Source organism: Plecotus auritus (genome assembly GCF_963455305.1).
Source record: "Plecotus auritus genome assembly, chromosome: 3".
NCBI lineage: Eukaryota > Metazoa > Chordata > Mammalia > Chiroptera > Vespertilionidae > Plecotus > Plecotus auritus.
In genome coordinates, this window is record NC_137772.1 from 32,726,042 (window position 1) to 32,870,220 (window position 144,179).

Genomic DNA, 144,179 nt, shown 5'->3' on the forward strand with positions numbered 1-144,179 from the left:
GGCGACTCTTACACCCAGGCAGACCCGTCTCTTAAGCAATGTTCTGCCCCTCATCCTTAGGCTGAAGGACATGAAGAAGGGTGTGAACAGCAGGAGAGCTGCATTGGTGGGGGCAGATCAGATTGACTGCAGCTCTAAAACATTGTGCTATGGCTGTGTGTGTGTGTGTGTGTGTGTGTGTGTGTGTGTGTGTGTGTTTTCATCTTAATCATTTAGACTATTTGAGTATAATTCAGCTAGCGAAGGACTCCTATGCTGACATAACAGCTTCAGCTAAAGAATAAAATTCTTCTAGTTCTACTCCTGTTTTTCAGATGGAGAAATTGAGGCACTCTTAGGTTAAGGGATTCCCTGTATTACATAGCAGGCTGTAGGTACATTGGGCAATGGCCCCCAGGCAGGACTGATCGCCATGGTATGGAGAAGTAGTTGGGAGTTTTGCTAGAGGAGACAAAAGCCTTAGCATTTTTTTTATTATTATTTTTAATTGTTTGAAGTATTACAAATAGTAGTACATATGTCTCCTTTTTTTTCCCCATTGACCTTCCCCCAGCCTCCCATACCCCCCAGTACATGCCTTTACCTGCCCCTTCCCCCCAGTGTCTTGTATCCATTGGTTATGCTTATATTCATGCGTACATTTTTGTTTGGTCACAATAGAAGCCTGAATCGGTGAGGTGGCCTATGGCCAGGAAGTCTGATGTGACAGTGAGCCAGGGAATGAATGGATAGTGCCACAAGGATACAGATTAAGTCTTCCAGACCCATGGAAGAGCTTCTTCTTCACTTTCTGGAAAGGGAAACCAAGGCAGGCCTGTCGCTGTCTCACTCCCGGTTGTAATGTCTCCAAGCTGCAGAGGGAACAGGAACGAAATTGCTGAGCAGGATGGAGAATTAATTATATCCTCAGCAAAGATTACACTGGTGCATCTGCATAAAGACATTTATTTGCAAAATGTTGTTGTAGAGTGGCAGATTGTCTCTGGCTACCTATTAATGGAAGTGGGTTGCTGCTGCTGCTGCTGTGTGTGTTTGTGTGTGTGTGTGTGTGTTTGCATACACCCGTGCATAATCCCAAGTGTATAGCATGGGATTGCATGTGTTGGCATGTCTGGGAAATAGGTAACAGGAAAACAAAAGGATGGGTAAAACAAAAACAATGAGAGCATTTAAAACAGTTCCTTCTCCGACATAGTTTTAAACTTACCAAAAACTCTGTGAGAGCATCCAAAGCGTTTCCTGTGTTCTCTTTACCTGGTGTTCCCCGGTGTTAATGTCTTACATGACTGAGTACAATTCCTAAAACCAGGACATTAACATGATGCAATACTGTCAAATGGCCTGGAGACCTCATTAAATTTTGCCAATTATCTTTTTTTTTTTTTTTTTTTTTCTTTTTTTTTTTTTTTTTTAGTTCTAGGATCCATCCAGGATTCCACTTTGCATTTAACTGTCATGTCACTTTAGTCTCCTCCAATCTGGGAGTTTCCTGGTGTCTTTATCTCTCGTGACCTTGAAGAACACTGCCTAGTTACTTTGTAGAATATCTTTCCATTTGAGATTGTCTGAATGATTAGATTCTGGTTATATATTTTCGGCAAGAATGTTAAAGAAGTGATGTTATGCTTTTCTTTATATAGTACATGAGGATGTACTTGACATAGACATATCTTATTACCTTGTTCATTTATTCAAGGTTGTGTCTACTAGGTTTCTCCATAATCAAGTTAATTAATATATTTTTCCTTTGTAAATAATTAGTACTTGTTGGGAGGTACTTTCAGACCATAAAATGTCCTGTTCCTCATCATATTTTCACCTATTAATTTAGCTTCCATTTCTAATTTACCTTTAAAAATTATGACTGTAGTAGTTGCCAAAAAGTGATTTTTCTATTTCTATCATTTCTTCTACATAGATTAGTTAGAATTCTACTATATGGAAGAGCTCTAACTTCTCTCTGTTTATTCTGGGAAAGGGAAGAAATAAAACCTTCTACCTTAGAGAAAGGAGTGGCAAATGGTCACACTGTCAGGACTCAGGCAAAGATCTGCTGCTATTGGAGAAGTTAGAGAATTAAAACGCTCTACCTCAAAAAAAAAAAAGACGAGGTATTGTATTGGGCCCAGGACTCTATACTAATATTATAGAAGTTGTTTTATAGGTTCCCTAATATTTTTTATGTAAACAATCACATTTACAAATAAGGACATTTGTCTTTCTGACATTTATACCTTTTGTTTATTTTTCATGTTTTATTGCACTGCCAGGACCTCCAGGAAGGTTTAAGTAGAAGTGGTGAAAATGAGCATTCTTGACTTCTTCCAGATCTCAACAGAAAACAGTTTAGTCTTTTGTCATTAAGTATGATGTTAGCTATAGATTTCTCACAGATTTAACGTATCAGTTTGAGAAGTTCCTCACTATTTTTAGTTTGCTGAGCAGGGAAACCTCTTGGCAACTCACCGACTCTATTTCCTGGGCTAGACTTATTCTCTCACACTAGTAAGAAGCATGATGGAACTTACAGTGGAATATCTCCTTTTCCTGACATTTGATTTTTCTAGCATATCCTATATAATAAAAGCCTAATATGCAAATCAACCAAATAGCTGAACGACCAGTCGCTATGATGTGCACTAACCACCAAGGGGCAGACGCTCAATGCAGGAGCTGCCCCCAGCCCACAGGCCCCAGGCCAGCCCAGGCGGGTGCCAGCAGGGCCCCCCCCCCCACCTTCTGATCGCCCCGCTGGTCGCCCTGCAGAGGGAGGCGACTGGTGGCGGTGGTGGGGGTGGGGGGCAGGGCCAGCGAGCAGCACCAGGCTGGCCAAGGCGGGTGCCAACAGGGGCCCCCTGATTGCCCCACCAGTTTCCCCACAGATTGGCCCTGATGGCCAGCCAGGCCTAGGGATCCTACCCGTGCATGATTTTCATGCACAGGGCCTCTAGTTCTTTTATATTTGGCTTCTTAGTGATTCTTGTCATACCCTAATGGATATTTCATGATATGGGAGTGGAAGATAAAGGAAAAAGAGGCACATGGATAGCCTGTTGTGTACTTGCTGATGAATATTGGAATATGTATTGACAAAGGAAATCCAGCTGATGCTTCCAGCACCTTTCTGAACTGATGGGGAGGAGAATTAAAGGCTTATGATGGGTCACAGGAACTTGGGAGACAGTGCAAGGGAGAAGCTAAGAACTTAGGGTTGAAAGCCAGATGGCCCAGTTAAAAGGAAAAATGTAAGTTTGGAATTAAACCATACTTGTCAAATTTTTATCATTGTGCTTAATTTTTCCCACAGAAGAGGAAAAAGAAATAATTTATCAGATTAAAAGCCTAAGAAGCCTGGGAAATATTATTGACAGTCTTCAAAGAGCTTTAGGTAAATGCAACCTGGGACCATCTTGGTGATAGGTAAATGTGGGCCTTTTCTCTTTTTTTTCTGGTATGAAAAGAAGTAAAGTGTCTACTCGAGGGACATGTGTGCTTGTGAACAGCTCTCTGAAAGAGCAGGTGACTCAGTCCTGGCTAGACCAGCTGTGAGCTCCACAGTAGTTTCCTGGTGGTTGTTAATGCAGGGACACCTGGCCCATTCAACTCTAAATGTGAGGAGTCATGGGCCATGGATGGGCTTCCACTCCCCCTTCTCAGCCAAACTTACTGAGGGGCCCCTTCACTCTCCCAGGAATAACTGCGATGCCTGCGGCCACATTATGTGGTTGCCTGCCCCTTATGACCAGGCCCAGGAAGGTCCCCAAACCATTTGTCACACCTGCCTCTCAATGAAGGTGGCCTCCCACTTGGGACTGAGTCTCACATCAGTGGGGGTCCCTTACCTCCCACCCTTTCCCACTGCCTTTTCAAATACGACTTCAATTGCTGAAGTTGGCCCATGCATTTCCCCTGTGGCTTCTTCCCCTGGCTCCAGACTTCTCCCCAGAACTTTCCAGAATACCTCTGAGTCTCTTCTCCAGGCTAATCCTCCTGTCCTCCTGTCCTCCCAGCCTCTCTGAGTTATACTTTGTAGTCACGTTGATGGTTCAATATCGCCAGCATTCTCCATCCCATACATCTGTCCACACACTCTAAGACTGCATTGGTTCTGGAAACACATCCCACCATTAATTTCAAGCTAATGTTAATGAAAACTTCTAAGGATTTGGCAAATGTGCTATTGCTAAGCCACATGCAGTTGGCTTTTTGTAGGTCCAAGTACAGGGCTAAACATTTAAACTTGGGCTTCTTAATTCAACCTTTAATGTTTATTGAGCACCTACCATGCACCAGGAACTATTCTAAGTTCTCAGAATTCATCACCATAGACACAGACACCCCTGCCCTCGTGGAGCTCACATTCTGAAGGAGGGTCAGGTGTGTCTCTTAGTTCCAGCCTGTTGGGAAATTTTGGGTCCTGACTCTTCCTATGGGCTGCTTCTCCAAGCCCCTGATCATCCTTGATGCGACAAGCCCACCATCTTGTCATTTAAATGCCAAAGAGGATAGGATCTCAGGCACCTTACTAGACACCTCTCAGTTGTACAAGTTGTCATCAGGCACAGCCCAGGAGCTGCTCTGAAGTAGGACTCTCCCCACCTCAGATTTTGCAGGGCCAGAGCCAGTCCTGGGGCCACAAAATCTCAGGCCCCACAGTCTGCACCCCGTCCCCCATCAGGACCAGTCCAACACAATCAGAGGTTGAAAGGGAGATCAGTGGTGGCTCGACCTGCTGCAAATTTACCAACTGTACTGTCATCCAGCCAATTTCTGTTGCTTTTATGTAGATTTCAGGATAGACTTTGCCAAATTCCCAGTTCCCTGGGATTTGAGTGCTCTGACATCAGAACAATAAACTCTCCTATAACCCAAATGTCTAAAGACAGGGGCCTCTCCACTTAAAGACACTCCTGTAAGTCACCCAGGTCCTACATATTTGGGGGCAGGCAATGGAAGTTCTTTGAATGGCGGTGGGGTGTACAGGGCTTGGGTCCCCAGCAATGCTTGGACAGGAAGGACCAAAAGTCCTTGACCTCCCCAAAATAACATCACAAGAACGGTTTCCCAGCAAACTGCCTCTGGGGGCAGAAGCCTACCAAAGCTATGAGAAGGCCCCCTTTGGGTTCTGAGGCAGAATGCACTGGAAATGAGATGTAAAATCGAACAGACTAGCGGGGGCAAGTAGATTGCAGCCTGGCCTGACAGATTCTCCTCTCTCTGCTCTGTCCTACTCTCCTTCCTCTATTTGGCTTCATGCTCCCTCAAGAACCTGCCAGTTCTGTTTCCTATACCTCACTCACTGCCAACCTCACCTAAACCCGCACTTCCACTTTTACCTCCAAGCAAATAATGCCCATGTGAGCCCTGACTGCTTTGGGGTTCCTGTCTTGCATATTTAACATCCTCTGAGCATCTCCAGAATGATGTCTGCACATTAAACCTGGAATGCCCCATATCGGTCTCATTCCCCACCCAGGTCTCTCTCTTCTTACATCTCCTTCCAGTCACCCAGCAACTCTGGGGAAACTGAAGAAGAGACTGCCACTCACTGAGCGTCTCATCTACATGTAGAAACCAGAGGATCTGACTCAGTGCTGATGGGATCTGGGTAGTAGCTCAGAGTGCAAGATTTGGACTGACCTGGCTTCAAATCTCTACCTAGGCCGGAATGAGTTGTATGACATTGGAGTAACCTTAGGCAAACAAGAGCAAGCACCTCCTAAGCTTCGGCTTCTTCATCTTCAAAACAGGGTAGTCAGAGCACCTGCCTCATAAGGGCAGAAGGGGTTAAATAACATTTGTTGAGAGCTTAGCATGGTGCCTGCATACATACCCGCCCACTTGGACCTAGGAGGGTGGGGGGCCACATCTGAAATGACCAGAGCAAAGTGCTTGCTTGTGATTGAGGGACAACAAAGGAATAAATCTAAAGTTGCTCCTAGCCCCATACTCTTCAGTCTTGCAGCCCCATCAGTATTCATTAATATGAGTGAACCATGGGATGGTCTGCAATGCAGGCTCATAGAAACACCTAAAATTTTTAAAGAAAATCTCCTTTTTTCAAACAGTAAATACTCTCGAGCAAAGAAGAAAGAACCATAAAAGTTTGTTCAAGGGATCCAACCACCACAGGGTGAAAGAAAGCCTAAACTGAGAAACCAAGACTGCCTGAGGGACTGACCATTCACTCCCACTCTGGAATAAATAGAATTACTAATTACACAGAATAAAGAAGAATCATTTTATTCAAGGAGTGCCAAATAAAATGAACATATTGAAATATTACGTTAAAGGGCCCTGGCTGATGTGGCTCAGTTGGTTGCTAGTTTGATTCCCAGTATGGGCACATGTCCGTGTTTCGGGCTCAATCCCCAGTGGGGGATGTGCAGGAGGCAGCCGATCAATGTTGTGCTCTCACATCAATGCCCCCCCCCTCCCTCTCCCTCTCCTTTCCTCTCTGTATAAAAATCAATAAAAATATTTTTAAAAGAATATTGAGTTAAAGATAATGTGTTTTTATTTTCTTTAAAAAAATAAAGAAAATCTGATTGAGCCTGAATAATAAGAGTGTTCAGCCGAAGCCGGTTTGGCTTAGTGGATAGAGCGTCGGCCTGCAGACTGAAGGGTCCCGAGTTTGATTCCGGTCAAGGGCATGTACCTTAGTTGCGGGCACATCCCCAGTGGGAGGTGTGCAGGAGGCAGCTGATCGATGTTTCTCTCTCATCGATGTTTCTAGCTCTCTATCCCTCTCCCTTCCTCTCTGTAAGAAATCAATAAAATATATTTTTTTTAAAAAAGAGTGTTCAAAGCTTGCTATTATCTAACAGAATGAGTTTTAAAGAAACATAACCTGTATAGTTAGGGTCCTTCAAAGAAACAGAACTAACAGGATGTATACATATAGAAATGTATTGTAAAGAATTGGCTCACGTGCCCTAGCCAGTTTGGCTCAGTGGATAGAGTGTTGGCCTGTGGACCAAAGGGTCCTGGGTTCGATTCCAGTCAAGGCCACATACCTTGGATGCAGGCTCCTCCCTGGCCCAGGCCCTGGTCATGGCTTGTGCAAGATGCAACCAATCGATGTGTTTCTCTCTGTCTTTCCCTTTCTCTTCCACTCTCTCTACAAAAAAAAAAGGGGGGGGGGAATATCCTCTGGTGAAGATTAACATAAAAAAAAATTGGCTCACACAATTATGGAGGCTGACAAGTCCCAAGATCTGCAGTCAGCAAACTGGAGACTCAAGAAAGCCATTGGTGTACTTCTAGGAAGAGCCGATGTTCCAGTTTGAATCTGGAATCAGGAAAAGACTAATGTCCCCAGATGAAAGGTCATCTGTGAGGAGGAAGGTCAGCCTTTTGTTCTATTGAGGCCTTCAACTGATCAGGTGAGGTCCACCCACATCAGGGAGGGCAATCTGCTTTTCTCAGTCTACTCATTACAATGTTGATCTCATCCAGAAACAACCTCATAGAAACATCTAGAAAAATGTTTGACCAAATATCTGGGCATCCAGTGGTCAAGTTGACACATAAAATTAACCATTATATCCTGTAAATAATTCTGTACATGGAGAACCAGAGCCTATGAAGGCCTGATAGTCAGCCCTCCCGTACCTCCCTCCTGCTGCAGCACCTGCAAAGGCATGCTCATACACATAGAAAGCATGCATGCATTCACAGAGTAAATTTCCTTGCCCCATGAAGGCTGCAAATATACACAATGGGTTTCTGCAATGTGGAGATAAAACAGCATTCCAGGGAGTGTGCGCAACTGACTTGGTTGGAAAGCCAGGGCTGACATTGTCCCTCAGTGTGACCAGGCTATTTATAGCTAGTGTTCAACCTTGAGGGTGGTTAAATATTGTGAATATTATCCCTGACTGAAACCAAGATCTCTACAGGGGGAAAAAAAATGTTTTCCAATCCCTAGGAAATGATCCAATTTCAGGTAATTTTCAAGGCATTGAAAATTCCTTGTGTACTAGTGAACCTTTTACATCATTATTTTAGCTGCGAAGGATTTGACCCACCAGCATTTTTTGGGGGGTGACAAGAACATTTCCTTGAGCAAAGTTTCTTCCAAGTTTTCATGCCCAAGCTGATTGTGGTTGCAGACATGCCCTGCTTCTTGAGGTGACCAGGCTGAAAAGTGTTATTCAGGTTTAAATGTGGGGTTGCCCTATTTCTCCTGAAAGGCAGGTTTGGGGAAGTTCATGAATCTTGTCTTAGAAACAATGCTAAATAGAGAACTTCTATTTCCTTTGTGTTGTTTAGCAATGGCTTGGTATTCTTTCTAAATATCATTTTAAAAGGCAATTGGAGATTGAATTAAACTATACCATTTTATTTGTAATTGCTGGCTTTGTGCTTTTCTCAAAGATAGGAAAGCCTTATCCTGTCTTTCCCAGATGTCAGTGAATCACCTGTAAAATACAGGACTAGGGGCTTGAGTCAGAGAATGTTTGTGCCGGAATAGCCTTTTGAGGCCTTTCATCCAACCCTAGGATTCTAGGAAACAGGCAAAGAGAGGACATACAACTCACTAGTTACAAAATAAGTCAGTGGAGGAGCAAGAAGAATAAAACTCTGATTTCCAGCCCTATCCCATTTCTATGACACCATTCTGTAGTCCCTTTATCAATAAAGGAATATTTCAGTGTTGTTATTTTCTATTTTTATGTCCTACTCGACTATGTATTAGTTTGCTCAATTGCCTTAACAATGTACCACTTATTTCCAGGCTTAAACAACAGAAATTAGTTGTCTCAGAGTTCTGGAGTCTAAGATCAAGGGCAGGGTTGGTTTCTACTGAGCCTTTCTTCCTGGCTTGCAGATGGCCATCTTCTCCCTACCTCACATGGTCTTTCCTCTGTGCATGCATCCCTGGTGTTTCTGTGTGTCCAAATCTCTTCTTATGAAGAAACCAGTCAGAATGGATTAGGGCCCACCTAATGGCCTCATTTTAATACAATCACCTATTTAAGACCCTATCTCCAAACAGTCACATACTGATATACAGGGGGCGGGGGGGGCAGGGGGGAGGCGGCGGGTGGGTGGTGGTTAGGTTTCAACATATGAATTTTGAGGAGACACAATTCAGCACAGAACACCTCTCAAACATTTTTGCTTTGTGATCTGTAAGTTGTTTTCATGTACATAACACCATTGAACCTTCACCATAGTGCTGGGAGGGAGGTGCCACCTCCACTTTGTCTTCACTCAGAGATATTAAGTGATCTTTCTCATTGTCACACCATTACATAGACTGTGGTGAACCCAATACTCTAGCAGGCCTTCTAACTCAGGGGTCATGGTCTTGTACTAAATTTTTTTAAATCATGACCATCAATGTTGGCGAATCAGGATATACTCAATTTAATGTGAATAAACAATTTACATAGCAGTACTACCCTTAGATAAGGCAGATATTTAAAAATTCCTTTCATTATCTTGCTGTAAATTGAGCAGATATTTCTTTTTAATCCTCACCCAAGGGTATTTTTTTCCATTGACTTACAGAGGGAGTGAAGGGGAGAGACAGAGAGGAACATCTATGTGAGAGAGACACATGATTGGTTGCCTCCCACACATGCCCCAACCCCAGGGCCGGGGATCAAGCCTGTAATCAAGGTACATGCCCTTGACTGGGAATTTAACCTGAGACTCTTCGTTCCCCAGGCCAATGGTCTCTAACCACTGAGAAAACTGACTAGAACAGATATTTGAACTTTACCTTCCCTTGTTCTGTCTCTGAACCTTGTAACACCTCTCATCACAGCAATTTTCAAAACCCGAAAGTGTAATGATCCAATATTTTGGCCACATAAAAATGTCTTCAGTCTAATTGACAGCATCCAAAACAGCTGAATGAATGTGTTGGGTCCTTGGAAGATAGTTGAACTTCTACTCTCTAGGGATCTGTTGTACAACAATGTAAATATACTCCTGAAATGTACATTTAAAAATGATGCCCTAACCAGTTTGGCTCAGTGGATGGAGTGTCAGCCTGCGGACTCCAGGGTCTCAGGTTCGATTCCGGTCAAGGGCATGTACCTTGGTTGTGGGCACATCCCCAGTGGGGAGTGTGCAGGAGGCAGCTGATCGATGTTTCTAACTCTCTATCCCTCTCCTTTCCTCTCTGTAAAAAATAAATAAAATATGTTTTAAAAAAATGATAAGATGATAAATTCAGTGTTGTGTTTTTAACCACAATTTAAAAGTGTATCTACAGTTACACCATGAAGAAAGTGAAAAAAGATTATACAAAATGGAAGAAATATTTGCAATCATATATCTGATAAGGCACTTGTATCTAGAATATTAAAACTTTTATTACGACTCAATAACAACAACAAAAATGGGCAAGTGATCTGAATAGATGGTTTTCCAAAGAAGATATACCAATAACCAATTAGCACATGGAAAGATGCTCAACATCATTAGCCATGAGAGAAATGCAAATCAAAATAAGATACTACTTCACACCCACTAGGATGGTGGCAATAAAAAAGACGGATAGGTAATAACAAGTGTTGGGGAGAATGTGGAAAAATTGGAACCCTTGCACACTGCATGTGGAATGTGAAATGGGGCAGCTGCTTTGGAAAACACTTAAACATAGAGTTACCATATAACTCACAATTCCACTCCTAGGTTTATAATCAAGAGAAATGAAAGCATATACCCACACAAAAATTTGTACATTTATGTTAATAGTGGAATTCTTCACAATAACCAAAAAGTGGAAACAACCCAAATGTCCATCAACTGATGGGTTCACAGACAAGTGTGGTCTATCTATACAATGGAACATTATTCAGCAATATATAGGAATAAAGCACTGACACCCACTACAACATGGATGAACCTTGAAAATACTATGCCAGTATATAATCCATTTATATAATCCTATATAATGAAAGCCTAATATGCAAATTGACTGAACGGAGGAATGACCAGTCGCTATGACGCACAACGGAGGGGGCAGGCGCTCAACGCAGGAGCTGCCCCCAGCCCGCAGACCCCCGGTCGCCCAGCAGAGGGAGGTGACCAGTGGGGCCGGGAACGGACAGCACCAGGCTGGCCAAGGCAGATGCCAGCAGGGCTTCCCCCCCACCCATCTCCCTGCCAGTCACCCCACAGATCAGCCTTGATTGCCGGCTAGGCCTAGGGACCCTACACCTACCCATGCACAAATTTTGTGTACCAGGCCTCTAGTATGTCTATAATAGGCAAATCTATTGAGACAGTTGATTAATGGTTGCCTAGGGTCAGAGGTATTGGGACGTTGAGGAATAGCAGTTATGCCACGTGGCATTTCTTTTGGGGGTAATTAAAATGTTCTGAAATTGATTGTGGTGATGGTTGCACAACTCTACATATACTAAAAGACTTTGAATTGCACACTTTAAATATTTGAATTGTATTGTATGTGAATAATCTCAAGACAGTTTGGCATTTGTGCAGGGATAGACACATGCAGAAATGGAACAGAATAGACAAGCCAGATATAGACTCATATAAATATTTTTGACAAATATGCAAAAGCAATTCAGTGAAGGAAAGAAAGCTTTTTCAATGAATGGTGCTGGAACAAACTGGACATCCATATACAAAAAAATTGAAACTTGACCTAAATCTCATATATTTCAAAATGAATCATAGATTTAATTAGAAAATAGAAAACTATAAATCTTTCAAAAGAAAACACATAAGAAAAATTTCAAAACCTAAAAGTATGTGAATAGTAATTAAACATGATATCAAAAGCAAAAAGGATAAGTTGTACATCATCAATTTTTTTGTATAATTCAAACACTTTTGGGCTATGATGTACCCTGTTAGGATGATTAAAAGAAATGCTATGGACTAGGAGAAAATATTTTCAAAATAAATACTTGAGAAAAGTCTTATATCTAGTATACATTATTTTAATAGTCTTTTTTTATTTCTTTATTGATTAAGGTATTACATAATGTGTCCTTATTCCCCCACTACCCCCCACTTCCCATTCATGCCCCCATCCCCCTGTTGTCTGTGTCAATTGATTAGGCTTATATGCATGCATATAAGTCCTTTGGTTGATCTCTCCCCATTACCCCCACTGTCCCCTACCTTCCCTGAGGTTTGACATTCTGATTGATGTTTCTCTGTGTCTGAATCTATTTTTGTTCATCAGTTTATGTTGTTCATTATATTCCACAAATGAGTGAGATCATGTGGTATTTATCTTTCTCTGCCTGGCTTATTTCACTTAGCATAATGCTCTCCATCTCCATCCATGTTGTTGCAAATGGTAAGAACTCCTTCTTTTTTACTGCAGCGTAGTATTCCATTGTGTAGATGTACCACAGTTTTTTAATCCACTCATCTGCTGATGGGCACTTAGGCTGTTTCCAAATCTTAGCTATGGTGAATTGTGCTGCTATGAACATAGGGGTGCATATATTCTTTCTGATTCGTGTTTCTAGTTTCTTGGGATATATTCCTAGAAGTGGCATCACTGGGTCAAATGGGAGTTCCATTTTTAGTTTTTTGAGGAAACTCCATACTGTTCTCCACAGTGGCTGCACCAGTCTGCATTCCCACCAGCAGTGCATGAGGGTTCCTTTTTCTCCGCATCCTCACCAGCACTTGTCATTTGCTGACTTGTTGATAGCCATTCTGATAGGTGTGAGATGGTACCGCATTGTTGTTTTGATTTGCATATCTCTGATGATTAGTGACTTTGAGCAGGTTTTCATATGTCTCTTGGCCTTCCTTCTGTCTTCTTTCGAAAAGTGTCTATTTAGATCAGTTGCCCATTTTTTGATTGGGTTGTTTATCTTCTTTTTGTTAAGCTGCATGAGTTCCCTGTAAATCTTGGAGAGTAAACCCTTATCGTTGATATCATTGGCAAATATGTTCTCCCATGCAGTGGGCTTTCTTGTTGTTTTATTGATGGTTTCCTTTGCTGTGCAAAAGCTTTTTATTTTGATGTAGTCCCATTTGTTTATTTTCTCTTTAGTTTCCATTGCCCTAGGAGCAGTATCAGTGAAGAAATTGCTTTGGCATATGTCAGAGATTTTTCTGCCTATGGATTCCTCTAGTATTTTTATCATTTCCCATCATATGTTTAAGTCCTTGATCCATTTTGAGTTTATTTTTGTGTATGGTGTAAGTTGGTGGTCTAGTTTCATTTTTTTGCATGTATCTGTCCAATTTTCCCAACACCATTTATTGAAGAGAGTGTCTTGTCTCCATTGTATGTTCATACCTCCTTTGTCAAATATTAATTGAGCATAGTGATTTGGGTCGATGTCTGGGTTCTCTATTCTATTCCATTGATCTGTATGTCTGTTCTTGTGCCAATACCAGGCAGTTTTGAGAACAGTGGCTTTGTAATACAGCTTGATATCTGGTATTGAGATACCACCTACTTTGTTCTTCTTTCTCAGGATTGCTATAGCTATTCGGGGTCTTTTTTTATTCCAGATGAATTTTTGGAAAGTTCGTTCTAGGTCTGTGAAATATGCCATTGGTATTTTAATGGGGAGTGCATTGAATCTATAGATTGCTTTGGGTAGTATGGACATTTTGATGATGTTGATTCTACCAATCCATGAACATGGTATGTTCTTCCATCTGTTTATGTCTTCCTCTATCTCTTTTTTCAGTGTCGTGTAGTTTTCCGCATATAGGTCTTTTATCTCCTTAGTTAAGTTTATTCCTAGGTATCTTAATTTTTTTGGTGCGATGGTAAATGGGATTGCTTTTTTAGTCTCTCTTTCTGTAAGTTCATTATTGGTGTATAGAAATGCCATACATTTCTTGGCGTTAATTTTGTATCCTGCTACATTGCCGAATTCATTTATTAAGTCTAATAATTTTTTCATGGAGTCTTCAGGGTTTTCTATGTACAGTATCATGTCATCTGCAAATAAGGACAGTTTTACTTCTTCTTTTCCAGTTTGGATGCCTTTTATTTCTTCTTCTTGTCTGATCACAATGGCTAGTACTTCCAGCACTATGTTGAACAGGAGTAGTGAGAGTGGGCACCCCTATCTTGTTCCTGTTCTTAGGGGAAATGGTTTTAGTTTTTGCCCATTGAGTATGATGTTGGCTGTGGGTTTGTCATATATGGCTTTTATTATGTTGAGTTATGATCCTTCTATTCCCACCTTGCTGAGAGTTTTTATCAAGAAAGGGTGTTGGATTTTGTCAAAAGCTTTTTCTGCATCAATTGATATGACTATGTGATTTTTGTTTCTCAATTTGTTTATGTGATATATCACATTTATTGACTTGTGGATATTGTACCATCCTTGCATCCCCAGGATAAATCCTACTTGGTCGTGGTGTATGATCTTTCTGATGTAGTGCTGGATCCGATTTGCTAAAATTTTGTTGAGGATTTTGGCATCTATGTTCATGAGGGATATTGGCCTGTAATTCTCTTTCATTGTGTTGTCTTTATCTGGCTTTGGTATTAGGGTGATGCTGGCTGCATAGAAGGAGCTTGGAAGTGTTCCTTCCTCTTGAGTTTTCTGGAATAGTCTGAGGAGGATAGGTTTTAGTTCTTCCTTGAATGTTTGGTAAAACTCCCTGTGAAGCCGTATGGCCCCGGGCTTTTGTTTGCTGGAAGCTTTTTGATAACTGCTTCAATTTCTTCCATAGTTATCAGCCTATTGAGATTTTTAGTATCTTCCTGAGTAAGTTTTGGAAGGTTGTATTTTTCTAGGAATGTGTCCATTTCCTCCAGGTTGTCTAGTTTGTTAGAATAGAGTTGTTCATAGTATTTTTTAATAATCCTTTATATTTCTGTAGGGTCTGCTGTTATTTCTCCTCTTTCATTTCTGATTTTGTTTATTTGGGTCCTCTCTCTTTGCTTCTTGGTGAGCCTGGCTAGAGGTTCATCAATCTTGTTTATCCTTTCAAAGTACCAGCTCTTGATTTCATTGATCTTTTGTATTGTTTCTTTGGTCTCTATGTCGTTTATCTCTGCTCTGATCTTTATTATTTCCTTCCTTCTGCTCACTGTGGGCTTTTCTTTTTTTTTTTTTTTATTAAATAAATCTTTATTCAGATTATTACAATTATTTCTCCTTTTTTCCCCCATAGCTCCCCTCCACCCATTTCCCACCCCACCTTCTGCCCTTACCTACCCCCCACTGTCCTCATCCATAGGTGTATGATTTTTGTCCAGTCTCTTTATGAACCCCCCCATACCCCTTTCCCCCTGAGAATTATCAGTCCACTCCCTTTCTATGCCCCTGATTCTATTATATTCACCAGATTATTCTGTTCCTCAGGTTTTTAATTTACTTGATTTTTAGGTTCACTTGTTGATAGATATGTATTTGTTGTTCATAATTTTTATCTTTCCTTTTTTCTTCTTCCTCTTCTTTAAGAATACCTTTCAGCATTTCATATAATACTGGTTTGGTGGTGATGAACTCCTTTAGCTTTTTCTTGTCTGTGAAACTCTTTATCTGCCCTTCAATTCTGAATGATAGCTTTGCTGGGTAGAGTAATCTTGGTTGTAGGTTCTTGCTACTCATCACATTGAAAATTTCTTGCCACTCCCGTCTGGCCTGCATAGTTTCTGTTGAAAAGTCAGCTGACAGTCGTATGGGTGCTCCCTTGTAGGTAACTAACTGTTTTTCTCTTGCTGCTTTTAATATTCTCTCTTTGTCTTTTGCTCTTGGCATTTTAATTATGATGTGTCTTGGTGTAGTCCTCTTTGGATTCCTTTTGTTTGGGGTTCTGTGGGCTTCCTGGACTTGTAAGTCTATTTCTTTCACCAGGTGGGGGAAGTTTTCGGTCATTATTTCTTCAAATAGGTTTTCAGTATCTTGCTCTCTCTCTTCTTCTGGCACCCCCATAATTCTGATGTTGGTACGCTTGAAGTTGTCCCAGAGTCTTCTTAGATTATCTTCAACTTTTTGGATTTTTTTTTTTGCTTTTTGCTTTTTCGGTTGAGTGTTTTTTGCTTCTTTGTATTTCAATTCTTTGACTTGATTTTTGTGTTCCTCTTGTCTGTTTTTGGGTCTCTGTATAATATTTTTTATTTCAGTCAGTGTATGTTTAATTTCTAGTTGGTCCTTTTTCATCTCTTCGAGGGTCTCGTTATATTTATCGGCCTTTTCTAGGATATTCTTAAAAAGCCTTATAACCGTGGTTTTGAATTCTATGTCCAGTCGTTTGTTTTCCTCCATTTCTTTTGTTTGTGATCTGATTCTTAGACGCCGCATTTTCACTGCTTCCCTGAGTTGGTAGATTTGTGTGCTAGGTTTCCAATTTGGCCTAGTGGGTCTGCCTCCCCAGTTAACCTGAGGTGGACACTCTTGGTGCACCCCTTTGTGGACTGTGTGTACAGCCTTGTTGTAATTAAGTCTTGATTGTTGTTGGTGTAACTGGGAAGAATTGACCTCCAGGCCAGTTGGCTGTAAGGATCAGCTGTGTCTATGCTGGGAGAAGTCCGGTGCTGGAGACAGCCTTATAGGATTAGACTTGCCAAATTGCAATAGCCTCTGTGCTCAGCTTGGATGGGGTGGAGTCTCAGTCTTGGCTTCCCGTCAGCCTTGCCCTTGCGCGCACGTGTGTGCCTTCAGTCCTCTGCCTTCCCGGCTCCCGATTCTCCGCCCGAGAGTCCAGACTCCCCCCACAAGAGCGTGGGTCCCCAGGGGCTCGCCTGGATCTGGGGTTCACTGCAGTCAGAACTGGGGCTCAGTGCCGTCAGGAGCCTCTCACTCCCTTCCACTAGGGAAAGCCTGTGGCAACCTCCGCAGCCTTTGTGCTCACTGGCGCGCGCGGACTTTCAGTCCTCCGCCTTCCCCGGCTCCTGAGTCTCTGCCCGAGAGTCCAGACTCCCCCCACAAGAGCGTGGGTCCCCAGGGGCTCGCCTGGAACTGGGGTTCACTGCAGTCAGAACTGGGGCTCACTTCAGTCAGAACTGAGGTTCAGTGCCATCAGGAGCCTCTCACTCCCTTCCGCTAGGGAATGCCTGTGGCAGCCTCCGCAGCCTTTGTGCGCACTGGCGCGAGCGGACTTTCAGTCCTCCGCCTTCCCCAGCTCCTGAGTCTCCGCCCGAGAGTCCAGACTCCCCCCACAAGAGCGTGGGTCCCCAGGGGCTCGCCCGGAACAGGGTTTCAGTGCAGTCAGAACCGGGGTTCAGTTCGGTCGGGGGCTCCCTTCCCCCTTCCGCCAGAGAAAGTCAGCCAGGCTCTCAGCCGCCCTTCCTCTCTGCGCGCACAAAGACCCTTTGCCGTACCTCCAATTCTCTGTGAGCTTTTCTCTATCCTTCTAGTTGTAGAATTTTCACTCAGTCAGCTTTCCTGCGGTTCTGGATGGTGTCCGTTCTGTCTTTTAGTTGTAGTTTTAAAATTGTTGTGCGAGGCAGCAGTTTAGGTGTTTACCTATGCCGCCATCTTGGTTTTCCCTGTGGGCTTTTCTTGTTGCTCTCTTTCTAATTCTTTGAGTTGTTGAGTTAGATGATTTATTACCATTTTTTCTTGTTTTTTGAGGTAGGCCTGTAGAGCTATAAACTTCCCTCTCAGGACTGCTTTCATTGTGTCCCAGAGTATTTGCATTGTTGTGTTTTTATTGTCATTAGTCTCCAGGATGTTTTTAATTTCTTCTTTGATGTCATTGATAACCCAATCATTGTTTAATAGCCTGCTATTCAGCTTCCAAGTGTTTGAATTTTTTGGAATGTTTTTATCGTAGTTTATTTCTAATATTATGCCACTGTGGTCTGAGAAAATGCTTGATATAATTTCAATCTTTTTTTTTCCCCCACTACCACAAATTATGCAGTCGAGTTTCCCACATTTGGGGAAATCGCAGGGGTCAGCACATCCGGAGTGCAATGGATAAGCCTTGCCCTGGGAAAATCACCTTCGTGATCATGGTATCTCCCCTGCCAGGTAAGTATCAATCTTTTTGAATTTGGGGAGACTTTGTTTGTGAACCAATATGTGGTCTATTTTTGAAAATGTCCCATGTGCACTTGAGAAGAACGTATATTCCATGGCTTTGGGGTGAAATGCTCTGAAGATGTCAATTAGGTCCATCTGATCTAGTGAGTCATTTAGAATTGCTGTTTCTTTGCTGATTTTTTGTCCAGAGGATTTATCCAGTGATGTCAGTGGTGTATTAAAGTCCCCTACTATTATTGTATTGTTGTCAGTCTCTCCCTTGATATCTTCCAGCAGTTTGTTTATGTATTTGGGTGCTCCTGCATTGGGTGCATATATGTTTATCAGGGTTTTATCCTCTTGTTGTATAGATCCCTTTATTATTATGAAGTGGCCTTCCTTATCTCTTGTTATGGTCTTTACTTTGAAGTCTATTTTGTCAGAAATAAGTACTGCTACCCCAGCTTTTTTTTCATTTCCATTTGCCTGAAAGATGTTTTTCCATCACTTCACTTTCAGTCTGATGAGTCCCTTTTTCTGAGGTGGGTCTCTTGTAGACAGCATATATATGGGTCGTGTTTTTTTCATCCATTCAGCCACTCGATGTATTTTGATTGGAGCATAAATCCGTTTACGTTTAAAGTTATTATTGAAAGGTACTTATTTGTAGCCATTTTTATTTTTTGTGTCTCTGTTCCTTTTTACCCTTTTATTTCTTCTTTTTGCACCAGTCCCTTTAGCATTTCTTGCATTGCTGGCTTGGTAGTGATAAACTCCCTTAGCATTTTTTTGTCTGCGAAGCTCCTTATTTCCCCTTCAATTTTGAATGATAACCTTGCTGGATAGAGTATTCTTGGATTCAGCCCCTTGGTTTGCATCACTTTGTAAATTTTCTTCCATTCTTTTCTGGCCTGATGTGTTTCTGTTGAGAAATCATTTGATAATCTAATGGGCGCTCCCTTGTATGTAACTTTCTGTCTCTCTCTTGCAGCCTTTAAGATTCTCTCTTTGTCCTGAATATTTGCCATTGTAATTATGATGTGTCTTCGTGTGGGTCTTTTCGAGTTCATCCTGTTTGGGACTCTCTGTACTTGTGTGACATTTTTCTTTGCCACATCAGGGAAGTGCTCTGACATTATTTCTTGAAATAGGTCTTCTAACCCTTGTTCCTCTTCCTGTTGTTCTGGCACCCCTATTATTCGTATGTTGCTTCGTTTCATGTTGTCCCATATCTCCCTTAGGCTCTCCTCCTGTCTTTTAATTTTTTTCTCCAGTTGCAGTTCAGTTTGGCTGTGTTTTGCTTCCCTGTCTTCTAGTTCACTAATTCGGTCCTCCGCTTCTCCTAGTCTACTGTTGAAACTTTCCATGGTGTTTTTTATTGCATCTATATCACTCTTCATTTATTCTTGATTCTTACATAAGTTGTTGATTTTTTCATCCATTTCTTCTTGATTCTTACATAAGGTGTTGATTTTTCTTCTATCTGGTTTATGAACTCTATAACCCCTATTCTGAATTCTTTTTCTGACATATTGCATGCCTCTGTTTCACTTAGCTGCTTTTCTGGCGATTCCTCCTTTTCTGTACTTTGGTGGTATATTTGTCTACCCATTTTTGGTCTCACCGACTGATCTAGATGTCGAGCTGTGCAGGGGCTGCTCCTTGGTGGCAGTGGCTTCTCTGGCTGTGGTTGCTCCTCGGGTGGTCACGGTAGCAGCTGCTTCTCAGTTGGCAGTGGCTCCTCTGGTGGGTGCTGTTTGCAGCAGTGGTGCCTCCTATGGCTGGTGGGGGAGGCTGCTTGTATAGCTGCTGTTCCTTGGACGGGGGTGGGCTGATTATGAGGTTGCTGCTCCTCGGATGGGGATGGGTTGCTTGTGTCCACTGCTCCTTGGACAGGGGCCAGCTGCTCACGTGGCTGCTGCTCCTCGGGCAGGGGCGGACTGCTCGCGTGGCTGCTGTTCTATAGATGGGGGCTTGCTGCGTGCTGCTGCTGTTCCTCAGATGAGACCGGCTATTCGCGATGCTGCTGCTCCTTGGACAGGGGCAGGTTGCTTGCAGGGCTGTTGCTCTTTGTACGGGTGCGGGTTGCTCGTGCAGCTGCTTCTCCTCAGACGAGGGGCGGTCTGCTCATGCGACTGCTGCTCCTCGCGTGGGAGTGAGCTGCTCGTGCTGTTGATGCTCCTCGGACAGGGACGGGCCGCTCACCTGGCTCCTTCTCGTCAGACAGGTGCAGGCTGCATGTGGGTGCTGCTCCTCGGACCAGTGCGGACTGCACAGGGCTGCTGCTCCTTGGATGTGAGCAGTCTGCTTATGTGGCTGCTGCTCCTCAGATGCAGGGAGGCTACTCGTGTGGCTGCTGCTCCTCAGAAGGGCATGGGCTGCTCACACAGCTGCTGCTCCTCGGATGTGGGTGGGCTGCTCACACAGCTGCTGCTCCTCAGATGTGGGCCGGCGGCTTGCACGTCTGTTGCTCCTCAGAAGGGGGTGGGCTGCTCACACAGGTGCTGCTCCTCAGATGGGGGCAGGCAGTTCATGCGGCTGCTGCTCCTCGGAAAGGGATGGTCTACTCACACAGCTGCTGCTCCTCGGAAGGGGGAAGGCTGCCTGCACAGCTACTGCTCCTTGGAAGGCGGCTGGCTGCTTGTGCGGCACAGCTTCTGCTCTTTGGACAGGTGCAGGGTGTGGGCTGCACGCAGCTGCTGCTCCTCAGAGGGGGGCTGGCTGCGAGGGGCTGCCGCTCCTCGGTAGTGGGTGGGATGCTCAAGAAGCTGCTGCTCCTCAGATGGGGCGAGCTGCTCGTGTGGTTGCTGATCCTCAGACGGGGGAACTGGCTGCTCACACAGCTGCTGCTCCTTGGACAGGGGAAGGCCACGTGAAGCTGCTGCTCTTAGCCTGTGGTGGGTTGCTCGTGGGGCTGCTGCTCCTTGGACAGGAGTGGGCTGCTCACATGTCTGGTGTTCACATGGTTGCAGTGCCCTGGGCTAAAGCGTTGGGCCAGTCAGAGGGGAGCCTGCTTCCAAACTCACAGGAGCCTGCGCCCAGGGTGGCTGGAGCCTCGTTGACCATGGGATCACAGCCTAGGTAGCATGTCCCTGGCAGGGGTGGCTGTAGAGTCCCAGGTCTTATCTGAGGGCACTCTGGGTGGAGTTGAGGCTGGGAACCCAGTTACAGCAGCTCTCCCCTTCAAAAAGGCTAGGCCTCTAAGGACAAGCTGGCCTCCCAGTTCTGTTTGCAATGGTAGCAGAAGCTGCCTAGTTAGGCAAGCCTGATTAGCCTGCCCCTGAAGGTTCTGTGGAATCTAACTGTGCCTCACTCACTCTCACACACACATACACACACACACACGCACCCCACCTGACCACACGCTCCTCTTTTACTCCCTCACTCACGCATGCTCTTTTCCTCACTGCTGCATTCTTCCTGCCTCTATAGTTGGGTCTGGGGTGTTATTGACCTGTTCATGGATGGAGTTTCCTCTCCAGGTGTCTGGTTATGTGGCTTGCTCTCAAGCCTCTTGGCCAGACTGGATAAAATTCACCACAAGAAGGCACAACACAGAGGGAACTAAGCACAAATGTACTCACAACACCAATAACCCCAATAAAAGTGACCACCTGAGAAAAGAGAGATAGGGCAGAGACAAGAGAGCACAAATGCTATCAAAGGGAGAAAAAGATAAGGAATAAAAGACAAAGGAATAAAAAGGAGAATATATATATATATATATATATATATATATATATATATAGCACCACAGAACCAATAGATAAACCAAAAAACAAACAAACAAAACAAAAAAAAACAAACAAACAAAAAAACCACACACCCAGCAAAGAGGATTGGGGCAGAATCTGTAGAGGCTGAGCTTATATAGTGAAAATAAGATTAAGAATTGGATGAATATGGGGAGGACCTCAATTTAGTATTGAGAAAGTAGAAAGTGAATAAGTGGATGAGAAGAAAGAGAATGAGAAGAAAAAATAATAAATTTACAAAAAAAATTGATTTCAAAAATGGAATAAAAAATTAAAAATAGCAAATAAAAAATAGTGATGGAAAAATAATGTGAAAAGAAATAGAAAAAAAGCAACAAACAAAAATAGGAAAACAAAGAGGAAAAGAAGAAAAAAGGGAAAAAAGGGATAATAAAAAAAATAAAAATAAAAGTGAAAAAAGTGGAGTGTCATTCTTTCGGTTGGCTTATGATTCCAGTCGTCTATACTGTACTGTTTCTCAGTTTCCAGTTGCTGGGGCTAAATATTTCTCTTTAGGCCAGTTCCTATGTCCTCAGGGAGTATTCAGATTCCTTGTATTATTCAGGGTGGGATCTGGGTGTGGCTTTATTGGTTGCCTGGAGACTGGAGGGAGGGGCTATCTCTCAAGAGAAAATGGTGATTGGGGCTTAGATATGACTCAGCACCAGACTCGCTACCACCTCTCCTGGACCGCCGCCTACTCTCCCCAGATTCCACAAGTCCACACCTTCTCCTGCACCTCAGCCACGGGTAAGTGTCTGTATCCAAAAGGTCCTATGAACTAGGTTCAGTGGAGAAAGGCACAGGCCCCAGCGCAAGGAGGGACTGCATCTCTGCAAGCTCCTCTCTTGCCGGCACTGCTCGGTCCGGCCAGCCCTTCAGGGCTGCCTCTGAGCTCAGATCCAAAATCCAGACTCCAAGGTCCAAATCCCCTACCTCCTGCAGTCCCGTGGTCCCTTTTTTTCACAGTCAGACACTTCACCTGTCCTCAGGGACGTGCCCTGTAGTTTCTCCCTGACCCTCTGCGCACAGAGGTCTGGCAGACTCTCTTGCCTAGATCCTTGATTTCACCTTTATCCAGGGGACCTCTGCCCTTCCCGGCTGCAAACTGTCTCACCAGCTGCGTCTCCTTTGCCAATACAGGCCGAATTCCACTCATTTCAGCTGCTCACTCTATTTGCTCCAGGACAAGGATCAGGACACGTCCGTCTATTCCGATGCCATTTTGTCTCTCCTCTTAATAGTCTTTTGATGCTTAACTTAGCTATGCCTCTCTGACTTACTAGAATCTAAAATACATCAGTACTTTTACTACTGTATAGTCAATGCAAAGGCAATAAGATAGTTAATTCTTATGCTCTTTTTTTCTACATTTTCCATCCTTTTTCCTTTTGGGGCTCTAATCTGAATGTGACAAATTTGAAAAAAGAACCCCTGCCCCTTGTGGCTGCCCTTCGCCTGGTGCATGATGTGACAAGCTGTGGGAGCTGGGACAAGCCCCCAGCTGTGTCCTCGGACAGAGCCTTCTTGGGTATGAGGCCCAAATCAGAGTTCAGTGGGGACTGGTTAGTCTTGGCAAGGAGGTGAAGGAATTCCATCTTCTGAATAATTAGTAAAGGAGGAGAGGATGAAGATACAAGACTCGAGGTGAAGAGGGTTTGGAGTCTGATGTGGAATTCCAGGGGTATGGTCTCTGCTACTCTGCCCCGTCCCTGTTCTTTGCAGAACAGAGGCAGATGCTCCTCTCATTCCAAATCAGACTTAGTGGATTTCATGGTATGAAGCTGCATCTGCATCTTAATTTTTCAAATTAAAATATGTAATCATGACTTTATTGTGTGGTGGCTTCTGGGTACAAGGGGCATAGTTTGTTTGCCCACCTCATAGGTTTTTATACAGCATGTTCTTGGTGATAATCCTAACTGCTAGGTAATTTCAGTTATTTCCTTTCTGCTTCTAAAACAAGTTAGAATTTTTTATTTTCCAAGAGGTTACTTTTGTCTATTGTTATTTTTAAATTTTATTATGGATATAGATCACCTAATATTTTGGGGAACGGGAGTTACTGGTGATTGTTGAGATTTCCTTCTGGCAAACAGTATTTTAAAGTGTGTTATAAAGCTCCAGGGTATAAAACAGTATGGCACAGGAGTAGACAGAATGTCACTGGAATGGAATAAGGTGTCCAGAAATTTTGATAGTCATGATGTTCTATATATGACAAAGAATCATTTTAGATTTGTATGGGAGGTTTAGGGACAATGGGTGAACTACTGGGAAAACATTGTTAGAGATTTAACATACTCACACAGGAATACAAACTGATATGAGTTAAATATTTAAATATCAAGAATACAAACATTACAATGGCTGAAAGTAAAATAAGGGAATTGTACCAGTCTGGGTCCAGTCAGTAATTTAAACAAGAGAACTTTAATATAAAGAACTAGAGGCTCTGGTGCACGAATTCTTGCACCAGTGGGGTTCCTCAGCCTGGCCTGCCAGGGATCAGTGACCTCCATGCCACCGCAGCCCGTCCTTACTTGCCAGCTCATGGGGCTCCAGCCCACTGTCCATGTTGATCCCGCACAGCACAAAGTAGTGCGCCACTGCTTGGGGCGTTCAGGGGGAGTGTCTGCGGGAGAAGCTTCTCCCGCTGCAGCTGTGCTCGCCAGCCCTGCGTCTGGTGCCCGTCTGTCAGCTGAGTGGCACTCCCACTGTGGGAGCACATTGACCACCAGGGGGAAGCTCCTGCATTGAGCATCTACCCCCTGGTGGTCAGTGCCCATCGTAGCTACTTGTCGACCGGTCAACCGATCATTTAGGCTTTTATATACGTAGATTATTAAGTGTGATAGGAATGGAATGGTAAGGATGGAGAGAGGACACTGAAGATTACCCCAGGGCTGAGAGAGAGTGTACAGGGAGGACAAACTTGGAAGGGGTCCTGGCCCTAAGACCAGTGTCTAGGCTCCATGGAAAAGGTCTTCCTACACACCATTGGGCGGTAGAAAAATTGCAGTCAGAGCTGGTTCCTAGTCTGCATCACCATCAGACATCACAGAAGGCACAAAAAAGAGAACAAGCACAGCATTCCTGGACCAGGAGAAGAAGGTGCCATCCTCCTGCCCTGTTCCTCCACCATCCCCTACTTTTGAAGTTCAACACTGTGCCTAATGCCAAGGAGAAATGCTTAGAGCATCTGGTCCATTATGGTGGAGTGAATACCAAAGCTGAAGCTAAAATCCAATAGATTGATAAGTGGCACAGAAATATTTTCATAACTTTAGTGTACTTTTCTTAGCCTGACTCCGAGGACAGAAACTATAAAGAAAAATATGAGGCCAGACTTGACTGCATAAAATAGAGAATCTTGGCAAAGTAAAAGGCTCCATTAAAATAGTTAAAACAACTCTTTGTGATATAACAGAGTTATATTTTAAACATGAATGGCTCTTATAAATTAACATTTACAAATAAGCAAAGTCTACCAGTTGACATCTCAAGGATGTTTATATGGAAACATAACACACATAGAGAAAGATGCTCAGTAGCAGTCTCATTAATAATTTTACAAGTGTAGGTTTAAAAGGGCATATGGCAGGTGCTTGATAAATATTTGTTAAATGAATCATTTTTGCATATCAGATTTCTTAAATTGAAAAATATGACTAATGTCCAGTATTTTACCACGGTGTGTAGAAACAGAAGCTCTCAAACATTATTGATGGGAATATAAATTAGCCCAAATTTTCTGAGTGGCAACTTGGAAATGTATGAAAAGCCATTAAAATATGCATACATGGCTGGAGTGGCTCAGTGGTTGAGCATTGACATATGAACCAGGAGGCCACAGTTCATGTCCCCCGACAAGACACATACCCAGGGTCAGGCTCAACCCCCAGTGTGGGGTGTGCAGGAGGCAGCCAATCAATGATTCTTTCTCATCATTGATGTTTCTCTCTCTCTCCCTCTCCCTTCCTCTCTGAAATCAATAAAAAATATATTTAATAAAAATGCATAAAATTAACCTAGAGATTCTACCTTAGAAAATTGGTCAAGTATGCCAAGAATTACATATAAGTATATTCATTGTATCATTGCTTATAATTGCAAAATAATGCATTCATCTATAAAGAATGTGTAAATAACTTATGCTATAGACACATACTGGCATACATAGCTATTAGAAAGAACAGTAGCTATTTCCATTACCATCATGGAAAGCTGCCTAAACTTTAGTAAGTAATGGCTCTGCTGCAGACAGTGTGTAATATGATTCCATTTTACCTGAAAAAATCGTGGGTAGATTAATGTATAACTATACTTATATTTGTGTGTGTGTGAAAATATATACAACAAATGTGACAGTCTCTGATGTGGAATTACCAGGGGTCACCGTAGATTTGGAATGAAGAGACCAGGGGAGGGCAGTGCCTCCCGGCCACAGGTCAACATGCTGCCACCAGCAGCCCTGTGGACATCAGTGCCTAGGTGGGGCCATTGGTCCTAGAAACAGGACAGGGTCCTGGGGACACTCACAACAGCTGGCATGTACTCTGAGTGGTGTTCCTTTCTGACAACAAGGTCCTTGGAGGCCTTGACCACTGAAATTTAGCCTTCAAGAGAAAGAAAACACCTAACAGCCAGACCTCATACCAGGAAAAGCTGGTAACTGAAATTTTTATAAACTGCTTTGTGGCAGGGTAAATAACAAAGGTGCTTTGCAGAACGCTTAATAAGCTGCATCTTCACAATCTAAAAATCCTGTACACACCCACAGTCTCATCTGACCCTGACAAGGGCCACTTAGCAGGAAGTGGGTAATTTTTGTCTTCCTTTAGTGAATGAGGAGACTAAGCTAGAGAGGCTGAGAGATGTTCCCTCTAGCCAGGGAGACCTGTTAATCTTCCTTCCTAGTACTTAGCCAGCCCAGAGAAATGGAGAAAGGGGGAGAGGTTGGCATAATGAGAGGTGAAAGTAACTGGCTCCGTGCCCTGGGCCACCACTGCGGGAGGGCACTGTGTCTCCATCCCCCCACTTTGGCTGCTTCCCCTCATGCTCCACAATCCTCTACAAAGATCACCCCCATGTTTGAAAGGACCAGGGGTGCAGGATTCTAGTGGGGTTGGATAAAAAGACAAGTGCACATGCGTTTGTCTTCCACGCAGAGACCATCTTGGGACCCGAGTGAGCTCCAACCTCACCCCTTCGTAGCCTCCGTGTTCCTGGCTCACATGATCTCAGTTCTCCTGCATCCACTCAAGAGTAGTTTTGACAACTTAGTTCCTCTTATTTCATCAGATGTTTGAGATTATGTTATCCTTGGTAACAGAGATTCCTGTCAGGCTAAATGCTTGTTTCTGGAATGTACTTAAGGAATGAATTCCACAGTGGGAATTTCAGGAAGGGTGAGGAACACGTGATCAATTTCAATCGCTCCAGGTCCCTGGGTCTGGTCCAATGAGCATGGTTAGCTGCCTCTGCTTGAGGCCCGTGGCTCTGTGTGGAGGGAAGTCGGCCTCGGGATGGCAGCGTGGGGATTTCCTGGCCAGCTCTGTGGAGGAAGGTCACCAACTCTGCCTAGAGGGACCGCTGAGCACACTTTAATAATAGTGATGACTCACGAGGGACTATTCTCTCCGGTAATAACATTGGGAAATTAAGGAATAGGCTGAAACATTTGAAAGCACTTCTTGGTTGCCAAGTTAGAGGTCAAGGGCTCAGGAGACCACATGTGGTGATCCTCAGCAGGACCCTCCTCAGGAGCAGCCCCAACCCTGGCTGCCTGTCTTCAGGATAGCAGGTACCAGACCAGCCTATTTCCTTTTTTTCTTCACACCTTTCTACCCTCCATCCCCAAGTATTCCACTACTAGAGGCCACTGGTGGGTCCCTTAGCATGGCCTGCGGGGATCGGGCCGAAACCAGCAGTCCAACATCCCCCGAGGGACGTAGTAGTGTGCGAAGCGGCAGGTGGCCGGGGAGGAGCCCACGCCTGGGCCAGGCGCCACACCACGGCAGCTCATCCCGGCCCCCACTGCACCTGCCGCTCGACTGTGGTCTCTGCACGCCCATCCTAGGGCAATACCCATGACCGAGAAGCAGCTGCAAGCTTGCGCCCAGTCAGTCCTGATGCCAGTCCGATCTGGTCTGGATGGGGGAGAGGTGCACAGGGGGTGTGTCCGTGGGAGAGGCTCACGCCACAGTAGCTGCTCTCACTAGCTGTGAGCCCGGCATCTGGCTAGCGGCACTTCTGCTGTGGGAGCGCACTGACTACCAGGGGGCAATTCCTGCGTTGAGCGTCTGCCCCCTGGTGGTCAGTGTGCATCAATAGCGACCGGTTGAACGGTCACTTAGGCTTTTATATATATAGATTACAAGTATTGAGTGGAGCATAGGTCCTTTTGGTTTTAAGAGCATTTGTGCTTGTGAAATTATAAGAAATACATATATTGGCCTTTGTCCCCAGTTTCTGGCAGAGCTCCTAAAACCCTTGTCATTTCCAAAGTGATAAGACACTAGGAACATCTCTTATTTCAAATCTCCACACATTTGGTGACCAGAAGTGTTCTTTGTGAAGGTAAAGGAGACACACAGGGAAGAAACACACAGCAGGGAAGAACAGGGGTTTTGCCGACATAGGAAGGGAAAAAATTGAGTCCCCCCGACCCCATTATAGTGCTAATCGCTTTTTAAACAAGATATAAGTAAGACACAGGACAATCAGTAAGATTCCAGAATCTTCATGTTCTTTATTACCAAATCCCCTTTCTGTAAAGGACAACTGATCTGTGTTTCAGCCTGCAACTTCATGTCAGTCAACAAATTTGTACTGAGGGTTTAATATGGATGGGGCACTGTCCTCGTGCAAGGGACACAGTGATAATGGAGAGAGAGACAGAGACAGAGACTGAGAGATAGAGAGGGACAGAGGCACAGAGGGAGGAACAGAGACAGTGAGGGAGAGATGGAGTCAGAGAGGAAGAGACAGAAAGACAGACTGAGATAAGGAGAGATGGAGAGGAAGAGGTGGAGAGAGAGGGAAAGAGACAGAGGGACAGAGACAGTGTGAGAGTGGAAGAGATGGAGAGAAAGACAGAGACAGATGAAGAGAGAGATGGAAACAGAGAAAGACTGAGATGGAGTAAGACAGAGGAGAAATGGAGCAAGAGAGAGAGAGAGAGGCATCTATTCATTATTTTGTTTAACAGAACACCCGATGTGAAGTGGAAAGCACAAGATTTTCAGAGCAAGCTCTCCAAACTGGCTGGTGGCTCCCTTGCAGAGCAGAGAGGCACCCTCTGAAAGACAAGCACCTGTTTTCACATTTAGAGCCTCCAGAAGCAAACTTCTGGCATGTTTCCAATCACCAAGAGATCTAGTAATGTGGAGAGGCAGTCTCAGGGCACGCCTCTTCACTATCTATTTTTATTTATTTCTCTAGAGGCCCGGTGCACAAAATTCATGCACTGGTAGGGTCCCTAGCGGCTGCTGGCTGCCAGCTGGGTACTCCCTCCCTTCCACTGGCCGTCCCTGTCCCTTGGTCAAACTCCTGGACAACTCCCGGTCCAGGGGACAATTTGCATACTACGCTTTTATTATATAGGATTGTTTTTTGTTTTTAAAATTTTATTTCACAACTTAGAGTAAAATTTACTTATTGGGTTTTTAAGTTTTTTCCATTTGGGGGTGACAGGAAACTAAAATTCTAGACATTTGGAAACTGCTCTCAGAAGTGTCTGGAGGGGAACAAAGCTCCTGTTGTTACCAGGGTCGTGGCTTTTGAAAGGAGTCCAAGGAGTCAGGTGCATTCAAAGGTGTCTGAGCAAGGCAGTGAGGGAGCCTCCCCAGCCTTTGGCATCTCTGGATTGAACCAGGACAGGAGGGTGTGTTCGTGTCCTGGTACTGCTATAACAAAGCACCACAAAGAGGCAGCTTGAACAGAAATGTATTCTCGCACTGTCTGCAGGCCAGAAGTCCAATATGAAGGTGACCCCAGGTTGGCTCCTCCTGAGGATGATGGAGATCCTGTCCCAGGCCTTCCACACTTGGGCATTTGTTAGCTTCTGCTGCATCACCCTGATCTCCGACTTCATCATCCCAGGGTGTTCTCCCTGTGCGTGCACCTGTGCCCAATGTTCCACTTTTATAAGGACACCAGTCACATTATTACCATAGTTAGCTAATTACTGATGGAAAAGGAAACAAAGGAAGAGTAAGACATTGTTGAGCATATTCAGCAAGGAAGCATATGCCTATTTGCTTTACCAGGAAGTTTCAGCTTCAAATCCCAAGGAAATTGCATCACTGTCCCTCCAAGGGGATTAACCCACTCTTTTCCCCCCTCAGGATTAGGGGGGAGGGGGTGGAAGCACGAGAAAGTACTTAACCATAGAGTCTTGCCAGTCCAACCAGGGAAAGGGATTGTCAGGGGGTGGACCCCAATGCAAGCCCATGAAAGCCTGTGAAGTTGATTGGTTATTTTGAAGCTCCTGGTTATAATCCCGGGAGACAAAGAGCAAAGAGCGTTCTCTCTCTCTCCCTCTGTGACCCTCACTAGCCCTGTTCGTTTGCATTCTCTCCCACCTGGGAGCACTGGACCAAGCAGGTCTAGTGGCCACCTGGGGCCCACAGCTGACTGCAAAGGCTCTCAAGGACTATGAAGCAGTAACTCTGGGTACTGGCTTTTATTTTGGCCCTGCTGAAGACATGGTTAGATGGAGGGAGATGGGACATTGGAAGCTCAAGGGCAGTGTTCACAAACAAATCATCTTGCCATGTCCACATCACAATCTCCTGTGTGGATCCTTGAAATACTTTTCTCACGGTCCCATGGAAGAGCCTGATTTACACCAACAACTTTGTGTTAAAGGCCTGCGCTACACTATGACCTCATCTTAACTAGTTACATGCGCAACAACCCCATTTCCAAATAAAGTCCCATTCTGAGATACTGGGGGTTAAGACATCAACACATGAATTTTGAGGGAACACAGCTCAAGCCAAATCAGAGAGTGTGTACTGGGAATGGGGTAGAAAAAGCATCTGGCTGAGGCAACCTTGATTTAAAGAACTGAGTGGATAGCCTTTCAGGGGCCAGAAGGTAGGCAATTGTAGGTACAGATTTTATTGCCAGGGAAGCAATTTCCAAAGTAAGGTGTGAGTACTGCTAATGGTGGGAGATTTGGAAAGCACTTGAATAAATCGTGTATTTGTTTAAATGGGTAGGGAAGAAAATGTAATCAGCACCGTAACTCATGGATGTTTTGTTAATGGAGGGGATGTGAATAAAGTTGGTAAATTTTAAAAAGTAAACATATTTTATGAAAAATATGAATAGCACAAATCCTACATGGATAAAAATCTACATAGATGTGAAAATTCACATGGAGGTGGTATCTGAATGACCAAAGTTTGGGAAATGGTTTGTGTTCCCCCAAAACTCATAGCAATTTGATGCTATTTGGAGCTGGGCCTTTGAAGGTGATTAGGGTTAGATGAGATCATGATGATGCCCCCATGATGGAATTAGTTCCCTTATAAGAGACATGAGAGAGAGCTCTCCCCCTCCACCAAGTGAGGACATAGCAAGAAGGCAGCCATCTATGAATCAGGAAGAGGCTTCTCACTAGAACCCAACTGTATTGGCACCCTAATCTCTGACTTCCAGCCTCCAGAACAGTGAGAAATACATTTCTGTTGTTTAAGCCAGCAGTCGCCAACTGGTGGTCCGCGGACCACTGGTGGTCCATGAGGTCTGAAAGGTTGGTGACCACTGGTTTGAGGAAATCTTTGGAGCTGTGGTCGCCAACCGGTGGTCCACAAACCACTGGTGGTCTGTGAGGTCCGAAAGGTTGGCGACCGCTGATTTAAGCTAAACAGTCTATGGTATTTTGTTATGGCAGCCTGGACAGACCCAAACACTGTTCTTATGTCCAATTTTAAGCAGATTTGCCTTCTCAAAAGATGGATCTGGCAGCATGGTGGGAGATGGATGGGAGGAGAGGAAAGGCAGATTAGAGAACAGTAAAATTTTGGTCCCACTTTTGGGCCAAGGTGAAGGCACCATCAGAGTTGGATCTACACAGAATCAGTTGTAAGTCAGGTCTGGTTCTCCCTCAGAGCCCCACACCCTCCCCTTACCTGGCACCACAGCAAAGCCCCTCACTGATCCAACACTTTCAGGAATTAAAGACAGCTCCTTAGTTTGGTGTATAACCTGGGACCCTGGCTTCCTCTCCAATCTCATCTTCCACGACACACTGTTCACTATGTCCCAAGCATAATAACAGTTCTCAGAAGAGGCCCACCAGAGTACCAAGTATGTATACACGTCTATGCATTTCTGACTGGGACATTCCTTCAACTGAGCCCTGCCCCACTTGACCAATTCCTCACACAACACGATCCTTTTTAGAAAAACCACAATGCCAATCCTAAACACAGGGTTTTTGTGTTTAGTTTTGATATATTGAATGTGGAGTCTTCCTATTTTCTTTCACGTATTTGAATCCTATCTTCAAGTATCCAAATTTGCTAGGTTCAAGAAAAAATTATTATGCAAACAATTAAAGAAAAAACTTGTTCAATGGCACTTGTTAAGGCATGGTAGGTAGATTTTTACTCAAGTGAGGCCATCACGATTGGTACAGAGACCACTGCAACGGGTAAGACCCCATTATTGCTTGCAGTGGGGGAGATATCTGTTAGGGTTGCCGAAGGAGGAATGCAAGAGGCCAAATGTGGTAAGGGATTATAAATTTATTAGGTCATCTGGAACCTAGGTGGGCTGAGCCTCCAAATGGCACTAGCACCCAGGGATGGGGGAGTCAGAGATTTTAAAGGACTCGAGCTTTTTCTAGGCACAGAATTCTCTGGGCGGGTCCAGATCCTGGGAAGTTCTGGAGGGGAAGGATAATGATCTTAGCAAGTGGAATGTGGTCTAGGTGAAAGGGAATGTTGGTTGTAAAGTGGTCTAAAGCTCAGTTCCCAGGGGAGTGGGTATCTATTCAATTATTTGATCAGTCCTAACAATATCAAACTCAATTTTCAATACACCATGAACAAGTTGGAATGTATAGCCACAACACAAGGTGGGTTGGTATCCATGGATGGAAAATGGTTAAGAGGAAACATTAACTAAACATCAGGGATTCTGGCTAAACCAACCTGACAGGATTCTTGCTGAAGGCAGGCCAGTGTGAGCAAATACCACCTGAGGGTTTTAGGTAATGAGAAACCTGATTAGACAACAAGTGTGATCATAAATGGCGTACAGGGAATTCTAGTTAAACCAACTTAGTATTGTTGCTAAAATTGGATAATACAGAAACAAACTCACAAGTCCATAACTCCAGGCCTAGCTTAAATTCAGGGGGGCCAGAATAGTTTAATCAAAGAGAGAATCTTTGTCACTAATTTATGATTGCTTTGTCAAATAAAATCAAAGGATGTGAGTTATGAATTTTTTTTTCATTTTTCCTAGAACTTTTTAGAAATGAGTCCTAAAGAAAATCAGAAATTGATAAAATTTGTGAGTTGGGCTAAACTTAGGACCAACTAATTGGAACATCAGCATTTGGGAGAACTCAATAGACACTCTTATAATTCTCATATCCACAATTATCATGAGACATATTTTAGGAATTCATCACCAGATACAGGGTGTCCCCAAAAAATGTATAAATACTTTAACACCTGATAGCTCAATTTTGAAAATGAAAAGTGTATTATAATAAACACTCTTTTAAATATTGAATGGGTGTGTATACATTTTGGGGGGACACCCTATATATGTTGTTCTATTTCTCTAAAATTACCTAAATGTGTATCTAGTCCAAGAAACCCTAAAAAAACAGGAAGTCATATTGAGGAAGGATGCACTCTTAGAATGCTATCACTATAACCTATTTTATTTTCCTCTTCATTAAAAATACATTCCAAGGTTAAAAAAATTTAACAGTGGGTTGGAAACTAGGTCTGGATATTATTCTAACCTCTATCACAGGCATGCAGGAACTTTGTCCTTGGGCAAGTTCCTTAGCTTATCTGTGTCTCAGTTTCATCATTTGTAGAATGCCTGGTAAGAAAGTGTAATCCCTCCCTCTCTTTATTATGCATAAGAAGGCATGCTTTTGTCCTTTTGCAAAATGGGATGTCTCTCTCCTAGGAAGTTCAGGAGTCATTATCAGGATGTATACTGTAAACAGATAATTTGATTAATATCAACATATTGCACAAAGAAAGATGATTGAATGCGTAGATCAATCTTGAAATGTGCTTACAGCATATTTCTACCTTTTTCGGTCCAAACCCAAAAGTATTGCTTGAACTACTGAAATACTTTTTTTAAAAAAAATATTTTTATTGATTTCAGAAAGGGAGAGGGAGAGTGATAGAAATATCAATGATGAGACAGAATCATGGATGGGCTGCCTCCTGCATGCCCCACACTGGGGATCAAGCCCACAACCCAGGCATGTGCCCTGACTGGGAATTGAACCATGACCTCCTGGTTCATAGGTCCACGCTCAACCACTAAGCCTCTCCAGCTGGGCCTGAAATACTTTCTTGCTTAACCTAATCCTAATATATAAAAAGCCAGGGTCTGTCACGACAGAAACAACCAGATGGACGACCAAACAGCAGGCTGCGTGGGGCAACCAGGCCGGCAGAGGGGGCAGTTGAGGGCAACCAGGATGGCGAGGGGGGGGCAGTTGGGGGTGACTAGGCCGGCAGGGGGGACAGTAAGGGGCAACCAGGTTGGCGGGGGGGGGGGGGGCAGTTAGGGGTGGCCAGGCCAGCAGAGGGGGGCAGTTGGGGGTGACCAGGCTGGCATAGGAGGCAGTAAGGGGCGACCAGGCCAGCAGGGGTGGCAGTTAGAGGTGACCAGGCCGGCAGAGAAGGGCAGCTGGGGGCGACCAGGCCAGCAGGGGGGCAGCAAGGGGTGACCAGGTCAGCAGGCATGTGTGCAGTTAGGAGCCAGCAGTCCCGGGTTGTGAGAGGGATGTCCAACTGCCAGTTTAGGCCCAATCCCCCTAAACTGGCAGTCAGACATCCCCCAAGGGGTCCCAGATTGGAGAGGGTGCAGGCTGGGCTGAGGGGACCCCGCCCCCTGCACGAATTTCGTACACTAGGCCTCTAAATTATAAATTCCTTGACATCAGACAGATTCTAAATCTAATTCATATTTCCCATTCATTAGTAGTTGCTCACTGAGTTGAAATACTTGCTACTTTTTCTCACTTTATCTAGAGCATTTCCCAATGTGTTTCATTCATTCATTGTTGAATTCAACACATTTGTTGTATAAAGAGATAGCTGTCATTCCTTTTGCTAGGCACTGTTTCTAATTTATTGTTTTATTAACTAATGCTGCAATGTAGTATCTTATGCATCAATATTTTCCCAGATATGTGGTTACCTACTTATAGTTTACTATTATTAAAATTCTGTAAAAGAAAAAAAGAAAAGCAATATACACAAAACAAACTATATCGTTAGAAAAGTACTGTTAAGTAAATATCCATAAACGTTAATAATGGCCCTAACCGGTTTGGCTCAGTAGATGGAGGGTCAGCCTGCGGACTGAAAGGTCCCGGGTTTGATTCTGGTCAAGGGCATGTACCTTGGTTGCAGGCACATCCCCAGGAGGGGGTGTGCAGGAGGCAGCTGATCAATGTTTTTCTCTCATTGATGTTTCAAACTCTCTATCCCTCTCCCTTCCTCTCTGTATAAAAATCAATAAAATATATTTTTTAAAAAGTTAATAATGGTTAACCCTCAATAGTGAAATTATTGATAATTTTCACGTTTTACTCATTATCAGAAAAAAATCTACTTTAAAAAAACAATGGTTCTCAGGCATTGAAAAACAATTTTGTATTTCTTTGCATGTAGCAGTATTTTTCTCATTATTTTTGCTGTCTGTTCTGGAAAACGACCAGCAGGCGCTCTAATTAGGGCAGAAAGCGCGGGAACTTGACCTCCGCTCCCGGACTGGGTCTCAGATCTTAAGCAGCAATGGTCTCCCCCAAAGGAGTAACTGGGCGAACTATGGGCACGCGGCCGAAACCTCCCAGGGACCCTGAATCCCGCTTCCGGAGTCTCAAAACCCCAAACCTGAGACTCCTGGCGCTTTTTATTAAGTGGGACGGGCTTCTCCCCGGAGGCTCCGCGGCTGGGCCGCCCCCGCGGGACGATCCGGACACTGCCGGCCCTGGGGTCTGGGAAGGGGGCGCGGCCAAGAGCCCGTGGGACCAGCCGGACCAGCGGACAACCTCGGCACCGCTCCTCTACCAACCACAGACCCCTAAACCCCTCTACGCCCACCCCCCGCAACTCCCCGCGCGCTCCAGGCGTCATCGCCCCCCCACTCCTCGCAGCCCTAGGCCTCAGCCCCACCCCGGACGCGCCAGGCCCCGCCCCCTCTCCCGGCCCATCCATCGCCGGCGGCTCCACCCCGGCTGCCTCGGAACGGCCTCCAGTCCCGGCCCCTCCCCAAATTCCGACCGCTCTCAGCCTGCCGCCCCAGGCGTCTGCAACATCTCCGGCCCCGCCGGGCTCCACCCCACGGCTCCCGGCCTCCTTCCAGACTTGGTGTTTCCCGGCGCCAGCCAGGGCCCGGCCTCCGCAGGCCCCGCCCCCCGTGCGCGCTGCGCTCGGCAGCCGGCGGGACGCTGCGGCGGCGGCAGCGCTACACTCGCTCCATTGTGCTCGGTCGGCGGCGGCGGCCTCGCAGGTCCTCCCTCGTACGTCCTATCGGCCCGCCAGCGCAAGCTCTTCGGCGACTGACCATGTCGGCAGCGGGAGCGTGCCCGGGCGTCGAAGCGGGCTTCTCTAGTGAGGAGTTGCTGTCGCTCCGCTTCCCGCTGCACCGCGCCTGCCGCGACGGAGACCTGGCCACGCTCTGTTCGCTGCTGCAGCAGACGCCGCGCGCTCACTTAGCCGCCGAGGACTCCTTCTACGGCTGGACACCGGTGCACTGGGCCGCGCACTTCGGCAAGGTGGGCGCGGGCGCTTTAAGGCGCCATTTTCCGCAGCTTTCCAGTGGGGTCGGGGAAGATGGGGGCTGAGCGCTGGGGGCGCGAGGCGTGCCGGGAGCGCGGGGAGGGGCGTGTCGGCCGCAACGACGCCCCTAGGGACGCGGGCGGAAGAGGGCCCGGAGGCGCCCCGAGGGGCCTGGGGCGCTGGTGCGGCCGCGCTAGTTTCAAACGGGGGCGGCCTCCCGGAGGCGCCGGCTTCCCGGAGGCGCCGCCCCTGGCCAAAAGGATGAGTGCCTGCGGTCGGGAGGGCGGTTCAGGCCCACCCCCGGTCGCCTGTGTTGGAGGCCGGAGCTTCTCGCAGCTGGCCCTGTTGGGTGATGGACGAGGCCCTGGTGGGAACGCGCGAGCTGCCGGAGTCCGGTGCCTTTGGGGAAAAATGCGGGGCGGCCGGTGCCCGAGCGCTGTGTGCTGCGGGCCCTGGACGTCTCCTCTCTCCCGCTCTGACCCAGGGGAGAACTACAGGCGTCGGCAGCGAAGCCGCGCGAAACTCGGAGGATTGGTGGGCCGGGTTCCCCTTCTTCAATACCGAGGGGCGCCGAGTATCGTCCGTGTTTGTCGGAACCCCTGCCCAGCACTACTTAGGGCGCCCCCTCCCCTCTCCCATGCCCCGCGGCTGGGTTCTGCGCCCTGGTCCCGCTGGAACCAGCGTGTAACGAGTTATCTGGGGACATCTCTGTTAGCTGAAGGTTGTATTTCAGGTGATTTCGGTAGTGGAATAACCTGATTGAATTGTAAAGTCACCAGACCGTTGTGTAAAATAAGTGGTGATACTTTAAACAAATCTGTTTTAGGGAATTTTGTGTAGAACGTTGTCCATATGCTTCGGAGCCTCTTAGCTTGCCCGGGTTTAGTAAAATCAATGATGGTTGTTCTATCTCCCGTGAAAATTACTGTAAAGGTAAGGTGTTAAATTAGGCAAAATGATCTTCCTGTGATAATTTGAGAACAGAGTGGTACTTTAAAGTTTTTAAAGATTAGATAACGTTTTCCCCTTCTGTGCAGTAAATGGGGTTATATGATCAGAGAAGAAGTCATAAAGGGAAATTTTTGGTGCGTTTCAAAAGTAACTGATTAAGCCCTGGCCGATTTGCTCAGAGGTTAGAGCGTCGGCCCACGGACTGACGCCGCGGGTTCGATTCCCGGTCAAGGGCAAGTAACTCGGTTGCAGGTTCCCCAGCCTGGGAGGGGCACATGCCGGAGGCAATCGATCAATGTGTCTCTGTCACATTGAAGTTTCTCTCTCTCCTCCTCCTCTTCCCTTCCTTCCACTCTCTCCAGAAATCAATGAAAAAAATACCTCTGGTGAGGATTTTTTAAAAAAAGGTAACATTAAGATTTCTATGTCAAAATTCAGGGACATTTTAAAATGTTTCCCTCTGAAATTATGAGGTTAGGTTGAAATAAAGTTTTTGCAAAAATAGATGCAGAGTAATGCGAAATGTTACTTTATTTTAAGACTTGAACATCTTTATATTACCAGTAGGTGAAATTGCTTTACTTGGCTCTTTTTGGTGCTGTATTCACAATACACTTGTATCTTTTGGGAAGCCGTTTCTGATTCCGCTCATAAAACGGAAAAGTCATGTTTATTTTATTGAAAGAAATGAAAGGGAGTTATGATTAGTGGGGATGAGGCAAGTAACTTAATTAACCATAAGATCCCATGGCGCCAGTCTCTAACGTTGTGTTACTATAGTACCAGTTGCTGACAATGAGCGCCCGGGGGACATCAGTTCTTAAACAAAAATAATAGAACCCTCTTTCCTTTCCTTTCCTTTCCTTCTCTCTTTAAGGTAGATTTCCCAAGGCAATCAGTAATCTGAGGCATTCTCTCTCTCCTGAGAGCATCTTGCTCTGGTTTATTTTTACATTAAACTCTCAAAGCATTGGTTCTCAACATTTTTTGTCCCTCTGCGTTTTGGGGAAAGGTACCCTTGTAACAGGCAAGGACAGCTTTTTTGAAAAGGCTTCCCTGTTGGTGCCTATCCTCCCTATCCTGGTAGAAAGTGACACAGTATTGTATGACAAGCCTGTACATTCTGTTGAATGTTTAACTCTCATTAAAAATGGTCATTTAGAATAGTTACCAACCCAAGGGTGCCTTCAGGTATCTCTAAGGATTACTAATGGCCATAACTGCTTTAACATGCTTAAAATGATAAATTTCTTGGGTGTATTTTATGATAATTAATAAAACTGACTTTTTGAAAGTCTTTACTTTTATAGAACATGAGTAGTAGATTAACCTCAGAGGCCAAATATTGTGAATAGAGGCAATTACTCTAGTGCAGTGGTGGGCAAACTCATTAGTCAACGGAGCCAAATATCAACAGTACAACGATTGAAATTTCTTTTGAGAGCCAAATTTTTTAAACTTAAACTTCTTCTAACGCCACTTCTTCAAAATAGACTCACCCAGGCCGTGGTATTTTGTGGAAGAGCCACACTCAAGGGGCTGAAGAGCCGCATGTGGCTCGCGAGCCACAGTTTGCCGACCACTGCTCTAGTGTTTTCAGCGTCTTTAATCATTATGAATGTATAGTGTTCGATACGGAAGGGCCATAGAAAGCATCATTCAGTCTTTGAGAAAAAGCTGTTAAGACAGAAATTAGACCAGGATTCAGTGCTATAGGTTCCCAATCCAGTCCCCCCTAAACATTCCCCGCCCCTTGAAAACGGCTTCCATTCTTTTATATACATTTAAGCCTACACTGTTCTTAGCCTGTGCAAGAGCCAATCTAGCATAATTATGAACTACTGGAGGCCCAGTGCACGAAATTCGGGCACGGGTAAGGTCCCTAGAGGCTGCTGGCTGCCAACCGGGGCCTCCCTTCCCCAGCTGCCGGCCGGAGCCTTCCTTCGTTCCACCTCTGGTGGTCAGCGCACGTCGAACTCCCGAGGGGACACTTTGCATATTGGACTTTTATATACATAGATTCCCAACTTTTAAGCTTGTGTTCCTAGAAATGTGCCAATTGTGCACGAGTTTCCTAACCTTTTATGAGGCTTATTTGTTCCCAGAGCACTTAACATTTAAAATTTATAATTATACCTTGCTTTTTACAAGCTGTCTTATTGAACAGTATTTTTCCAGGATTCCAAACCCAGTTTCCTAAATTGAACTAATAGGTACAGTTTTAAGTCCAGGGAGCTCTCAATTGATATTAAGATTAACTGCTTTTGGAATACCAAGTAATTTTTTAAAAAATATATTTTATTGATTTTTTACAGAGAGAAAGGGAGAGGGATAGAGAGTTAGAAACATCGATGAGAGGGACACATCGATCAGCTGCCTCCTGCAACACCCCCTACTGGGGATGTGCCCACAACCAATGTACATGCCCTTGACCGGAATCGAACCTGGGACCCTTCAGTCCGCAAGCCAACACTCTATCCACTGAGCCAAACCGGTTAGGGCATCCAAGTAATTTTTTATCCTTGTTTCATTTTTGTTGGATTTAACAGCTGTTCATTTTATCACTAGTATTGGCACTTTTCTTTTTACTCAGTACATTAATAAAGGCAGTATGTAACAATATTTCAAAATTGTCTCTTTATCAGCAACCACTCCCAGATTCAAGTTCCTTGAAGACAGAGAGCATGTTTTAAATTAGTGTACTTTCAACTGAGAGAGTTCATCTCACAAAAATACTGATTTCGGTCATCTGTCCTTTGCAAAGAAAGGCTTAAATTGCTGAAAGAGGATAAGAGACATGGGGTGAGATGGGAACGTAGCTATTTGTTCTTCATTTGAGGTCTATTCTCTGGAAGAGAAAGAATTTTGGCAGTTAGAGCTTTATTACTAATTGTGCATGGTGCTTCATGAACGGAAGCAGAACAGTCTGGAGTCCAGCATCTGAGGACACACCAGGTGGAAGAGTGTAAGTCCTTGAGAACAACAGGCCTTCTTGGACAGTGCTTGGCACGTGGTAGGCATTTGTTCAATGTATGTTGAGTGGGATGAGTTATTTACCCAGAGGCTAGTATAATATGTAACCAGGCTGCAAAGTCTTATCTTGACTCCTGTGTTCCTTTTAGTAATCTGCTAGGTGCAGAGCTCAGCGGTGCTCCATCCCTTTTCTGCATTGTTCTAAGGTTTTTTTTCCCTATACCAGTGGTCGGCAAACCGCGGCTCGCGCCGCTCTGTTGACTAATGAGTTTGCCAACCACTATCATATACTACCCTTTACCTCTTTGCACACAATATGCCACAATTGCCTAATCCTCACAGCTTCCAACTACACGGTAACATTTAGTCTAGTCCAGTGGTCAGCAAACTCATTAGTCAACAGAGCGGCAAACTACGGCTCGCGAGCCGCATGTGGCTCGCGAGCCGCGGTTTGCTGACAACTGCCCTATACAATCAGTTTGGAAAGACTTAAGTCCTACCCTCTCACTTACTCTACACATCTTTTCCCTGAGAAAATAATCTGAAGGGTGGACCTCAATTGAGTACTCATCAAATGCTGCATTGTATAAAGGTGTACAGTTGTGCAGACTGCAGAAAACAGCCTTTGACTATGGAGAGTTTACCATGGCTACACAAACCTTTTTTATACCTACCAATCACTTTAACATTTTTATTCTTTAGAATAGTGTATGAAAGTGGCAAAACCTAGTTTTGATAGGAGTCGGAATAATGCAAGCTAATCTTTTCTTATTTGTCTTTTCCAACTGTAGGGAAAACAAAATACTTAAATTTGTGTAGTGTCAGTCTTTTTTACTTTATATTTCTATGTGCCAATTTATTTTTATTTTTTTAAGGAAGAGAAATAGAAACATCAGTGATGAGAGAGAATCATTGATTGGCTCCCTCCTGCACACCCCCTACTGGGGATTGAGCCTGCATCCCAGGCATATGCCCTGACACAGAATCGAACCATGACTCCTGGTTCATAGGTCAGTGCTCAACCATTGATCCATGCCAGCCGGGCTTATGTGCCAATTTTTTTATAAAGAAAAATGTTTTGTTTTTTAATGCCTTTTAAAATTTCTATAGCATTGGGAAGGAACGACTTACTTTCTTCCCTTAAATAGGAAAAAAAAAATTGGCAACAAATGCCACTTAATCGCCATTGTAGAATTAGATTATTTGTGTAATATTTTATAGTACACCAACATTTATGCATGTTTCATTTCTCCTGCTGTTTTCGAAGTTGGAGTGCTTAATGCAGTTGGTGAGAGCTGGAGCCACACTTGATGTTTCCACTACACGTTATGCACAGACCCCAGCTCACATTGCTGCTTTTGGAGGACATCCTCAGTGCCTGATCTGGTTGATTCAAGCAGGAGCCAGCATTAACAAACCGGTAAGGGAATTTGTTTTGTTTTCTTTTTCCAGTTATAATTACATGGTGTTGAGTTTTAAATTGAGGCCTTAATTAGAGTTTGATATTTTTACCTGTGGGCTAATTGGAATTTATGTTTATTGAATTACTTTTGGATAATAGGCATTTCACATAGCAATGCTTTCTGTTTATAGAGTACTCTCACCTGTTACATGATTTACTGTGATCCATGGTGACCCAAAGTGATTTGCCCAAGGTTACAGCTGTGACTGAAGGAGTCTGGCCTTAAGCCCAGCTTTCCTGGCATCCCTGCTCACAGCTGCCTTAGCCTTGTTCCCCCTGATGATTATGAAAACATATTCATACTAGCAAAAGAATGGCTATTAAATGTATCTGTAATTAAGTTAGCCTTAGCAGAATGACCAATGTGAGTTAATGTTGCTTCAGATACAAGTTGGGGGTGATCACGACGGACATAAGTAGTCACTAGGAAGTGACTTCTGGACACCAAATGCAAAGATTTTGTATTTAAGCATACAAACATAAACATAAGAATGCCAGTTTTTTAATGGTGTGTTTTCAGTATTCTATTCACATGAGTGGGGGAGAGGGTGAACCCATAAGAAGAGTGCCTAGCTTATTGGGAACTCTCTTGAACAGGCTTGTAGTTGTAAAAGACTCCATAGATAGTCTGACTGGAGCATCCCCAGTCTTAGCACCTGCCCCAGGTTGGATTTGGTAAGGCAGTGGTCGGCAAACTGCGGCTCGTGAGCCACATGCGGCTCTTTGGCCCCTTGTGTGGCTCTTCCACAAAATACCACGGCCTGGGCGAGTCTATTTTGAAGAAGTGGCGTTAGAAGTTTCAATTTAAAAAATTTGAGTCTCAAAAGAAATTTCAATCGTTGTACTGTTGATATTTGGCTCTGTTCACTAATGAGTTTGCCGACCACTGGTCTAAGGAACTTGTGCCATGGGTTTTTTTTCTTCTCCTTTATCCTATTTTCATGTTCTTTTCCTGGTTTTAATCTTTTGACATGTTAATGACTAGCCATTTTCTCAAAATAGAAGATAACATCTCTACCATCTCTAAGGTCAACATAAGGAGTTTCTAAAACTTAGGTGTACTACTAATAATCATCAAGGGTCTACTGTGTGCAAAGTAACTTTTACTTCCTCTCTTCTGCTTTCTTGTCTTTTCCTAAGATTCATCCCTTGATGGTAGCCAGAAATAAAGTAGTTGCAAGCCTCTATCCTAAAGATAACGCAGATACCCACCTACAAAACAAGTAATTGAGGAAAAGTGTTTTAGCAGTGATTTAACACAAGGATTGGTGGGAAAGGAAAGGGAGAGTCCTGGATTTTAGACCTGTTTCTGTTACTCAACTGGAACTTATATCTCCACACAGGATGCCTTTATATATACAGACTTCTCTGCCACTTTGTTACTTTTTTAAAGAATTTTTAAAATACATTTTTATTAATTTTAGATAGAGAGGAAGGGAGAGAGAGAGAAAAAAAATATCCATGAGAGAGAAACATCATCAAACAACATGGATTGGCTGCTTCCTGCATGCTCCCACTGGGCATGGAACTGAAACTTGGGCATGGGCCTCAAAGGGAATCAAACCAGTAACCTGGTGTGTGGGTTAATGCTCAACTACTGAGCCACACTGGCCAGACGACTTTGTTACTTTTATCCACCTACTCAGGAGTTACAGGTTGACAACTGTATGCTATTATTGCTATAGGCATTTCCTGTCTCCACTTGTCTCATTCCTGGTCCTGCATTCTCCTCTCCTCCCCCTTTATCCCAGTAGGAAGGGCACTGGGCCTTGATTCCACACACTGCTTCCTCATCTCTCTGGCCTTGGGCAAGTAATTTTCTTGGTCTGCGGCTCAACCTTTTTACCAATAAAATATGGACAGTCCATAAATGGCAATAATTAATGTTTAATATTAATATGGAATTTAAGAAAAGAATATTCTACATGTTAATTTTCATTAAAGTGTTATATAGAATCTAATTTACAGCTAAAGAAATTGTCTAACGCTACTTTTCAGACCTTTATAAAGTAATCCCCCTTTTCATATAAAGTTTTTAGCAGCTCAGTATTTTCCATAAGTAAAAAGTTTGTGCCCCCCGCCCCTCCTCTGAGCTGCTCTCGTTAGCACTGTGTGGAACTCTCTCCTAAACTTTGCTCCCAAGGCCAGAGTCCCCAAATCCCACTCTCTCCTTACAACCCTCGCTTGTCTTAATTGTTCACGTGGCTCAATATCCCCAAGTCCTCCCATGTCAAGGGTGCCACTTGGATTTCTTAAGCATCTGGCATTGCTCCTGATAGTATCTCAGTTGGCTGTGGTCTGGTGCTGAACTTCGTTCTGAATCTCAGATGTTGTCTTGCTCTGTTAGGTAACAGTGGGACTGCTATGACAGGCACCCAGTGACCCTGAGGTCCCAGTAGCCCTTTTGTTGGCTTCCCCAACACACTGTTGATCCATCTTGAGGTAGAGAGTTTTCCTCATTTTCCAGATAAACTATTATAAAGCCAGATCCAGTTTTTTCTTAGGCTTTTATTTGTTTGTGTGTGTGTAACTTTTTTGAACCTAGCATAGTATTTCTTGACATTTTGTTAGTTTTAACCCATCTTCTTGTTCTGATCTTTTGGCATGTTAATGACTAGCCATTTTCTCAAGATTAGTAGATAATATCTTCTGCCATCTCTAAGGTCAACATATGGAGTTTCCAAAACTTAGGTGTAATGTCTGGAGGCTCAGTGTTCTAAGTTTACACAAAGGAAGTGAAGTTAGTTTTCAAGTGATTTATTTTTGTAAGTCTATAGCGGCGATTTTCAACCTTTTTCATCTCATGGCACACAAACTTAATTGCTAAAATTCTGCGGCACACCAAAAATTTTTTTTGCCAATCTGACCCAAAAAAGGTATAATTGTGATTAATTTGCACTGATGGCTGTTTTTGTTTGTTTGTTTGTTTGTTTGTTTACAATCTAAGGGAAAAGAGGTCAGTGCCCCCTGACTAAATAGGTATTGCATGTTTTAAAACTTATTGCAACACAGGGGTTAAAAATCGCTGGTCTGTCATGACTATCCCTGGGTGCCATTTTTTGTGTTTGCAAGTCATCTCTTTAATACCCCTTCTAGAATTTGCTGGCATTTGATGTTGCTTCCATAGTTTCTTGTACCTAGATTAGAAATAAGATTTTTCCTTATTAAAATTCAAGGTGACTTGTCTGTCTTCAGATTTCTAGTAACCTCTCCTGCTTTCTTCCTTTATTACTCAAGAGTTTGCCAACAATACTCCCAGAATCACACTATCAACTATTTGGTATTTTTGAAATGTGACTGGTCTGAAATGTAACCTTCAAATGGCTCTCTACTCTTACTCTCTTGGCTACAGTTTTCTTTAAGTGTATTTATTCTGCTCTTCCCAGTTTAATGATGTTCTCCTGTGTAACACAGAACAGGTAGTTTTGCTCTCATCATCTGTTACTCTCCCACCATCTTCTGGAAATAGTAGCAAAAATCCTTTTCTTCTTGTTCCAAAGGTAGCTTTCTTAAAACAAAACTTTATTTTCCCTGAGGGTTTTTGTTGTTGTTTTGCTTTGTGGGGTTTTTTGTTCTGGTTGTTTGTTTTTTGCAAAACCTCATCTAAATCTCAGTTCTACTTTTTCTGGCAATACCCATCTGACATTTTTATTTGTCCTTATTATGTACCCCTCCCACCGTTACCCATTTTGGGGGAGGACAGGGGTATGTTTCTGTTTTTAAAAAATCTGAGTTCAGTTGTTAGTTCCTTATAGAACCACATGGTTTTCTGTGTTTCTTGAAAAATGGGATTATTCTGTATAGTACTTTATATCACTTTTGAGCATATTTTAAAATAAATGTACATGCTTTTTCCTCCACTAAACTGCCAGGCCTTTCATATTACATTTTTCTGTAAAATAATGTACCACTTTTTTATTTTATTTTAGCCTTCACCTTAGTTTTTCCCCCTGTAATTTAATATGCATTGGTGAGGAGCTCAAATATTGACTGTATTTATGAATGAGCTATTTTCTAAGTACTGTATCAGACACTGTAAAGTTGCCCCACTCCTGCTTTATATCTTTATCCCTTAACTATGGTAGTCTTCTGCCAAGTTCCGTTTTCAGTGACATTGAAGTGTTATTGATTCAGGAACTGTTGCTGCTTAGCCACATGGAATTTCCTAGTCAAAAAGTCCTCTATCAGTCTTTTTAGCAGAAATGACTTCTCTTGATTCTGTATCTTTCTTTACCTCTAATTTACATGAGAACCTATAAATCAAGTTGTGCTTCAAATTTTTTCCATTCATGCAGTGTAAACTAATTCATCCTTTTTTTTTTTGCATTAATACATTAGTATTGAATTGTTTCTCTGAGTCTGCTCACTTCCTCTACCTCTTCCAGCATTGTTTTCTGAAGCATAAATCTGATTCTAACACAGCCTTTCTAAAAGTCCTTGAACAGATTTGCTCATCACAAACAGCCTGAGTTCTATACTAGTTGGCTATGTTTGACACTTGTGTTCTCGCTTCCCATCATTTCTTGACTCTTTAACCTCAACCATGTTCTCTACAGCAGCGGTCGCCAACTGGTGGTCCGCGAGGTCCGAAAGGTTGGCGACCGCTGCTCTACAGTGTAGTCCAAATTCAAGTTCAAGGCAAAAAAATATCCAAAGGAGAAACTGGTGATGTCTTGAATCAAGCTAGCCTTGTGGTAGATATGGGTAAACTAGACTAGATGTTAGATATTGGTGCTATTTCTTGGCCCAACCTTTTTTTGGCCATGCCCCCCCTAAGCATCCCTAAAATCCTGATTCCCCTCTACCCCCGACATATAATTCTTATTATTCAAAAAGTAAACTATTCACATGGAGGAAGCCTAAAAGGCCATTAACTTGGTCTAAACAAGCTTACAAAGAACATGACATCCGTGAAAGAAAAAATAAAAGAATGAAAGGACAGTTAAATACTGAGGAAGAAATCACTAAGAAATTGTTTTAAAAATAATAATATGAAGTGATACGAAAAAATATCAAATAAAGTTTCAAAACATAGAACAAATGCATAAATGTGTTACAACATATGTTTATATATTGTATATGAGGCCCCTAGAACCATAAAAATGCAAAAAATTCACTGTTGATAACTCATTCTCGAATTGCCCCCCTGTGGAGTGTGCGCCCACATTGGGAACCACTGATCTATAATGTACATGCTATCACTGCTGTACAGGCCTCACAGATTATTTTTGTTCTTGATCAAAGTGTGCCTGTACCCTGGGCTGCTCTTATTTTCTCTTCACATCTCCATTTCTTTGTGTTGTGCTTCAAATTTGGCTTACCATACTGTTTTATTTCAAAGATGAATGAAATGGTACATGGTCTATGTTAATTTTACTTTAAAATGTGGAAATCTTGTTGGATCTGAATATTGGTGTGTGTCCCTTTTTTGTGGTGTTTTGTTTTGTTTTCCAGGACTGTGAGGGCGAGACTCCCATTCACAAGGCAGCTCGCTCTGGAAGCCTAGACTGCATCAGTGCCCTAGTAGCTAACGGGGCTCACATCGAGTAAGTGTCTTTGTTTATTCTTCCCAGCCAAGATGTAGTTAAGGGTGTTGTGTTTAGAAACAGTTTTTAGAGCAAGCAAAGTCCTGAACTTTGTTTTTAATGTTAGTAATATAATTTTGCTTTTTAGATCAGTTGGTTTTGGTGAGCAAAATTGTGTGGGTTAAGTTGACAACAGTTAGTTAACTGATTAAATTTGGGACCTAGCATCATTGACTTTGCCACTAACAATTATATCACCATGGGCAAGTCTTCAAACTTTTCTTTGCCAAGTAGTAATTTGGAAACAAAGGCCTTGGATTGGATTAAAATATTTTCAGGCCTCTTGGCTCAAAAAAATCTTGGAGACAATTAGCTTTTCTAAATTTTTATTTCCTCATCTTTTAGCAGATGTGAGAACATTATGTTTTAAAGCCTATTATAACTTCTGATGATTTTATAACTCCTTGTAATATATAACTATTTACAATAAAGAGTTCAAAATCTCTCTGAGCTTTTGATATGATGGCATTTTAGAATATCTTTGTTTTGGCCCAGTTTACATCAACTAGCTTATTTGTAGTTTGGTAAAACAAAATATTTGAGTGTATTTTTAAGTGTTATTTTTGTATGTAAATCATTAGCTAGTCATGGCATTATACATTTATTTTAGGTAGTAAATTCATTTGTATTTACTTTCTCTTAAAGATTTATATGATAAAAATTTTTCTTCTGCAGTTCACAGCATTAACAAAATGGATGCGGTTTTCACCCTTAAATGTTGAGTGTAAGCTATGGAGCTATAATAACCAAAATAACTATGATAATATCAGCTTTTTTGTTTTTTCTTGAGTGTCTTGAATATTTCATAAAAATTAATTACAAGCCACTTTATTCTATTGGCAATGTGAAATTTTAGACTTGGGGAGAAATAAAACCCACAAAACTAACTTAGTTTAACCCTTTGGTTTCCACTTCATTGTTTGACTCTGTCTTATAATAAATATTGAAAATAGATCCTGGAGAGCAAAACCATATAGATAAATGCAAAACCTGTCTAATACCAGGGGCTGTCGTTGGGCTTTTAGTATCTTAGCTTCTGTTTCATTTAGTATTAAGATTAGTCATTAGTTGGGCTTGGGTCATTTATGTAGTGATTTAGTTTTATAAATATGACTTGCATTTTAACTGTTACGTTTCAGGGTGCCTTGTGATTTCATATGTAGTTATAACTTAAGGTAATGTAAAAACAATTAAATACATATTATACAATGTTAAAAACATTGAGGTAATTCTCAATGGATTACTTTAAAAGCAAAGATATATATGCAGTTTTCTTAGCTGTATTTAGATTAAAAACTTATCTTTAATAACAAGCTTTGGTTATAAGCTACAGAGTCATATAAAATAATTGATTAGATTGCTTAATTGTCACTTATTGAAATAATAATTACAGGTTGATCTTTTTAATGACTTATTTTTGAAACAATTTTAATTGGTCCTGAACATTTTATTACTAAAATGTTAGTTTTATTCATTTTAATGGATAGCTTAATCCTTTAAGCCAATAAATATCTATTGCTATGTCCTTTTAATAGGTGTCTTTTTAAAATGAGATCATTTTATTTACAATTCTGTCCTTGGTTACAGGACCCTCGAGTGTCTCTTTTCCACCAAGTGTGACTGAGCATGACCTCAAGTGCCAGTCTGTTTTTCAGTATAAGAGCCACTCCCTCGAGACCCTGCATTATGGTGATTTCCCTTGACTGAACTTTCAGATATTTTATAGAAGAAATATTTAGCCTGAGCCACCTAGCCAAAAGCGATTCTTAAAAGTATAAGTCTTTGGCCTGGAGATAGAGCACAGTAATCATTATTTATTGTAATTATATGTGGGGTTATTTAATTGTAACATCTAGATAAAATGTCAGTTTTACCAATAAGTAAATTGTAAATTGCTTTTTTGATATTTTTTCTGCACATTTTTATAGTTTTAAGTTTTAGTCTACCAACAAATAATAGTTTGATTCCCCCAAATTATGATATTTAGACCTATTTTACTTGTTTTGTATAATGCTCATGTGGTAAAGTGTAGTTCTAGCAAATAAAATGCCTTTTTCTATTTTAAGATCAAAGGGCACATAATTAATTTATTTAAAGTTACTTTTTTTTTTTTAATTTAGGACAGGCCAGATTATTAGATTTTCATATCACATGCCATAATGCTTAGGAGATAATATAATTTTTCCTTTTTCCCCTGAATAGATTAAAAATTGTCTCATATCATTATTTTATCACACTTGGTGGGATTTAATAATTTTGTTCTTAATTTCTACTTTGCTTTTTATATATCAGCTGCATAAAGTGGCCAAAGTCTTAAGTTGCTGCTTTTTGGTCATTGGGTAGATTCTAGTGGTGAGGGCAGCTATACCACACATCTGTGGCTAGAATGCTTTGTTATGTAACTAACTTGTCAATGTAGGCTGCATCTGTAAGATAACGCATGTCAACTGCTGTGCATCGTATTACATTTTCTAGCACCACACGTGAGTATATTGATGGAGTTTCTTTTTCTTCTCTTATTTTACATCTTGAGTTTTGGTGCCAAGTTTTCTTTTTCACGTGAGGTTTTGTTTCTACTTATCATATATAATGGTCATTATTTGCCATTCATTGTTCAGATCTAAAAATAAAAATACACGAGGTTATACATCAGCTCTATGACCGGACTAATTGTTTGTGTACTTTAAATGATCTTCACCTCTACAAATGCTTCTCATTCTCATTTTTTTCTCAAATATGACAAGTATGGGGGTTTCATTAAGTTGATCATCCTGTATGGCAGTTCGGTTTTTCATTTCGGTTTTTCATTGCAGCTAATATTTGAATGCTGCCTACTCCACACTTAGGATTTTTGAGTGGAAGAAGGGCATGTACTGACATGTAAAAGTTGTTGCCTGTTTTTCATTTGTGATCAAATGGTAACAATATAAGGTTGTCTTAATGTGATTTCAGAAAAAGATGCTTGAAAACTTACTGTCTACTGATAATGAAGCAGACCTTTTTACTACTAACAATGTAAAGTGCAGATTTTGAGTCTTGTATTATTTTTACTTTTAGTATTTTTGCACCAAGTAATTTTGGTTACTTTGTATTTATTTTCTTGAGAGATTGAAGTTGAGAATGTTTCCATATCACCCAGATATTAAAGTAGCTTTTTTTTTTAATGCCTTGGAGTGAAAAAAAGGGATGGGGGGCATTAGCAGGAGTCAGAGTAAAACCAGAATTACTTGCATCTCAGTCAAATTTGCTAGTCCATTTTAATACCACATTATATATGTTTATATATATAATGGCAGTGTTTAGGTATGACAAAGTCTCATAGCTTTCTGTAGAATCCATTGATTCTGTTGCAACCAGATCTTCAAGTAGGCTTACATATATTTTAACTTAATTAGTGTGATCCCTAGAAGAACTTAGCTGGAGAAGCTTCTATAGCCTTATATAAACAAGCTCAGTGACTCACTCTAAAAAAATCTTGCCTAATTTAGAAAACAGGCACAGTTGGCTTTAATAACAAAAGTGATCTTAACAGACTTTTTTTTATGTTGCCAAAAAAGGTGAATTTTCGTGCACCAGGCCTCTAATATTTTTAATAATTTTTAATAATAGTGCAAGAAATATGTTTGCAACTTTTGCCCTTGCCAAAATAACCCAGGTTTACTTTGAAATTTGTGATTTCTTTTTTTAATTACATTTTTTTATTTTTTGAACTTTTGGTGGTTTCATTTGTTCACTTATTTGTTCTTCAGAATAATAGCCCAACTATGCAATTTATTAGTATTACAGCTCTGAATTAGTAGTTTCTGATTTTGGATCCTCTGCATTCCAATCATCCTTACCTAGTGTTGTGTCCTTTACTTAATTGTCATTATGGCAAACTTATCTGATCTTACTATTTCCTGGGTCTTTTTTTTCTTTTATTAAAGTGTTATGAGCAAGGTGGAGGAATTAACTTGCTGAGATAACTACCAAAGTTCTGCCTCCTGGGCAGGAGCAGATGTTGGACTGGACAGTATTATAGAGTTGTTGACAAGTTTTATTTTTCATGCTTGAGTAATATATAGGTTTTAATATTTGTTTAACCACTGCTTTTACAAAGAATGTTTTCAAATAAAACTAATGATTTCTAAATCCAAATATATTTTACCTTTGCTAGAATATAGTGGGAGCATGTTAAATATTTCATCAGAATATTTGAATGATACCCATATTTTAATGTATGCAAACATAATTGGGGTTCAGTTGCAATGTAAAACTATCTTCATCAGTGTTGAACTTAAAATGAAAACTTGGCACCAAATTTTTAAAGATAGAAACTTTAAAAAATAGTGTCTCCCTATTGTTACCTAAAGAATATATTTAAGAAAGTTTTCATAATTATTTAAGAATTTGGATACCAAAGGGTTAAAAATATACATTTTTCTTTTACTGAAGAAATCTTATGATGTTTGCTAATGTTTTGTTTGTACAAATGGACATTTAGTAATGTTTTTAATCTTTTTTTTTTTAATGATTCCATGTATTTGCTTATTTCCATCTAGGAATAGTTACTAATGTATTTGAGATACAGCATACCAAATTTTAAAGTAACCAGAATCGTGAGTTAATGGTTTTTAGTCCATACTGTTAAATTTTGTTGAAATATTGACATAATTAAATTGGCTTCATGCTAAAAATTATTAGAAGTGATTGAGGAGGCAGTGTTTTAGAGCAATAGCTTTTGGTCAAGGAGGTCACATGACAATGGCTTATGCTCAATAAGTGTGCTTCTGCACTTCATGTATGTATATGTATTTTTAATCCAAATGTTGCCTGCAAATATGTGATCCCTTATTATTTAAGTTTCCTGTTTTATGAACCATTGCCCTTTTTAAATCACACAGAAGATTCTGAATCTGTAAAAACTACACATGTCAATGTTTTACAGCTACGTAATTCGAATTGACTTGATTTTTTCAAGTAATCCTAGAAAGGGGGAGCATTCCATATAGAAACTGCTGAAACTGCCACAGGTGCTTCTCCGAAAACCTTACAGTTGTGGCATTGAATGTTCAGTATGGCTTCCTTTCTCCACACGAGGCATACTGTTGAGGTATTTGTTGCGGTGATTGGTTTTAATGCTAATCTAGGAATTCAGATATAGATTCTTTAGATTTGCATGCTTTGCTTACCCTAATTTACAATATCTACCTTTTTATTTGTAAACTAACAATAGTTAAGTTGAGATCAGAATTTTAACAGAAATATTATTTATATAAAAATTGTGGTTATCTTTTATTGTCACATGGCATTAACAAAAAGAAAACATCCTGAAGGTGATGTGACAACTCAGATTCTAAAATCTATATTTCAGGTATTTCCTGATCCGTGGTTTTTCAAATTAAAAATAAAAACTGTTACTAGAATGGCTTCTCATGTATTCTAATTATGTGACACTATAAGTGGAAAATAGATGGGGGATTGGCTAGCAGTAGAGTGGAATTTGCTTTAAAGTTCTTTGAAGAGACATTCTTAGGTATAATAAATTTAATATTCTATTCAGAATTTTATTACAGAAAATATACTATATAAGCATGCATGCATGTTTTTAACTTTAGTAAAGTTTAAAAAAATACCAGTTTGATTTTTCCAATTATTTAGCGGAGCAAATAATTCATAGCACAGGCTAGTCTATGTCTTTCCATGTTTTCATATTCCAATTTTGAAAGAATACTAAGACCCATTGGAGAAAATGGGTTGTCTGCCTAAAAATGGCATTTCATGTTGACTGTTACAGGAACTAGAACCTACAGATCACTTCCATAATAAGTAGTAGCAAATTGGTCTTACCAGTCTAAAAATCTGATAATGTCAATTTTCATGTACTTCAACAAACTAGACCCGATTTGAACATCAAGTTGATGAATACCTGATTTCTTTAAATCTCTTACTTTCTAAGATTTTTAAAGTTGATATTAGGACCAGAGAGGGTCAACTAGAGCTATAGAACAACTTGGTCCCATGTGGGTCCTCTTGTTTTCAGAAATGGACAAAGAAAAATTTTAGACTAGGTGTAGTCTGTGTGCCCAAGTGCATCAAACTAAAGGTGCCAAATTAAAAAAGATTTAGTTTAATGTCTATACTAAATATTTTCATGCAAAATAAAGTTTTAGAGAGTAATTTTGAACATTTTCTTCCAGATACTGTAAATTTTTCTTTGGACTAGTCTAGTGTGTGTAAAGACTGACGTTCAGATTAATTTTTGTCTTTATCAGTACCTCACTTGCAGTTCATAGGAGTGGCCAGCAGTTAGTGCAGTGTGGCCTATCACACCGCAGTGAATACCTGTGGATTGATTGAAAGGTGAAAGCCTGACAGTTTAAAAAGTACTCTAAAAGAACAAAGTACCACATTTAATGTGAAGTTCTTATAGAACCTGTCAATCTTAAGCCACATTCATGTGCCCAGCTCCCATGGAGTTTTAGGAAAATAACAGGGGATAGCTTAGGTTTAAACTTGGAGCACTATAAATAGAGTTTGAAGGGTTAATGAATTGATGATATGTAACCAGGATTAGTGTTTCAGCTCTTAAAACAAAATTTTAAACAACATTTGAGACATGCTACTTAGCAAATAGGACAGCTTATATGAAAAAAGAATTTAAAGACCTGAGCTGCTTTTGTTAAACATTAAAGTGTTTTGAGAATGGTACCATGTAATGATTATTCCAGTTTTTATTTGGAAACCCATATGATTTTCAGCCTCTATAGTTCATATAAAAGTCCTCTCTACTTATTTAACATTAAAAAGTGGGTTGAGGAATTAAGACCTATAAAGACAGGGGTTTTTTTGTTTGTTTGTTTGAATTGAATAGTGCATAAAATAGAAAAAGTCTTTACTAGAAAGATTTTTTTCAGGAACCCATAGACAGTTATTAAGAATAGAGAGGATTAGTTTGTTAACAGATCCAGCCTGCTGCTTGTTTTTGAATGGCCCATAAACTAAGAAGGATTTTTACATATTTAAATGGTTGACCAAAAAACAAAAACATAATTATATGAAATTCTAATTTCAATACTCACAAATAAAGGTTTGTTAATACACAGTTAAGCTCAGTTGTTTATATATTGTCTGAGGCTTGCTTTCAGGCTAAAATGACAGAGTAGTTGTGATTGAGTCGGTGGCTTCTAAGACCTAAAATATTTATTTTCTAGCCCTTTGCAGAAAAAGAAAAGTTCCTCCCCCTGAATTAGATGATCCCTAAGGTTACTTTCCAGTCAATTTTTGTAATGTGCATTCTATGATTGAGCAGCCACTTGTAAGTTTTTAAATGTGAGCAGAGCAGAATTAGGGAGTTAAACATTCCACAGGGGTGGAATAGAGGAATGAATGTACTAGTAAGTAAGTAGGAGAGGAGATGGGGGAGGAAAACATTTAGAGGCAGAAGAGGGGACTAGTGGTTTTGGTTGTTGTGTATCAGTATCAGATGTTAACAGATCTTTTGCTTCAGAGGAATATAAGGTTTATTAAAGTAAACTATATATTGTGTATACCATATTGAGTCTTTAGTAACCTGAGAAATAATATATTTGAAATCTTCTATAACTCCCTAGAAGTAGAGAAAGGATACTTTCTGTCTATTTCCTATAATACTATAGGGATATCGCCAAAATTACAATCTCCCAATTAATTCTTCCACAGTCATCAAATGTCCCAGCTTATGATATCTGTCCATACATTTTATAGAATATTTAGACCTTCCTTTTGGATCACTCTAACTTCTGGCACCCCAAAGTTATGTGAGGAACCAGTCTGACTTGTTACTGTTCTCTCTTCCTTGGTTGGTCCATGCATAGGGAGTATATAGCCTGAGTTGGCTCTAGTTCTTCTTTTGAGTTTTGAAGATAATACCCGACACAACTTGGAAATTTGGTTGGCTCTTTCTCAATCAAGTGATGTGCAAGTGTTTGACTACTTTTGGTAAGGAAGGAGGTAGGGTGGTGATGTCTAGGTCTTTTATTAAGGCAGATAATCCCACTTAAACATTTACAATCTCTACGGTCTCTGGATATTGGCACTAATTTGTTGCTTATTTTTCTTTTAAGTTTATATTTCCTTGGAAGAACAGTAAACTGCTATTCTAGCCCAAATTCAGTCTACTGTTAAGTTTCTGAATGAAGAGTAAAGGAATTGGGCGTATTTTGAATGTTATTCTTTTCAGCAACTTCAAAATGTTGGCATGCTCCTTACACAAGTTTTCCTTGGTGAATTGGCATTTATGGTTGTAGATTCCATTTTTAAAAATCTATGTACTGTTCCTTTTTATTCTGTGATCCACTAAGGAGTAATCTTTACTGTCAACTTTATTCTAATTTTAAGCATCAACCTCTCATTTCTGTATTCTTCGATTTTAGAGAGTAAGTCCATACTTACCTGTAGAAATGATCATTGTATAAAGTTTGCTTATGTTCTGGGTCTTCATCTTTTCAAATTTGGAAAAGCTAAGATTTAAATTTTTTCAGGTGGCAACTTTCGTTTTTGTGTTTACATTCTTGAAGAAGTCCTTTCTGGACCATCTTCACTTGTGATATCTTCCGAAAATGAAATGCATCATTTAAAAATAGTCCAGCTATACACTCTAATTACATTTGAATAACAAGTTGATATTTAAAAATCAAGAATATGATTATTTTGTATGCATGTAATTTGCTCTGCCCAAATTTCAGTAGTTTCCATTTAATTTATGTATCAAAATAAAAACATTAAGAATTCTAGAATAATATTCATCAGAATTCACACCCATGAGGTAAAATTAAAATGTCAATTTTAGTCCCCAGTAGCCGCACACAACTGCCTTCTATGTTTAAGAAAATATTGTTGGTTTCTGGAATTCATGAGACTTGTCTCTTTTATATCTGATAAAATTGAGTCTGGGCTTTTGCCTTTTTTCAAGATGTATAATACATTTCTTTATGTCATCTTCTAAGAAGTGAAGATATGTTTAATGATTATCCAAGAATATATAGATTATTCGTTTCTGAGGTGGAGTGTTATGAGTATGATGGCTGGAAATAGGAACTCAAGGCTTATTTTTATCTTTGAAAATGAAAGACCCTGATTTGCCCCTGATTTGGCAGTTTTCTCTCTGGGAAAAAAAAGTTTTCTTTTTTGGGCATTAATATTAACCTAGGAAACAGAAATCAAAGGTTCTGCATTGGTTATTTCACAAAATAAAGCCTTATTTGATCATACCTTTGCTCTGTTCATAGCATAGCTTACTGAGTAGGTATGGAGATAATCTTTGCTGTTTGGTATTTCTGCAATTTCAGTTTGTCAACCTGTAGCTAACAACCTATTTTGCTTTTTTTTACAGATTTATTTCACAGAACAGTGTATTTTCTTGTTCTCCAGGGGAACTTTAACGTGGAGTTGCTTTTGTTCTTTAAATGTTTATTGTTTCCTAATTAAGATCTCCAAGTTCAACTGGTTCTTTTATATTCATCTTATTCAGATCTTTCACTTACACCACCACTTCCTCCTTTAATTTGAAGCTTAGCTACTAAAGAAGATATCAGACCTTTACTTGTGATGTTAACCACGTAAGATGTTGATTCTTTTCAGTAGTGGGACTCTTAGCCTTAGGGCATGAGTTCCTAGAATAGTATTTGGCTTTCACAGGAAATATCTACTCATAATGCTCTAGAATGCCAACTCCTACAAGTTTTCCTAAGCAAGGCCAAAAAAAACAATGCTCAGCTTTTCACATCTCCAGCCTAATGACAAATTATTTTAATGTCAGGACATCCTTCTAAACTTCCACTTATAGTGTCACATAAAATCTGGCTTGTTGGTAAGCAATTGCATACCTTTGTTTTTAGGAAGCCATTGTTATGAATGCCATGGACAATTTCAGTACATGTTTGTTTGTTAATGATTTTACTCAAGCTAAGGAATGGATTATTAAAATTAAGTGCTGATAATATAGAATTCAGGTTAAGTCTGAAGTTAGCATAAATTTAGGTTCTTCAGACTAACAAAAAATGATTTTGAGACGTTAAATAGGAAGATGCCTTTTTTTAAAGTTTACTATATTGATTTTTAAATTACTATCGCCCAAATCTTGCTTAGTAATCAAATGTGCATAAGAGAGAAGTTAGTTACAGAGCTAGAATGAGTAACGCCTTCTTTAATGAAGACTTGCTGTAAATCTATATACTCTTTCATATCACCTTCAGATAGTTAGTCAGTTCGGCAGGAGCAGAGACCAGATGAAAATGCTAATGGGATGTAATTCAGTGTTTTTGTGTTGTACAGCCTGAGAAATGCCAGTGGCCTGACAGCAGCAGACATTGCTCAAACCCAGGGTTTCCAAGAATGTACCCAGTTTCTCTTGAACCTCCAGAATTGTCATCTGAACCGTTTCTATAATAATGGCACCTTAAATGGGGGCCATCAGAATATATTTCCTAATCATGTTAGTATGGGAACAAATCGCAAGAGATGCTTGGAAGATTCGGAACCCTTTGAAGTGAAGAAAGCTAGAACCGAAGGTGAGACCACTTTGTAGGCGAGTGTTTACTTTCTTTAACATGTTTTCTTTTTTTTATGGCTGAAAGCACCTCAAGATGAGACCTTCACTTAAGGTGGTACTGTGCCCGGAGGATTCTGGTACAGTGAAGGTGGAATTTTTCCTGTATTGCTACTTTGAAGATTTGGCCATTTAACAAAAGGGGAGAATGTTAGAGGGCAGTGTTGACAGCTCAAATATAAATGTGTGTTGATAACATTTCTGCATGCCCAGGTTTACCTTCCATGAATTAGAAAGATTTCTCTTGTTTGTTGTACCTGTTGGAAATACAACTATTAAAAAAAAATCTGCCCCTGTGCCTGATTTCTTTGTTTCCCATAAATGTCCCCAAGCTTATAACAATTGTTGGTTTGGTAGTAAAACATAGTTTCACATCTGGGAAGATAGACGTTTGCTATACTGTTCCATTTGCACTGTGATTTGGCCTCAGCTGGTCTCCATGACCCACAGGGTAGTGTGTATTTGTCACAAGATCTGGTATGTCACTTTGAGGACTTAATACTCTGTAAGGTAAGTCAAGTTTTAGGTATTCTTCCACTTTTTTATCTTTAGTTTGGGAGTTTGCAAATAATCAGAAGCAGTCATTCTTGAAGTTGGGAAAAAAACTCTTTATTTAGGAAAAAATTACATATACGTATATCTGTATATAAAGTATCTTAAACAGAGGACAAATTTATAGCTTGGCAGGAATATTTAGCAAACTTATACGGAGGAAATTTAGAGATGACAGTGAAAAGTAATCACTCTGAAATTATGCACTCAGGTAAGATTTGCTAAAAATACAAAGTTGTGCCCTTTGACTTAAAAACAATTAGCCCTCACTGGTTTGGCTCAGTGGTTAGAGTGTCTGCCTGTGGACCGAAGGATCGAGGGTTCAATTCCCAGTCAAGGGCACATATCTCAGTTGCAGGTTCTCCCCAATCTGGTCAGTGTGCATGCAGTAAGCAACCAATCAATATATCTCACACTGATGTTTCTCTCTTTCTCTTCCCCTCTCCTTCCCTCCCTCCCACTCTCTAAAAATCAGTGGGAACAAATATCCTCAGATGAGTAAAAATAAAATTTTTTAATCAACTATACAAGTATAGTATGAGAAAACACTGCTGGTTAGAGGTGTTTAAATTTTATGGGTCAACATTCTCTCTTCACTGCTTTGTCTCTAATGGGTATATTCAGACAAAGGTTTTTGTGTTTTTTTTATGACAAAAATTGTAATATCTACTTCATAACTTCTGAAATCTTGGTCACTAAAAACTTACAGTTATGTGACTTTTAAATGAATGAAGAACTTAAATGTAATAGTTTATCAAATTCATAGCGTTATGAGCCTAATAAATCTAGAAGGTGCTATTTGATAAAACACATGGAGGTATGTATACCTATACTTCAAATGTGGTTTTTAATAAAGTGTTGCTCAACATTGTCACTTATTTGCAACATGTTTCACTATATATTTTCTAATGTATTTTTAAAGCTCTTTAAGAGCATATACTTTTTAAAATTTAATGCCTGATTAATATTGTGGAATGATATTGTTAGCTTCATTGTGCCCTCATGCTGACTATGTCTGTGAATGTAGTTTGGTAGGATAAATCTTAAATTCTGTTTGTTTTTAAAAGGTTTGACACTTAACATTCTACTAAGATGTAGAAATGTACCTAGAGAGTTTTTAAAACTAGTTTCTGAAGGTTTTATGGTGAGCCGATTTGGCCAATATCTCACTGTTTTTGTCCTAAGTTTCCTAAATCCTATTGCCACACAAATTTAGTTTGAAGCATTATGCAGGTTTTTAGGGATTTTATTTTCCTTCTCCAGACAAGGATTCATTTAGGTAAACCAGAGTTAGAGATTCACATCTTACGCACTACACTCACCATGCAGCTTTCACAAATTGCCATACCTAACAACCTGAGGATGTCAATTAAGAAGAAAATGTGCTTGATGTCTGGCATTTAAGTTTGCAGGTAATAATTATGCAAACCTAAGGTTGAGCACTGCTCCATATATACATGAAATAATACTTGTCACGATCACAGGAGAAATAATTGCTTGACACCAGATAAACTTTCATAGCTCCTCTTCCAGTGTTAATCATTTGTCTACTGAGCATTATTTTAATTATTTGCTCATTAAAATTTCTAGTACTCCAGTCCTGAGATTGCCCCACATGTGACTTAAGAGTGTGTGTATATAAATTCATATTTGTAAGCATAGGTAGTTGTCTTCTTCCCACCCCCATGCCTGCTGCCACTCCTTTCTGTATGGGAAAGGAAGAGTTGATTTTTTTTTCATTTTTTTTTCATTTTACCATTAAGTACTTGCTGTGAATGGTATGTTAGGGCAGTAATTCTTGATTACTAAAACAAGATTTTTTCCACCCAACTACCTGAATGTTCTAAATGAAGTTGTTCTTGGCTTCCATAGCTCTATAGTTACTTCCATTCTTTGACCAGTTTTTTAGTATGCAATTCAAGATCAGTTGCCTTAGTTCATTTAATTTTGGGCATTTTTTAAATTTGCTATTTATGTGAGCTTAAGTCTCTGCTCATACTGAATTTTTTTTTATTTTAATTCTCATACGAGGACATACTTAGAGAGAGGAGGGGGCAGGCAGAGAAAGAGAAAGAGAAACATTGGTTGCTCTCCTTATGCTCCCTGACTGAGGATTGAACCTCTACAACCCAGGTACATGCCCTGACCAGGAACTGAACCGGCAACCCTTTGATACACAGGACGACACTCAACCAACTGAGCCACTCCAGCCGACCCTGAATTCATTTTGTGGTTAAGTTTTTGGTTCTTATGCCAAAGTGAAAGTACTTTTTTCCTAATGTAACATGCACATAAAATACTTTTTAAAATCACATATGAAAGTATTTGGAAGAGTTTAAAATCATTTTTTCTTTTTTGAAGTACAAGTTTGGCTTTTTCTTATGGGTGACTGAAATACCTTGGTTAAATAAATGCATAGCTTGAACCAATTCTTAAACATGTGCCCTGTAAAATTCACTCCTTTAATTTTTTTTACTTTAGAATCTTCAGTCAGAAAGTTACCTACTCTTCCCTACAGAAAGTAGTATCTCTCTGCTTTCAATAAGCCATTTTCAAATATTTTAAGCTAATTGGAGTGATTTTCCCTTGGAAACTATATTGATGTGAAGAACCAAAAGGAATAATGCCTTGGCCTTTTTGTGCTGCTCAAATATGAACTGTCCTTTGGAAGCAAATGTCTTGTATACAGTCATTCACACCAGTTTCAAAATGTGCTTCGGTCAGAACAGACATAATAGATAGGACCATAGAACTCTGGAGGGTGAAATAAAATCCAAAGTTACTGGAGTGGTTGGTTTTGGTGAAAAGTATTTTGGGGTAATATTTCCCAATATGGGATTTTGTTCATTTATGATGGTGCAAGGAAGTAGCTATATAATTAGGTTTGAATTTCTCCCCCCATTGATAAACCATTTGCTCAAGATGGAATGACAGATGGACTTCAGGACTTAAACTGGCACTGCTTTACAAAGATGTGCTTAATTTTGTTAGCATTCTTAGTCTTCAGGAGTAACACTCTACAATTATTCATGTATTTCTTGAGAGCTGTTGTCCTGATTATTAATGATCCTGGCTAGAAAAGAATGGCAGTTTCACCAATTAGAGAAACCTTTACCTTGTTTTTAGCCAGTAATATTTTGGGGGTGCAGCTCTAGAATTGTGAGTGGGGAAGGGTACTGTGAGTTACAAACTTACCTAGTAACTTAACAGTTTTATTTTTGGAAACATTGCCATAAGAAGTAGGCTGTGGTAATACCAGATCTCAGATGTTAAGTTGACCTCGTGGTTTTGTTTTAATCAAATAGGTATATTATTGATCTTAGCATCTCATGCGTATGTGTGAGTATGTAATATTAAAATATCTTTTAAGAAATTATCTTCAACATGAATGACTCAGTTTAAAATTAGCAGTAGGAAGTTTCTCAGCACACTTTCCCCGGATGAATTTAACAGGATTTTCACTTTCTGTTCTTAGTTGTTCAGGTTGACCAGCCTTAATGACTGCAGGGGGAGAAGGTAGATGTGCCTTAACACATCTGTTAATATTTGTTAACTCGTTATTTAAACATGAGAGTCAAGAAGTCAGAATTTTTAATGTAATTATTTCTATGGAGTATCATATATATAAAATACTTTCATTTTGTTTCCTTAGTGTTCTCAGACTTGCAGTAAATGTCTATATTTGTGTGGTGTGTGTTTTTTTTAATTTGACCAGAGAGAACACTTGATTGTGTTAGAATAACAAATGGTTGTTTTGTCTTAATCCTTAAACATATAGCGTTTTAGAAATATAATTTGAATGAATTACAATAAGAACCAAGCATTTTCTGTGATTTCCACTTTTATTCTTGTAATCTTGAATTCAAGCCTCATGTGCTAGTCTGTTTCCAGTGTGTGCAGCTGCAGTGGGAATCCACCATTGGCATACCTTCAGGATGGTGTATTTCACATCCACTTTTCATTCCGTGTTTTAACCCCAACCCCCTCCGTAGTTTGGCAGTACTGTCACTTATGCATCCCCACTGCCTTACTCTCTTGAATTTCCCCACCCCCTGGTCTACTGCAGTTGGGGCTCTGTCGAAGTTCCCCAAAAGGTTACCTTACAGAACCCCTTTTGCAGTGGCCTTAGATGCTATTTTTAACAGGATCTTTATTTTCAAAATTAGTTATTTGGGTTAAATGTGCTCTATAGTAGAACAGAGAATAGTTCTAACTGGTAATGGCTGGTGGGAAACCAAGGAAACATTTCCCTCCTGGTTTTTTTAATGGGGAACTGAGGTCAGAATTCCCAGTTCAGTGGAAAGACCACAGGGGTGTGGTATCCTGCCACTGTGGTGGTGGTCAGCACCTGGGAGGGACCTCTGACTGGCACTGTAAAGATCCACAAAGAAAGATCACTATCTTACAACACCGAGCTTCTCTTAAATCCACTGTATGAAACTACTTGCGAGTTTTACACATCATTTGGTGTCTCCGGTATGGAGTAAGTCTAGGGATTTTTTATAAGCCTTTCCTACATTTTAAACTGTTCTTTCATGGTTTGTGTAGTTTTAGAAGCTCCCTTAGAATTGGCTTTACGGGTTTTATTCAGCCCTTGAGTTTTAGATGAAAATACAAATGCAGGCCTCTGTTATCCCGGCACCTTCCTGAATGGAGCACCTTGGCTCCGGAGGTCAATGATGAGAAGACTTCCTGGGCAGTGACTCTGCTTGTGTTTGTTTTGAGCTAGTCCTAGATGGTTTTCCATCATAAGTGTGCAGTTTAATGTGTGCTAGAATCCTCAACAAATACCTGCTTTGGGAGTCAAAAGGTAAGGACACTTTACAACATGTTCAGTAATTTTTTCTTTTAGCTGTGGGGGTAAATAAAACAGGAAGGGACAATGTTTTTCCAAAACAATCAAAATTTACAGTTTTGGGAGAATTCTGAAGTGTTTACAGACCACCTTTCTCAGATGGAACATGGAATATTTAAAGTTACTTTGGCGATAGGTAGGTGTGGGAGAAAATGCCACAGGTGTCATCTGTGATTGTCAGAAAAAGGAGTCAAATCCAGATCCAATGTTCTGAATATTCTGAGAGGCCGATTTTAATTTCATGACAAAGTACAATTTTTTTTTAAATATGTTGATTTTTTACAGAGAGGAAGGGAGAGGGATAGGTAGAAACATCGATGAGAGAGAAACATCCATCAGCCACCTCCTGCACACCTCCTACTGGGGATGTGCCGGCAACCAAGGTACATGCCCTTGATCGGAATCGAACCTGGGACCCTTCATTCTGCAGGCCGACGCTCTATCCACTGAGCCAAACCGGTTAGGGCAGTGGTCGGCGGTTTGCCGCTCTGTTGACTAATGAGTTTGCCGACCCCTGGACTAGAATAAATGTTACAGTGTAGTTGAAAGCTGTGAGGATTAGGCAATTGTGGCATATTGTGTGCAAAGAGGTAAAGGGTAGTATATGACAGTGGTCGGCAAACCATTAGTCAACAGAGCGGCAAACCGCTGCTCGCAAGCCGCGGTTTGCCGACCACTGGGTTAGGACCATAAAGTACAATTTTAAAAAGCAAATGCAATCTTAATGCCCCTGTATTATTGAGTGCTCACTATATGCAGGTGCTGAGAATAAAGTGAAGACATTAGTATGAAATTACCCAGGGTTCTGGGGCAGCTGGATTATCAGCCAAGTAGTGAAATATCCTTGCAGATATTTTATGGGAAAAACTCACTATAAAGATGGTGTATCCTTAGAGAAATAATTAAATTCCAGGCTGTCTGCATTAGCATATGCTTCCTACATTAAAGAGTGACTACCCAAATACGAAAGCCTTTGTTCTTGTTTCATTTTTATCTTCTATTAATGAGAAACTTACCTGCATTAACAAAAGGCATATCTGCTAAGTGGAACAACTTTAGAGCATATTTGCTAGTGCACTGGATAGGCCTCTAGTTAAGGGATTAATTTTTGTTTTAAAATGGCATTGTGCCCCAGGTCCTCTGTATACACATTTTTGTTTTGAATGTCCCCAAACCTCCTTTGCCACCGACACTCTGGCCCCCTAGTGGCAGGTCTGCCTTCATGTCCGGCTTCTACTCTGAAATGACGGGTTGTTTCCATGTTACTGGTTGCTGTAGTTCATATTTCTTGCTTGCTTTCTGTGTTTGTGCCCTTTCTGGCTAGAGCATTGGTTTCATTTGTTGATATGGGTACTATCCTAGGCACTGGGCTCAAAAGATGAGTTGGCAAATAAAACTTTTATGAAGATAAGGGTGATCTTAATTTTTTTAAATTTATTTTTAAATATATTTTTATTTCAGAGAGGAAAGGAGAGGGGGAGAGGGAGAAACATCAATGATGAGAGAATCACGGATCAGCTGCCTCCCTCATGCCCCTCCCCCCATCCCCAATTGGGGATAGAGCCTGCAACCCAGGCATGTGCCCTGACCAGGAACTGAACTGTGACCTCCTGGTGCATAGGTTAATGCTCAGCCACGGAGCCACACCTGCTGGGCTTATCTTTTTTCTTTTTTTTTTTTTTAAATTTCAGAGGGGAAGGGAGAGAGAAACATCAATGATGAGAGAGAATCATTGATCGCCTGCCTCCCGCACATCCCCCACTAGGGATTTAGCCCACAACCCGGGCTTGTGTCCTTGACTGGAGTTGAACCCGGGACCCTTCAGTCTGCAGGCCAATACTCTTATCCACAGAGCCAAACCAGCCAGGACTGGGCTTACCTTTTACCAAAAAACAAGACAAAACAAGCTTTTCACAGATCTGAAATTACAGATATAATGTAGTTGCCACTTTGCCCAAGGAACACTGAAACCTGAGCTCCACAACAAAACCAGACATTGAGTATGGCTACTAAAAGCTACCCTGTATCCCAAGGGATGTCTTTTTCACAAGGACATTTGTGGTTTTGCCATGATAGCCTGCACCTGTTCTCAGTATACACCTGATTTGGCTTATCGGGCATTAGAGTGGGGAAAAGGAGAAGCCACACCCCGTGCTGAAGGCAGGTTTATCTTGAGACTAAGAACTCCCTGAAGGTTGTATGGATTGTGACAGCTGGTATTTGGAACACCTCTTTCCAGACTTCCCCCTTTATGAGATGGCTTACATACTGCTGAACTCTTGAAAGTACTGTTTCATAGTGAAGATAGAACCTTGCCTATCACTTATTTGGGGCCTGTAGAGGGATTACAAAAAGCATTGAGTGGAAAAGACTGAAATCCGTGGTTTAATGCCTCTGGTTTTTCAAAGCACCTCTCTGTAGACTGTTTTTGGCCTTCTACCTGTACAGACTTCCATTTTCTCTCAACTACACAAAATCACACTCCTCTGTTTCTCTCACTAATTCAGAATTTGTTTCTGTTTCATTAAGACTACATTATCATCTTTAGTTTCAACAGTTAAGGGAATAATCTGGAATATGTTCATTCCTATATTGAAAATGACTTGTGTGCCTCTAAAACTAGAAGTAATTAAAGCTGCAAAATTTAAGTCTCTGCTTTTAAATTATTTGAAATACTTAGCACTAAAAGTTGTTGCTTATTTTTTTGACCCAAAAATATTGCTAGTTATTTATCTTGAGTAAAGACCTAGAAATGTGCACAAAGATGCCTTTATAAGGATATTGATTTAACTATGGTATTCACAATAGGAAAGAAAACTGAAGCATCCCAAACAGTAGCAGGGAATTTGGTGGTAGGCGAAGGATAATACGCCGTACAATGGGCTTTCAACTTTAAAGATTCTTTTGAACTTAGTTGATAGGGATACCTTTATGCCATGGTAAATGAATAAAAGCAAAGCATAAAAATGATTTTTAGGTTCTGGTTTTGAAAAAAAATAAGTGCTTAAGACTAGATTTGTCTATATCAAATGAGAGTGGCTGCTCCTGAGAAGTCGGGATACTAGGGTTTGCGGGGGAGGGGGGGAACGGTGTTTCTGCACAGAGTATGTAGTACTTGGAGGAAAAGAGATTAAATGTGCATATTAGCATTTCTCCAAGATACAGAGAATGATAATTTCATAAGAAATGTACATGTAGCTTCAGCTCCAAATATCTTGGAACTAAAACTTGAATGTTATGGCTAGTACCACATGGGGACAGTATTGGCAGGCCTGTCTTGAGTCTTGGCTTTTACCTTATTTTCTGTTACTGAAAGTCATGATTTATTTTTATTTGAAGATCATTTTCATGATTTTTATGTTGCTACCCAAGAACTGTCCTAGTATTTATAAAAAACAATTGGACATTTTGAGGCATAATATAGAATATACTAAATTTTAAAATATTTGTAATACTGTGGGAAAGTTTCTCTGTAGTATACTAAGATCATTTGTCATGTAGATTATGAAATTATTTGAAAAAAATCTCTCTTGTCAGAAGTTCAGTGCTCAAACAAAAAGGAATGAAAAATATTTGTCTTGTGTGTGCAGGGGATCTAAAATTGCCTTTGTTTCCTGTGCAGCTCAAAGCTTGGATTACTGCATGCCACTAGTGAACAGCGAGGCAGAAGATGATGCTGAAAAAATGCACGTCGATAGAGAGTTTGCTGTTGTAACAGGTGGGAGTGGACAGTTTCCTGTTAGCTGCAACAACAGTCCAATGGTCGAAGACACCACACAGCAGGAGGGTGGTTCTGTTGGACCAAAAGAAATAGAAATATATACTGTTTCAGCAATGCAGACCCCTTGTCGTTGCAAGAATCAGTATGCATATTATTTCTAACAGCTTCTTTCAAACAAGTTTTGCACTTTGTTGTCTAGTGTTTCAAAGAATGTTATAATTTGCATATCTTGGGCAAGTTTGTAGATACAAGGATAAGTGTTTTTGGTGCATTCTATGGATATGAAAAATATAAGTGCAATCTCTATATTCTGATTTTAACCTTTTGCTTAATGTGCCTTGTTTAATAAGGTTTTGCATTTTTTATTTTCTGACGGAGGACTTTGGGTGAATATAATGAATGAACGCCTATTGGTAGTAATTTCAAAGCGATTAACAGCCAGAAGTCTGACTCGCCATAAACCTTGAGTACTAGTAAACATTGTGGTTTTAACTTGTAACCAGTTGCGCCAGTAAGGAATCTGTCATTCGACACTCAGTGGTTGCTCTGGTTTCTGTGCCACGCACTCTAGGTCTAGTAAAATGCTGACCACCATGTCTCACAAAACACATTCTATTTGCTAACATTTTTAGTATATTAAAATTTTAGTATTGATAGTCATCCATTTTTAAAAGGCAAAGGCTCAGTTTCTTTCAGCTTTTTAAGATTTATCCATTTAGTTAATGCTTTTTTTCTACAATCTTTAAGTACCATGAAAATATTTTAGCCATTCTTTTACTGTATTAATATATTTAGAAATAGATACTGGCTTTTTAAAAGTTTTATTATGTCTTTATGCCAAATTCTCTACTGGGATAAAAGATTATATATTTTGTTTCCCAGACTTACATGAAAAAAATCATTTCTGTTTTTAAAAATGAAAAGAAATGTATACATCTTTCTAGAAGCTACAAAATTGTTATGGGAGGAGTCACCTTTTTGCCAAATAATTAAATGAAACAAAACTCAAAGCCAGTTTGTGTTTTTTTTTTAATGGCATTGCTACATGCTTTTAAAAGGGCAGAAGTAATCATCTTTAATCTTCAAACATTAATTCCCTGGGTTTTCAGGTTAAATTTAATACCAAGCTTGAACGTAACATTAAAAGCCATAATTTTTCCAAGCCCAGCTCATCCCATATACAGATGCCAAGTAAGCATCCTCGTATTTTCCATCATTTCATTTATAACATTATCTGACTGAATAAGCAAAAATTAAAATAGTTAGCAGATAAGTAAATGGGTGAGTCCTGAAAGGCAGCTTGGAACAGAATAAAGGACAGTATTAGAGTGGTCAGTGGGGCTCTGTCTTAGCCATTCTCTAGCATGTCTGTTATTTTCTTGCTCAGTTTTATTAGGTTTCTTATAATGATATGAGGTTATCTACTAACCTTGATTTTTAGATTGCGTAATGCACTAAAGGAAAGCAGTACACACACGGTGAATATTAAAGAAAAAAAGTGAGTTTCGTTACCTCACATTTCTGAGGTCATGCTCATTTACCTTTGCAGACCCAGTCACCTGAAAAGAGGGTTTTCGCCTTTGTTAGTAGTATACCAGTTATTAATAACTATCAAACTCGCCACCATACCCATGAGTTTTATCACCCAGGAACAGTTGTTTATACTTTTATAAAAATTAATATAAATATTACCCTGGAACAGCTTGGTATTTTCCTTTTTATTTCACTTCATGTTTAGTTCTTGAAACACTTGCTCTCTAGTCTTGAGTTTTAACTAAATAGAAAAGCTATTATTTACTTTTTTAAAAATTTTCATAATCCGCTGAAGAATTTATAATAATTATTAAACTATGATTGTCATTTAAATTGCCAGGAAATTGTTGATTAATGGAATATTTAGGAGATGTTTTTGTTCATTGAACAAGCTTTGATTTTTTTGTTGGCAGGGAGATTTGCAGGACACACAAAAACCTGTGTTTGAGTGCAAGTCAGAGGTCTATAGATGGTGAACCCAAAAGTGAGCCCTTCAAGGGGACAGGCGCACTGTGTGAGATGTTAGGGTGATCACATATGCAAAATGGGTCCTCATCTGTTATAGCTTAGCTCTTCTGTGTTTAATATCATACCATGCTTTAATAGCGCAGAACATTAAAATTTAATATTAGTAAGCAAGACATAATTTTAGATCATTCTCTATACTGTGCTGTGAATGCCTGTGAACATGAATATTAACTCTCTAGTGTCATTATACAGAAAAATACATTGTAATTGCCTATTCCCATGTGCCCAAATGTTTTGTGACTGACATTTTTTTTTGTAAGACATCCTTCTTTTAATGGATGCAGATTAACCTACCAACATTTTCCAATATAAGTTGTTTTTGAAAGTGGAACCTTGGATGTAATGATCACCTTAATTGATGAACTCAGAAGAAACTTCAGAACTGCCATTGGCCCAAGACTGTGCATGAGAACCATTAGTTCCTGCCTGTGGTCGCTGTGCTCGGCACTCTGCGGAGCTGCTATGTGGCATTGGGCAGAAGTACCGCGTAGATTTGAGTGTTAAAAGGAAAAGCGATTTCTTTTCATATTCCTGTGTATGCTTTCCTGACTTGTGAGGTATGACACTGTCTCACCTAGTCCGAGGAGCTGCCTTAATTCACCTGCTTCATAACCGCTTTCCTCTTGTTAAGAGCTGGAGAAGTTTGTGTTTTATTTCAGCCTTTTGTGGGAATCCTTACATTCAGTTCTGGTGGACTTTCTCAGGGGTGATTTTTAAAACCATTCTCCGAGAGTAGTCTTAAAATGGGAAGCTTTTTTGACAGCTTTTCAGTACCATTGGTATTTTTCATGCAGTATATTTGTCAGCTTAAGTTTTTTAATTTTTGGCTCCCCAACACTACTGAAATTGATAAATGTTTCCTTTCTTACTAGGCAAATGCTACTGTTGTGTTTTATTTTAAAATCTATGTATGGTTTTCACTTTGGAAAAGGAACTGGTTTGTTTAAAAGAAAAGAAACTGAATAAGTCCTTTAAAATTATAGCAGCAATGAAGCATTTTATAGTTTCTCCTCCCCTCTGGTTCTGAATTTTGGTGACAGGTGTATTTCTTAATGCAGATATGAAAAACAGTAGCTCCGTATCGAATACATTGACAAACGGATGTGTCATCAATGGACATTTGGACTTCTCTTCCACGACTCAGATCAATGGGATGGAAAGCAGGAATAACCAGTGCTTAACAGGATCTAATGGAATTAGCAATGGATTAGTTCCAGGACGACCATTTCTGAGTAGCCAGGGTTCTCTCTGTGTTAATGGGACTGAGGAGCCAGAAAAGACCATGAGCATTAACCCTGAGATGTGCGGTTCTCTGCACCTGAATGGGAGTCCAAGTAGCTGCGTAGCTAATAGACCTTCCTGGGTGGAAGATATTGGGGAAAATTTGCACTATGGACATTACCACGGGTTTGGGGACACTGCTGAAAGCATCCCTGAGCTTAATAGTGTAATAGAGCATTCCAATTCTGTGAAGGTGGAAGAAAGATATGACATTGCCGTCCTGGGTACCATGAACCTCTACCACGGCTCTTAAAGGCAAGTGGCCGGCCTCTGTCTGGAAGCATTAATCCTTCCTAGTAACCAACTCAGAATACTAATGTAGCATCAACTTTTAAAGGAATGCCTCAACTTGTCCTATTTTTTTATACTTTGACTTTCTGAAAAAGGAAACTTGTGTTTATATGACAAGTCCTAGCGAAAGCACGAGTGGGGCGTATTTAGTGCATCAGAGTTTCTTCCATAGGTAGCGGGACTCTTAAACGATGCACTTTTGGAATTTAATTTTTCTGCTGCCAATCTGTCACCATAAATTGGCAATTTTTCCTTTTGTCAAATATCTCATGAAGATAAATTGGAGGCAGTTAAAGAGGTGCTTGGTAATTTAACTCTTTGCACATGGGCATCATTTTGAAAAGCTTGCTTTTTCCTCATTCCTGCAGAATTTTTGACAGAAGACAGCCATTTCCCTATGCCAGGTCCAGCCTTACAGATTACTTGCAGTGATTTGTATGAAGAAAAAACATTTGTGCTTTTCAAAGTTCTTTCATGGAAACTTTGCAACTTGACATGTAAAGGTCTCGCTTGTAGACACACACAGTGGTTTGGACACATAAGTCATGTCCCTTCTTCCCTGATGTAACTCGCTGCCTGGGTTTCGTTGAAAACACATGCAGCCAGGGACTGACTTCTGATTATTTTTATTACACATTTCCTACTTTGTCTCTAGAATTTTTACAGCAGATAACGGTTTCCTTTATATGTAGTGGAAGTTATTATTTGTAGGAACTGTCAGGTCAAAATGCTTAACTGACCACTCTGACTTATATTTTCTTTTTCTTTGTTTTTGTTTTCCTGGGCGTTTTCTGCTTTAAAATATATACCACTATGTATATCCAGTAAACTGAGAGAATTTTGAATCTCTTTTAATAAAACTGTTAAGTTTATGGTTTTATAGAAATTAGCTTTTGTTTAGGTGACACTGTGGTTACACTGTGCAAATATTGTAATGGGTTTTTACTTTTCTGATTTTTGTAATAAAAATTGGTGAAGATAGAGAAAATGTCAAATGAACAAGCCAATGTTCGAGTGTGTTACTAACATTTTGTTTTTTTAAACTGTCCTTTACAAATTGAATTAAAAAAAATCCTCTCACACTCAGTTTGTTCCTAGGGTGTGGTTTCTTTCCTCGTGAGGAATATGTGTGTGTCTAAGGTCTCGGGGGGTAGAGGGGAGTGGTGTCCATGGAAGTGGAAGGAATAGGAAGGGGGGAGGTAGGAGTTTAGTATTGCCTTGCATTTTGCTTATGAGATTTTACTTCATTCTTCTGATTCCTGCCATGTAGTATTTTTTATCTCCTTTGATTTATACTCTAGTTCAGGGGTGGGCAAACTTTTTGACTCGAGGGCCACAATGGGTTCTTAAACTGGACCGGAGGGCCGGAACAAAAGCATGGATGGAGTGTTTGTGTGAACTAATATAAATTCAAAGTAAACATCATTACATAAAAGGGTACGGTCTTTTTTTTTTAATTTCAATAGTTTTATTCATTTCAAACTGTGCTCTGATACTGTGCTCTCCAGGGGCGTGTCTCCCTACATCACCACGATAACGTGTCTACGCATTCCCAGGGTGATGTCAGGAGACGCATCCGCGGGCATTACACGGAGCCTCTGGAAGATTGAGAGGTTGTTCCTTCTACTGAATGGGCGGATATAAATCCGCCCACTCAGAAGAAGGAGCTGCGGCCGTGTTTCCCCACGTTGCCATGTTAACACTGCTGCTGGTGAAGGAGCAGAGGGGAGAGCAAGAGAACCCTCCGCTCTTTCGGCTCCGCAGGCCTGATAGAACAGCCGAACAGGCCGGATCCGGCCCGCAGGCCGTAGTTTGCCCACGGCTGCTCTATTTGATGGACATTTTGTCTCACTGGATGTGGGGTGGCAGGAGGGCAGGTAATAAAGTGCTATCAGCTAACAGTATTGTCCTTGTGTTATTTTCGTAAATGACAAAAACCATACTTGACTGAACTTTTTTGGGTCAGCAGATATTAATGAATATAAGCCTTTCAAAATTTTAACTTATAATTAGTAAATGGCCATTCCAGCATGCCTATATATGTTATTTAAGCCCTAGCTGGTTTGGCTCAGTGGATAGAGCGTCAGCCTGCAAACTGAAGGGTCCCAGGTTCAATTCCGGTCAAGGGCGAATGCAGTAGGGGGCATGCAGGAGGCAGCCAATCAGTGATTCTCTTCATCATTGATGTTTCTATCTCTCCCTCTCCCTCTCTGAAATCAATAAAAATATATTCAATAAAAAATTAAATAAAACACTCGTTAATTTATGCATATTACTGTAAAACTTAAGAGACCAAAATGAGGGAGCATTAGGCTTTGGAAGTGTCACAAAAACGACTCTCCTGATAACAAGAACCTGTTTGTGTCACGCCACCTTCTCCCACGCCCACGCAGGCTCAGTAATCAAGCTCCAATCCTAGAGGGCCTGGAAGCCTTTTAACAGACTGACCTGAGAAGCCCCCCAAACAAGCGATGAACCCTAGTGCCATTTATTCCCTGCTTGGCAATCTTGTATTTCAGAGACTTCCTAGTTAATATTTGCTGAAAAATACTAAGTGGGTCTCTTAAAAATATACTTAAGAACATTTGGTTTGTCTTGGAAGTGGGACAATGGCTGCTTCTTGGGGGTAAAAATATTGCCTGGAATCTATAGTATGGCAATATCCCTACTTTGGTGGGCATTGATGCAAATAATATTTGGCCATATTATTGTTGAGTCTTTGACACTAATACATTCAGTTCTTGTTTAGAGATACATAAGGAAGTTATGATGGAATTATATCATTCCTAGAACTTGCTTCAGAACAATATAGGAAAGTGAGTGGAACCAATCTCAAATAAGATTGGGTATGAGCTAATGTTGACACCAGGTACATGAAAGTTCATTATTAGGCTTTGTAATATTGGGGGAAGCGGATTTTAGGACTTTAAGAAGAAAGAGAATATTCTATACTTTAAAAATTTGTGGACATCATTTTAACACTGATTAAAAATGAGCTTATATTTTGCTGTTTAAGTCACCAAAATTCATACTGAAATATTACAATTGTTCACTGATTCCAAACTTTTTGGTCTCAAGACCCTTTTAGATACTTACGTGGTTTGTTGTTTTTTTCTTTTCTAATCCTCACACAGAATATGTTTTAATGATTTTAGAGAGAGAGAAACATCAATTGCTTCTTTGCCATACAGCGACCCAACCAGGGATCAAACCTGCAACCAAGGTATTTGCCCTAACTGGGAATTGAATTCGCAACCTTTGGGTATACAGAATGGTGCTCCAACCAACTGAACCACCCAGCCAGGACAGGTGCTTGTATTCTTAAATACTAGTGGCAAACAATTGGAAAATGAAATAAGTCCATTTATGGTAACACCCAAACTGAAATACCTAGGAATGTAACTTAAAAGGTATTCAAGACCACTACGCTGAGAACTAAAGCATTGATGAGAGAAAGAGGCCTAAATAAATGTTCGGTTGAGAAAATCTGGCCTCATACAGATAATTGAGAAAGAGAGAGAGATTTTAATAGCCTTTGAAGTTAGTTAATCATGGGTATTTATTTGATGTAACATCTAAACCACAGTGGTAGTTTCTTAAAGGTTAATTGCAATGTTGAATCGGAAACCAAAATCTATGCATGTACTGTACTCAGTTACATCGAATCTTTTTCTTGCACTTTGAATGGGCCACTAACCCATTCTTGATTTTATAACATCATGCATTAGCTATTTGGAAAATATTCTTTAACTGAGTTCTGCAGATCTTCCAAATGTTGAAACATCCCATTTATTAAATACTAGAGGCCCGGTGCACGAAATTCATGCATGGGGGGGAGGGTGTCCCTCAGCCCAGCCTGCACCCTCTCCAATCTGGGACACCTTGAGGGATGTCCGACTGCCCACTTAGGCCCGATCCTGGTGGGATCGGGCCTAAACGGGCAGTCAGACATCCCTCTCACAATCCAGGACTGCTGGCTCCTAACTGCTCACCTGCCTGCCTTCCTGATTGCCCCTAACTGCTTCTGCCTGCCAGCCTGATCACCCTCTAACCACTCCTCTGCCAGCCTGATTGATGCCTAACTGCTCCCCTGCCAGCCTGATTGCCCCTAACTGCCCTCCCCTGCAGGCCTGGTCACCCCTAACTGCCCTCCCCTGCAGGCCTGGTCCCCCCCCCAACTGCTCTCCCCTGCAGGCCTGGGTTCCCCCCCAACTGCCCTTCCTTGCAGGCCCGGTCACCCCCAGCTTCCCTCCTCTGCCAGCCTGGTCACCCCTAACTGCCCTCCCTTGCAGGCCTGGTCCCTCCCAACTGCCCTGCTCTGCTGGCCTGATCACCCACAACTGCCCTCCCTTGTAGGCCTGGTCCCTCCCAACTGCCCTCCCCTGCTGGCCATCTTGTGGTGGCCATCTTGTGTCCACATGGGGGCAGCCATCTTTGACCACATGGGGGTAGCAATCTTGTGTGTTGGAGTGATGGTCAATCTGCATATTACTCTTATTAGATAGGATAGAGGCCTGGTGCATGGGTGGGGGCCAGCTGGTTTGCCCTGAAGAGTGTCCCGGATCAGGGTGGGGGTTCCCTTGGGGCATGAGGCGGCCTGGGCAAGGGGCCTGTGGTGGTTTGCAGGCTGGCCACGCCCCCTGGTGACCCAAGTGGAGGCCCTGGTATCTGGGGTTTATTTATCTTCTATAATTGAAACTTCGTAGCCTGGAGCAGAGCCAAGCCTTCTGCTCGCTCTGTGGCAGCAGCCATTTCTGTTGGGATTTATTTATCTTCTATAATTGAAACTTTGTAGCCGTAAGCAGAGGCCAAGGCAGGCCAGGGCTTCAGAAGCTTGGCTTCTTCCATCGCCGGGGGCAACCCTAGCCTCCTGCTCTCTCCAGCTCTGTGGCTGCTGCCATTTTTGTTGGGATTTAGTTATCTTCTATAATTGAAACTTTGTAGCCTGGAGTGCAGGCCTGGGCCAGCCAGGGTGTGTGGAAAGCTTGGCTTCCTCCATCGCTGGGGAACCCCAAGCCTCCCTCCTGCTTTCTCTGTGGCTGCAGCCATCTTGGTTGGGTTAATTTGCATACTTGCTCCTGATTGGCTGATGGGTGTGGCTTGTGGGTGTAGCAGAGTGATGGTTAATTTGCATATTACTCTTTTATTAGATAGGAATAAAAATCATGAAAATCGAAGCTGTCAAGCACATGGTAGTGAATACATGTTTTGCAACATTCTAATTTTTGCTTGAAAGCTCCATTTTTATCAGTGGCCACAAATACTGTCAGTTGCTTGCTTTGAAGTGGCAGGATCACTTGGTTAATTTTTTTAAATCATGTTGGCCAAACATTCAAGTCTTGATAAGCATAGTTTGTCATTTTTTCAAATAAAAATGATGTTTTCAGAAAAGAAAACTAGTCACGGTGTAACACAACCACCGTTTTTTCCTCTGTTACAAATAATGCAGGAATGAACATCTCCGTGCAGGCTTCTCTGGTTTTGTAGGGTGGGGAACTATGATTAGATTCGGTCTTAAAAAGTTAGACTAGCTGCTTTGGTGGATAATCCTGCAGTTAGGAATTCAAAATTTGGATAGTGATTTTAGAAGTGGGAATGAAATTAAGAAAGAAGCTGGAAAGGCTGAGTGGAGTAAAGAGGCTTGAAGGCTCAGACAAGGGAAGGAGAAGGCATCCTTGGGATGTCTGTGTCCCCCAGGACCCATCAGCAGACAGAAACCACACAGTGACTTAGAAATTTAATATAAAAAACAGCTAAACTATGATGGGAGTAATTAGATGGCTGAGAAGAAACATTCTGAATGTGTGCCAGGGCTGAGGCTGAGGACTTGGGAAATGCAAGCTTGAAAAAGGGTCCTGTTACCAGGCTGCATGCATGCTGAGCTGTGGTCCCAGCCCATAGGATGGCAAGGGCCCTGAGTGCCTGGGCCAGGACAGTCCACAGACCCCGCAAGCGGGGAGTACATTTCTGTGATGGAGGCAAGCTGAGGCTGGCGGGGGCACCCAGAGGTCGCTGCTGCCAGCTAGAGGCCTGGAGTCCACGAGGGAGGTTCACAGTGAGGTGGTCACCAGGCCCTGGCTTCAGTGTCACTGACGGAATGACCGAGTCAGAGCATGCCCAGGTATCCCACCACCACCACCACACTGGCAAGCACACACGCACACCACCAATGAGCGTGCAGCAGGGGCAAGAAAGTGCTGAACAGCACATCTCAACCAGGAAGAGACCCCGTCCTGCTCTGCCCCCTCAGTGCCCTGCACTGACAAAGCTCAGCATCATGCCCAGGGTAAGGGAGGAATGCTTGGAGTCCCGCCCATTACCATGGAGCAGTGCCAAAGGGGGAGTTTGGACGTAAGGGCCATGAGTCGACACCTGGCACAGTGTCCACTTGGGACGTGCCTTTGTCAATTCTTCACAAATAATTGTTTCTTTGGTCACTTCTTGGAATCTCATATTTCTATGAATTTTATGTGTACAAAATTAAATTTATTTTTTCTTCTGTTAATTGCCTTAGGTCAATTTAATTATTAGGCCAAAGAATCTAGAAGGGAAAAGTTCCTTCCTCCTACCGACTCCCACCTGCAGGAGAGGTAGCCTCAGGGAGGAAGAGAGGGAGGGGAGGCAGTGCGGGGAGGAAAGGCACGAAGACATCAGCTTTTGTGGTTTTGTTTTTTCATTTTATAGCTGGGTATTTTGTGTGTTTGGGTTTTTGTTTTGTTTTTTAGGAAGATCTGAAACAAATACATTTAAATAAAAACATATTAACTAAATAGGAAAGATTGGATTAGAACAGTTCTGCCTGGTTCATCTAAGTCCCTCCCAGTTTTCACAATTCCACTCCCCAGCATCTCCCTGAACTTCAAGATTCTGATGGAGCCTGGCCAAGGAAGGTAGCTCAGTGGCCGTGCATTAACCTATGAACCAGGAGGTCATGGTTCGATTCCTGGTCAGGGCACATGCCCGTTTTGCAGGCTCAATCCCCAGCGTGGGGCGTGCAGGAGGCAGCTGATCAATGATTCTCTCTCATCATTGATGTTTCTATCTCTCTCCCTTCCTCTCTGGAATCAATAAAAATGTTTAAAAAAAAAAAAAGATTCTGATGCGGTTGGAAAACAGCTCTGGTTTTTCTGTTTTACCCTTTATGATTGCCACAGTGCTATCACCAGTGAATTTTATTTAAATGTTTTTAGAAATAGCAGCTCCGGTGCATCAGCGAGGCGGACCCATTCCCTTTCTGCTAAAAAATGTTATTACTGTCATTTGTTGGTACTGCTTTTCTGACAGTTCATATAATTCAAGATAATCTAAGCCAATTTTGCAAGCAAAACAACATGGACCACTGCATCAAATAGCACATTAAATCTGCAGTACTGGTACATGGCAGCGACATTATTTCCTTATTTCAGTAGTTCTGAAATTCTCTCCAGAAGAGAAAGTGGGGTGGGGGGATGTGACAGGCCTCCAACAGAACAAGACCTCTTTCATTCCAGGCAGAATGGGATCTTCCGCCCACAGGCCGGGGGACCCAGGGTTAAAATTACAGCTATTGAAGTGTGCCCGCTAGGTTACATAACAAGAACAAACGTGTTAATGTATATGCTGTTAATGACACCCATTAGCAATCGCTACCTCCTGTGGGCATCTGGGTATGACAATGGCAAGATTCTACAACAAAGGGAATTCGTGTAGCATTTTCCTCGTTGTGGGAAAATCCCCTTAACAGAGGTTCCGACAGACCCGGGGTCAGGTGAATAGAATGGACACTGCGTGGACCCGTTCAAATGAGACTCATCTTAGATTATGAGGCAAATAATCATTAGCCACACGAGCAGCAGCAGATTCTTGCAGCAACAATGTAAAGAAAGAAAAACGACGCCAGGTTGTTGACCACCCGCAGTAAATCTGGCCAGAACCCCATCACGTGTGCTGCCTGTTCACCTGGTTGACAGCTCCCACCTGGTGAACATTCTTCGCGTTAATTTTTGCTGTTAAGGTAATTGGCGTGGTGTCTGTCTCCTGGGGAGCCCTGACTGACACACGGAGTGAGGGCGTTCTCACCTGCAGTGGACACTGACCTTCCAGAAACCTGAAATCCCCTCAGAGCCTTCCAGCCCGTCAGCCTAGAACAAGCTGCTCTGATTTTCAGATGGAATTTTAATTTGAACCAAGACAGATTTGTTTGAGGAGACATCTGCCAAGTATAGTGTTTCTGTAAAAACCTCTCGGGAAGCCTCCCTGATGCAGAACAGCCTTTGTGATCCCTGAGCGGGCCTCATGGGCCCGAAGTAATGATTGCTCTGGGGGGAGGAGCGGGGGGGCCTGGGACAGGGAGGTAGGTGTGTGGCCATCACCTCCTGAAGCTCCAGCCAAGAGCAGCAACAGGAAGAAGAAAATGGGGAGGAGAAAGAACAACCGCCTGAGCAGCACACAACTTCATTGTCTTGATCAGGAGGGACTGGGATCGGCATCAGCGCTGAAGGCTGGGTCTGCACTCCCAGGAGAGGCAGAGGAATATGTCGTGGAGACCAACAAGCGCACGAGAGTTTATTTTGTCCTCATCCGCGGTAAACGTCTTCTACCCAAGTCACCTGCGTGAGTCTGGCAGCTGCCATGCTTGCTAGGGGACCTTTCAGTGTTCAGATTTTGTGGTTTAGAGACACAGAGTGATGACATCATTGGGCCAACAGGAGGGAGTGCCAGGTCCCCAAGAACCAGCAGATGCACTAATGGGAACGGGGTGGCTGAGGTTGTCAGACAGTCAGAAACCCGCAGCCCAGAGCATAGGGAGGCATCTGATGTATGTGCTGCCGAGAACAGAAAGCAGACATTAGCTAAAAATTAAGGAAATCTGATTAAAGTGTGGACCTTCGTTACAACACGAATCAGTATTGGTTCCTTCATTGTAGCAGATGCACCATATTAATGTAAGATGTTAATAATAGCAGTGTATATGGGAACTTAGTGCCATCTTGGCAATGTTTCTGTAAATGCAAAACTGTTCTAAAAAATTATTTTAAGTGGGTTCTGTAAAAATTGCCAACGTTTGCATGCCCCAGATGAACACGGAACTGAGGCTCGGGGAGAATTTGAGGTGTGTGACTCCACGTTGTGCACCCTGTTACCTAGGGGCTTAATCACAAGGAACAACAACAGCCTGTAATTATTGGAATCGAGAGTCTAGGTCAGTTGTCGGCAAACTTATTAGTCAACAGAGCAGCAAACCGCGGCTTGCGAGCCGCATGTGGGAAGTCAGAGGGAAGTAAAAAGTAGGAAAGATTATAAGACACCTGGAAAGTGGAACTAAGGGTGGATGGGTCTGTGCACTTCCCCTGGTCACTCGGTGCATGCACAAATTTGAGGAGCCCCTAGGGGAGTGGGAGACAGGGCCCAGGCATAGACACAGGGATGAATCTCCCTGTGAGACCTGCAGCGAAAGGTCTAGGGCAGTGGTTGGCAAACTCATTGGTCAACAGAGCCAAATATCAACAGTACAACGATTGAAAGTTCTTTGGAGAGCCAAATTTTTTAAGCTTAAACTTCTTCTAACGCCACTTCTTCAAAATAGACTCGCCCAGGCCATGGTATTTTGTGGAAGAGCCACACTCAAGGGGCCGAAGAGCCGCATGTGGCTCGCGAGCCGCAGCTTGCCGACCTCGGGTCTATGGGGTCTCCCCTGCCAGAGCACAGGGCTCTGCTGTCCCCAGAACTGGTCAAAGCCCCAAAAGGAGGGGTCTATTTCCTGGGGCTGCTGCTCCCATGACTACAGACTGGCCTAAACGAACAGGAACATGTGGTCTCCCCGTTCTGGGGCCAGAACCTGAAACCAGGGTGTCTGGGGCTGTGCTGTCTCGGAGGGCTCCAGGGGAGGGTCCTTCCTGCCTCTTTGGCTTCTGGAGACTCCTGGCCGCATCCCTTCAATCTTCACGTGGCCCCGCCCCCTTGTTCACCTGCCCACTCTCATGTGATCACGTGCCCCCCACTTGTTCACCTGTCCACTCTCATGTGATCACATGGCCCCACCCCCTTGTTCATGTGCCCGCTCTCACATGATCACGTGGCCCTGTCCCCTTGTTCATGTGCCCACTTCCAGTTGATCACGTGGCCCACACCCTTGAGACCTGTGATGGTCTCTGTTTCAGGGTCCCTGGTTGGCTGTCTGCCCCTGCTCTCACACCTGTCAACAGTCCCTTTGCCAAAGTCCTTCCAGAAAATCGTGTGCCTGTGCCATCTCTTTCCTGCTGGGACTGTGACAGCTGGGATTGAGAAGGAGACAGGAGAGCAGTGGCCTGTCCAGAGTCCATGCAAGAGGTCCAGAGGGGCCTGTGCAGTCCCTGGAAGGCTGTGGGGGGGGGGGGGGGAGAAGGGTGGTGAGGCGGGGTGCTGATTAGGGAGAGGTGGAAACTCACAGCCTTGCAGAGCCCCCAGCTGCAGGATAAGGCAGGGTCCTCCCCAGCCCACCTCCCCCTCAACTCAGCCCTGCTCATGGGCAGCTCCCCCAGCTGCCACCTGGTTGCCGTGGTGCTAGTGACTTCCTAAGGAGCTAGTGTGTTAGGGAGAAAGGCCTCCACTCTCAGAAATCCCTGGACTGTGCAAACTTCAAGGGCCTGAGGGCTGACCTTGAGCAGGGGTTTTCCCACTGAATACTTTCAGCAAACAAAGCCTTACCTGAGAGCCATTATATAAAACAGATGGAAACTAAGCTGCTTGGGGCGAAGTGGTGGGCGCTGAAGGCGCCTGGGAGAAGGGACCAGAGTCCCCTTTCCCTTGTAGCTCAGGGTCCCAGAGAGATGGGGGTTGGGGTTGGTCCTGGCGGTGGGGTGGGGCAGCCAGGAGAGGGGAGAGCCCTGGGGAGAGTCACTGGCTGATATTTACTAACTGGTACAGAAGGGCTCAATATTTTCAGAACTGTGTGTTCATGCCAGTGTGGCTGGGACAACGAACTCATCTTTCACAGCAAGAACTCAGTCTAAACACACAAAAAGGGAAATATGTCCTTGGGAAATATCATAATGACTTCAACCTCTAATGTTCTCACAATTTTGTTTTTTGTTTTTAAATCTTGAAGGGATATTTTAGGGAAAGTATCTCTTGTCTAGAGGAAATATTTATATGAATTCAGAAATTCCATCAACTTCTCTTTTACTTTTGTGAAAGTCAAGTAAAATTAAATTTAAAATTGTATCCCCCAAAAAGAAAATTGTTAGTGTAACTGGACAAACAATGGGTCGGTGCTCCCCGTCACTACTCGAGCCAATTAAGCAGAGACTGGGTTGAATCATATATGAGCGTTTATAATATTGTCAGCAGTGTGGGAGAGCAGCAGGTTATCCACAAAAATCTGCTCTGCAGCCCCCCATAAACCAGCTGCTTATATAGTAAAAGTACAAAGGAAAAGTAGGCAAAAGGGCAGTTTACAGATATGTGAAAGGACTAGGGGTCTTCAAAGGGCTTAGTGATGTGCAAGGGCTGGGGTTACAAGGGAAATAGCCAACGGGAGTGCCAGATGGGCAGTTAACAGGGAAGCAGGCTGGAGGCCTGCAAACGCCTGCCGGTGTGCAAAAGGGCTGGGGACCTTCAAAGGGCTGGCGATTCTGGTTTCTGTAACAAATCTTTGTTCGTCTCTCCAGGTTAATAGGCAGCTCCAAATGGGGAGGAAGGGCTGCATCTCCAGGTCAGCTCCAGCCAGAGTAAAAGTGCCTTCTTTAATCAGAATAAAACTATTGCGGTTAACAGAGCATGATTAATATTTCTTACGATACTAGCTGGTTCTCCAACATTCTATTTCTGCCCCCTTTCATTTGCAGCCCTCCTAGTGTGGCTCAGTGGTTGAGCATCGACCCATGCACCAAGGGGTTGCTGGTTTGATTCTCGGTCAGAGCACATGCCTAGGTTACAGGCTCAATCCCCAGGGGGCGTGTGCAGGAGGCAGCCGCTTGACGTTTCTCTCATTATCAATGACTCTATCTTTCTCCTTCTTCCCTCTTCTCTCTCTAAGAATGAATGAATATATATATATATATATATATATATATATATATATATATATATATATTAATGTTAGCTAAATTGCCTCTCAGCCTTTTGGCTAAGATCAAGTGTAAAAATTGTCAGCTATATGACTTCTCTCCGACGTGGCTCACTGGTTAGAGCGTCGGCCTGTGCACCAGAGGGTCACAGGTTGGATTCCTGGTCAGGGGCACTTACCTGGGTTGCAGGTTTGATCCCCGCCCCCAGTGGGGACAAGTATGGGAGGCAACCACTCAATGTGTCTCTCTCACACCTCCCCCCTCCCTTCTACTGTCTCTGAAAATCAATGGAAAAATATATTCCCACGCCTCAGGTGAGGATTTTAAAAAATTGTTAGATGCATGTGTAGAAGTTTGCTAACATATGGCATTGACAGGTGTGGAAAGTGGACACTGTGGCAGTCGAGGGGGCTGCAACGTTTTATTGCTTCAAGAACAGCATGTCACCAATGAAAATGTTCAGAACCTCCGACCATAGTCGGCCTCCAGGAACGATGTTCTGCAGAAATATTCACAAAATACAAAATGACGGTGGCTATGGCAATATTGTATGTTGTTACAAAACTTAGGAAGCAACTTAAATATCATCAGTGGGGAATGATTAAACTTGTTTCGATGCCACAGGATATGAGAGGAAAGAAACGCAGGACAGTCTCCAAGTCCTGACAGGCAGACACCTCCAGGGCAGCTCTAATCCAAGTTCATTTTAAAAGGAAAAGAAGACCAACTCCAAGCTCCATATCTGTGGATGAATGTATGTGTGCTGTGCAGACACACAGCTAGGAGGGTTAGCTCTGGGATGAGGGGTACGATGGAGAGCGGGTGAAGGACTTTACTTGGGGACTAGACTGCCTGGGTTCAAACGCTGCTCCTACTCAGTGCTGTGCAACCCGGGCAAAATATTTAGCCCTCTCTGTGCCTCCATTTACACATCTGTGAAGTGGGGTCTATAACAGTGCCTACCTCACACTCATAGGATTGCAGTGAGGAAGAATGAGCTCATCCCTGTAAGTAATTGCCAATCACTCTCCACCCTGTGAAGAAAACGGGATGTGGAGTGAGAGGGGACAGGGGGACGGTTAGGGCAGCCCAGTGACAGAATCAATAAGCCACTGGGACAGTGTAACTCCGGGGGACGGTGCTGGGGATGGCCCAGGTCACCCAACCAACCGGACTCCCCAGGCTGGATGATTTGGGTTCCAAATACCATTTGTTTCTGTTTTAATGTGTGAAAAGAGAACCTGGATTACTCAGTGTTATAACTTGGAACATTGCTTTCTGCTGGTGAACGCCGCGGAGTGAGCATCGTTGGAATTTCCCCTGTTGCAGTCATCCTGTCTGAGTCTGAGTCTCCCAAAGAGCCGGAGCAGCTGCGGAAGCTCTTTATCGGAGGTTTGAGCTTTGGAACAACCGATGAGAGTCTGAGGAGCCATTTTTGAGCAATGGGGAACGCTCACGGACTGTGTGGCGATGAGAGATCCAAACACCAAATGCTCCAGAGGCTTTGGGTTTGTCACCTGTGCCACTGTGGAGGAGGTGGATGCAGCCATGAATGCAAGGCCACACAAGGTGGACGGGAGAGTTGTGGAACCAAAGAGGGCTGTCTCAAGAGAAGATTCTCAAAGACCTGGTGCCCACTTAACTGTGAAAAAGATTTTTGTCGGTGGTATTAAAGAAGACACTGAAGAACGTCACCTAAGAGATTATTTTGAACAGTATGGGAAAATAGAAGTGATTGAAATCATGACTGACCGAGGCAGTGGCAAAAAGAGGGGCTTTGCTTTTGTAACCTTTGTTGACCATGACTCTGTAGACAAGGTTGTCATTCAGAAATGCCATCCTGTGAACGGCCACAACTGTGAAGTAAGGAAAGCCCTATCTAAGCCAGAGATGGCTAGTGCTTCATCCAGCCAAAGAGGTCGAAGTGGTTCTGGAAACTTCGGAGGTGGTGGTGGAGGTGGTTTTGGTGGGAATGACAACTTTGGTCGCGGAGGAAACTTCAGGGGTCGAGGTGGCTTTGGTGGCAGCCGTGGTGGCGGTGGATATGGTGGCAGTGGGGATGGCTATAATGGATTTGGTAATGATGGAAGCAGTTTTGGAGGTGGTGGGAGCTAAAATGATTTTGGCAATTACAACAATCAATCTTCAAATTTTGGGCCTGTGAAAGGAGGAAGCTTTGGAGGCAGAAGCTCTGGCCCTTATGGAGGTGGAGGTCAATACTTTGCCAAACCACGAAACCAAGGTGGCTATGGCGGTTCCAGCAGCAGCAGTAGCTATGGCAGTGGCAGAAGGTTTAATTACTGCCGGGAAACAAAGCTTAGCAGGAGAGGAGAGCCAGAGAAGTGGCAGGGAAGCTACAGGTTACAACAGTTTTGTGAACTCAGCCCAGCACGGTGGTGGCAGGGCCTAGCTGCTACCAAGAAGACATGTGTTAGACAATACTCATGTGAATGGGCAAAAAAAAAAAAAAACTCGAGGACTGTATTTGTGACTAATTGTATAACAGGTTACTTTAGTTTCTGTTCTGTGGAAAGTGTAAAGCATTCCAACCAAGGTTTTTAATGTAGTTTTTTTTTTTTTTTTTTGCATGCTGTTGATTGCTAAAGGTAATAGTCTGATCATGACGCTGAATAAATGTGTCTTTTTTTAAAATGTGCTGTGTAAAGTTAATTTGCTCTGAGGCCATCTTGGTAATTTACCCCAACAGTGTGAAGCTAGACTTCCTTCAGGGTGATGCCAGGTTCCATTTGAAATTTACTTATAACCTGCTTGGGCACAGAGGCCATTGTCTTCAGAAACTTTGGTGTAGTTGAATTGACAGTTACTGTGTTGTGACCTGGAGTTCACCATTAAAAGGGTCACCCAAGCAGAGTCATGGAGTTCATTTGGTTATTAATGATTGTTGGCACATCCTATGCAATATATCTAAATTGAATTATGGTACCAGATAAAATTATAGGTGGATATGAAGCTTGTGTATCATCCATTATCATGTGTAATCAATAAATGATTTACTATCCTCTTGAAAAAAAAAATAACTTGGAACATTGCCAAACTTCCACCTCCTTTACACCAGTTAGAAGTAGCCTCTGAGATGAGAGCCGTTCACCCAACTAGACAGAGGTCTGCAGTGAAGCAGCACCAGGCCTGTGCGGCGGGGTCCCATGAACCATTAATAGGGCCAAACCCAGCAGCCGGAAACTTCCACATTCCTGGCGAAAAAAGCAGGAAATCAGTTTTAACAAATGCCGTTCAAACTTCATTTGATTCAAACCATTTCTATTGAAGGTGAACTGAACAGCATTCATTTTGACCTAAGTATTTTATCTTTCTGCTGGGACACGGAGTGAGGGAGCCATAACACAAGGGCCCCATTTAAAAAGTGGAGAGTTCAGCCTTAACTGGTTTGGCTCAGTGGATAGAGCGTTGGCCTGCGGACTCAAGGGTCCCAGGTTCGATTCCGATCAAGGGCATGTACCTTGATGTAAATGTGCTCACACATCACACACACACACACACACACACACACACACTCAAACTGTGGGATTCATGGAAATGGTGGGTCCCCTGTTAGGATGCAAGTGGGAGAAGGAAAGAAAGTCTGCTTCAAACATATCACTCAAGGAAGCCCAGCACAAACCCTCGCTCTGGCATTGTCTAGGTAACCCCTATTTTCTGTCCTACGTGACTCTAATGATAATCCCATTGTTGCAAAACCAGTCCAAATCCTACCAAGATAAAAGAGTCCCTCCCTGACTTGTTGGGTGTAGGTGGTACCCCAAGTCCTCCCACACCAGGTCACCAGCTCTGGCCAGGCCCAGCGCCATCCTGCTGCTGAGATGCGAGGCGGGAGGAGAGGGTGTTCTCCTGTCCCCCTTACCCAGGGTCCCTGTGCCGGCCGCCTCCTCTGTCCCTGACTGAGGCTCAGCCCACACTTTCTTTCCTCCTTGAGAAGAAAGCTTCAAGTGCTTCAAGGCCTTGCCTGAGAGGGAAGAAGAAAGACATGCTTCCCATTATAATGAAGTGTCTGCAAAACCATGAAATCACCTCCACTGTGTTGTGCCAGCGAGTCTCAGTGACTTCTCTCTCTCTCTCTCTCTCTCTCTCTCCCTCTCTCTCTCTCTTTTTCAAAAGCCCCATTTTGTTATACTTCTTTGGTACGACCTGGATCCCTCGTAGAGGGATGGGCATGTACTCTGCCTCAGAAAGGGAAGGGGGGTGGATAATCCGATTTACTGAATACATAATGAAGCTATTTATATCCTCGAGTGTGTGGCTTTTATTCCATATTCGGTATTATCTCCTGTGGGGGAGGAAAAAAATAATTTTCCTCCTTCCTTCTAAATTCCTCTAGCTGGACTAATAATCAAATTAACATGAGACAGAGTAGCAGGAGAAAAGTGACCAAATTTATTATGTATACATGGGGAGGGCGGGTGGGTGGGGACCCTAAGAATAGGAGACCCAAGGCCAGGTCACGCTGTGGAGGCTTATATGCCACCTTGAGCATAGGAGAAAGTGGGGGGTAGGGGACTTCAAAGGGCAAGAAGACAATCCAAACGGAGATGGAGATGGAAAAGCAACGTTTGGTAAATGTTTGCTGGGCCATCTTGAAACAATGGGTCACAACCAGGACTTTGATACAATGGGCCTGGCCAGGGCCCTACCTGTCTACCACACTAGTGCATGTTGAACTGTGCTTATCTATGATGATCACTCCCTTCCTGGAGCAGGTCTTCTCTGAATTCTTTTAGGCAATTAGGGGGAAGGTCAACGTTTCTGAGCCTTTTGTTTCTTAAAAATACTAGAGGCCCAGTGCACGGTGTCCCTCAGCCCAGCCTGCACCCTCTCCAATCTGGGACCCCTCAAGGGATGTCTGACTGCCCGTTTAGGCCTGATCCCATCAGGCAGTCAGACACCCCTCTCACAATCCAGGACTGCTGGCTCTCAACTGCTCACCTGCCTGCCTGATTGCCCCTAACCGCTTCTGCACATGCCACTGCCAGCCTGATCACCTAATCATTTTCCTGCCAGCCTGATCGACGCCTAACTGCTCCCCTGCTGGCCTGATTGCCCCTAACTGCCCTCCCCTGCTGGCCTGGTCACCCCTAACTGTCCTCCCTTGCAGGCCTGGTCACCCCTAACTGCCCTCCCCTGCCAGCCTGGTCCCCCCTAACTGCCCTCCCCTGCAGGCCTGTTCCCCCCCAACTGCCCTCCCCTGCAGGCCTGGTCCCCCCCAACTGCCCTCCCCTGCAGGCCTGGTCCCTCCCAACTGCCCTCCCCTGCTGACCTGATCACCCACAACTGCCCTCCCCTGCTGGCCATCTTATGGCAGCCATCTTGTGTCCACATGGGGGCAGCCATCTTTGACCACATGGGGGCGGCCATCTTGTGTGTTGGAGTGATGGTCAATTTGCATATTACTCTTTTATTAGATAGGATACCCGCTTAGCCCGGCCGGCCTGTGTTGCTCAGTGGTTGAGTGTCGACCTATGAACTAGGAGGTCCTTTTTGATTCCTGGTGAGGGCACATGCCCAGTTGCAGGCTTGATCCCCAGTAGGGGGTGTGCAGGAGATAGCTGATCAATGATTCTCTCTCATCATTGATGTTTCTATTTCTCCCTCTCCCTTCCTCTCTGAAATCAATAAAAAATATATATTTTTTAAATGTGGCCCTCAGTGCTCAGTAACCAGCTTAAAATAATTTATCTCCACCCCTCTGCCCCCAAAGCATATATTGGGGTGGCAAACTCTGGTTCTTCTCATCTCCAAAAGAAAGGCTGCATTTAAATTCTGGAGCGCTCATTTTTAAAAAATGTTTGTGAGGGGGTGGTTAGGCACAGAGGTGGGGGAGGTACTTTTGGTGAAAATAGTAGAAAGCTGAGATAAGCAAAGGCTAATTTTGTGCTTGTAGGTTCTCAAAGAGAGGGAAAACTACTTCTTCCTTTCTTAGACCTGTAGACAGAGGATCCAACCATGCACCTGTTTGTTTTTGCTATTAAAATTGAGTGACGTAGGTAATGTGTATATCACAAATATTTGTCCTTTTTTAAAGATATGTTTTTATTGATTTTAGAGAGGAGAAGGGAGAGGGAGTGATAGAAACATCAGTGATGAGAGAGAATCATTGATCGGGTGCCTCCTACACACCTCACACTGGGGATCGAGCCCACAATCCAGGCATGTGCTTTGACCAGGAATCAAACCGTGACCTCCTGGTACATAGGTCGACACTCAACCACTGAGCCACACAGGCCAATCTTAAAAAGAGGCTAAGATTTCCTCATTCCTCCCCAAACACATAAGGACTCATCTGTCTGATTGGAAAAATATATAGCCAAGTCATAAAAGATATCCTTTTTAAAAAGATGCTGAAAACTGGCATAGACAGAGGGGGAACAGGAAATTAGCATTGCATAGGAAGTCTGAGACCAGATGGAGCTAGAAGTAATTTTGCCTCCAGGAGAACAGAGTCAAGGACAAGACCCACCAGCTGGGGTGTCGCTGTCATGATTAACGATGCTACCCAGGAAGCCTTGGGGAAACTGCATTGTCAGTTTTATCCCAAATGCCCACCACGATCCAGTTTGCCTTTAATATCATCATTTTATTCAAATTACTTTAGCTATGAATCTTGGAAACCAACTTTGATCAAGTTGGCTCCTTGACTGTGTGTGGCTCTTGAAATTTGAAATGATGATATTTAAAGTATTAGTGGCTATTTTTGAAACTGGGAAGGGGGTAATTCATTTCACCTTGAAAAAGACAGCCTATGGAAAAGAAGTTAAAACACACCAAAAGAGAATTTAAAATGCAGTTAAAATTGAACCCTCAGATTTGCTGACGTTGCATACATTGTCATATAGGAAGTCATCAGCTATATTCCTCCTGCCCCTGCTTTTCTTTTACTTATTTTCTTTAATATTTTTATTTACCTCTAACAGGAAGGGAAAGGGAGAGGGAGAGAGAAATAGAAACATCAATGATGAGAATCGTTGATCGACTGTCTCCTGCACGCCCCCCACTGGGGATTGAGCCTGCAGCGGGGGCATGCACCCTGACCAGGAATCCAACCGTGACTTCCTGGTTCATAGGTCAATGTTCAACCACTGTACCACAGTGGCTGGGCCTCCTACTTTTTATTTCTGTACCTTGTAAAGAATGGAAAATTTTTCTCTGAAACTTATATTGTTTATGGACTGTGACAGAATGTGTTTCTGTCAAATTCAGGAGTGCATCCTTAAAGCGGTAAGACAACTCAATTGATCAATCAGCATAATGAATAAAGATATGCAATATTTTTCAAAAGCAAGAACTGTCACTAGTGCCTGATAGATTTTATCAAAATGAAAAGATCAGATAATGTGGGATTGGGGTATGTGAAAGGCAGTCTACAAAATGAAAGAAAATATTTTCAAACCGTGTATCTGATAAGGGGTTAATTTTCAAAATATGTAAGGAATTCCTACAACTCAATAGAAAAAAAAAATTTTAATGGGCAAATGACCTGAGTAGACATTTCTCCAAAGAAGACATACAAATGGACAACAGGTACATGAAAAGATGCTCAACTTTTTTCACTAATCATCGGGAAATGTAAATCAAAACTCCAATGAGATATCACCTCCCATCATTAGAATGACTATTATTTTTTAAAAAAGGATAAGTATTGGCAAGGATGCGGATAAATTGGATCCCTATACACTGTTGATAGGAATATAAATTGATGCAGGCTCTATAAAAAACAGTATGGAGGTCCTACAAAAATTAAAACTAAAACTACCTATGATTCAGCAATTCTACTTCTGCATTATTCAAAGAAAATAAAATTGATTTCAAAAAGATATCTGCACTCCATATTCATTTCATCATTATTCACAAAAGCCAAATGTTCATCAATAAATGAATGGATAAAAAATGTACTAGATAGATACAAAGGAATATTATTCAGCCTTACAAAAGAAGGAAATCCTACTGTTGCCACAATAAAGATGGACCTGAAGGAGGTTATGCTAAGTGAAATAAGCCAGTCACAGTAGGATAAATACTGCATGTTGTTTCTCTTTATGAGGCATCTAAAAGAGTCAAACATATGGAAATAGACAATAGAATTCCCAGGGGATGGGAGGAGCAGGATCATAGGGAGTGGTTGTTCAATGGTATACAATTACAGTTACACAAGATAAGCAATTCCCAGAGATCTGCTTCACACACAGTGCCTGCAGTTAACAATGAGGTATTGTGCACTTAAAATGTGTGGAGAAAGTAGCTCTCTTGTTAAGAGTTATTACCACAGCCCTGGCAGGTTTGGCTCAGTGGATAGAGAATGGCCTGCAGACTGAAGGTTCCCAGGTTCCATTCCGGTCAAGGACACATGCCAGTAGGGGGCGTGCAGGAGGCAGCCCATCAGTGATTCTCTCTCATCATTGATGTTTCTATCTCTCCCTCTCCCTTCCTCTCTGAAATCAATAAAAAAAATATTTTTTAAAAAGTTATTATCACAAAAATCAACAACAAAGAAACACAAGGAGACTTTTCAAGATGACAGATATGTTTATTCCCTTGATTGTGGTCATGGTAACACAAGTGTATATATACATGTCCAAACTCACCAAATTGTATACATTAATTATGTTTTTATACATTACATTTTTCTATACCAATTATACCTCAATATAGCTAATAAAAGCAAAAAAAAATACCTCAATAAAGCTGTAAAAAATAAAGTTAAATTTTAGCCATTTGAAAAAAAAATAAAAATAATGCTCATTTGGCTTTTCTTCGGCAATATTTATATACACAATTCTTTTACTTAATTGCTTTGCAGTGTCTGAAGCAATGTAACATGGGGAATTTCTTTTTTTTATTAAGGTATTATATATGTACATATCTTACCATTGCCCCCCCCCACCCCACTCCCATACATGCCCTCACCCCCCAATGTTTTGCATCCGTTGGTTATTATTATATGCATCCATATAAGTCCTTCGGTTGATCTCTTATTTTAACATGGGGAATTTCTAAATGATTTCTTCCTTAAACGCCTTCAGTGTGTCATCATTTAGGATCATATTTGTTGTTGGCTCCTGGAAAATGCTTTTCATTCTATTAGGTAAGTTCTATTTCTATTTACATCAAGTTGTGATTAAGAAATCTGTTGACCTTCATCAGGTGCATTTTGGTCCTATAGTGATAAAATCACGTGACTTTTCCTCTGTTATGTTGGATGGAATGAGCTGTGTTGATGGATCTCTTAATGATTAAGCCTCCCCATGTTCTTAAAATAAACCTACTTCACCACAGTGTATGTTTTTAATTTATAGCTGGGTACAGTGTGCTAATATTTCACTTGGTATGTTTGTGTCTGTACTCATAAGAAAAGAATGTAATTGTGAGCATGTGGTGAGGGGTATCTTTATTAGGTTTTCTATGACGGTTTTATGAAATGATTGATTGTTTACATTTCTCTCTCTTCTGTAGGACAGTCTGTGTAAATGGGAATTAAGTGTTCCCTGGGTATTTGGTAAAATCACTTGAAAAATCATCTGGCTTTGGCAGCTTTTTACTTTTTTTTAGCGGTAAGTCTGAAATTCACAGGATTCTGTGGTTATGGGTCTATTCAGACTTACCCTCACTTTGTGGGTGAATTTACCTACAAAGTCATTAATTTCATTTAAATTTTCTAGTTATTAACAAAACTAGAGGCCCGGTGCATGAAATTCATGAACTTGGGGGGGCGGTTCCCTCAGCCCGGCCTGCGCCCTCTCGCAGTCCAGGAGCGCTCCAGGGATGTCTGATTGACGGCTTAACGCTGCCATGCAGTGGGAGAGGCTCCTGCCACCGCCGCTGTGCTCACCAGCCTGTGAGCCCAGCTTCTGGCTGAGCGGCGCTCCCCCTGTGGGAGTGCACTGACCTCCAGGGGACAGCTCCTGTGTTGAGCGTCTGCCCCCTGGTGGTCAGTGCATGTCATAGTGACTGGTCCTTCCACCGTTCAGTTGATTTGTGTGCCACGAGGCTGCGGTGGGTACAGGGGCGGGTCTGGGCCCATCCTCTGTGCGCCCAGCCCCTCCTGCTGCAGCCCCCAGACCCCTGCCGGCAGCCCTGCTCCTGCCGCCGCCACTCCCACACGCTGACAGCGCCGGCCCCGCTCACACCTGCTGACAGCATGGAGCGATTGGGTCTGGTGCCAGCAGCGGGTGCGAGTGATGACTGCTGCCCCGATCGCCCCTCAGGAGCAACGGGAGGTGGAGAATCCCTGAGGGGCGATCAGGGCCTGCAGCCGCTGCTCATACCTGCTGACAGCGCCGAGCAATCAGGGCCAGCACCAGGCGCTGGCAATGGGTGTGAGTGGCGGTTCCAGTGCCAGCAGCGGGTGAGAGCAGGGCCGGCACAGGCAACAGGTGTGAGCACCCAGTGGGACCACAGCACGCAGGAGCGACTGGTGCCCAGCCTTGGTCCGGTGTCCCTGCTCACCTGCTCCACCATCCACCGTGGCCAATGCCTGCTATGTTCTGCTCTCTGCCACCTGCTGCTGATGCCCACCATGTTCCGCATGCACCCTCTGGTGGTCAGCGCACATCATAGCGACTGGTTGTTCGGTTGTTATGCCGTTCGGTCTATTTGCATATTAGGGTTTTATATATAGAGATGTTGTGTAGATAGTTCTTACAGTTCTTTCCATCTCCTTCATCTCTGTTGTTGCATCTCCTTTCTTGTTCCAAAATTTTTTTTTTAAATATATTTTATTGATTTTTCACAGAGAGGAAGGGAGAGGGAGAGAGAGTTAGAAACATCGATCGATCAGCTGCCTCCTGCACGCCCCCCACCGGGGATGTGCCCGCAACCAAGGCACATGCCCTTGACCGGAATTGAACCCGGGACCCTTCAGTCCGCAGGCCGTCGCTCTATCCACTGAGCCAAACCGGTCAGGGCTCTTGTTCCAAAATTTGATTGTCTGTATTTCCTGTCACTTCTCCTAAAGTCAGGCTTGCCAGTAGCTTGTGTTTCCTAAATTTATCTTTAAAATAACCAGCTTTTGGTATTGTTTATTAGATCAAGTTTATTAATCATATCACTTTTAATTTTATTATTCTCTGTGTGTTTTTTATTTTTATTTATTTACTTAAATATTTACTGTTTAAAGTATTATAAATAGTAGTACATATGTCTCCTTTTTCCCCCATTGACCTCCTCCCTGCCTCCCCTACCCCCCATCACATGTCCTCACCCCCCCTCCCCCAGGCTTTTGTGTTTTCATAGATTTGAAATAAAAGCACACTGAATACAATAAATATTTATTGTGCTTTATACAGATTCTATCATCACACCACTAATCTAAGTTCTGGAAGTTTAACATTACACAGAGACTTCAGGACCATCTAGGAGTCTTTGGCTCCATTTTCCAGAGGAAGGAACACAGTAGATCATTTGATCTCTCTCGGCCTCAGTTTTGTCATCTGCAAAAGTGGTCTAAGACCATTTCCTTTTCCAACCTCCAGGACTGTTGTAAAGACCAAAAGCAACTACGTAAAACAAGTAGTCAACTGTGAGCATTTACATACTATTTTTCACACTCCCCCAAACATGTTTAAGAACCCCACAGAAAACATCCTGTATTAGGCTCACATATGAAAATGTGTATACATATTCATAATGTATTATGTATACATATTCATGTGTATGTTTATTCATATTTACATATGTAGTTAAATCTGAACATCGTCCCTGTCCCTCCCTTTACTAATTGAGGCAATCTCACAGTAGGCATACTCTCCCCACAAACACAAACAAGTACATGCAAGGGATTTTGCAATTAAAAGCAGAAACACTGTTTTGCGACCTGAACTGTTTTCATTTTTGGAGACAGAGCAAAAGGGGGTGAGAAGATAGGAAGTTTAAGAAGGTGGGTGGTAGAGACAGGCAGAAGCATGTAGAAACCCTAAAAAAGGCAAGCAGAAGGAAGAAAATGAAGATAGAAAATCAGAGTCCAAAAAGATAGCTGCCTTACTTCTAGTTCGCCATTCTATACAGACCCATCTTCCTCTTCTGGTTTTATGTCCTCTGATCAGTTCTTCCCCCCGCAACCTGGAGAAAGGGAATCCTTTCTGCTTTTTTGGAGGCTTCAGAACAAATTTGCAGGCCAGCATCCAGGATGTGTGCAACAAGGATGATGACTGATTTGCACACTTAGGAAGGCCTGGATTCCATTCACTCCCGATGGAAAACCCAGCCCCTGCAGTGCCTGGACTGGACTGGAGAAGGCAGACAGGCATCAGGATCAGAAGAAGGTACCGACAGACCAGTTCTGTTCGGTTGTCGGAGTCTCCTCTACTGCCCCCCCGGCAATTGCCAGAGGATGAGGCTGCCCACAGAAATAGCAGGTAGCCTTAGCATGGCCCTGACTAACCAGACCTGAGCACAAAGAATCTGATGGATTGACTGAGAGTCAGTGATTGGCAGCTGGGAGCCTGGAGCCCCTCCAAACCGTCTCTGGACTTTGATGATGAAGCACCAGTTCTATCTCTCCCAACTCGCCTTCCATCACCTGCACCATGTCATACAGCGCAGCCATACCCACCACAGAGGTGACGGTCATTGCAGCCAGGATCCGTGAGGCCATTTCTGTGAAGATATACTGGCTTCCAAGGTAAGTGCAGACAAAGGCAGCTGCCACCGTGACAATGAAGTTGAAGATGGTGATGACCAGAGCCTTCACTGACCTCACTTCCTTGCCCCGGTCACTTAGAATCCCACCATGCCTTGAATCCTAACAGGTGATCCACTTATATTCGTCAGTGGCCAGCTGCATCTTAATTTTCTCCAGACAGGCAACTAGCTCTGGGTTCCTAGGCTTCACCACCTCTGGGAGGTAGATTTCACTGCCTTCTAGGAGCTCATGGAGGTACAGTGTGGAATCCCTTTCTCTCAGGTATGGGTGCAGATCCCAGACCAGGCCGAAGGAAACCAGGCGTGCGGGACCACTGGGGAGGGCACCACCCTTGTGCTGCTTCTGCATCGGGCCTCGAGCTCTGCCCGCAGTTTGCGTGGAAGCTGCTCTTACTCCAACTCCTGGTCAGGGGCCAAAGCACGCACCAGCCGCTCGCCGGCAATCAAGTAAGACGCCAATGCTAGCCCACTCTCTATCATTCTCTTTTGTTTGTTCTTTTTATGGTTTCTTATATTGAACGTTTAACTTATTTCAAACTTTCTTGCTCAACAATAAAAGTAGTTATGGGTAAAGCTATAACATTTTTTCTTACTGTGTCTTTAACTTCATTATAAAGGCTTTAAGATAAAATATACTCATTTTGTTAATTTCTATGTAACTAGTTACCTATAAGTTATTTGCCTTTTGCTCTGGGAATCGTTATTTTAAATATATTTCTTTATTGATTTCAGAGAGGAAGGGAGAAGGAGAGAGAGATAGAAACATCAATGATGAGAGAGAATCATGGATCGGCTGCCTCCTGCATGCCCCCCAATGGGGATGGAGCCCACAACCCCAGCATGTGCCCTTGGCCAGAATCAAACCTGGGACCCTTCAGTCTGCAGGCTGACGCTCTAACCACTGAGCCAAGCCGGCCAGAGCTGGGAATCATTTTTAAAAGCATTTTTCAAATTTCCAAGTAGATATTATTAGCAATTTCCAGATTAGTATGGTCTCTAAGAACTCTGTTTTTTACAATTTATGAAAAACGTATTTAGTATCAAGAACATGATGAAATTCAGGGAAATTTTTATTGTCATAAGGAAAAATTGTATAACATACATACACACTTGTGCATGCACACATGTTAATTATTATTTGAGTCCTGAATGTCTGCTTATTACTTTCCTTCTTAACTGGTCAGTTTCTGAGAAAGGGGTTTTTATAGCTTTTCTCTGGGACTGGGATTTTAACAAATTTTCCTTGTATTTGTTTTGTTTTTGCCTTATATATATATGGTTCATCTTTTGACTATTCATCTTTTTAAAAAATATTTTATATTGAATTTTTTAGAGAGAAAGAAGCATTGATGTGAGAGAGAAACATCTATTGGTTGCCTTCTGCAGGCACCCCAACCTGGGATTGCACCCAAAACCTGGGTATGTGCCCTGACTTCGAATGGAACCAACAACTTTTCAACACTCAACCAACTGAGTCACACCAGCCATGGGCACTGTTCACCTTTTTAAGGGGACTATTCTTGTCAACACTGCAACACATCCCTTTGCCAAGCTGATGCCTGGATGGACATGGGTCCCTCCAGACCCCTGTCCCCTGCTCACTGCCCTGGAAGTCTGACCTACCATGGATGGCCTCCTCAGGCTCATGAACCCTGGCTTGGGGACTGTCTCAGAGAGTGGAGGGCCTAGCAGATTGGAGGGAGGAGGCCCCACCTTAGTATTCCCAGCTCCTTTCCTCCAGCTTTGCCTCAGGTTGGCTCTACTCATGATGACCTTTTCCACTGACTCTCTCCCCCTGGAGCCTGGTAATGCTCCCTTCCCCACCCTTTTGAAACTTTGAAGGACAGTCCTGCAGCTGCCAGCCACCAAATGCTACCTGTGGGTGCTCAAGATACTGCCCCACCTTCGGGAACAGTCTTCTTCCCAAGCCCACTTCCAACTATCCAAAGGTGGCACCTATTTCCTGCTCTCTCTCCTTTGGGCCTTACCTGTCACTTTGGCTGCTTTTCTATTACTTTGCATTTGCCTGTTCTTTTTGCTATGTCTTTTAAATTTTTCTGGGCTGTCTCATAAAAATAAGATAATTCAGTTTCATTTTTAAAATCTAATCTGAGTGATTGGGAGGGGGCACAGGGGTCATGTTCTGCCGAGAACCAATTCCAGCATGTAATAATTGCAAGAGTTCCATCAAAAGGTTTATGGGACTTGGGCGGCTCAACAAGGGTGAGCCACAAATGTAGTTTGCCTGTTGGAAATGGCTAAACGGCACTTCCCCCAAACCTGAATAGGATTAACTGCCAGACAGCTCAGGGCATTTTATTGCCTCCTGTTGGCCAAACACCTGAACAGCTGTAGGCTATTCCCCAAACTGACAATGCTTCTGTAACCTTACCCTTTGAAGTGTATATCTCCACCTTGCCTTAGGACAAATTGTTTTAAATAAATAGCAGGGGGGGGGGCGGTCCTTAGACAAGAGGAGTTTTCAGTTCCTTTAGCTGAAGATCCTCTGATCCCCAATGCCTTTCAAAATTATCTTTCGTCTTTGGACTCCTTCTTGAATCTACACATCAGCCCCTTTCTCCAGAATGCTGAACCCTGAGAATGTAACGCTGGGAAAAGAACCCCAGCAATGTTCTATTTCTCAAGCAGGATGATGGTTTCACAAGTATGTTCGCTTTGTGATTGTTCTTCAAGCTGCATAAGAGTGCTTCGTGCACTCTCCTGTATATGGATTATAACTCAATGAAAACATAAAAACAGAACAAAGCTGGTGCAGGTCCCCAGACAGAGCAGCAAAAAAAGCTCAATCCTTCTTGGTGTGATAATAGGGTCCCATTGTTTCCTCCGCGTGAGGACAGAATGCTGCTCATAGAAGAAATGCTCTTTCTTCAATAAAGGTACAAACAGTGTTTGTGAAATGTATTTACTTAGTCCCTTAGTGGAGGAGCCAGCAGGTCCTCAGACTTAGCTGGAGTGCAGACAAAAGTAGAACTGGAGAACCCATCTTCTCCTTGTTCATCAGACCAGGCCCAGCATCCTACCTGCCCCCACTGTGCCTGGACAAGCAGCGTATCAAGGTGCAATGGAAGCCTGAGCTGAATATCAAGGTGCAGACATGGAAGCCTTGCTGGACATCAAGGTCCAGTCAACACAACTCAGACTTCCTTTTATGTAAAATTATTACCTAATATGTAGACCATATTGCTATAAAGAACATTATGGGGCTCTAGCTGGTTTGGCTCAATAGATGGAGTGTTGGCCTGTGGACTGAAGGGTCCCGGGTTCGATTCTGGTCAAGGGCACATGCCCTGGTTGTGGGCTAGATTCCCAGTAGGTGTTGTGCAGGAGGCAGCCGATCAATGGTTCTCATCATTGACTTTTCTCTCTCTCTCTATTCCTCTCCCTTCCTCTCTGAAAATCAATAGAAATAAAAAATAAAATCAAAAGAACATTATGGGGACAATTGGGCTAAAAAAAAAATGAAAGGGATATGTCAAAGGGATATAGCAATTCCGAAAAGGGCCTCATCCAGGCTTATACATTGTTAATTGTTGGGTTTTGTTTTGTTGGTTGTTGTTTTGCTGTTTGTTTGTTTTAGTCACTGTTAATCTGTTATGTCCTCCAGCCTTTCTTTGTCCCTAAGACAATGGTATTTTTTATGCATACAGACAAGTTATTTTGTAGAATGTTCCTCAATTTGCGTTTGTCTGTTTCCTCATGATTAGATTCAGGTTATGTATTTTGGGCTGAAATATCCCAGAAATGATATTGTGTTCTTCTCCGTACATTGTTATCAAAAAACATCAGTGATGTTGATTTGTTCATTACTGATGAACTTAATTTTGACCACTTGGTTAAGATGTTTGTCAATTATTTTCACTGTAGAGTTTTTAGCTTTATGATTAGTGAACAATTTGTGTGTGTGAAAGGGATTACTTTGAAACCATCCTATATAATAAAAGGCTAATATGCAAATTGTCCCCTCAACCAGGAGTTTGACCAGGTGTTCAACAGGGAGTTCAACCAGGGGGCGGGGCCAGCTGGCCAACCACCCATGCCCCTCCCCCCAGCCAGCCTGGCCCTATCGGGACAGGATGGCCAGACCCCACACATGCACGAATTCATGCAGCAGGCCTCTAGTGTAAATATATTGTTCATCATTACACTTCACTGAATAGTTTTAGCATCTATTGACAATTCTTGCCTGGGTTAGATATCTACATGTTGTTTGCAAAATAGTGATTTTCTAAACTTCATCATTGAAGTTCATTAGTTGGCATTTTACTATAAGTAATTTTCCTTCCTTCCTTCCTTTTTTTAATTTCCTTTCTTTTTTTCTTTCTTTTTCTTGACTTTTCTTTCTCTCTTTTTTTCTTTCTTTTTAAGGTGGACTCACAGATTCTTATTTATCCAATGGGTTATAATCTATTACTGTTACTATTCATTTTTATGTAGTTAACTCTCCCAGCTTTTCCAGTAAAAAGTCTCTTTAGGCTGACTTTTATGTCCTTTTGACACATCTCTTTCCTTCTTTTGAGCACTCTCTTTACTCTCTGGCCCAAGATGTTTCAGGCTTATCTTGTACTTTTCCTGTCCCTTCCCTAGAATCTGCCATTTCTCCAAGAAGCCACGCTTCCTTTCAGTATGGAACAGTATTTAGAAATCAAGGTCTTCACACGAAGTATATTTGTTGCTTCTGGGCTGTCATTGTTTCTAGGCCCTTTCCTTGGAAAACGCCACTACTGGTTCTTATTCTAAAAGTTCATAATGAGTCCTATGAACTATGATACAGGGTTTTTCCTTGCATTCTCCCACACCTAAATGTTATCTCCCTCTCTAACACTGAGAACACTGGCTTCTAATGAAATCAACATGTTTGCTCATTTGTTCAATCCTACAACATACCCAAAACAGTTTCAGAATCACCACACCCATGGTACCATGAGAACCAACCTTCAAAGACTTCCAGGTTTGCTTGCAGCTCCTTTTGTTCCCCCTTCAAACTAAGACTTGGAAGTTCCTTCGGTTGGTTCTATTTCTTTCTTCATGGTGTATTCATCTGAAATACAGTAAGGCTTACTGCTTCTGCTTATATTCAGTTTAGTGTTTTACCCCATTCTTGATTATTAATTTTCTTTTCTTGAGCATATAAGTCATAATCCAAAATATATAACTGTAATCTAAAATTTAGAACTATATAAGAAGATCTATTCCCCTATCCAGTTTACCCCATTCTCACCCAACTCTACATGTAAGTGATTTCATTAGTTTAGGGTATGCTCACCCCATTTCTTCTGCCAAATATAAGCAAGCATTTAAACTCCAGAGCGCAGCTCCAACACGGAGCGAGTGTGCGCTCCTATTGACATGGCTGCTCCCATCCACACTGCTGTGAGGATACATTCACTGCCTCATTTGCCACAACAAACGCTGCTTTTATGATGATTAAAAATCTTAAGTTTCTGCCTTTTGCCCAACAATGGCCAAATTAAACAGCATCTCCATAAGGCAGAAGGGCAGGTGGTCAATGGACACTTGACATGGTTGTGGAAATGAGTCTTGATGGAGCTGTCTAAAGGCACCCTCCACCCAGGCAGCCTTTGTGCCCAGGCAACCCAACTTGAAAGATACCATGTGCACACATGTACACACACAGTGCACTATCAGACACACACAACACACAGCACACACTCTCACACTACACACACAGACACACACAGCACACACTCTGACACACTACACACACCCAACACACAGACACACAACACAGACACACACCGCACAAGACACACCACAATCACTGACACACAATACACATGCAACACATAAGGCAAACACAGCACACAAGTATATGCACAGCACAAAGAGACACAAACAGACACACAACACACAAGACACACACACTAAAGAAGCAGTTGTTTCTGTTTGGCGCTACTGAGAGCCGGCAGGCTTCTGAGAGCACGCAATCATGACAATAATTAGTTGAAATGGCACCACCATTATCTTGAATTACCTTGTCTTCCAAAGAAAATGTCCTAATGAGCTCTTGATCCACCATGGAGGATCTGTAATTTGGAACAAGTAAATTTATCTGTCTTTTTCTACGAATCATTATTTCCGTTCTTCATTGTGAGGCTAACAACATAATTGAGCTGTCATCGTTCCAACTTAGGTAATAGATGTTTCTGGCAAAATGCTTCAAATGCGCTATGAAATAGAAGAGGAATCTGAGGCTCACTTACTGTGTGGTGCTTGGGCCTGAAACATAATGTCGCTGGAGCTATAGTTTTGCACTTGGACCTGAGATGAAAATTAGTTTTTAAGTAAATGTTCTTACCTTTTCCCCATCATTTCAGTTCTTGAATCCTTCATCAAACAATTCAAGAACCTTACTTAAAAGTAGACAAAAGTGTAGTTTGATAAATAGTATCTTTGTGTCTATTATATCTCATCTTAGCCAAATGAACCACTTCATGCTAGACTGCCTCCCCAGACACCATGTAAAATTATTTTGTGTGCCTATAACATTACCATGTGGAAAATTACTGAACGATTTGGAGATCTATGCCAATCAAATGCCCTCTGGTGTGATCTGTGGGGCTGAGCCACAACCTAGTTCTGGGTTGGGGTAAGGCCTGGGGCCAGGTAAGAAGTTCTAGATTCTTCCAATGGAGCTCAAAGCCAGGATTCTGACACTTTCCTCTCTAATTTAGGCATGACCAAATGCCTGGTGGCACTGGAGGTTTCTTTTATTGTGGTTTAGTTGTGGAGAGAAAAGGCAAAGAGTTAGGGAGAGAGCTACATCAATTGACACTTACTTCTGAGATCCTCCACACGAATGTGGGCAGAATCCTTCCAGCTTCTGCTGGTGGCTGGCAACCTTCGGGGTTCCCTGGCTTGTAGATGCATCACTGCAATATCTCCCTCCATCTTCCTCGGGCATTCTCTACATCTCTCTCTCTTCACATAGGCATGTTTCTCTCCCTATAAGGACATTAGTCATCCTATATAACGAAAGGCTAATATGCAAATTGACCGAACAGCAGAACGACCGCTCGCTATGACGTTCACTTACCACCAGGGGGCAGGCGTTCAATGCAGGGGCTGCCCCCTGATGGTCAGTGTGCTCCCACAGGGGGAGTGCCGCTCAGTCAGAAGGGGGGCTCACAGCTGACCAACGCAGTGGCGGTGGCGTGAGCCTCTCCCGCCTCTGCAGCAGCACTAAGGATGTCCGACTGACTGCCTCCCAAGGGCTCCCGGACTGTGAGAGGAAGCAGACCATGCTGAGGGACTTCCCCCCCCCTCCCCCCTCCGCTCACCAGTGCACAGTTTTCATGCACCTGGCCTCTATTATTGGAATAAGAACCTATCCTGTTGACAGCATCTTAACTTGATGACATCTGCCAAGACCCTATCCCCAAAATAAGTCACATCCACGTGTGCAGGGGTTGAGGACACGAGGCAGCCCATAACAAGTACCGACTCCAGGCTTTTCCAGGTTGTGAGTGAGACTCATGAAACCCCGCTGACGTCTGCTGCAGTTCCACATGGGGTTGTGCTCCTGGCAACGGCAGTCCAGCGCCCCAAGGTGACGGGTGCCTTCATGAGGGTCTCTGCAAAGAATGACAGAGGGAAGTTATTTCTCATCACAACCAACCTGCCCTGCATGCAGACACATCCTTAGACAGAAAGCCTCTCTCTTCTTCCCCAAACCCAGCACCTTTGCCACGTCTGCCTCATTTTTGCTCCTCCAGAACTGCCTTGTCTTCTTGCCCCAGACACTCCGCTGCGTGTTAATGTAAATCTGCTTCTCTTTCAACTCTCCCGGCCCAGCCTTGCCCTGGATCTCCCGCCCTCCCTTGGCCCTGAGGTGGCGGAAAGGAGAATCCACATGCTGGGCATGGGCAGGGATCACGAGGAGCAGGTGGCTGTGCCTACTTGGGCACTCTTTTTCATCCCTGCCACTCAAGCCACAGAGCCCAATTCCAGTTTATTTAGTGGAAAGAACGGAGACCTGCTCCATGAGGGTAGCCCCGGGGAGGCGACGTCCGTCACTCCTCAGCTGAGGGATGACCGCCCCGCCTCTTGCTCTGTCCAAACAATGGCACAGCTCTGTCATCTCGCTTCCTGCTTCCTATTTCTGGGCTCAAAGTGCCCAGCTGGTCCCCTCCTGGCCAGCATGGCCCTGACACCAGGCTCTTCTCTGGGTCCTGTGAGCCTTGGGAGAAGCTGGAGACGGCTTGGGAGCGATCAGATTCAGGTCCAGTCACCAGCGGAGGAGAACCAAGTTGAGGGAGGCACCTTGTAGGGGCTGGTGGCACACGAGGTCCTGGGGAAGGGGAGACGCTAGGGAGCACCTGCTGCCCAGGCGGAGGAGTTGTGGCCTCCAATGGATGTGGGAGTGAGCAGCAGGGTGTGGGGTGTGGGCAAAGCCAGGATGTGTGAAGGGCTGGGCTGTAGGCTGAGGAGGACCCAGGGGCTATAGCAGGGGTGGTGCCAGGTGAGGAGCACGGCAGGGGCCCCCCAGAGGGAGGAAAGCAGGGACAGTAGTCCCACGTGTGTGCCATAGACAGTTCAGAAGTTGCCTAAACCTTAATCCAGCTCAGCAGATAGCTTCTGGATGCTTTATTGCATTTGAGACTCATGCTGGGTACATGGAGAGAGGGGCTGGGATCCCAACACCACCAAGAAACACTTCTGTCCTCGAGAAGTTCCTGCAGCAGGGCCTGGGCCCTGCAGGCGGAGAGCCGGGGGGGCTCTCAGCGTGCTGCGTCCTCGCTGCTTTCCCGGGCCGTGCTCCTGGCAGGAGACGCTGCGGAACTAACCCCGGACTGATTGATTTTACCCGCAGTGAGATGAATTCTCCTTAAGCAATTTGTGCCTGTCAGTAGTTCAGCTGTGGGCCGTGAAAACTTGATTTGCTTAACCTTTCTTTGAAAGAAATAAAACTGTCTGGCATCGCAGGGTTTGATAAATGACAGAGCTGCCGTGGTGCCCTGCTATGCAGTCACACCGAAGAGGGGACGTTTGTAAGCTAAGGGCCTCCATCCTCACTAACCCAGCCCCACCACAGCCCGAGGAGCAGGGCAGGAACAGGAGGAGGGTTCTGGGCAGCACAGCGGCAGCGCGTCCTGGAGGCTCAGGGCCCAGGGATGTTGCTGACGGCAACCCCCAGAAGACCCTGCTGGTATGCACACTGAACACCTGCTGAGCCCGTCCCAGGAGTGTGGTGAGACTTAAAGAAGGTGACACGCCCGGCTGGTGTGGCTCAGTGGTTGAGCGTCGACCTATGAACCAGGAGGTCATGATTCGATTCCCAGTCAGGGCACATGCCCAGGTTGCAGTTCAATCCCCAGCTGGGGGCGTGCAGGAGGCAGCTGATCAATGACTCTGTTTCATCATTGATGTTTCTATCTCTCTCTCCCTCTCCCTTCCTCTCTGAAATCAATAAAAATTTTAAAAATACTTCATTAAAAAAAAGATGACAAGGGTGGAGGTCCCAGCTCAGGGCCTGGGGATAAGAGGGTGTCCATTCCCTTCCCTTTCTTTCAGCTCTCTTTCTTGCCAGTTGTGTTTGATTCTTATAAGAACTTGCAGGACTACATGGTAAGAAATTTGGATTTTGGGAAGGTAATTCTCCCTCTCACTCATAATAAATATATGAAGAAATGTTGCATCATTCATTCATTCATCCATGCAACCATTAAAACTGCTGAGGACCGCCCTAACCGGTTTGGCTCAGTGGATAGAGCGTCGGCCTGCGTACTGAAAGGTCCCAGGTTCGATTCCGGTCAAGGGCATGTACCTTGGTTGCGGGCACGTCCCCAGTAGGGGGTGTGCAGGAGGCAGCTGATCAATGTTTCTCTCTCATCGATGTTTCTAACTTTCTATCCCTCTCTCTTCCTCTCTGTGAAAAATCAATAAAATATATTTTAAAAAAAAACAAAAACTGCTGAGGACCAACCCAGTTTAAGGCACAGTGCGGGAATCCCAGAGATTGGTACTCTAGAGCGTTCAATGAGCCCAGCACCTCGGGAGCCTACGATTTACCAGGGAGGTCAAAAGGCAGACTCCCCTGGAACAGGAGCAGTATGGTGGGAAGAAATCCCTCTGCTTGGAGGAGGGGCACAGCATGGAAAGAAGAATGAGAGGATTGGACGCATGTGAAACTCATTCCATCACAGCTGGGGTTCCAAAGCTCTGACCGTGGACAGATGCCCCCCTCCCCATCACTCGCTACAGCTCCTGTCCATCAGGAGGCCTGCACACTGGACACTGGACACTGGACACATGCCCGCGGTAGGCACTGTGCCCGTCCACTATCACTGGACACTGGACACGATGCCCGTCCTCCCGGGTGCCCAGGGAACAGGTTCCTTTGTATGCAAGCAGCAGACCGGCCTCAGGACTCAAAGGGGGCAAAGGGCAGGGGAAGAGCCAGAGCGGAGCCTCGCTGGGCTAACTCGCTCCCCGCAGCGATGGCTTTGTGGATGATGACAGCGGCAAGAAATGACACGGTGAGGAGCTGTCACTGTCTGAAGCTTTCATCCTCAGACGGGGCATTTTCTACCGAGTTTCATGTTTTAATGAGGTGCTGAGTGAGATTTATGTTTGATCAGTGAATTGTCTTGAAGTGTAAATATATGCAATTAGTCAGAAGCTATCAAACCTGATCCTTCTCCCTCTCAACCTGAAAATTTTCTTTCAGGAAACTACCAGAAAACAAAATCCAAAGGTTTGGCGACTCTGATGTTCTCTGGGGCACCCTCCTATGGAGCCTTCGTGATGCTGACCAGACGGTGAGCTTGGCATGAACCTTCAAGGTTATGGCAGATGAGAAGGGAGCCCAGGGCGTACCCATACCTCCATGTTTCCCCAGACTTGGCATGGATCTTCAAAAAAAATTTTTTTCCTCACCTGAGGCTGTTTTTCCATTGAGTTTTAGAGAGAGTGGGAGAGGGAAAGACAGAGAGAAATATCGATGTCACATCGATAGATTGCCTCCTGCACACACCCAGACCGGAGCCCAGGCTGGGGAGGAGCCTGACGACGTCTCTTCCCTGAGGCTGGGCTTCCCTTTGTGCCGGGGAGAGGAATGATCGGGAAGTCCTCAAGCAGAGAGGAGGGACCTGTGGGAGAGGCGGACCATTAGCTGAAGTCCCCTTCCTGGAGGCACCTGGAGGCAGGGCTGTGGCGGTTGAGGCTGGCTTTGATAGCTGTTGGGAAATCTTCTACCAGCTGGGAACTGTTCTACAGGGAGAGAAACAGAAATCTGGAGGAGAGAGCTGGACCTGTGTCCCTCAAGCACGTCCTGGATGAGGTGAGGGCCGCCGCCCCCAGGCCCCCAGGCCTGGCTGCCTGTCAGAGAGTGATGAGCACCTGCACTTCAGCCCTGAGCCACTGGGTAATTCCCAGGGGACGCTTGCATTATCTAAGAGGCATGTTAACTCAACGTAACTGCAGGGGGTGAATGCCAGGTTTGGGGCACCTGGACATAGGAGAGACGTCAATGGGAACTTCCTTGGGAGAGAGGGCAGTTTAAGATGCAAGGGAGGGGAAAACATATCAGCCTGGCCACCTTTGTTTAGTTCCCACCCCCTCTACATGCTCAATGAACCTCAGGATTTCAGAGTCACGTTCCATTGAATTCATCTGTAAAACCCACATTACCAAATTCAACATTAGCAATTTGAACCCTTATTTTCTATTGGGGGACATAATATGAGGAGGTTATCAGTTCATTTTTGTAGGCAGCTGATTGCTCCTACAAGTAGCCCATTTTGAAAGCCATTGTTCTGCGATGTATGTTAAACCTGCCTGCCAACACCTGACCCAAAAGACTGAATTCACCTCCGCTGGCTGGGCCTCACGGTCATAGGGATGAGCACAAAGATTCGTTTAGGAGAACCAACTGCTTGGAAAACAGGTCTCCTTCTATGCGACTCACAGCAGCCTGGGCATACTGGGAGCTCCCCAAACCCCAATGTCCCTTCACTTCACATGTTATTCCTAAAGAGCGTGATCCCACATTGGGTGGGGCTGCATTCAATCTGAACTCCATCCCTCCCGCCTGGGGCTGGTGTCTCAGAATCCAGGGCTCAGCTTCCTAGTCCTGACATGGAGAAAATACTCCCCCACCACGACTGTAAGTGGATTAAATTGCTCCACAAATGCTAGTCTCCACCCCCACTATCATAATCAGCCTGTTGTAGGAAGGTGTCTTAAACAAGCCTCAGGTCATCCCCCTTTAAATGGATCCATCAATAGACACCACATTGTGGCACTCACCATCAACAAACTGAACTCCCAAACTGAACATCCAAAATACAGGTGGACGCAGTAGTTGTGACAATGAGGGCTTAGAAGGAGGATGCATTACCACCCCTATTTCCTTTTCCTATTCCTTATAATAAATCTCTTTATACACATATCCTATTGGTAGTCCCTAGACTAGTGGTCGGCAAATTGTGGCTCACAAGCCATATGTGGCTCGCGAGCGGCGGTTTGCAGCTCTGTTGACTAATGAGTTTGCCGACCACTGCCCTAGACCACCCTGACTAAGACAGTCCCCAAGAAGCAGCCTCCTGGTCAACTGGCTTGACCTCAGCCTGAAGCCAGCTGGGGCCTTGAATAAATCATTCAGGTTGTTCTGAGCTGTTTTCTTTTAAGGAGTAAAATCTTATATAATAAATCCCTAATATGCAAATCAACCAAACAGTGGAATAACCAGTTGCTATGACACACACTGACCACTGGGGGGCAATCAAGGGGGCGGGGCCAGCCAGTGGGTGGCGCCAGGCTGCCAGCCAAGGCGGGTGCCAGCAGGGGCCCTCCGATCACCCCGCCCACCAGTCACCCCACAGATGGCCCTGATCGCCGGCCAGGCCGAGGGACCCTACCCTATAAATTAGGAACAGTCTCTTAGATTTAAAAATTAAAACCTGGCAAGGCTACTCTAACACTGAAAAACAGGATGATGCAGCGATGACATGCATGGACTCTGGCTTGCACATTTTGTGGTCAGCCCTGATTCTGACACTTATAACTGTGTGACAAAGCCAATTACTTAACTTTTCTCTGCTTCAATTTTTCCACCCATAGGATGGGGAAAATGGTACTACTGCCTCAGAAGGATCATGTTATATACTACTTTTCATAATCAGGGCAAAACAATGTAGCTGCCCATACAACAGCTAGATGCCTTTCACCGGTATGAAAAATATGGTCACTGGTGCATGCAAGCATCCTGGATTGCAAGAGGGATGTCCAACTGCCGGTTTAGGCTTGACATCCCCTGAGGGGTCCTGGATTGCGAGAGGATGCAGGCTGGACTGAGGGACCACCCCCCACCCCGCTGTGCACGAATTTTGTGCACCGGGCCTCTAGTGTATAACATGACAATTATTCATCAGATTTCCATAAACATTGTCGGAAACTTGCTCATAAGCAAATCCTGTATAAGTTGGTAAAGGTTTGAATAAAAGTGTGTCGTAAGGACTGAGCATCTAGGACCTTCTGAGGTGTATTTGCCTGGGTTATGGTGCCTGCTCCAGGGTGGAGCCCACAGCCGTCCATGGCAGGGCTGCCAAGTCCATCTGTGAGTGAACCCAAAGAGGCTGCACTGAGGATGCTGGCTTATGGTAACCAAGATGACAAGAACAAAGGGCAACATGGAAAGTCAGTCATGCGCTCTGTTTAAAGCACCTTGTATGTGCAGCACATAAAGCACATGGGTAAATAATGCAGACCTGTCCCATACCTCATGGAGCTTACCTTTCTGTTGGGACACATAGCTAAGAGTGAAGTGTGGGGCTTGGGGTACAGACTTCTTCTCATGGGTTCTTGTCTGACGAAGATGAACAATAAATTTGTGGGCTAACAGATTTCTTTAATAAAAATGTAGAAGTTTATTGGAAGCACATACAAATTCCATCTGGGCAGAGGGGACCCCCTGGGAAGGGTCCCCCAAATAGGAAAAGCCTGCTCTCTCTCTCTCTCTCTCTCTCTCTCTCTCTCTCTCTCTCTCTCTCACACACACACACACACACACACATACACACACACACACACACACACACACAAATCTAAATCCAAAAATCTAAAATCTGAAAATCTATAATCTAAAAAAATCTGTCTTGTGTCCTTTGTCTCCAGTTTATATATGCTCTAGGTGTTTGTTTGAACCTGACCCTTTCTAATTGGACCCTTTTTAATTTAGGACCCCCATGCTTTCCTCATTGGTCATTTTGTTACATAGTATCAGTTTCAAAGCCAAAGCCCATGTGGTGACCCCCTCTTCCGCTCCCCCTTATCTTACAACATTTCTCCATCCTCTGTGAAAGTATGTTTCCTTCTTCCCAGTACTCTGTGACTTTTCTTTATCCTCTGTGAATGTATGCCTTCCTCTCCCCTTATCCTGTGGCATTTTTTTCTGTTCTCTGTGAATGTATGCCTTTGGTGGCTCCAAGCCCTCACCTATATATTCCTTCCCCACTGACCCTTTTTATTCCTAAGACTCCCTAAACCTGCCTATTTTGTCCCTAGAATTCCTTTCAACAGGGAGTTACAATTTGGTGCTATAAGGGCAGACTACGGGGGACACGGGAGATAACACCTAGGGTGGGTGGTTTGGGGTTGTCAGGGGAGATTTTCTTTTGCTGGCCAGCCCATCTTCTGAGTGAGACCATAATGCCTTCAGCCACTTCACTGCCACTTTTCCTGCTAAAAAAATAAACTACCCAAGGTTTCAGAATATATTCCCCACCTAGTGATGCTGCTCCATTAATATTAGGTTCAATGTATGGAGGTTTGATACTTAGTTCTTCAAATTATGCTAAATGACCACCCATTATTAAATAACTATTGATATCTAATAATGAGAGTTGACAATGTTTAAACTAGATGATTCTTTACACAAGGCACATTTTTAAAAATTGTTGACAGTATTACAGATGTCTCCCATGTTCTCCCTTTTTGCCTCCCTCCGCCCAACCACTGCCCCACCCCAGGCCTTCCCCATGAGTTGTCTGTGGTTATGCATATAAGCATATATGTTCTTTGGTTAATCTCTTCCTCCCCCTTCTACCCCACCCCCCAATCCCGATCTGTTATTCTGATCCATGTATCCATATCTCTGGACCTATTTTTTTCGTCAGTTTATTTTGTTCATTAGATTCCACATATAAGTGAGATCATGTGATATTCGTCTACACAAGGCACATTTCTTATAACAGCAAACAGATATGCACCGTCCACTGTATTCATTCATAATTTTGGGTTGTAAGAAATGCAAACAAGCACAGGCTGGCTGAGGCAAGAAAGGGAAACAATGACATTTAGTACAAGGGCTGTTTCATGAACACAAAAGCTGGAATGCCCCCAAAGCCTCAGGAAACACCTCAAACCAGCAGCTGCAGAAACCACAGAGTTCTGTTTCTCTGTGTTCATCTCTGCCTTTCTCTGTCCAATTGCTTGATTTAATATCTCTCTCTCTCTTTCTTTCTCTCTCTCTCTCTCCCTCTCTCTCCCCCTCCCCCCATTGGCTTGCAGACATCTCTGATTTACATGGACCAGTTCCAACCACATGTAGAGATCAACGGGCAAAAGGTGAAGCCCTATTCCCAATTCCCAGCAGTGTCTACATGGGTCCACTCCCCTAGGTGTGGGAAGTGGGCCTCCAGAGCACCAAGGGCTGCCAGGGACAGAGCTTTCCTGCAACAAAGGAAACTCTGAGCAAAGAAACCGCTCCTCACAGAAAAAAACGGACCTGCATTCCTAGGCAGCCTTCCCCTGGAAAAGCAGGGTACATTACACTTTGTTCATTCTGTATGTTTCTCATACTAAACAGTTAAACACTCAGCAACAATAATTTCCCAAGATCTGTTAGGTGGATGTTGGCATGGAGAGGTGGGGGCAACTCAGGGTAAACTTTTAAATATAGAGCTAACGTCTACAGGGGGAGCCAGTCCTTAAAAGTCACTGAGTCACCACGTTCATTACAACCCCATCATTCAGTCAGAAGTCATCTCCCCATAATGACTAAAGCGGGGGCTAGCAGCTGGACTTCCCAGCCAGCCTACCATTATCTAAAGTGTTTTTTTTTTTTTTTTTTTTTTTTTGGCGTTTCAGACATGCTCCTAACCCTACAAGGATGTTTAAAAAAAAAAAACATACAACCTTAAGCATTTTTTATCATTTATGTGTTGAAAGCTGTTTTCAAGTGGTATTATAGCTGTAAACATACATAAATAAAGTTATACTGTACACTAGAATCCAATTGAGATGAAACATTTCAGATGTGTGGTAATTTTCTACTACCCCTGAAAAAGAAAATAGAAAGCCACATAACTAAAAAGAAATATATTGTATTTGTAAATACTGTTATATAGAATACACCTAAACACAGCATATTTACTAGTAAGTCTACAAATATTTCACATACCATATAACAGCCAATACGGAAATTGTATTTCAGGAACTAACCAGTAAATAAAAAGCAAGCCACAATATAAAATAACTTAATGTAAAATTCACTTCACAAAGCAAATGTATTACTAAAAATTGGCAAAAATTTAAAGCAAAATAAAATAAACTGGAATGATTCTTAGAAAAGGTATCCAGAGTACATGTAAACAAGAACATTCTCTAATAAAAGTGAATACACGCTATAGAACAAAATACCATTTGAAATAATTACACTGTCAGGTATCCAGGAAAAGCAAAATTTTCACTAAATTTAGTATCTGGTGAACGGTAGGGAAAAGGGAGCGTTCTGCTTAAAACTAGCCTGAACCTAGAAGTCATGCCACCATCGCTTTGGAGTCATGTATCCAGGCAGCATTCACTTCAAATGTTAGATGTAGGAAATTCCCAGATTCTGCTTCTCATTAGCTCTGTGGTCTGTGGGAGAAAGGTACCCACAGATCGTCTTTGCTCTGATGTTTTACAATGACTACCTCCACCAGTAGGGGGCAGCAGTACTACCCATATCACCCTCCTGGCCATCTGTTAACCCCCACTGAACTCCTGTACAAAAGAAGGGAATTGGAGGCAAAGTGAGTTTAGGGTATATTTTTGAGAAAATAATACATATTGTACTTAAGACACAATTTCAAACCTCAGTTAATCCAGGCATGATTATTAGGGAAAGTCACTAATAATTCCATAAAACAAAACCAGTCAGTTCTCAATTACTTGGGGAGAGTCAGGAGTTTCCAGGCCCTCTACCTGCTGTGAACCAGGCAGTTCAGCAGAAGGGATCATCTCCTCCCCCTCCCCCAAACCCCCAGGCCCAGTAAGGGCTGGCCCCAGTGTTAGTGCTAAACTGTGTTAATGGTCTAGACCAGTGGTCGGCAAACTCATTAGCCAACAGAGCAGCAAACCGCGGCTCTCGAGCCGCATGTGGCTCACGAGCCGCAGTTTGCCGACCACTGGTCTATACCAACCCATCCACAGATAATCTATATGGTACTTCAGAAAATCAGAGCCATCCCATTGTTCTATATCCAGTTAAGAGGAAAAGAAACTATTCACAATTAAACTAAAAAACAATATTGTTTGCCCTAGCAGTGGTCAGCAAACTCATTAGTCAACAGAGCCAAATATCAACAGTACAACGATTGAAATTTCTTTTGAGAGCCAAATTTTTTAAACTTAAACTTCTTCTAACGCCACTTCTTCAAAATAGACTCGCCCAGGCCGTGGTATTTTGTGGAAGAGCCACACTCAAGGGGCCAAAGAGCCGCATGTGGCTCGCGAGCCGCAGTTTGCCGACCACTGCCCTAGCTGATTTGGCTCAGTGGATAGAGCGTCGGCCTGCGGACTGAAGTGTCCCGGGTTCGATTCCAGTCAAGGGCACATGCCTGGGTTGTGGGATCAATCCCCAGTAGGGGGCGTTCAGGAAGCAGCCAATCAATGACTCTCTCTCATCATTGATGTTTCTCTCTCTCTCTCCCTCTTCCTTCCTCTCTGAAATCAATAAATATATATATATTTTTTAAAAAAACAAAATTGTTTTCTCAATATTGAGAATTTTTCTTTCATATTTGTCAAAAGAGCTATTTTTTACTTTTGTTTAGAAATAGGTTTTTATCAAATATCATTTCTTTGGATATATAAATAGGAAAACAAGGAGAAACAATTGGTTAAAATTCTTTTGTGCTTCCTCAGGTTCCGAGTCTGTCTCTGAATCGCATCCTACCCAGGGACGCGCCTGCCAGGCTCCCCCCGCCACACCTGCGCCAGGAGCACTGCGAGCAAGCGCGCAGGAGATGAAGGGCGCTCCTCTCCCCCTCCACAGAGGCTCGGCCTGCAACACCGATGAGAGGGCACGCAGTGAATCACGGCTTGTGCCTGGCCCAGAGTGACTACAAGAAGTGTCCTGAATCCAGAGACCGTAAAATGTGAAAAAATGAACCTCTTAGAATTGATACCATATGATATGTAGCACATATAAAGGAATAGTATGTATATATACACACTCTACATGTATATATATCTACTCAATGGGTATTTTATATATAATAGAATGCATATGAAAAGATGAGCCGAAACTGGTTTGGCTCAATGGATAGAGCGTCAGCCTGCGGACTGAAGGGTCCTAGGTTCGATTCTGGTCAAGGGCATGTACCTTGGTTGCCGGCACGTCCCCAGTGGGGGATGTGCAGGAGGCAGCTGATTGATGTTTCTCTCTCATCGATGTTTCTAATTCTCTATTCCTCTCCCTTCCTCTCTGTAAAAAATCAATAAAATATATTTAAAAAAAGATGATAAAATGGCGTATTAAAATGTTAGCAGTGCTTATCTCTGGTGGTGGAATTTGAGTCGGTTTAGTGATTTTTTTTTTCTCTCTGCTTTACTGTTTCTCAGTTTTCTACATGAAGCTTGAATATTGTTTTCGAGTAAAAATGTTACGTTAAGAAAATAACAGCAAAAACACTGATAGATTCACTAGAATTTCGTTTAAACACGATGAGGTTTTGTTTTTCTTGAAAAGCTGATTCTCGAACTTACTTGGAGCAGATGAAGGACTAAATGTAACTGACACCTTCTGAAAAAAGGACCAGGTTGTGTATCGTCGTCACTGGCTAGCTAATATGAATAAAGGAAAGAAAGCGGAGGGAAGTCAGACATGGTAAGCATGGTCACCTGGTAAGCTTCGCGAGGAAGTGACAGCTTCACACAGCATGGCTGCTCCGAGGGGATTAACCCCTCCCTTGCCCCACCAGGTACTGGATTGTGGGGGGACAGGGGAGAAATGAACACGTGCACAGCAGACGTTGGGGAGGTGCTTGCCTGTCAGTCTAGCCTAGCCTAGGAGGTGGGCCCCATCAGAAGCACGTGGAAATCTTGGAAAGTTAATTGGCTAGTTTGAAGAAGCGCCTGGTTAAAATTCCTGGAGTTGCCTTGCTCTTGCTCTGTGTGTGGGGACCACAGGGCATTGCGAACAAGCTCGGGGGTCTCAGGGTCTGGGAGACCCGCTTTCGAGTCACTGATTTGCCAAGCTGCATGACCTTGGGTAAATCACTTGATGTCTCTGAGCCTCAGTTTCCTCATCTGTAAGACAGTTGATCATTAAGGTTCTTTTAGGTTCTGTGACTATCTTATTCTAGAGGTGAGAACATTTGAAATCAATAGTCAAGAAGAAGCACAGGAGAGCTGTAGGATTAGCCTGCCCCTGAGGGGCACTATGTAAGGTGAGCCCCTCTTTCTCTCTGGGACTCCCTATTTCCCAGCCCCCTGTCTCTGAGCTGGTGCCTCGCTGCCCCTTCAGCTCCTGGGCCTGTCTGCATGTCCTCCCCCAGGTTGACCCACCCATCCTCCACCCACTGCCCTCCCAATCGCCACCTGTGACTGCATCTCCCCTCTGCCCTGCCCCATTTTGCCTCTGATTCTGGAGGTTCCCCGTGATCAGCTCCCTTTGTAAATGCCCTTAAACTGCCTTCACTCCTGCAGGATGGACAGACAGCAAATGCATGCTGCTGAGAGGAGCTTTGTCTGCAGGAAGCCAGCTGCCTCCACTAAAGACCCAGCAAACTCCAGGAGGAGGAGCTGAGAGAGCAGAACACCAAGTGAGAGTGGGCGAGCTCCCTCCCAGGCAGAGGGAGAGAATCACAGTGACAGGTCATCCAATGGTCTTTACCAAAACAGAATGAGAATAGCATAGCAATGGTGTGGAATGGCATGGGCTGGAAGGCATGGGAATGGAATAGGGGAGAAACGGACAGATGTAAGCATGGAGGGGGACCTCTGGGTAAATAAGAGTGAAGATTTCAACAAGCCAGCTGGGCTTAAACCCTCAGGCTCAGGCCCTTCCGCGAAGGAATCCAACCAGACGCTGGTGGCCTGCTGCCCCTAGTCCCCATGTTGGGCATGGGAGACTCTGAGCTGGCTCTCGGCTGAGGCAGCAATGACCTCTGCAGCCCCTGCTTGGCAGGAGGCCCAGGATGCAGGGGTCTCTGCTCAGCGGAGACCCTCATATTTATCCAAGAACCAGGGATATAGAGCTGGGCTTTGCTGTGTTTTGCTGGAGGCCCCACCCTTTACACCAATGTCATGGGCTGCAGAGGGGAAGGTTGTGACAGTCTGTTCCATGAAAAGTGTGAAAGTGCGTTTCCTTAAACACCTTGTGTATGCAGTGTTCCTGTTTATCTGTAGGCAGCTCAGTGAGGCCGGGAGTGGAGCTCTCGAGGGCTCTGGCCTCCAACGGCCTGAGTGGAATATGAGCTCCCAGGCTTCTCAGATGTGTGGCCTCAGACTGAGGTGCACCCTTCCTTCCTGAGTTATTTCTTGCACCTGCACCAGGAAGGAAATTATAACACCCACTTCTAAGGATTGTTGTGGGATTACAAGTATTAGCGAAACACCAGGTAAATGCACTTGACATTCCTAAAGTGAGTCACGACCCGGCCAAGTAGAGAGGAAGGCCTGTCTGACGCTGAGGAGTATTTATGTTACCCTCGGCGCTCAGGGCACTTTGTAATTAAAGCACTTAATTAACTGATATCTGTGAGGCAGCTGTGATGAATAATATTCCAGAGTGTAGATTCAAAGAGAGAGTCAGAGGAGTTACGAGCTCCTGGGGAAGCCAACTGTTAACCACGTGATATTGCCAGGTGGCTGCCCTCCAGCTACGCGGAGTGAATCTCAGAGCAACCGGCAGCTCAGGGCCGGGATGGAGACCCGCTTCCTTTCACTTCGCAGCAGGGCTTGGAAACCATGACCCGCCCACACAAGTCCGCCGTGGGGATTCGAGACTCAAAGCTTTTAAAATGAATGAAATGCTGCTGGCTTCCCCTGGGGATGTGTCACTTGGCAGTGTGCCCACTTGGATTCAAGATCTGCCCATGCCATGGTTAGCCCAGAGAGGCCCAGGCACGGGGCCACTCCCTGAGGTGAGTGATCGGGGATGCTGAGGCAGGCACCCCATTTCCAGGCAAATGTTTAATAACCAAGCTTTTGGTTACTCATAAAACCATCATTGATTTCTAACAGTGACCCCGAGGCCCTAGGTGTCTTCTGAATCATCAAAGCAAGATGAAATTTTATGTGGTGAAGGCGCTTTGTTACCTTCTTTGCAAATTGGCAAGCGATGCAGGCAATAAAGCCTTTCTCTTCACTAGAATATTCTATTCATTCTCATGACACACTCTGCCAGCCATCCGCGTGGTGTCAAACCCACACCGAGACCAGCCAGCCCTGACACATTCAGGTGCGACTCCCAGGGCTGCAGAAACCCCCAGCCCGCCCAGTGCTTCCCAACAGGGAGCGCAGGTACCACAGCCCACCCGCCCGCCACACCTGTCAGACAGCTACCCCGCCAACGTGGAGCAGAGCCTGCGGGGTCTCCCCTCCCTTGCGGCTGGACTGGGCTTGAGGCTTGGCACACAGTAAAACTTTTCCACCCAGGACTCAATTTTTGCTCTCCTAGTATTTTTGCTGTAAACCTGGTCTGACTTGCTCTCTGTCTAACCTATCATGTAATACAAAGTAAGCAATACGGGTGCTTAGACAACATTGTTGAAAGAACAAATAAACTTAAATTTTAAATTATTTTCTTTTACGCTTTGTCAATGTCATTCTTTGAATATGTACTATGTGCACCAGCACCACCTCTGTTCCTCAGCTCTTGCTTTTTCTCTCCAGAGATAAGCACTGTTATCAGGCTTTTTGGCAATGCAAGTGTCTGTGTGATGCCTTACCGATGTAAAATGTAGTTATAGATAGCTCTAATACACATACACATATACAATATATCTTATACAAATGAGAGCACACTACACATATTTCCTCCTGTTGTTTTTATTTATTTAATTTTAATTGACTGATTGGTTTCTGAGAGGAAGGGAGAGGGAGAGATAGAAACACCAATGATGAGAGAGAATCATTGATCAGCTGTCTCCTGCACACCCCTCACTGGGGATTGAGCCCACAACCTGGGCAGGTGCCCTGACTGAGAATCGAACCAAGACCTTTTGATTTATAGGTCAAAGCTCAACCACTGAGCTATGCCGGCTAGGTCTCATGCTGTTTTTATTGTTTTAATTTATATACTAGATGCCCAGCACATGAAATTCATGCACGGGTATGGTCGCTAGGCCTGGCCTGTGATCAGGGCCATCTTCCCCTGCCAGCAGCTGGCCCCGCTCCCCTGCCACCACCCAACCCCAGTTCCCCCTTCGCCATCAGGCGATCAAAGCCTGCCAGCCGGGAGGGAGGTACTGAGAGGTTGGCTGGCAGGCCCCACCCAATTGGAGCCTGCAGGCTGGGGGAAGCTCCTGTGTTGAGCGTCTGCCCCCTGGTGGTCAGTGTGTGTCTGCCGTTCGGTCGATTTGAATATTACCCTTTTATTATATAGGATTGGAAATTGTTTCATTTCAGTACATATCTAGAGCATCCTCGTTCTTTGGAATGATTTCATATATTTTATTGTATGGTTGTACCCGCTTTTATTTAACCAGCCCACTGACAGGCATTAAACTATTTCCATCATTTTGCTTCTACAAACAATGCAAACACCGTGACTAAGAGTCAGGGTCTTTCATCCTGGCCTTGCAGGTAGACATCTCCTCACTAGAGGACCTCACGCACCCTCACAAGGGAGCACATGACCAGAGCACATCCCTCTCTTTCCCGGCCTTTTTCTCAGACTCGCTGTGCTTGCGTGTGACTAGGGCACGGCAGCAGTCGTCCGTGCGTGGGTCCTGCCCACAGAGCCCTTTAGCTCAGCGTCCAGAGGTGCCCGGCAGCCTGTGCTGCAAACCACCAGGGAGACCTGCCGTGGTCCCAGCCAGGCTTGAGACAAAAGAGCAACAGGCCTCATTTTGAAAAGAGCTTACCTGAACCCTCAATGTCTTTCCTGGAAAGACCTTAAAAAAATCAATATAGATTCCAAATCATACTTTTGGGTTACTTCCAGCTGGAAAATCAGGTACTTTTTCTGGGCTCTGCCAATGCTTTCTTTTTATGGCACATTTTCTTCTGTTTCTCTATCTGAGCCGTCCCAACCCACTGCATCCAATGTGCATTCGGAAGCTTCCTGCTGTTTGGACAACACAGCCGCTCCTTGGAAGGAGAATCATGACTTCTGCCTAAAGGTAACTTTTGAAGTGGGACAACTCAAGCGCGTAGCTTGTCGTTGACATGAATTTCTTTGGTCACGGTCTAAGGCAGACCTAACTGGAAATCCCCCAAGTTAATACCTCTATTTGGTCACCCTGAAACGCTTGAGTTAATGTGGTCTTTTAGTGGTGAAACTGCCAGCGGAGGTGACAGCTACGCACACTCCCTGACCACAGCAGCATCCTCAGGGGAGACTGCAGCCACAGGAGGGAGGACGATGGGCATCCGCCCTGGGAGTACGTGTGCCCCATGCTCACAGCCAGTCAGCCCAGTCCCCATCCTGTCTGTGCCCCGGTTCCCAGATTCCATGCCAGGTCCTCATGTACCACGGGGGGCAGCCCTCCCCGGGCTGACTGGGGCTTCACGTGTCTTCTGGGCCCACAGCCAGCTCCCTTCCTGGGTGGAGCTCGGCTGGGGTGTGAAAATGCATGGGCAGGTTTGTCTGTGCACCTGGGTGGACACTTGCATTAGAATCTCAAAGCCATCCACACCCCCAAAATGCTCAAAAAGGTAGGCGTGCATGTATTTATTTTCGTTTGTTTTAAACAAGGACAGCTACGGAAAGAAAGGTATTCTCAATGCTAAACGCACTGCTCCTGTTTACATGAAGGTGAAGCCACAGGAAGGGAACTGGCATCCTTGTTCGCTGAAAGAAGCGGGGCGAGGGAAGGAGGAAGGCACAGAGGGGTCCATGTGCTTCAGACACAGGCACCATCTCATCTGACTTTCTGGACGACCCCTGAGGCAGGGATTCCACTCCACACTACAAATAAAGGAACAGGGCTGCAGGGAGGTTTGGAGACTTGCCCAAGAAAGTGTGAAAACCAGGATTAGAGCTGAGGACATCCAATGACAAAACTTCCCAAGACAGCATCGTAGCTTGTTTTTTTTTTTTTTTTTTTTTTTAATATATTTTTATTGATTTCAGAGAGGAAGGGAGAGGGAGAGAGAGAGAAACATCAATGCATGCCCCCCAATGGGGATCGAGCCCACAACCTGGGCATGTGCCCTTGACCGGAATCGAACCTGGAACCCTTCAGTCTGCAGGCTGACGCTCTATCCATTGAGCCAAACCGGCTATGGCAATATCATGGCTTTTTAAAACATGCTTTTGCGTGTAGACAGGGGGTAAAGAGCAAAAACTGTCAAAGCAAAGCAGTCCAAAGGAGCCACAGAGCATGTGAAAAGGGGAAATGTACACAGAACTCTCCACCCACTTCCCCGGTAGTTTGGGCTCCGGCACCATTTCCCAGGTAGGTCTGGTTCCCGACTATGAACCACGGAGCAGGACTGGCACCTTCTATGCTCGTCTGCACCTTTAATGCAGCGCTGCGTCCTAGGCTCCGGTCATGACAAAGACACAGTAAAACCCGTCTTCGCAAATGTCCAGCGGGCCACTGTCAGGCTGGGCAGCCACAGACAGTTATTGTGTGGGGACACCCGGCTTCATGGAGCCTTTACCATCCCTGGCCCTTGCCCACTAAATACCAGCAGTGCCAGCCATCACTGAGACAACAAAAGGTGTCCCCACATTATCCACCCAAAACAGCCCCTGGAGGGCAGAACACCTGGGAAGCACCCCGGAAATGCAGTGTTAATAACAGAGATAAAAAGAAAGTAGATTCAGAGTGGGTTTTGGAGAGATCACTTACAAGTTGTGTGACATTGAGAAGGTCACATAATTTCTCCTTCTTGCCTCAATTTATCTCTAAGGTGGGGGTTCAGAATCACCTCTTTTCTTCTGCCACTTGGTGCAAATGCCAAGTGTGATCATACTCAGGAGATGACATTTGAACCTCAAACCCCACTGAGCCCTACAAGCACAACAAGCCACAACGCAGCGCTCGGCGTCCCTGCCCCACTCCCCACCCTGCCCACATGACCGTGCACAGCGAGCAGGCATGGCTCATGCCCTCTTTCTCTGGCACAAAATTTCCTTCCTTTGACCACGTGGGAAGCAATCTAATCGGTTAAATGATACTTAGGCATAAATGGGTGACAATGGACCCGAGATTCCCAGAGAGGAACTTCATGACACCCAAAAGGAGCCTTTCTTCCGTGGCCCTACAGGCTAGTAGGAGATGCCACTGGGTTCTGCTGTGCCAGGATTGGGAGATGCGCAGGGTCCCGTGGGCAGAGCGCCAGTGCAGAGGCCCAGAACTGGGCGGGTGCTGGCTCAGCGGCTCCCACTCCTGCTATTTTCAGCCAAGTGGCCTCGCCATGCCTGGGTTTCCTCCTCTATAAAGTAGGGTAAGTAATGCCCAGTCTAAGGGCCCCTGTGATAATGGGATGAGCCAATATATGTGAAGGTCCTCCACCAATATTCACACACACGCATGCACACACACACTAATTTAAAATACCAATGTTACTTTACATGGGGACTGAGCTACTGCATTTACAAGTTAGGATGGTTTTGCTTCTCGAGGGAAAGGCAGACTGTCCAGTTCTTTGCACTTGGATTATTTGTTGATGTATATTTACAGGTTCTGCTTATGCAAATCCCAAGTCCCACTTCTAACTATTGGACACCCAGCGCGTAACAGCATTCACAAATGTTCCTTTAAGGATGAATGATGATTTTACTATGTCAGCATCCGCATTGAGGGGAAAGCACATTTTAGAACACACGCCAAAAAGCCCTGAGGGCGACTTCCGTTCGGCATCAGACTAATGGCGTGGAAGAGGCCCAGGTCCTGCTTTCTGTTCTGGCAAATACATCCCTGACTGCTTTGAAACCACCTTCTCTCAGTGTCAGGTTTCCTGAACTAAAAGCGAGGGATAACAGTCACTTCACTAAGAAGACTCGCCTCTTCTTAGAGGTGTGGGAATTAAATGAAATAAGGCATGTAAAAGACTTCACTCTCAAGCACAATCAGATTGTGAACGCACAGCAGTGGTCTACACACAATTCTGACCTCATATCACCATAAGTGCAAACATTTGAGCAATCACTCCCAGTGCATAAATATAGAGCCTCCCCAAAATGTATATACGCACTGTCTGTAGATTCTATTACATTTTGAAAATGAAATAGATTTTAATAAACACTGCCTTTACAATTATTCAAAGTGTGTATACCCTGTATGTATTTAAAAACTATATGTAAAGTACCACCATGCTAACATATAACTTATGTAACATAACAATACAAATGCTTAAAAAATGTAAGATAAAGATTAAACAAATAGCCCTAACCGGTTTGGCTCAGTGGATAGAGCGTCGGCCTGTGGACTCAAGGGTCCCAGGTTCGATTCCGGTCAAGGGCATGTGCCTTGGTTGTGGGCATATCCCCAGTGGGGGGTGTGCAGGAGGCGGCTGATTGATATTTCTCTCTCATCGATGTTTCTAGCTCTCTGTCCCTCTCCCTTCCTCTCTGTAAAAAAATCAATAAAATATATTTTTTTTAAAAAATTAAACAAATAATGCTCTAAAGTAATTTTGTGTTATTTTATTTATTTATGGTACAGAAACCTTTAAGAGCTCAAAAATAGCACTATTGTCTATAAATATCTTTTTAGTGGAGAATGACATGATTGAACACACTTCACTATTTTTGATTCTTTAACATTTTTTTTGAGACAGCATTTGAAAGTCTGATTTTAAGTGGTTGATTTTGATACTTTCTTTAAAAATATTTTTATTGATTTTAGAGAGGGAGAGAGAGATAGAAACACCAATGATGAGAGAGAATCATTGATTGGCTGCCTCCTGCACACCCCCCACTGGGTATGGAGCCCGCAACCTGGGCATGCGTCCTGACCTAGAATTGAACCATGACCTCCTGGTTCATAGGTTGACACTTAACCATTGAGCCACTCTGACCGGGCTGTTCAAACAATCTTGATCATTTGGAATATATGGCCCTGTCAGACTTGAGTAGGTCGACATTGTTTTCCCTGTAGCCTGGTCCACAGAAACCTGCGTTGTGAGTAGAAGTGACCTTTGCCATCTTGCTGTTTGCTTGGGTTTGCTTTATCAACGTAATTGTCAGGCTGTGATTCTGTGCAGGATTCGTTTGAAGTCAATGTTCTACTTGGCAAAAATGAATTTTCCTTAAAAACAGATAATTTGACAATCTAGTAAAACAGACACACCTAGGCGATTTATAAGATTCTGAACAAAAGCCACTAAGGTGTCACTTCGACCCTCTGACTGGGAACTTCCAGCCAGAACACCCTTACGTTCATGTGACGGTGACCATCTGAGAGACTAACTCAGCAAGGGCCCCGGGGACCCTCTGAATATTAAATGCTGGTTAAAGTTAGTTTATTTTTTTTAGATAAAAATAAATACCACTAGAAGTCCAGATTATTTTCTCCTTACTCTCCAAGGCCACATTCATTGTCTAATAAGGTAGCCTTAGTCACACATGGCTCTTTTTTATTCTTATTATCTTTAATCCTCACCTGAGGATATGTTTATTGATTTTTTTTTAAGAGAGAAAGAAAAACATCTATGTGAGAGAGAAACATTGATAGGTTGTCTCTTGTACATACCCTAACCAGGGATCAAACCCGAAACCTAGATTTGTGCCCTGACTGGGAATCAAACCCACAACCTTTTGGTGTATGGAATGACACTCCAATCAACTGAACCTCCTGGCCAGGGCCACACAAGGCTCTTTAAATCAAGCATGTCAAACTCAAAGGCTAACACAGGCCAAATAAACAAGGTTTAAGTTTTACGTGGGCCGCAAAAAAAACAAAAGCTTCAATTTTCATAGAAATGTAGGTTTATTTCGATAGAGACATGCTGAATACAAAGAGCTGAAATAAATGAGTAATTGTTAACATAAAATAACAGAACATTTTAATAAAAATTAATATTTTTTCTTAAACATTAACTTACCAGACACTGAATAACTGCACAAATTAACAAGCGTAACGCAAACAAATCTATTTTTCTTGTTCTCCGAAAGCAATATATTTCCTGTTGCGCACACCAAACAAGTCAGTCCAAGACTAATGACGTGGCAATTGGCTGCTAAAATATTGGCTGCTAGTATTAGTGGAGAGAAATGGTGCACCTGCGTGTCAGGTGCGTAAGGGAAATGAATGCAACATGATTATGGTAATCAGTCATTAGCAAACATTGTAGTTTGTTATTAATAATTATGTATAACAGGATATTGTAAAAAGTAAGCTACAAAATTTTTATTAAAATGTTTCTTACATACTGTTATATTGGCTGGGCTGCAAAAATACTCGTTGTGGGCCGTATGCAGCCCGCGGGCCACGAGTTTGACATGCTTGCTTTAAATAGAACCAAGAGGAGACAGACTAGGTGAAGCATGACCATAGAAACTGTCCGCTTTACAATTTAATTTTATTTTTTAAAATATATTTTTATTGATTTCAGATAGGAAGGGGGAGAGAGATAGAAACATCAGTGATGAGAGGGAATCAATGATTGACTGCCTCCTGCACGCCCCCTACTGGGGACCAAGCCCGCAAACCGAGCATGTGCCCTTGACCAGAATCCAACCTGGGATCTCTCAGTCCGCAGGCAGATGCTCTATTCACTGAGCCAAACCAGCTAGGGCTGCTTTACAATTTAGCCAAGAACTGGCCCCCCAGGTTTTTCAGGTGACCGAAAGTATGAAATTGGCATATGCCGACCTATATTTCCAGCATTGATGATTGTTTGCCTGGGTGAGGAGACTAACACCACTTTGCAAAGGTGGGAAAATTAGATCAGTGGGAGCTGAGGAAGCAATCAATCACCCAGCAGCCCAAACCTCACCTGAACGGAAAAAGAGTTCTTCTCTGAAGAATGTCTACCTCTGGAGTCCCCCTCTGAGGAGAGGAGTCATTATGTGTCCAGCTTCAATGGCAAGGAGAGGGAAACATTAATAGCTCAGTAGGAAAAATATCTTTCCTGCCCACTTTGCACAAGGCCGTCACAGAGGAGGTGATGAAGTGGGAACTCTTTTCATTTGCGTTTGCCTTGTGGATCTGATCCTGCAGGAGAGTGAATTATGGGAGGTTTGAGCTCCTTGCTGCTGGTGGGTGTTGGAAGACATATAGCTGATTTCTGTTACAGGAAACAACATCTGTTTTTACTCAGGGACCAAATAATATTGTTCAAAGTCTGGCTGAGCAATTGGGTATTTCTTTCTTTCTTTTTTTTTTTTTTACTGGCAAACCCAGCAGGGTGCCTTATAAATCTGAAACACCTTTCTCTTAACTTGTTCCTTCTGCTGACACATTGGAAAACAGAAACGTTTATATGCTTCCCTCCACGCGTGGTCCTATAGTTCCCTTAGCACTAGATGGCATTTCCACCAGCCCAGGGGAGGGGAGCCTGATGCTGTCTGCAGCCTGTCCCCTGATCCCTGGAACCTTTCGCCCATCCCCCCTCTCCACACCCCTTGGGCTGCAGTCCCCTTCCTTGGTCAAACCATGGTGCCAAGTGGAAAGTGGTCTCTGTCCAACAGTAAGTTACTTTTAAAAAATGGAGGTCTGGCCCAGCCGGGTGTGACTCAGTGGTTGAGAATCTACCTATGAACCAGGGTTGCGGGCTCAATCCCCGTGCAGGAGGCTGCCATGGCATCAATGATTCGCTCTCATCTCATTGATGTTTCTAGCTCTCTCTCCCTTTCCCTTCTTCTCTGAAATCCAAAAAAACAATTTTTTTTTTTTATGGAGGTCTGCACACACAGAGCACAGTATAAAAAGTGCACTAATCTTAAGTACACAACTTAAGATTTTCCCATGTTACTAGATCTAGAACAAGCATGTCAACTCGTGGCCCGCAGCCGCATGTGGCCCACAGTGAATATTTTTGCGGCCCAGCCAATATAATGGTATGTAAGAAACGTTTTAATAAAAATTTCCTAACTTAATTTTTACAATATCCTGTTATACATATTAATAATGAACTACAACGTTAACTAATGACTGATTACTATAATCGTGTTGCATTCATTTCCCTGATGTGCCTTACACGCAGGCGCACCATTTCTCTCCACTAGTGCTAGCAGCGAATATTTTAGCAGCCAATTGCCATGTCATTAGTCTTGGACTGACTTGTTTGGTGTGCGCAACAGGAAATATTTTGCTTTCGGAGAACAAGAAAAATAGATTTGTTTGCGTTACGCTTATTAATTTGTGCAGTTATTCGGTGTCTGGTAAGTTAATGTTCAAGAAAAAATATTAATTTTATTAAAATGTTCTATTTTTTTAAATATTTTTATTGATTTCAGAGAGGAAGGGTGAGGGAGATAGAGATAGAAACATCAATGATGAGAGATAATCATTGACCAGCTGCCTTCTGCACGCCCCCCACTGGGGATCAAGCCTACAACCCAGGCATGTGCCCCTGACTGGAATTGAACCTGGGACCTCTCAGTCCACAGGCAGACGCTCTATCCATTGAGCCAAACCAGCTAGGGCAAAATGTTCTATTATTTTATGTTAACGATTACTCATTTATTTCAGCCCTTTGTATTCAGCATGTCTCTATTGAAATAAACCTACGTTTCTATGAAAATTGAAGCTTTTGTTTTTTTGCGGCCCACATAAACTTAAACCTTGTTTATTTGGCCTGTGTTAGCCTTTGAGTTTCACATGCTTGATCTAAAACATTCTCAGAACCAGGAATTTTCTCTCTCACACACTCTCCCAGTCCATTACCCACCCTACCCTGGGGCAGCTGCTGTTCTGATTTCTATAAACATTGATTCTCCCCATGACCCAGATATTCACTATGTGATAACTAATTTCTCGGGAGGAACTCATGTTAACCAAATTCGTAAGTCAGATGTATAGGACAGTGATGCAATTTATTAATTTTCAGTTGGACTTGAAGTTTTCCCAGGCACTCATTCCCAGCTGGCTAAGCCTCTCTCTTGCCAGAAGCCTGAGACATCCTCAACGTCAACTTCCTGACTCTCATTTCCCCTGGGCAATGGCTAGTGAGCACTGGTAACATTTGTTGCAATGGTTCTGGCTGCTGCAGTCTTCCATAGCAACAACTCTTTAAAGCTATAATAAACCCAACACTAACCATACCAAGAGTTGGCAAGGATGTGGAGCGACTGGAACTCTCTGGTGGCGTGTAAGTTGATAAAATATCTTTGAGAAAGTGCATTGCAGTATCTACAAAACTAAACAAACGCCTGCCTACTGTAGGGCAAGCACATGTTTCTAGGTTTATACCTAACAAATAGGTACCCATGTGATCACCAAGACATGTGCCAGGATTTTGACAATAGCTTTATTTGTAATAGCCAAAAATGGGACGTTACCCAAAGGCCCTCTCTGTGGAAAATAGATAAATACAATGAAATGCCACTCATCAATGAAGCAGAAAGATAATAGTGACACATCTAGTAAGTGGCAGAGCCAAGATTTGAACCCAAGCACAGTGGTGCCAGAACCTTGCTCTTAAACATCAGACGCTCCTGCCTCTCCACATAATGTAATAGTCAGTGCTTTCATGCATTGCTGGTGGGAGTATAAATTTGAAGAGCCATTTGGGAAGTGAGTTAGCAATCTGTCATGAAATATAAATGGATTTGTCATAAAATCTAGCAATGAGTCCACTGAGATACACTCTAACCAACACTCACAGTTGACACAAAGAAATGTATGCAAGCAAAGTTGTGACAGAGGAAAGAATAAATAAACTGTCACATATTCCTTAGATGGAATGTTATTACAGCCATTAAGACAATAATCTTTATCTTCATGTATCTATTTAAAATATGAATAGATCTCGTGTTCTATCTGCATGATCTGCTAAAAACATGAATAAATGCTAAAAATATGTGATTAACAGAGCAAAAATGCAACCCACAGAATGGGGAACAATATTTGCCAATCATATATCTGACAAGGGATTAATATCTAGAATGTTTAGAGAACTCAAAGAGAAAAAAACAAACTGACTAAAAATTAAACAAAGGACTTGAATAGACATTTCTCAAAGAAGATATACAAATGTTCAATAAGCAAATAAAAAGATGCTCAATATCACTATTCATTATGGAAATGCAAATTAAAACTATAATGATTTACGACCTCACAGTCATTAAGATGACTATTAAAAAAACACACACAGAAAATAAATATGGGTGAGAAATTGAACTACTTGTGCACTGTTGGTGCTAATGTAAAATGGTACAGCCCCTCTGGAAAACAGTATGGTGGTTCCTGAAAAAAATTAAATGTAAAATTACCATGTGATCCAGCAACTTCACTTATAAGTATACTAGTGGTCCGGTGCACAAAATTCATGCATGGAGTGGGGGTGTCCCTCAGCCCAGCCTGCACCCTCTCCAATCCGGGACCCCTCGGGGGATGTCCAACTGCAGGGATCGGGCCTAAACTGGCAGTTGGACATCCCTCTCAAAATCCAGGACAGCTGGTTCCTAACCGCTCACCTGCTTGCCTGCCTGATCGCCCCCAACTGCAGCCCCCTTCCAGCCTGATCACCCCTAACTGCCCCCCCCCGCCAGCCTCCTCACCCTCAACTGCCCCCTTCACTGGCCTGCTCGCCCCCAACTGCCCTGCCCTGCTGGCCTGCTTGCCACCAACTGCCCTGCCCTGCCGGCCTGCTCGTCCACAACTGCCCCCCCGTGGCCTGATTGCCCACAACTGCTTCCCACTGCTGGTCTGCTTCCTCCCTACTGCCCCCCCTGCCTGCCTGCTCACCCCCAACTGCCCCCCCTGCCGGCCTGATTGCCCACATTGCCCCCCCAGCCAGCCTGATTGCCCCCAACTGCCCCCCTGCCAGCCTGCTCGCCCCCAACTGCCCCCCCGGCCTGATCACCCCCAACTGCCTACCCCTCCTGGCCTGATTGCCCCTAACCCCCTCTGCCTCGGCCCTGCCACCATGGCTTTGTCCAGAAGGACGTCCGGAAGGTCTCCCAGAGGGTCTCCCGGTCTAATTAGCATATTAACCTTTTATTAGTATAGATACCCAAAAGAATTGAAAGCATGTTTATAACATGTTTATAGCAGCATTATTCACAATAGCTAAAATATGGAAGCAACCTAAGTATCCATCTATGAGTAAATGGATAAGCAACATATGGTATGTGCATACAAAGAGATTCTGACACATGCTACAACATGACTGGGCCTTGAGGATGTTATGCTAAGTGAAACAAGTTAGTCACAAAAAGATGAATACTGCATGATTCCACTCATAGGAGATATTTGTAGTAGTCAAATTCATAGAAACAGGAAGTAGAATGGTGCTTGCTGGGGGCTGAGGGAGAGGAGAATTAAAAGTCATTGTTTAATGAGGACAGAGTTTTAGTTTTACAAGATGAAAAGTGATGGAGATGGCCCTCACTGGTTTGGCTCAGCGGATAGAGTATTGGCCCGAGGACTGAAGAGTCCCAGGTTTGATTCCCAGTCAAGGGCACATGCTCCTGTTGTGGGCTTGATCCCCAGCAGGGGGCGTGCAGGAGGCAGCTGATCCATGATTCTCTCTCATCATTGATGCTTCTCTCTCTCCCTCTCCCTTCCTCTCCGAAATCAATATATATACACACACACACACACACACACACACACACACACACACACACACTAATAAAAGGATAATATGCTAATTACGGCAGACGTCCATGCGGACAAAGCCACAGTGGCTGTGAAGCCTGGAGCTCAGGCAGCTGTGGGCTCAGGCAGCCATGAGCCCAGGCAGCTGGGAGGCCCGGGGCTCAGGCCTCACAGCCGCTGCAGCCAGCAGTGGCAGCAGCAGCGGGGTGATGGGGGCGGCGCCTTCTCCTGATTAGTCCAGTCACCTCCCACAGAGGGAGGCCAGACTGTGGCTTAGGCCTGCTCCCCATGGGACATCCCCTGAGGGCTCCCAGACTGTGAGAGGGGGCAGGCCAGGCTGAGGGACCTTCCCTAGTGCACAAATTTTTGTGCACCGGGCCTCTAGTATATATATAAAGTGATGGAGATGAATGATGGTGATGGTTGCACATTATGAATGTATTTAATACCACTGAACTGTACAGTTAAAATGGTTAAGATGGTAAATGTTGCCCTGGTTGGTGTTGCTCAGTGATTGGAGCATCGTCCCGTACATGGAAAGGTTGCAGGTTCAATCCCCAGTCAGGGTCCATATGGGTGGCAACCTATCAATGTTTCTCTCTCACATCAATGTTTTGCTCTCTCTCTCTCTCTCTCTCTCTCTCTCTCTCTCTCTCTCTTGCAGGTTCAATCCCCAGTCGGGGTCCATATGGGTGGCAACCTATCAATGTTTCTTTCTCACATCAATGTTTTGCTCTCTCTCTCTCTCTCTCTCTCTCTCTCTCTCTCCCTCCCCTTCTCTCTAAAGAAAAAAAAAACAATAAACACATCCTTGGGTGAGAATTTTTTTAAAAAAAGGTAAATGTTATGTGTATTTCATCTCTAAAAAAATATATTAAAACTGTCTTTATGACCAGAGAGTTGGGAAAGATACTTTACTAGGTGTACCAGTTAATAATGCGGATTTTTTTTCAATAGATGGAGTCACACATATGTAGATATATATGTGATTTGATATGTATACTATTTTGTTGTATTAACAACAAGCTTCAAAACTTCATATGTCAAATTTGCTGAAGGTGTTAACATCATAGATATTTTTACGCTTAAAAATGTCGAATTTTGTGCCAAAAAAAAAGCATTTGCGGGAAGTTTTAATTCATTACTTTATTTTGAAGACAAGTGCTGCTGAATACTTCGGGAAGCTTATGGTGAACATGCTCCATCTCAAGATACTTGTGAACACTGGTTTAAACACTTTAAAAGTGATGATTTTGATGTGGAAGACAAAGAACGTCCAGGCCAACCGAAAAAGTTTGAAGATCAACAATTACAAGCATTATTGGATGAAGATGCGTGTCAAACTCAAAAACAACTTGCAGAAAGATTAAACGTTGCTCAGCAAACAATTTCCAATCATTTACAAGCAATGGGAAAGATTTTAAAGGAAGGAAAATGGGTGCCACATCAACTGAACGAAAGACAAATGGAAAACCGAAAAGTCATCAGTAAAATGTTGCTTCAACGGCACGAAAGTCTTTTTTGCATCGAATTGTGACTGGCAATGAAAAGTGGATTTATTTTGAGAATCCCAAACACACAAAATCATGGGTTGATCCAAGTCAACCATCAACATCTACTGCAAGGCCAAATCGCTTCAGAAAGAAGATGATGCTCTGCGTTTGGTGGGATCAGGAGGATGTGGTGTATCATGAGCTTCTAAAACCAGGTGAAACCGTTAATACTGATCGCTACCGACAATAAATAATCAATTTGAACCACGCTTTGATCATGAAATGACCAGAATGTTCCAGAAGACATGGCAAAGTAATTTTGCTTCATGATGATGCACCATCAAACACTTCAAAACCAGTTAAAGACATGTTAAAAGATCTTGCCTGGGAAGTATTAACCCATCCGCGTATTCACCAGAACTTGCTCCTTCAGATTACCACTTGTTCCGATCGATGGCAAGCGCACTTTCTGAGCAGCACTTCAAAACATATGAAGTGGAAAATTGGGTCTCTGCATGGTTTGCCTCGATACAAGAAAAGTTCTATTGGGATGGTATCCACAAATTACCTAAAGATGGGGGAAATGTGTAGCTAGCAATGGACATTACTTTGAATAAAGCACTTTTGATGTTTCTCTTGAAATTATCGTGTTTTCATTTATTACAAAATCCACATTATTAGCCCTGACCGGTTTGGCTCAGTGGATAGAGCGTCGGGCTGCGGACTCAAGGGTCCCAGGTTCGATTCCGGTCAAGGGCATGTACCTTGATTGTGGGCACATCGCCAGTAGAGGGTGTGCGGGAGGCAGCTGATCGATGTTTCTCTCCCATCGATGTTTCTGACTCTCTATCCCTCTCCCTTCCTCTCTATAAAAATCAATAAAATATTTTTTTTTTTTTTAAATCCACATTATTAACTGGTACACCTAGTAAGCAGGATACAAAAAACACTACTATGAAAAAAAGGTGATTCTAGACTACATTTTAATTAAGAACTTCTATCCAGCCCCAGCCGGCATAGCTCAATGGTTGAGTATTGACCTGTGAACCAGGAGGTCACAGTTCAATTCTTGGTCAGGGCACATGCCCAGGTTGCAGGCCTCGGTCCCTAGTGGGGGGATGCCAGAGGCAGCTGATTGATGATTCTCTCTCATTCTCTCTCTCTCTCAGTCTCCCTTCCTCTCTGAAATCAATAAAAATATATTTAAAACACGCACATAGAAAAACTTCTGTCCATTATAAGAAACCCAAGAGATCGAGAAGCCAAGCTGTAGAGTAGGAGAGGATATTTAACTGCAAATAGATTGAAATTCAATGATAGAAAGAACTCCCATGGATGGTAAGGCATCAGTGTTGTTTTCCTAGTTGTGACAAATGTATAACATGTTAACAATAGGGGAAATGGGTAAGGGTTATGTGGGAATGCTCTGAATACTTTCCTTTGCAACTTTTATAGACAGTAGTCCCCAACTTATCCACAGTGGGATTTCCCCAAACATCGGCACTGTCTGTTCCTGACATACAACCGTGGACATTGTCATGGCTCAAAGATCCCTCCTCCTGCTGACATTTTGTCAGATCAATAGTAGCCTAACGCTGTGTCACAATGCCTACCTCATTCCCCTCACTTCATCTCAACATACACGCATTGTATCATCACACATCATCACAATAAGAAAGGTGAGTACAGTGCAATATTTTGAGAGCGAGACCACATTCACATAACTTTGAGTACAGTTTATTGTTATACTAATAGCTGTCCTATTTCATTTTATTTGTTGTTCATCTTCGTGCCTAATTTATATATTACTAGTAAGCTTTATCATAGGTATGTTTATATAGGAAAAAACATAGTATGTGATGGGTTTGGGAGGTCTCTGTTCCAAGAGGGAACTATTATAAATCAAAAGCTATTAAAAAATAAAAGGTTTGCCGAAACCTGTTTGGCTCAGTGGATAGAGCGTCGGCCTGCGGACTGAAGGGTCCCGGGTTCGATTCCGGTCAAGGGCATGTACCTTGGTTGCAGGCACATCCCCAGTGGGAGGTGTGCAGGAGGCAGCTGATCGATGTTTCCCTCTCATCGATGTTTCTAGCTCTCTATCCCTCTCCCTTCCTCTCTGTAAAATATCAATAAAATATATTTAAAAAAATAATAATAAAAAATAAAAGGTTTATTTTTGAGAAATATTGATTTGTTGTTCCACTTATTTATTCATTTGTTGCTTGTTTCTTGTGCCCTGACTGGGGATCAAACCCCCAACTGTGTCACTCACCCAGAGCTAAAAAGCTTATATATTTTTAAAAACAGGTTAATGAGAATCGAAATGTATATAATTGGCTATTCTCTTTGGGTTTAAATTAAGGAGATATTTTCTTTTCTCTCTCCATTTTCCCCAATGTTGTGGATCGTGTATTAAATGGAATTTCATGCAAATGTATTCATCATCTCACATTTAAGAATCATAATAAATGTATGAAGTGTAAGGGATTTCCACATGTTCATGTACCAATGCCATCTCTTTTCCTCTCACAGTGGGGAACTCTTTATAACTAGGGGAAGGGGAACAGACATATACTCTGAGGTCATGGAGCATTTGATAACAGAAGAAAGGCTTCCAAAATTGAAAAGGACTCAAAAGTCTGGTCAATAAGAAAAAAAAAAAAAAATCAAATTAAAAGCATGGATTAAGAGAGCTTTATAACCAATTGAAGGCTTAAATCATTTAAATAATATTAATTTTCTCCCAAAGTGTGAATATGAGAGACTCCATCTGCCAGAATCTCCTTTTATGAAACCCAGGCAAGAAATTTGGATAATTTTTTCACATAGACCATCCTGTACAGATGCTCAAATCGTTGCAGCTCCCAATATTTAAATCCCTCAGGGACCCATTTGGGTCTTCAGTCAGGAAAAATAGGAGTAAGGCTTTATATAGGGTCCAATGACCCTTATCGCATGATAATTTCCGATGGTATTTATCAGACGTAGGGACTCCGTCACAGTCCTCTAGGGATCATGGTGGAGACCTTCCTGTCTTGGGTGTAAGAAAGCCCTAGCCAGTTTGGCTCAGTGGATAGAGCATCGGCCTGTGGACCAAAGGGTCCCGGGTTCAATTCCAGTCAAGGGCACATACTTTGGTTTCAGGCTCCTCCCCAGCCTGAGCCCTGACAGGGCTTGTTCAGGAGACAACCAATTAATGTGTTTCTCTCACATCGATGTTTCTGTCTTTCCCTCTCTGTTCCACTCTCCCTAAAAATCAATGGAAAAATATCCTTAGGTGAGAATTAACAGCAACAACAAAAGTAAAAAAAAAAAAACAAAAAAAAAAAACATTTAAAATTATTTTTTAAGACAGAAAGGAAGAAAGCCTTCTGCTTGGCCAGGGCTCACCATCAGGCCTTAATTGTTAAATCTAGTCACTGAATGAGCAGCCTTCCCCACTGCCTTCAGAATGAGAAACCTGGGTCATGCCTTTCTGTGTGGGGCTGAACATGGGGAAAGGTAGCGAAGGTCAGAATATTCTTTTCATTGTTACTTGATCGTTTTCACCCTAGAAGGAAGACCTCAATTAACTCGTACTATGTGCATTCAGATGCATGAAGAAGCGGAGAATTTTGATTGACCTTTATTGCCACTGAAGTATTTTACAAATTGACAAATCTTTTAGAATCACAGAACAATGGACGAGGAGCTTTCCTCCATTTAATTTCATGCCTGTACATCTGCTAAGGTGGTAGCTGCAAATTTGAAACTGAGCTTGCTCCAGTGGTTCCCAAACTGTGCACTAAGGAACCCTGGAGGAACCACAAACCCCCAGTATGCTATGGGACACTTTGTTCCCAGGAGCTAAGAGTTCACAATGTCAACATTAGATTGCAGATATGTGCCTTTTTAGATGACATCATATCTTTGTGGAGCTAGGGTTTTTTTCAGCTGCTGCAATAAAAAGCAAGAACCAGTCACCTGGGTTCTAGACTCATCAGGATGATGACTTAGTAAGTTATATAAATGCCTCATCATGATGTGGTACACCTGAAACTACATGGTATTGTATATCAACTGTAACTGGTAGAAAATTAAAAATTATAAAAGCAAGAACCAGGCAAAAGTCAATGTGGAACAGAAAATGAGGGTGTTGTGTCCAGTGATTCTGAGGACTGAGAAATTGTGCAGTGACCACTAGGTGTGCTGGCCCATTAGCAAGGAAGAATGGTTATTGAAGGGTGACATGAAATATTACATTTTTATTCCAATTTATGTGTATTAGTTTTTCACACGGCTACCCAGTTGTGAGGATACAAAGACTTACTAAGTTGTTTAGATGCTACTACTAAATAAGCAGGATGGCCAGGTATTTATTTGGACCAAGGGGCTCCGTGAACAGTTCCCACAGCACTAAAAGGAGGCCCTGCACTGAGAAAGCTCAGGAACCTCTGGAGCAGCGGTCACCAACGGGTGGTCCGCAGATCCGTGAGGTCGGAAGGGTCGGTGACTGTAATAAAGTGGGTGAGAACAAACCCAGGGAGTGCAAACAACTTGTTCATATTTTTTTTAATTCTATTATTTTGCCCAAGTTGAATGGTTCATTAAGTTTTAGCTCTCTATTACTCCAAACCCAAACATACATTTTAAAATGTTATTAAAGAAAAATATCTATTTATTTATTTATTTTTTTATCCTCACCCGAAGGTATTTTTCCATTGACTTTTAGAGAGAGTAAAAGAGAGAGGGAAAGACAGAGAGAAATATCGATGTGAGAGAAACACATCGATTAGTTGCCTCCTGCACGAGCCCTGACCAGGTCCCCGGCCGGAAAAAAGCCTGCAACCGAAGTACATGCCCTTGACCAGAATCAAACCCAGGACGCTTTGATCTGCAGAACGACACTCTTTCCACTGAGCCAAACCAGCTAGGGCAAAGAAAAACATCTCTTTAAAATAGATATTATTCCTTTAATGAATAAAGCATAATACATTCAATCAGATTCAAGATTTCTGTTCCCCAGTCATCTATTAACTGGCAGCCTTAAGCAGTTAACTGAAAATCCTATTTGCTGCAGACCCAATACATCTTTTTTTTTTTTTTCTAATAAAATTGGAGCTCTCTGAGAAGTCAGAGGCAACAAAATATGAACACTTATAAGCAAGGTTATAAATGAAAAGCAAACACAAAGAAACCCACAATGAATGACAACTCAATTAATGAAACCTCTGGAAAAAATCTTCCATGTGTCAATGCTGTCTCTGATTAAACTACAAGGACCAGAAAACACCTCATGAATCACGTCTGACAGTGGTGGTCTGTATTTCATTACAGTTCAAGGACACACATCGAGGGAATCATCCAAGCTCCTTGTCACCTGCCCTCCAAGTGTTCCTGCAGAGCCAGATAAAAGTGTGGGTTGCTGATATCCAACCCCCCAGGCTCCTCCTCCCGCATCCCTCTGCCCCACCCTGCTGGCAACTCAACACTTGAGCCTCAGAATTTTGCTACTTTCTAGACTCCAACTTCTATTAGAATTTGAGGGGCTTGAGCTATCAGCATTTGGGCACCCTGACTGATTGCTTCTTTCCAATTCCCTGGCTGGGCTGTGCTTCCGTTTCCTCACTGGAAAATAGGGAAAATAACAATTTCTACCTCATAATGTTGCTGTAAAATTAAACTCACAAATACACAAAGAATTCACAATAGCACTTGTGGCCCTTAGTCAATGTTGGCTATTATTAGGATAAGTATCCATTATGGAATTGCTGAATCAAATGATGATAGTATATTTTAGGCTTTTGAAATATATATTCCAATTTTCCTAGAGAAATTTTTAAATCAACTTACCTTTATATTTTTTGGAGGCCTGTTTACCTGAGTTAATATCATCAACACTGGATATTCTAATTTTTGAAAAATTGCCAATTTGATTTTTTTATTATTATTTTAAATTGTTAACGTAAAAAAACCATTGAAACCTATAAAGAATTTTTGTGAGTTTATTTGAGCCAAACTGTCGACATATGCCGGGAAGCAGAACCTCAAGGAATTGAGATAATGCTCCGGAGAATGGCGGGTTACATTTGTATTTATACATTGCAATCAAAGGAGGGATATAGGTGGGTTAGATGAAATTCACTGGTGATAAATTAAGGAGGTGGGATAAAGCAAAGGGGGGGGATTGGATAAAAAGTAAAATGGACACATACTTAGGTGGGTGCAGGAACAATTAACATGATAATGAAGGAATTTGTGGTATCTGTCCTGGCGCCCACCACATTTGGTTGTGCCCCAGTGGCTCCAGAAAAAGGGAAGTTACAAGTTACCCAGACATTTCAAGGGTATGTTATCATAGATGCAAAAAGACAGATAGGCTCAGTTAAGGTAAAGGTTGACCTTTGTCAGTGAAGATACTGGCCTAGGATGTAACTGCCCACCATAACTGCGTTTAGTTAAAGTTTAATTTCAAACCATCCTTTGTGTTACTTTAGGTCTCTGAGTTTGCAAGACTGTCATGCAGGCCTCCCCTGAGCTTGTCAGGTCAGCATGTGGCCCCTTTTGTCCATAAAATATATTTTTATTGATTTCAGAGAGGAAGAGAGAAATGGAAACATCAATGATGAGAGAGAATCATTGATCAGCTGCCTCCTGCATGCCCCACACTGGGGATCCAGCCCGCAGCCCAGGCATGTGCCCTTGACCAAGAATTGAACCGTGACCTCCTGTTTAATAGGTTGAAGCTCAACCACTGAGCCACACCACACCAGCCGGACAACCGATTTGATTTTTAGACTCTCATCTTCTACTGTACCCTGTCCACCCCCAGATATAATTTGGTTTTCTACCACATTGTGAAGTATGGTAGCAATCATCTCAGATAGAAACTGCAGTTTTAACTTTAACTTCAACTTTAACCCTGCTGTTTGGCTTCTGTACTTATTTGCTTGCTAAAACAATAGAAAAGTTATTTTGATTTTCTGAACTTATGTATGCTATCCCAATTGATTGAATACTCCATGGTTGGTGGTTTGAATATCCCATTGATTGTGATCTTACTGGTTATCGAAGCACATTCTTCTGTACCTGGGAACCAGGACAGCACAATTATCCTAAATTGTCACAGTGGCTACAGATAATGCGTTTCGGTTGACTCAGTGGTCCCGAGACCAGGATAGCACAATTACCCTAAATTGTCTCAGTAGCTACAGATAATGTGTTTCAGTTGACTCAGTGGTCCCAAGACCAGAACAGCACAATTATTCTAAATTGCCTCAGTGGCTCCAGATAATGTATTTCTGTTGATTCAGTGATCCGTAGACCCAAAACTATATTTAGTTTTTATAGATAACTAACTTGCTCAGTTTTGCTTCTGTAACTGCTTTGTGCAAACCAGGTTCCTCATTCCAAACCCAAAGATGTAATTGATACCTTTGTGATATTCTGCCTATATAAACCAGATGTGGTGAGCATTTAGGGGCGGCGAGATTTGGAGTGCTGATTGCCCCCTTGTAAGCTGTCGGCCTTTAATAAATGACTCCATACTTTGACTTCTTGATTGAGGCGTCCTTTGTGAGATTCGGGGTACACTACAACAGTGTGACACCATTTAAGTAGGATGCTGAAGCACTTTGTACCATAACTCCAAACCCCATTTCTGAACTGACAGTTCTGGTCTAGGCTTGGAACAGCTCCTCTTTGTGGCTGCAGGGTCGTCTTGGTGTGGTGGACCCTGGGGATGCACCATAGTAGCCTTTCTCTTTTCCCTGAGGCACAACCCCCATTTCCACTCAGATACCAGTATTTCACCACGCCCACCCCACTGCCCCCTTAACCCTTGTGCCCACCCCAGTCGACTCATATGCTGTGGGAGCAGAGCAGACTCCAAAACCCACCCCCTTAACCACTCCTCTTCACCCTCCTTGCCCCTCCCCAGCTCTCCAGCCTAGTGCTTATTATTGGCCTTTCTTCACCTGTGGGAGACGATCAGTAACCTAAGTGCCCACTCTTTCTGCCTTGTTCTCATTCAGATTTACATGCTATTGTTTCTGGACCCTCATGACAATAGGGAAGAATTTAGAAATCTATTCAGACCAGTCCTCAGGACTTGTTCTCCTGGGCCCTGTGATTTAGATCAACTTGTTCGTAGTCTGGAGGACTGTGGAGATGCCACTTAGTGGTTTGAAAATGCCCAATGGGCCACTCTTTGAGAGGACCTTCAGGAGATCAGGATACCCCCAACATTTACGGGCTAAAACCATAGGAGAGAGACTTCGAATCCATTCCCACTGCTTTCTCTCAACAGTCAGTTGGTCAAAGATACAGGATTGCAGGCCTCTAACTATGGACATAGATTAGAATGTTTGGAAGGACTACTTTGGTCTCACTCTGGACACCCAAACAGTGTCTGCCTCCATCACTAGCTTCACAAGTAAATATAAATCTCACACCAGTAATTAGAGATGTTATCTAAAAACACAAGGTAAGTTTTCCTCTCTCGGAGGTACATATGCTACGTCAACACCATGATGACCATTGAGTGAAGGCCAAGTAAACACAGTGCAACTCATGACTGGACAACCTAATAATTTAAAGGAAACAAGCCAGGCAATCGGTTCTCTCCAAACCCCCGATAGGTAGGGATGTTTGCAGATATTGTAGAGAAAGGGGATGTTGGACTCAGAATTGCCTGGCCTTAAAACGCAAAAGGGCACAACGGTCTGCAAATCCATGTCCCCATGCATCCTCCCCTGTGTGTCCACAACTAACTCAGAGCACAAGAGGAAATAATCAGCCCCATCAGTGGCCACCCACCACCTTCCTAGTGGATTCAGGGGCAACATATCCACCATGAGCACCTCTTCATTTCCTACCACCTTGGAGTAGGCAAAGCACGCTTGGAAATCTTCCACAAGGCTGCCTTTCTCTAAACCTCTCTCTTTCTCACAAGGATTTCTCACCACCCAGCTTTCTGCTTAGCTCCATTACTGCCAATAAAGCCTTAGGAAGAGAGTTATTTCTGACCAGAATATCAATATATTCTCCAAAGGGCCCCACCATTGAAGTCCCTAACTCTATTCCTCACATCTTTATCCTGTATTGGCTGTCATTAACTATCCACCTTTTCCGGCTCCTATTCAAAGCCCGACTCCTTTAAACCCTGGAGTGCAAACTATGTTCACTAAGGTTCCTGACTCCCTTTGGTTGCTTGCTCCCCTGATCTAAGCCGGCTCTTAGGGGCTGACCTGCTCAGAGTAAAAACTGACCCTTCTATGCCACTGCCAAGATTTTTGCAATGTTCACTAAAGCTAGAAACTCCCCAACGTCTACATCCTATAATCCAAGGATTCCTCAAAAAGATGTGGGTGAGAGAATACAGTCAGGTATGGGAGAGAGAGCCAACTCAGGTGAGGGCCAGAGACCCAGCAGAAGTGTGCAGAGGAGAGCTGACTTCGATGTGTATGAGAGAATCATCGCAGGGGTGGGCAAACTTTTTGACTCGAGGGCCACAATGGGTTCTTAAACTGGACTGGAGGGCCGGAACAAAAGCATGGATGGAGTGTTTGTGTGAACTAATATAAATTCAAAGTAAAGGAGTGGAGGGGAGAGCAAGAGAACCGGATAGAACAGCCGGATCTGGCCTGCGGGCCGTAGTTTGCCCAAGGCTGATCTAGGGTGTGGGTGAAAGAGCCACTCAGGAGTGGGCATAGAGCTGAGAGAGTCAAGTCAGTGTGGACGACAGAGCCGAGTCAGGTGTGGGTGAGAGCCAACTCAGGTGTGGGTGAGAGAGCCCTCCCTCCTCCCAGTGTGTCCTTAAGGAGGCAATGTCAGAGTGGCCGGGGAAGGCTGATATTGAGATTATGCCAAAAAAAAAAGGGGGGGGAGAGGGGCTAATTTTCAGTATCTTTTTTCCTCCAACAATGGGAGCCCAACTAGCTGTTGGTAAGATGAGCCTGGTTGCCTGCCACTTACTGGCATGGCCGTGGTGTTGTGGGCGTTGTGGCCGGAATAGGCTGTGCTGTTCCAGCGCAGGGCTTTCTCCCTGAGGGCTTGGCTCACATACAGGGATATTCGAGCAGCCAAGAGGCCAACTGTGTACCTCCCGTTTCCTGAAGAGAGAGTTATTAACACATAAGCATCAAACACGAATGGGCCGCTATGCTAAGTCCAATTCATAAACTTTGCCCGCAGAGCTGACCTTTGGAAAGTCTCAAGATATAACTACATATGAAAGGTCTGCCTCTGGCTTCCAGGGGTACGTGACCATTCATTTTCCCTTCGTTGTGCTGGCACCAGGGGCAAGGCAGAGTGCTTCCCACGACTGCTTTTCCATCTGTGAGTTTGGACAGCTGCTAACCTGCAACTGGATGGTCTTAGAGGAAAAGGCTTTGTTTCAAAATTCAAAGCGATTGAGTTCCAATCCTGTCAAAGTCAAATGTTTCATTAAAATTTCTATTAACCTTTTCCCATAAGAGTAACTCTAAATGGATTCGTAGCCCATTTTGAAAGGTTGAAACAATCAATATTCCCTCCCAGGACTTGCACATGTTAGCGGCCTCCCCGGCTGGAGAGCATAAGCAAGCACGTCCTGCAGAAACAGCCAAGACGGCACTGTGGGAGTGGCAAGAGTTCTGGTCTCTCAAAGTCAAAAAGATCTGATCTCTACCACGTATCAGAAAATCTTCTCGCCCTAACCGGTTTGGCTCGGTGGATGGAGCGTCGGCCTACAGACTCAAGGGTCCCAGGTTCCATTCCGGTCAAGGGCATGAACCTTGGTTGCGGGCACATACCCAGTAGGGAGTGTGCAGGAGGCAGCTGATTGATGTTTCTAACTATCCCTCTCCCTTCCTCTCTGTAAAAAATCAATAAAATATATTTAAAAAAGAAAAAGAAAAATCTTCTCACTTACAACACTTACTAAAGAAACTTGCTCAAATCATTTCACCTCTCTGTCCCTGGAGGTTCGTACAGACCCACCTTGTAACTGATGGACTTACAAAAGGTTCAGAAAATAACTTAAAAAATATAACACTTACTGTTTCTCTCTCATTATAAAAGCAACATGCATTCTTAGTTCTTTGATAGGCAACTAAGAATAGAAAATACCAAAGCAGATTTTTACTTTTTATATAGTATACCTTATTGTACTTTTACATTTTTAAGAGGAAAGAACCAGCAAATATACCTTTTAAAATACTCCTGGCATCCACAATAGAAACATCCACAATAGAAACACCAACACACAGATGAAAACGAAGACTAATAACAATTCCAATTGCCAGTAAAATGGCATAGAACTTAATGTGGAATTCCCTCTAAGAGCAACCCAACACGTTGCACTGGTGAAAACTAACAGCAGCTTGAAATAAAATTTACTTTTGGTAAAAATGTGGCTATCTATATTTGCATTATTTCAGAGACAAAACACCCTAAAAGCAAAAGTAACCCCAATTGATTGGTAGAGCTGATCTTAAAGGCTGTGTATTCAAAACTACATCTGCTCACTGAAATAACCCTCAACTAGATTTACTCTATTGATGTTTCTTTGTGGACTAATAAGTAATACAATCAAATTTTGTGAGTCGTCAATAGACACTAGAAGAGAAGGTATATATTGTTTCAAGGTATAAAGTTTGACATATAAGGACTAAAGTTACTTCATTAATTATGCTAATCAGGATTGCCACATCTTAATTTACTTTTCTGTCCATTTGATCTCACGCAGATAACAGGTGCATTTAAGACTCTTGTTGTATTTCAATTTCTCCTGTATCTCTTAAATTTACCATAAAAATTTGATGTTTTTAAAAACTTTAAATTTTTATCTATAATTTTTATTTAACTTATTTTTAACTATTTATTTTTTAACTATTTTATTTTTCAATTTTTTATTCTTTGTAAAATTTATCTTCATTATTGAAAATATTACAGATGTTGCCTTTGTTTTTCTTTTCCTCAATTTTTTATTCTTTAACTATTTTAATAAATAGTTTAATGAATTCCTGGAGGTAGAATTACTGGGTCATATTTCATTATTTAACTTTTTATCCATTTTAACTTTTTATTTTGATAGATTATAAAATCACTAGAGAGAGAAACCAAGATGGCGGCATAGGTAAACACCTGAACTTGCTGCCTCACACAACAACTTCAAAACTACAACTAAAAGACAAAACGAACATCATCCAGAACCACAGGAAGGCTGGCTGAGTGGAAATTCTACAACTAGAAGGAAAGAGAAAAGCACACTGAGACTCAGAGGAGCTGCGGAAAGCAGAGGTACTGAGGTGCGCGCGCAGAGAGGGCTGGCAACTGAGTACACGGCTCTTTTTCAAGCAGGAGGGAGACACAAGCTCCCAACTACTCTGAACTCCAGTTCCGGGCGAGCCTCTGGGGACCTTGACTCATACGGGGAGAAACTGGACTGTCTGGCAGTGGGCAGAACTCGAGGGCAGCTTTCTCTCAGAGGTGCTTGCAGCGATTACTGCAGGACACTGAGACCCAGGGCCTCTTAGGGCAGGGCTGACGGGAAGCCATTGCTGTTTGCTCCGCCCTGAGACTCCGCCCCATCCAAGCTGTGCACAGAAGCTTTTGCATATGAATGGCCTGGTCCTTTGAAATCTAAACTTACCTAACAAACTGCAGCTGAGTCAGTGAAACCCAGAACATCCAAAAGAAGGCCCAAGGCTCCACAGCAGCTTGCATTGCTTCACAGCTGGGCCTCATCTGGGCACCTCCAAAACCCAAACAAAGAAGAGGAATCTGCAGATCTCTCCATAGCTCCTGCTGGGTGGCCTCAGGCAGAGGCTAAATTAGCACCTCCTTGGAGATCCAAGAGCCAGTGGTACCCAGGGGTCAGAGTAGGACCATCCAGATTACAACTCCTCAGATCCATAAGGGACACACTCAGGGGGCAG

The 144,179-nt window shown here is 43.1% G+C and overlaps 1 protein-coding gene and 2 pseudogenes across 5 annotated transcripts; 2 read left to right on the forward strand and 1 right to left on the reverse strand.

The window, feature by feature from the left end:
• The first annotated feature begins 36,154 nt into the window (after nucleotides 1-36,154).
• ANKRD10 (ankyrin repeat domain 10) lies at nucleotides 36,155-72,044 on the forward strand. Of its 3 annotated transcripts, none has more exons than XM_080662059.1 (6): nucleotides 36,155-36,659; nucleotides 41,855-42,007; nucleotides 47,504-47,595; nucleotides 57,928-58,163; nucleotides 67,231-67,326; nucleotides 70,449-72,044. In XM_080662059.1, the coding sequence occupies exons 1-6, from the start codon at nucleotides 36,450-36,452 to the stop codon at nucleotides 70,922-70,924; spliced, it is 1,263 nt and encodes a 420-aa protein (XP_080518185.1). In that variant the 5' UTR covers nucleotides 36,155-36,449; the 3' UTR covers nucleotides 70,925-72,044. The 3 variants fall into 3 exon arrangements, with proteins under 3 accessions (XP_080518185.1, XP_080518183.1, XP_080518184.1); XM_080662057.1 differs by lacking the exon at nucleotides 36,155-36,659 and adding an exon at nucleotides 36,875-37,197; XM_080662058.1 differs by lacking the exon at nucleotides 36,155-36,659 and adding an exon at nucleotides 40,545-40,627.
• A 12,399-nt stretch (nucleotides 72,045-84,443) lies between these two features.
• Nucleotides 84,444-85,309, forward strand: LOC308243594 (heterogeneous nuclear ribonucleoprotein A1-like; annotated as a pseudogene). Its single transcript has one exon. The product of its transcript is annotated as a heterogeneous nuclear ribonucleoprotein A1-like (transcript).
• Nucleotides 85,310-95,433: 10,124 nt separating this feature from the next.
• On the reverse strand, nucleotides 95,434-96,134 carry LOC308243485 (transmembrane protein 199-like; annotated as a pseudogene). Its single transcript has one exon. The product of its transcript is annotated as a transmembrane protein 199-like (transcript).
• Nucleotides 96,135-144,179: the final 48,045 nt, after the last annotated feature.

What these genes read in the sequence shown, in the direction of transcription:
- ANKRD10 (XM_080662057.1), top strand. Translation starts at nt 36,925, where the DNA reads ATGAGTGCCTGCGGTCGGGAGGGCGGTTCAGGCCCACCCCCGGTCGCC. An exon ending in GCGCGAAACTCGGAGGATTG is followed by an intron (nt 37,198 to 41,854) that starts GTGGGCCGGGTT and finishes CTGTTTTCGAAG; the next exon opens with TTGGAGTGCTTAATGCAGTT. An exon ending in GAGCCAGCATTAACAAACCG is followed by an intron (nt 42,008 to 47,503) that starts GTAAGGGAATTT and finishes TTTGTTTTCCAG; the next exon opens with GACTGTGAGGGCGAGACTCC.